This window comes from Schistocerca americana, chromosome 2 (assembly GCF_021461395.2).
Source record: "Schistocerca americana isolate TAMUIC-IGC-003095 chromosome 2, iqSchAmer2.1, whole genome shotgun sequence".
In the NCBI taxonomy this organism is placed as follows: domain Eukaryota; kingdom Metazoa; phylum Arthropoda; class Insecta; order Orthoptera; family Acrididae; genus Schistocerca; species Schistocerca americana.
Window position 1 is genome coordinate 1113868275 of NC_060120.1, and position 144179 is coordinate 1114012453.

Genomic DNA, 144179 nt, shown 5'->3' on the forward strand with positions numbered 1-144179 from the left:
TGCTAGGATCTTTTTACGAGGGGAATTTTTACTTATTTTGGATGGTTAAATCACATGATTTAGTTTATACACATTTTTGGGGAATGTTAGCTTAACTTAGAATAAGTAGGTTAACTGTCTGCTTACCTTATCCTACTTGAAAGAAGTGTAGAGGAAATAAGAAATGAGGCTCCTAAGTTTATGTTTCCTTACAAGTTTAGTTGGTAATCCAGATGAAGATACAACTATGATCAATTCATAATAGGAATTAATAATTACTCCATGTCCAGTCAGCATGACTAAGCTACGAATACTCACTGGTCTGAATAGACCATTGATAATTAAAACAGAGGTACAGCTGGTTTACCAGCCACCATTGTGGTTGGTCCACATATATAGAGAAATAGAGACAATGAAAAAATAATATATGGTCATAACATTTTAAGACTATAACTTACCTCAAGAATTCAAATTCATATTGAAGGATGGTTACTTTGCACCAGTGTTTATCCGACCTGAAGCAAAGTATTTGAGATCAGATACATTGAAATGACAAATTTTTAATGAGTCTTTGTAAGTAATCCACAAGTAACCATTAAGTAAGGTTAGGGCTATGTCATGAGTAAAGATGTTTTGAAATGGAATTATATGAAATAGTACTTAGTTCAAATACCATAGGTAAAGGGTTTTTATTTCACAAAGTTTTAACAATTTTCGTTTCTGAAGACAAATGCACAATCTGAACTAGCAGTATTATTTATTTCTCTATGTCCTGTGGTTGTGATGACATCATTTACTTACACAAAAAGGTGACATACAGTATAACATATGACTTGGGTAAGGTAATGTGTTGCACAATGTCTACCAGGCCGACAAATGATGAGTATCATTGTGAGCATACCGGTTTTTTATACGTTTGTTGGTCTAAAAGCATATTGTTTGGAAGTTTATGACTGTCTGTGCATGTACATGGGTAAGGATGGGCGCCACATGTCTGCAAGGTGAAATGACGGCAGCTGCTTTCCTATACTTTTGTGGTACTTGCTGGTTCGGCTGTTTATTCCATCGGAGATGTGACATGCCATGAAACTGCATACTCTGTGACAATATGAATTATTGCATGCAGAGAAAAAAAAACAAAACAAACATTTTTTATTTGTCAAAATGGATTAAGATAACTTTCATTAAGGTTAAGCAGAATGCATGTAACGTTACAGCTCATATTTGAAAACAAACCTTTATGAAGTGTTTTTGCATCATATATGAATGGTCAGTACAATTGTACTTCCAAAGAAATGCTATCTCCTAATTACCAGAAAGTTACAAATTTGAGAAAAATATACAGCTTACAGCACCAGAAAAGTTACAGTGAAGAGAAATCCATATTAACAAATAATTAGACAGACCAACAATGGAAAACTTTTTGGTGGAAATACCTTATTCTTTTTATTGTTAGGGTGGGAAATCTAAATATGATACTTCAAAAACTGTATCACCCACCATTTCTTAACATTTTACAGTTAAATTTATTAAATTAAGCGATTTTTTAAAGAATTTAACAGCTTTTGTATAGTTAAAATAATTTAAAATGAGATGTAATAAATGTATATGACGTTGGTAGCACTGCTGAGTAACATTTGATGGCAAAAAAGGTCAATTCTATATTTGTGTTAACAGATGGTGGTTTGTTTACTGTTAATCTAACTTCACTTTCTCGTTTCCTGTACGTGTGCTCAATAAGTGTTTAATCGTGGTTGTAAGAACTCTGCTGACAGTTTTTGTTATATTTGTGTTGAATTTGTGATCAAAAACACCAAAGAAATATTGTTGACTTTTTGAAAAAGGTTTATCTATCATACTTTCGATCTAAACTTGGTGATCAAGATAAATTTTAGGCGCCGCACAAGGTATATTGTGTGTGTGTTGGAGACATGAGAAAATGGTTCAAAAAGGAGAGAAAAGCCTTTAGATTTGCTGTTCCCATGATATGGAGGAAGCCAAGAAATCATTCCGATGATTGCTACTTTTGCAGTGTTGATATTACTGGTCATTATGCGGAAAACAAAAATGGTAATAAGCTACTCTAACCTTTCATCTGCCATTCGACCAGTAAGGCATGGTGTAGATTTGCCGTTTCCTGACCCACCAGATGATTTAAATTCTGTTCCAACATAAGTATTTTCTGATGCACAATGTGATTTAAATGAACCAGATGATGATGAATTCCAATGTAATACAGAAAGTCTAGAGCCCAAATTGTTTACTCAGACCGAGCTTAACGATTTGGTTAGGGATCTGGGCTTAATGAAAGAAAAAGTTGAATTGCTTGGCTTTAGATTAAAAGAAAAGAACTTATTGGCAGTTGAAACCAGCATATACATGCATAGAAAGAGAGAGCAGCAATTTTCAACTTTTTTCAACAAGAAGGTGATTTAGTGCACTGCTCAGACATTCCAGGACTGATGAATGAGTTTGGTATTGAATACAACAAGGAAGACTGGAGGATGTTTATTGATTCATCCAAAACTAGTTTTAAGGCTGTTTTATTAGACAATTGTAACATGTATGCATCTATACCTGTTGGACATTCTGTACACATGAAAAAATGCTATGAAAACCTAGAAATAATGTTAAATAAAATAGGCTATTCTGCTCATGGTTGGATGATATGTGGCGATCTAAAAGCAAGGTGGCTTTACCAAATTTCCATGTTTCTTGTGTGAATGGGACAGTAGGGCTAGGGATGAACACTGATACAGAACGAACTCGTCTGTGAGGAAGTCTTTAAAATCTTGTGAGAGGAACACAAAACCTTGTAGATCCAAATAACGTCCTCCTGCCACGTCTACATATAAAGTTAGGCATAATGAAATAGTTTGTAAAGGCTTTGCCTAAAGATGGACCATGATTTAAGTATCTCTGCCAGAAGTATTCATACCTTTCGGAAGCTAAACTAAAAGAAGGTGTCTTTGTCGGACCTGACAATAGAAAATTGATGTCTGATGTTAACTTTGAAACCAAAATGACCTTAAATAAGGAAGAAGCATGGGTATCATTCAAGCAAGTCGTTACAAAGTTCTTAGGACATGAAAAATACCCAGGATATGTTTCTATTATAGCTGCAATGGTAAAGCAGTTTAAAACATTAAGTTGTTTAATAAGCCTGAAAGTTAACTTTTTGAACAGTCACCTTGATTACTTCCCAGACAATATGGGAGATGTTAGTGACGAGCAAGCAGAGCATTTTCACGAGGACATTAAAGTGATGGAGAAATGCTACTAAGGCCGCTGGAACACCTACATGATGGGAGACTGCTGTTGGTCACTTCACTGAGAAGTTCAGCAAGATCATAGAAAAAGCTACACAAGAAGCTTAAAAAAATAATAGAAAGAAAATATAAACAATTCCAGCTGACAAGTGAAACCTTTATTAACACATATCGTTGTTTTAAGTAGCTTACTGTAAATACAAACCATGCTTATGTTGTAACAAAGCATTTCATTAATCTCCCCATTTATCGAATAGCATAGGATTTTTATACTATATAATAAAAAGCATATTGCTTGAAAACTATGGGTAATACGACAAAACTAAGGCTAGATTTGGATTCAGCTCATAAAAATCTATAAAGATTAGCTATCAAAGTAAAACAGTTTTTTTCGTTGGAATGTGTTATCCATAATACAGCAAGGTGCATCCACATAGCACCATCCTATACCAATCTATTCATAGTCCATCTAGAGGAAACCAGAATCCCAAACCCTCCACATGGTCTAGATTCAATGATAACATATTCGTGACTTGGATCTTGGGTGAGGTCACCCTATCAATATTACTCCAGAACATCAATACCTTCTACCCATTCGCCTCGATGTTGATCTCCACCTCAAAGATAGCTGCATCAGTCCCTCCACTCGTATCAAACATACCAACAACCAGCAATACCTCCACTTTGACAGCTGTTACAATTTGAAAGCACCCTCTGCTTGGCTCAATGAATATAATATGTTTTCTTCCAACTGATGTCACTGGGATCTCAGGGAAGCAATTTAGATTAATTATTGTAGCAGGAAGTGGCTCAGTTTCCTTATGAACTAATGTTTTCTGCTGTATGGGGCATCAGTTTATAATCTGTGTGAGAAAACTGTGCCATTTGCATTCCTGCTCACTGCACACATTTACAGATGTTAATAAAGTAGGTATTGGTAGAGCATGCATTATTTCGTTAAATAGATAGTTAAAATCACAGTTCTGCAACAAGTCACTTTCTATTTTCAGTCTATTCTGGAAAAGTTCCAACATTTCACAATAAATAACTTACATAGGCTTGTTTAGTGATTAGTTAGAAATGTTTATTTTAGGGGTCAGATGTATTATTTCCTTGCAGTCACTGTGAGTCAACTCTCAAGATCATTTGGTACCTCTCTGACTTTTTGTTACGAATTATTATTCTGAAAAAACTTCATGATCTGAAACTGTCTCTATGGATGGGATTTTGTTGAATTAAATCCTTTCTGTGATTCAGCACTTGCTTGGGCAGAGACGCTGTCTTCAAAGATTAAGTTTTCCAATCACTCAGAACCCAAAAACACTGTGAAATACTTTCCTGCAATACATTTTCATAAAGCTCACTTCAGAAGACATAAATGGCTCATATGAGCATCTACATTTGACAAGAAGCAGTGCTAGTAATGCTACCACTAATCGAAAGAGTAACAGTAATAATGGTAGTAGCTTAACAATACGCTAACAATGGCTTACACGGTCTTCAGAAGAGTTTTATGTTCAATATTCGGTTGTTTGAACTGTATCATTTTTTATATTTGCTGTATTCATATTACTAAAACATTACTAAAGTCATTCACAAATTAAAACATTATAAAGAAAATGCTCATAAAACTGTACAGTAATCTTCAATCACATATAGTGTGGCTACAAAGCTCCTGAACTGTGTTTAGTGTGAGTGGATACCTGCTTCACTAATCATAGTTTAGAAGCATGCCACACTTTACCTGCTTTGAACGTGCTAATGGCAGCTCTCAATAGCGAAATACAATCTAGTCAGGACGGCACTTATAAATCCCATTTCAATTAAACTTGACATTGGGTCAAGATAACTTAAGTATCTCATTATTACTACTTAAATATTTCTGCAACAAACATGGTCACAATATAGTAATGTTTGTAAAGAAAACTTAAATATTTCAATGCTTAATGTCTACATAAATCAAAACATAAATTGTAGTTCGAAATTTCTAATACTCATAGTAAGAAAATCTTAAATACATTCAACTTAAATATTTCACAACTTATCCACTAATATGCCTAACAACTTTCAAGATTCAAATTAAAATAAATGTAACAGGTTGCTACATTCAAATAAGTCCACTTGTAACTAAGGAAAGTACCTAACAAGTTTGCTTCACTTATGTAAATCCAACCCATATATTTCAATACATGTACATGTATCAAACTCGAATTTGAGTTTTACAATTAGCAGTGACGTATGTTTGGGATTCTGCTCTTTGTTGTCTGTGATTTCAGCAGGTCACAGATGTGATGACCTGCTAGACCTGTGGCTAACAGCCAGAACCATTTCTCTTAGACAGGAGGTCACAAATGTGATGACCCACTACGGCTGTGGTTGACAGCAGAAGCTGAGGCCTAACAGGACCATTTCTTGTAGCTCTGCAGGCTTGAACTCTTGCCCTTCCAGACGACCAGCCACTCGCTGGTAGCCTGCAGTTAGGTGTGCATGAACTTGTAGCCATGAATATGAAACAGTACTAATAATCTGCATCTTGTGTCCTGAAAAACCACATACAAGAAAAGTTCACTTGGTTTATAGCCATGTGCATTTCATAAATCATGGTGGTGATAGCCTAACATCTTTTTTCAACACACAGCTAATCAAAATAACAGTTCGCTTGTTTGCATATTTCTGAACAACATAGCAGAAGTACATCAACCATTTTATTAATAACTTTGCACTGTTGTGCACCTTCCTAATAACAACCGTATCATCAGTTCATTACTGAGCACATCATCGATATAAAATAAAGTTTCCACTTGAACAGCCATTGAATAATCACGAAAGCGTTAATGTGGTTGTTGCTAAAGCAGTTCACTTCGCACAAATGCTCACAATGACAGAACATTTCTCATTTTCATCATAGTGATAGCTGCTTTTGCAGTCCTTATTTCATCTATTATGTTGAGATTATTATATAAATAGTTTGTTACAACCAGCAAGCATATTATATACTCCACAGTGTGTTACCAGAACATGTTATCCATATTTTTTCCACACATCAGTGATTGTTGCTATAGTGGTCCTCATTTACACTTGAAGTTAAAAATTATTATGGCAGATTTATTATTTAAGATGTAATTCTGAAACAAATCTGTAGCACACCACATTTATGAATCACAATATTCAAGGGTTGTGTCCTGTCTTTCTTATAGATTGCAGTACACATGTTCTTTTAGTGATTTCCCACAAAGTAATTCACACACATGATTTCTATAGAACAGAATGACATTAGTTTGGAGCTACCTAACAACGGAATTTGCACTTGCCTTCTATGTTTGTGATAAGTTCTCAAACTACTTTTTATAGTTCTTGAAAGATGTCACTGACCGATTTGCCACTAGTAAATGTGCACTATGGAAACTTTTCCGCACTTCATCTTTTCTAGACAGATTCATTGCACTATATGGGTTCGACAGAAAGTCTGCTCGAATTTCTGAACAAGAGTCTTGTAGATCAAGTGGGATATAAATTGAAATAAGATGGGTATACTGTGAGATAACTGCCATCGTGGGGTATACCGATAATTGTGTATGGAACCATGTACATTGTTTGCCACTTTTTATTTTTCTTCTTCAGCATTGAGGGCTTGGAGTGAACTTGGAGCAATATCTTTCCATCCACGTGGTATTTAATGACTTTACCTAAGTTACTGTCATATATTATTTTATGCATTTCTGCACTCTGTTTCAGATTTTATAATCTTAATTTTAGTTTTTCTTCTTGATTAATACTTTGATCAGCTATCTTTGGAAGAAGGTATATCCATTAATTTGACTCTTTCTCATTTAGTAGCTCTTCTGCCAGTATATAATAAGTGAAAGAATGGGGCAAGTGATTAAAAATATTCTTGAGAATGGGTTCATACTGTATCCATTTAGTCTGCTGTTTTGAGGCATATCACCTCATGAAGCGATTTAGTTCATGAGATATCCTTTCCACTGGACTTTCTTCTGGGTGGTTATTAGTATAGTTCTGCTCTAATTTCTGAACAAGAGTCTTGTAGATCGAGTGGGATATAATTTAAGATATCTACTGAGCAAATCACAAACAGAAAATATATTAACTCTAGCAGTGGGGAGCGGTCAAGTAACTGGAATGATTTTGTTGGAATTATTAGATGTAAGTCATTCTTACTACACCTGTTAATTGAGCTGACCTTTTCACCCTACATATCAACAATCTTTGTACTTTTATTTTCATATTAGGTTAGTAACAATGCTGCATTATCTTGTTTGTACATTTGTCAATGCCAAAATAGCCCCAGCTGTAACGGTTAAATCATATAAAGCTCATGACATATTGAGAAGGGATACAAATTCGCCGCCTCTTATCTGCCTATCACTACTATAATAAAGTATATCATCTGATATCAGATGAATTGCGAATTCTGTATCTTGGCTTCATTATTGTTTTATACGATATCATTGTGGATCATCATCCTGCAATTTGTTCGTATTATGACCCATATTATGTAATAATACTTGAATGGTGTCTTCCTTATGAACAAGACTAAATTGTGAATTTTCCTCAATCACTTCTTGACAATATGAATGTTCTTGTGGAAAAATAGATAAGGCATATTGCCAGAACTTTGCAGGGATTACCTCAATATCACAAAATTGCAATACCAATGCCCACCTGGCTAACCTAGCATGTAACAGCCTAGATCATAAAAGAAAACTCATTGACTGATGGTCACAGTAAACTTTTATGTGTTTTCCAAACACAAAATAGCTACATTTTACTGACACCAATTTAACAGCTAATTCCTCTAGCTCAGTCACTATGTAGGTCTGTTAACATCTTGATAAAATTGTAGTGGTGAAACTGATGATTTTTACCTGTTTGCTCAGTTTGGAACAGAGAAGCACCATCCCTGTTGAGCAAGCATCTGTGGGCAGTCAAATATCCTCATTCATATTTGGATCATGCAGTATCACAGCCTTATATAATTTCACCACTTTGGAACTCATCTTGACCAAACTAGAGGCCACCCCAACACTACATTCATTACTTAAGTCAGAATTTGAAATGCTATGACAAATTATCGCTTGATCGTTTTCTAATTCGACATCTTCTTCATCGTGCAAATTCTCCCTCAATCAAAACTCTATCAACTGTTCCTTTTCTAACATTCTAGGTCTAGTGCCTTTAGTCATTTTAAATTTATTAAAGTGTTAACAGTCCTATCTCAATTTTAAAAAGAAAAAATCTAACTTTAAACTTCACACGCTGTGTTTGTATCATTCCAAGGCACTGCTTTCAAAAGCAATGGAGTGTGCTCTCCAAAAGGTGAAAGAAAATTTTATAATATCTGAAATTATTGAGATCTTACCTTGAATGATTAAACATAAAGTACTGAAGCTCTACTAGAGCGCAATGTATCCAGATAGAGAAAGAAAATTTATAAAAGAAGGCATGATCTCGCAGATTCCTTTGCCTTACCTTTATGCCGATACTGACAAATTTGCATTCCTCCAGATAACTTTATCCGATGTTCATCCCTTTATAGTAACGATATTAAACTACGAGGTTTGTCATTTCAGTGATTAAGGGGGAATGTAACAGAAAATGTAAACATTTATTTAAAAATCATTACAGAAATTTTTATTAATGTACAAATCTAAAATTTTGCATGTGCAAGCAAAAGAGCTGTGTTTTAACGGGAAAATATATTTAAATATAAAATGTGCAGGATTATTATTTTTCCAGAAATTTGAATTTCTAATTTTTCTTTTGTCTTTTTTATAAAAAGCTTTAACTCAAATTCTAATCATGTAATTAATCTGAACATTTTATTGTAGTGTCCTGAGAAGGTTATAAGACCACTGAGTTACAGTTATTAATTTATGATAGAAACTGTAACAATGATAGAGTTTTTAATTTTGCTCATCTAAAATTAACTTTTTTTCTACATACAATCGTCTAAAAATCAGAATTTAATTGCAGGATCTCACATTTTTTTAGTTCCAGAGAGCAACACGTTGCAAAAGATTCCTGATAATTTCATAGCATTAGTGGATATACTTTCTGAGAAAAGGCTTCTAATAATGTAACAAATGTAAAACAGACAAAAATGAGGTTCAAAGATCTTCTTCTCATACTTCTACATGCAATAAGCTTACCTCAATTTTAGAATCCTTCATATTGATACTCCTCATCCCCCAGTTTTCTCTTCTCTCCTCTTTGGATCTGCCTGGCCTGTATTTGCAGGTAAGACACTGATCTGTTAGCCTTCTAGACTGTGCTCGCATCGATGGTGTAAACACACCAGGATCTATACCAACTCTCTTCAGCACCTTTATTTCCGTTATTGTAACACAAAACTGCATCATAGACACCTATTTCAAGTACTACATGTCCACAGAATGTCCTTTTTGAGCATCTAATACATATTAAATTATTGAGGCTTTCTTCCACACTTTATGTCTTTCCATGAAGGCACTTCCTCAATAAATCAGGGTTTGCAAGAAACCTGGATGTGGGCTTAATTGCATTTATAACAAGTTCTGGTAATGAGTGTATATGTGAATATGTCTCATTGCTGTTGTTGAACTACACAATTGCTGAGCGTGTTGCTCAACCGAACATTCTTTACTTCAGTGACTGCTCCACAGCCTGCACCATCTTAATCCAGCTGCCTCTTTGCCACAGTTTTTTGGTGGCCATTCATACAGACAGACAGCTTGTTGGTTGTCATACCCACACAGAACACAGTACAGTGGTTGCGTCTTAGCTTGTAGATCACATGACTGCTTTCACATGTAGCCCTGCCTTTGATGGTATAGATAATTCTTGTGACCATATAGGAGAAGGTGATGGTGGGAGGAGGTATGAGACAGGTCTTGCATCTAGGTCTACTACAGATATTGGAGCCATGAGATAAGGGGCTGGAAGCAGAGGCAGAGTAAGATGGGCAACGATGTAGCATAGGTCTTGTGGGTGGCACAATACCACTAAGTGAGGGGTAGTATAGTAGGTAGAATACTCCTCATTTCGTCCCGAGATCACGTGCCACTCGCAGTTCAATGCTGACAACTTGTGTGCAGATCTTTGTTATTTTGTTTTAATAGTTCTGCTAAATTCGCTAGTAAACCAGATGCTTTCTCCCGTGATCGAAATCCCAAAAATGACGGGCTTTCAAATGATTGCTGCCAGTTTCGTGTCGACATGTGGATTTGTTGTGGTGGAGTAGATGTTTCTCCTGTGACGCCTATATTCTTGGAACTAGACATGATGATTGTTATAGCAAGGACCAGTATACACAACAGCAAATCCTAACCTTGAACTTCATCACACACATTTTATGCCTTAGCCTGCCTACAATATTGTCACTTGCAAACACTACGAAAAGGAATTGAAGAGAAAATTGCTGCAAATTATCGTACTCGTCTTTTGTGTGGCAGTCCAGCGATGATTTGGTCACCCTTCACTTCTCACTTTCTTTTATCCGCAAATTCTTGCTCGAATTTTGTTCATGGCAACACTCACTATTAACTGCAAACATACGAACATATTAAAGACCAGCTTTGTGCAATACCAGCTCCTCGACCACATTCAAATGTTCCCACTACCTTGGGAAGCATTCCAATTACTACCCATGTAATCAGCGAGTTCTTCACATGTTAAAGATTGCATTGAATAGTAATATCATCATTTACACAATTAAGCACATGCTTCTTTGTCTCCTCCACCACCCGTTAAACATCCGGAAAAACTGAAAAACTTGTATTTATAGAGTCAGTTCTCTGTTGCTGGTTAAGGAATACTTAACCTAAATTACTTTGGATGTAGGTTTCTCCGTTAGGAAATAGAATCCTTGGTCTTACTGCAGCTAGTCTTCCTATATGTGTATGTTGCAATAATTATCTGCAGAATTTTTGAGTCATCGTTGTTTATTCACAAAAAATGCAAAACATTTTCACTGTCCAATTGTTCCATCAACACAAGCCACATGCATTCAACTGCCGTTCTAACTTTCCTCCAAAACACATCTCCTCCAAAGAACAAACAATTGACAAAACATTAACATCTTTGGAAAGATTAATGAATTCATAATTAAAATTAATATAAATAATCTTGTCACACCAGAAAAAGGATAATTAAGATCTGCACACAATATAAAAGTTATTTGAATAACATTTAAAATTAATAGTGCATAATTAAGATCTGTACATAATTTGCATAAAACCGAAAGTAGATACTGAGATCTGCACATAGTAATGGGAAGGAGAGAAATGGGAAAGTGCTTCCATTTCAATGTGCAGAGCTTAAGGCTCACCCCAGAGATATTTCCACTCTATCGCAAAATCCCATAGAGATAAAAAAAACAAACGGGAATCCGATGGTGCCACCTTAAATAGCCCAAAACATTAGGTTCACCACATCTATACCCCCACAGTTCATCGCAGTGACACGTGAGACTTCTATGTGATGTCACTCTGACTGTGTCCTGCTACTAGAGCAAATATGCATTAGAGAACAAAAAAACATTCGAAATTGCCTTCCTGACACTATGTTATTCATGTAAGCTCTATAATTTTTAGTATTTGAAACAGTTGTTGCGCGCACACGACAGAAATAATGAACAAGAAGCACTTGTAAACAGTAGTCTGCTAATGTTTTGGGCTACTTAAAATGGTGGTAGGCCCCGCCCACTCTGGATTCAAAACGACATACAGCATCAGTCTGTAGTGCCACCTCCTTCTTTTTATACCTCCATGCAAAATCCTGTGTCTTTTCCACTCTGACGTTTACATTAGTGGTCAGTGATATTATTCCCTTGCAGTTGCTATGTGTCAACCCTCAAGAATGCTTGGTACATCTCTGACTTTTCGTTGTCTTTATCGTTTGCTTTATGTCTTTCAGCTTGGGATTTTGCTGAATTAACTCCTTTTTGTAATTAAGCACTTGCTTGGGCAGAAACACTGTCTTCAAAGGTTAACTTTTCCAATTACTCTGAACACGAAATACCTTAAGATACTTTTTGCAATATATTTTCACAGAGTTCACTTCACAAGGCATAAATGGCTCACATGAGCATCTACATTTGACAAGGTGCAGTATGTACTAGTAACTGTTCCAATAGTCGAAACATTAATGGTAATAATGGTAGTAGCTTAACAATATGCTAATAAAGGCTTATATAGTCCTCCAAAGAGTTTTATATTCAGTATCTGTTTTCTTTGAAGTTTATCGTTTTTGGTCATTGTTCTATAGTTATTACTAAACTACTACTTAAGTCGTTCGAAAATAAAGAAAATATAAAGGAAATGTTCATAAAAACTGCACAGTAATCTCCAGTCACATTCCATACTTAGGAGTCCCTTCCATATAGCCTAGTCACCCATGGCCATCACAACTATAGTGATGAGCAATCCCTTTCATAATATACTTTGGGGCCCCCATATGGCCTTCACAGACTGAAATTACACTACCAATGTCTCACAGAAATCGATATCCCATGCCCTATCTCTCCAGTCAACTGCTACATCACAGAGTCCAACTGTCTGTCCCCAAAGGATCATTCCCCTCGTGACTCAGTACCAGTCAGGATTGGATCAACTGAGTCACATTCTCCACAAGTGTTTCGACTACCTCTCGTTGTGCCCTGAAATGAGGAATATTCTACCTACTATCCTTCTACCCCTCACTTAGTGGTATTTCCCCAGCCACCAGACCTACGCTACATCGTTGCCCATCCTTACTCTGCCTCTGCTTCCAGCCCCTTATCTCACGGCTCCAATATCTGTAGTAGACCTAGATGCAAGACCTGTTTCATACACCCTCCCACCATCACTTACTCTTATATGGTCACAAGAATCATCTAGACCATCAATGGCAGGGCTAAATGTGAAAGTAGTCATGTGATCTACAAGCTAAGATGCAACCACTGTACAGTGTTCTACGTGGGCATGACAACCAACAAGCTGTCTGTCTGTATGAATGGCGACCAACAAATTGTGGCAAAGAGGCAGCTGGACTACCCAGTTGCTGAGCTTGTTGCTCAACCCAACATTCTTTACTTCAGTGACTGCTCCACAGTCTGCACCATCTTAATCCTTTTTACCAACACCAGCCTTTATAAATACACAGGTGGGAACTCTTCCTGAAATACAACCTACATTCCCCCACTGGCCTCAACCTTCGTTAGTCCCTGTTCTTCACCCACGTGTCCCCTTCCCTGCACCCACTCCAGCACTAGACAAATTTCTATTCCACCAGCACACCAACAGTCTCCTATTTCTCTCCTTTTCTACCCCCCCCCCCCTCCGCCCCTTGCACTGTTGTTTCCTGACTGCACCTAGCTACTCATCTAGTCCTCACTATGTCCCTGTATGGTTCAAATGGCTCTGAGCACTATGGGACTTAACATCTGAGGTCATCAGTCCCCTAGACTTAGAACTACTTAAACCTAACTAACCTAAAGACATCACACACATCCATGCCCGAGGCAAGATTCGAACCTGCGACCGTAGCAGCAGCGCGGTTCCGGACTGAAGCGCCTAGAACCGCTCGGTCACAGCGGCCGGCTCTGTACGCTTCGACAAGAAGCAGCACACCCTCTCTCACACCTACCTTACTATCCCTCCCACCCCCACCCCAATGCTCTTCTTACTGCTATCACCCAGATTGCATCTCTCAACATGCACAGTAGCTTGCCTCAGTGCCCAGAGACGATGGTCATGTATGTGTGAGCTGTATGTGTGAGTGTATTGTCTACTTTAGAAGAAGGCCTGTTGGCCAAAAGCACAAATGTTTAGCATTCTTTTTGTTGCCCTGTCTCAGACTTGACATCCTGTCTATGTGGTGGGTAGCAGTCTATCCTTCTCATAACGTGGTTATTAAAAAGAATTACACAGTTTGTCTGAACGCTTAATAAGGAAGTAGCAAATCAGAAACAGAAACAGCAACACTGGCAAACATAACCCAAACATACTATCTCACAGAAGGGAAAAATTTCGCCACGCTTTCCCTAAGATGTCAGTGTGTAATGAAAAATTGTTTGTAGAATTACTCATGGCGAAATCAGTTGCAAGCAAATGCTTAGAGATGAATGAATGAATAAATAAATTAATTAAGGAAGTCTATACTCCGCTAACTACTGTGAACTACACTCCTGGAAATGGAAAAAAGAACACATTGACACCGGTGTGTCAGACCCACCATACTTGCTCCGGACACTGCGAGAGGGCTGTACAAGCAATGATCACACGCACGGCACAGCGGACACACCAGGAACCGCGGTGTTGGCCGTCGAATGGCGCTAGCTGCGCAGCATTTGTGCACCGCCGCCGTCAGTGTCAGCCAGTTTGCCGTGGCATACGGAGCTCCATCGCAGTCTTTAACACTGGTAGCATGCCGCGACAGCGTGGACGTGAACCGTATGTGCAGTTGACGGACTTTGAGCGAGGGCGTATAGTGGGCATGCGGGAGGCCGGGTGGACGTACCGCCGAATTGCTCAACACGTGGGGCGTGAGGTCTCCACAGTACATCGATGTTGTCGCCAGTGGTCGGCGGAAGGTGCACGTGCCCGTCGACCTGGGACCGGACCACAGCGACGCACGGATGCACGCCAAGACCGTAGGATCCTACGCAGTGCCGTAGGGGACCGCACCGCCACTTCCCAGCAAATTAGGGACACTGTTGCTCCTGGGGTATCGGCGAGGACCATTCGCAACCGTCTCCATGAAGCTGGGCTACGGTCCCGCACACCGTTAGGCCGTCTTCCGCTCACGCCCCAACATCGTGCAGCCCGCCTCCAGTGGTGTAGCGACAGGCGTGAATGGAGGGACGAATGGAGACGTGTCGTCTTCAGCGATGAGAGTCGCTTCTGCCTTGGTGGCAATGATGGTCGTATGCGTGTTTGGCGCCGTGCAGGTGAGCGCCACAATCAGGACTGCATACGACCGAGGCACACAGGGCCAACACCCGGCATCATGGTGTGGGGAGCGATCTCCTACACTGGCCGTACACCACTGGTGATCGTCGAGGGGACACTGAATAGTGCACGGTACATCCAAACCGTCATCGAACCCATCGTTCTACCATTCCTAGACCGGCAAGGGAACTTGCTGTTCCAACAGGACTATGCACGTCCGCATGTATCCCGTGCCACCCAACGTGCTCTAGAAGATGTAAGTCAACTACCCTGGCCAGCAAGATCTCCGGATCTGTCCCCCATTGAGCATGTTTGGGACTGGATGAAGCGTCGTCTCACGCGGTCTGCACGTCCAGCACGAACGCTGGTCCAACTGAGGCGCCAGGTGGAAATGGCATGGCAAGCCGTTCCACAGGACTACATCCAGCATCTCTACGATCGTCTCCATGGGAGAATAGCAGCCTGCATTGCTGCGAAAGGTGGATATACACTGTACTAGTGCCGACATTGTGCATGCTCTGTTGCCTGTGTCTATGTGCCTGTGGTTCTGTCAGTGTGATCATGTGATGTATCTGACCCCAGGAATGTGTCAATAAAGTTTCCCCTTCCTGGGACAATGAATTCACGGTGTTCTTATTTCAATTTCCAGGAGTGTATATGGCAAAAGACACTTCCCATTTTAAACCATTTACGTCTTCCTTCCATTCCATTCACATATAAACCGTGGGAAGAAGGATTGCTTAAATTCCCCTGTGCCTGCTGTAATTAGTCTAATATTGCCTATGGGAACAATACATAAGGAATTGTAGTGCGTTCTTAGACTCCTAGCTAAATGATAGTTCTTAAAACTTTATAAGTACATTTAGTTATAAGCAGGATAGTTGCCATCTGTGTACAGGTGTCTGCAATTTCGGCCTCTTTAGCGTTTCTGTGACGCTGTCACATGAATCATACGAATATGTGACCATATTTACTACCTTCTTTGTACACTTTCATTGTCTCATGTAAGTCCTATTTCGTGTGAGTCTCCGTTATTTGAGCAATATTCTAGGCTGGGTCACATGAGTTTATTTTATGCAATCTCGATTGTAGATTGATACTATTTTCCCAGTATCGTAAAAATGATTGAAATATTGTCACCTGCCTTACCAGCTACTAAGTCTATGAGGTCATACCATTTCATATCCTTACAAATTTTTATATGTAGTATTTGCAAGAGTTGGGTGATTACAATTGTGACTCACACATACTATACTCATATGATACTGCATTTCTGCGTTATGTGAAAAGCACGATTTTAGGTTTCTGAATATCTAAAAGCAAGTAGTCAGTCTCTGCGCCACTTTGATGTCTCACTGAAATAAGATTGAATATTTTTTGCAGTTTTTCAAATAGTACATTATTTAGGTCTGAAGTTTCTATAACCATTAGCAACCAAATGATTAATACACAACATTGACAGGTGGATCCTAGCACATTATCCTGGGCCATGCCTGAAGCTACTACCGCATCTGTCGCTGAGCTCACCATCCAAGATAATATCCTGCGGCCTCCCTACCAAGATTTTCAATCAATTCGCAAACCTTACTTGATACCTCATAAGATCTTACTTTCGTTAATAAGAGGTTGTGTGGTACTGAGTCAACTACTTTTGGAAGTCAAGCAATACTACATTTATCTGACAGATGTGATCCATAACTTAACTTCCAGAATGTTACGTGAGCAAGTCAGGAGTTGCGTTTCACCTGACCGATGTTTTCAGAATCCATACCAGTTTTCAAGCGGGAGGTCTTTGGGTCAAATTGCTCTGAGCTCTATGGGACTTAACATCTGAGGTCATCAGTCCCCTAGAACTTAGAACTACTTAAACCTAACTAACCTAAGGACATCACACAAATCCATGCCCGAGGCAGGATTCGAACCTGCGACCTTAGCAATCGCGCGGTTCCGGACTGAATCTCCTAGAACCGCTCGGCCACCGAGGCCGACCGGGAGGTCTTTCAGACTGAGATATCTATTTGAGGTCAGAATATCTTCTAACATAATATAAAAGAATGATGTCAAAGACACTGAACGCAAATGTTGTGGGTCACTTTACCATCTGACCATCCTTGTATCTTGAAGACAGATTTGACCTGTGTTTTCTTCCAGCAACTGGGCAATGTTTTGTGGCTTGAGGGATCAACAGTGTATTTCGGTTAAAGGAGGTGCTAAGTCACAAAAAATTCTGTATAGAATCTGGAGATTTGCTTAGCTTTAGCTGTGCCCTGTTTCTCAGTGTCATTGACACTGGTACCTATGCCATTTATGTCTGCTATACTGCGAGAATTAAATGGAGGCAATAGGTCTGGATTTTCCTTTCTAAATAAACATTTGGAAACGGAAATCAGAATTTCTATTTTGCGTTGTTGTCCCTATCAAAGATGAACCTTCCTGAGCTGGGGATGACTTGAGTGTGTCAACGATAGAGATAGCCATGAAGATAGATGCATTCACAGTGGTGGGTGTCTGCAGAGAGGCCAGACCAACATGTGGTTCCTGTGAAGGAACGGCAGCATCCTTTTCAGTAGTTGCAGGATGAACAGTCTGGATGATTGGCTAATCTAGTCTTATAACATTAGGCAATACGGCCTTGCTGTGTTGGAACTGCAAACAGCTGAAAGCAAGGGGAAACTACGGCTGTTATTTTTGCTGAGGGCACGTAACTCTTCTGCGTGGTTAAATGATGATGGAATCCTCTTGCGTAAAATATTTTGTACGTAAAATAGTCCCCCATTCAAATCTCCAAGCACTGACTACTCAGGAGGATAGTGACATCGAGAAAAACAAAACTGGCATACTAAGATTGTGTGTGTGGAATGTTAGATCCATTAATCAAGTAGGAAGGTTAGAGAACTTAAATGGATAATTTGAAATTAGATACAGTGGGACTTTGTGAAGTGCAGTGGTAGAACAAGACTTCCGTTTAGATGAGCACAGGGCTATAAACGCAAAATGAATACAGTAGTAGGTCTAATGCCAAGGCCTTGCCGCAGTAGTAACACCGGTTCCCGTGAGATCACCGAAGGTAAGCGCTGTCGGGGTGGGCTAGCACTTGGATGGGTGAACGGTCTGCCGAGCGCTGTTGGCAAGCGGGGTGCACTCAGCCCTTGTTAGGCAAACTGAGGAGCTGCTTGACTGACTAGTAGCGGCTCCGGTCTTGGAAACTGACATACGGCCGGGACAGCGGTGTGCTGACCACATGCCCCTCCATATCCGCATCCAGTGATGCCTATGGGCTGAGGATGACACGGCGGCCGGTCGGTACCGGTGGGCCTTCGTGGCCTGTTCGGGGTGAGTTTAGTTTTTAGTTTAATAGGTCTAATAATGACCAACAAAATAGGGATGTGGGTATGCTATTATGAACAGCACAGTGAATGCACTTCACCACCAAGACAGACATGAAGGCAACACCCACCACCGTAGTACAAGTCCGTGTTACAACTGACTCTAAATATAATGAAGAGACTGAAAGACTGTAAGATGAGATAAAAGACATTCTTAAGTCAGTTAAAGACGATTGGTTGGTTGATTTAGGGAAGGGAACCAAACAGAGAGGTCGGATTAGGGAAGGATGCGTGAGGAAATCAGCCACGCCTTTTCAAAGGAATCATTCCGGCATTTGCCTAAAGCGATTTAGGGAAATCACAGAAAATCTAAATCAGAATGGCCGGACGCGGGTTTGAATGTAATCATTCCAATTCCAAAGAAAGCACGTGATGAGAGTTGTGAATATTACCGATCTATCAGTTTAATGTCGCTTTTGAAATGTACTGACACGAGATATTTACAAAAGAATGGAAAGACTGGCAGAAGCCAACCTCAGGGAGACCAGCTTTGGTTCCATAGAAATGTAGGAACACGTGAAGCAATACTGACCCTACAACTTATCTTAAAATATAGGTTAAGGAAAGCCTAATCTACATTTGTAGTTCTTGTGGACTTAGAGAAAGCATTTGATAATGCTGCCTGAAATACATTCGTTGAAATGCTGAAGATAGCAGGGATAAAATACAGAGCGCAAAAGGTTATATGCAGCTTGTATAGATAGCAAACTGGAGGTATAAGAGTCGAAGGACATGAAAGAGTAGCAGTAGTTGAAACGGGATTGAGACAGGGCTGTAGCTTATCCCTGATCTTATTCAATCTGTGCTTTGAGCAAGGAGTAAAGAAAATGAAGAAGCAATTTGGACCAGGAATTGAAGTTCAGGGAGAAAAAATTAAATCTTTGAGGTCTGCCTATGACATTGTAATTCTGTGAGATACAGCAAAGTACTTGGAAGAGCAGTTGAATGGAATGGATACCGTATTGAAACTATTTTATAAGATATCAAAAGCGAAAGAAAGATAATGGAATGTAGTCGAATTAAGGTAGGCGATTAGATTAGGAAATGAGCTACTAAAAGTAACAGATGAGTTTTGCTATTTGGGCAGCATAATAATTGATGAAAGCCAAAGTATAGCAATAGCAAGGAAGGTAATTCCGAGAAACAGGAATTTGTTATCATCGAATATAAATTTAAATATTAGGAAGTCTTTTCTGAATCGAATTGGGAAGAAAAGATGTGTATGGTACAACCTGACTAAAAGAATGGATCGGTTTATAGAAAACATCAAGTATGAATTCTCAGTATGGCATTGGAGAGGAGTGTGGGGGATTAAAATTGTAGAGAGAGACGAAGAAATGGATACAGCAAGCAGGTTCGGAAGGAAGCCGGTTATTGTAGTTATCCAGTGAGGCAGAAGCTTGCACAGGATAGCCTTTTGTGGAGAGCTGCTTCAAACCATTCTTCAGATTGAGGACAACAACAATAAGGCACAATTTCATTTCCTGTGGCGTCCATGAGTGCCTGGACATTAGTAACACAATGGTCAGACTGATAGTTTTTACATATAGCCAGGTTTCTTTGAGTTCTGTGACCGTCTTTCGATACATTCTACTACGATAGTCGTTGAATGGTTTTATACGTTGTCCTTTGATATCCAGCAAATGGTTTAAATGGGTCTGAGCACTATGGGACGTAACATCTGAGGTCGTCAGTCCCCTAGAACTTAGAAGTACTTAAACCTAACTAACCTAAGGACATCACACACATCCATGCCCGAGGCAGGATTCGAACCTGCGACCATAGTGGTCGCGCGGTTCCAGACTGAAGCGCCTAGAACGGCTCGGCTACACCGGCTGGCTGATATCCATCATTTAACCTTTTACTATCTACTGGCATATGTTACGTTCTATACTTATTGTGCCGCTTCCTTCCTTCACTCTGAAGGGACCCTCCCATCATGAATTGTTCCACTAGGTACATATCTGTTCGGTGTTTGGTCAACTTTTCTTTTAAACTTCAGCAACAATTCCTCTACATAATCTTGCCCAGAGCAAAATTTTAAGGTTAATTGCATTAGCATTCAGGCATTCATTATTTGTTAACAAAATATTGACAAATATTTGTACCAGTCATTAAACTCGTATTGTACCACTAGTTCACTTGCATAACGTTTCCGAGCGCATTAAGGCCCTGTCAAACAGGGAGCGTGCAATCTGCGCCGGAACCCCGTGTCTCTGTGAAACAGGAGGCGGGCGCCTGTGGTAGGCCGCCCTTGCCTGCGAAGTGCAGCTGGCAGGTTGTGGTTTCCTATAAAGTCCTTAGCGGGCATGTGTGCGCAAGATGGAGTCAGAAACAGAAAGACTGACTGAGGTCGTGCGCTTCAGTCTGGAACCGCGCTGCTGTTACGGTCGTAGGTTCGAGTCCTGCCTCTGGCATGGATGTGTGCACTGTCCTTAGGTTAGTTTAAGTAGTTCTAAGTCTAGGGGATTGATGACCTCAGATGTTAAGTCCCATAGTGGTCAGAGCCATTTGAACCTTTTTTTTTTTTTTTGAGTTTGTGCGTGAAAACGTATTTTTGTGCGGTGTACTACACTGCGGTTATAAACAGGTGACCGAAAAGGCGGCGACAAGGGAGGAAATTAACGAAAGTGTACATCAAATAGGTGTTTTCTTTGCTCATAAATAAATGTGCAGTTGCGTTGTAGTACCAGATCAATATTATAGTGCACACTACTGTTCAGCTGAAATGATAATGTGCTTGCACAAAGTATTGGTGTCATTGCAGTACAATTTAAGCTTCAAATATGCAGCTTTCACAGCAACTTCTGCAGTATCGATTATTCTACATCTATAGGCCTTAAAAAGAATCCTCACTCTTGCGCGAGTATACGGAACACATTTTCGACCACACGACGACCCCTGAATATTTTTTAAAATCGGAAACTGCTTTTGAAGGATCTTCCAAGGCTGCTGATTTCGGGAGAGGAGTCATGAGATAGGTTCGAAATTTAAACTTTTCATCACCTGTCAGCACATGAAGGAAGGGCATGTTTGTGCCCGACAATGGTTTCGGAAGCAAAACATATTTTCCTTGTATGAATTTGCGGATAAATGAAGTGTTTTCAGAACTTGTTGTGTCACAGTGTCTGTCGCAGCTGTCCACGGCGATAGCCACCAGTTGTCATCGTGATCAATAACTCCAAGCGGGACAATTGAAGACAAGTGTTTGTACTTTGAGCCACTGTCTTTATGATACTTCATTGTAGCATGCTTCCCCTCTATCTTCCAGGACAGTTAGGAAATTGTCATAATATCAGCTCATTCGGCGGAGTAAGAGAAACGAAAAGAAATAATTGGAGGAGTAGCTGAAATCATAAATCACCAACACATCATAGATAGACAGTAACAGGAGAGAGAAGCGCGTGTTCTACCAAATGGCAACTTATTTTTGAGTTACGCACACTCGTTCAAGACATTCCTATCTCGAACACAAACCCATTTAAAAATGCACCTGAACAGAGAGACTGAACTTGCGATATTAAACTATGAAACACGACAACATACATCCCTCTCAATCGTTGTATCACCCAGCTCAGTGGTGCCACAATATACTGCAAGTATTATATCATAAAGTGAAGTTACCATTGAGATTCTGGAACCACGGGAATCTTCCAATGACTTTTATAGCGCCAGAGAAATGTATGAGAAGGCAGGAGTTGGTTTCAGCATAGACGACTGACGATTGACCTGTAGCTCACACTCGTTCGTACAGTGTTGAAAATATTTTTCAGTTTATATTTTATTAATATAGCTCCATGTTTTGTGATTATTTCTATTTTGAGAATATATACTTCGGTAAATAATAAAATAAAGTAGATGGTTTCTACTATAAATAACGTTCTATCATAAATAATGTTACACCAAGCAGCGACAGAAGAATCAATTGTCATAATAAATAATGTGCTTGCCTCAAACAAATTGACGAGTACTCCCTGTGAACCTATGAGTTTCTCTAGTTCGTTTCAGTTTTTGAGATTTTCAGTTGAATGTGCTTGTGTAACGTTTCCAATTGTTCGCGAGATATTCGAAAATGACAGACGAAACGGTCTTCACGAGACCGCAGTTCATTGCAAAGACGGCGAAGTTCTCCATCATCTTGTCGTTCACTGTTAATTACATATTTCCACTTCCTTCGTTTCCTCGAAGCGAGTGCAGATAAATGCAGCAGCTGATCGTCGTTGAGAACTGCTGCTCATGTTTACTGGACACCAGCTGAATCTCCCGGAACGAGCGCTATTTAAGTGGATCGCTGCGTCCCTGGCCGCGCTCTGTTTGACCACAGCCGACCGCAGAAGGTAGCAGGGCGTTTTGAGCGGACGGGCAGCCCGCTCGCTGTTTGACACATACGTACGTAACTGCACCGAGCGAGGTGGCGCAGTGGTAGCACACTGGACTCGCATTCGGGAGGACGACGGTTCAATCCCGCGTCCGGCCATCCTGATTTAGGTTTTCCGCGATTTCCCTAAATCGCCCCAGGCAAATGCTGGGATGGTTCCTTTGAAAGGGCACGGCCGACGTCCTTCCCCATCCTTCCCAAATCCTATGAGACCGATGACCTCGCTGTTTGGTCTCTTCCCACAAAAAACCCAAAACCGTACTTAACTCTTCGCATAGTCACGTAGCCTATGAGACCTTGCGTGTGTTGTGTTGTTCAGTTCTTAAGCTATTCATGGTTATGTTGCCACTGTAGTAGTAGTAGTAGTAGAGGTGTTTGTGGGCGCACGACAGCAAGGTCTTCAGCGCCCGTGCAGCATCCTTATGTTGCCACTGTAACCTTCTCTGGCAGCACGCATCCAAAGTGAAAGTTGAAGGAAGATTTCGATGTATAATGCTGAATGTAACAAATAATTTATATGTATTTCTGTTAATTGAATTTCAAAAGGACACTTAATTTGTGCCGGCAGGAGTGGCCGAGCGGTTCTAGGCACTTCAGTCTGGAACCGCGCGACCTCTACGGTCGCAGGTTCGAATACTGCGTCGGGCATGGATGTGTGTGATGTCCTTAGGTTTACGTAGTTCTATGTTCTAGGGGGCTGATGACCTCAGAAGTTAAGTCCCATAGTGCTCAGAGCCATTTGAACCATTTTTGAACTTAATTTGTGAGGAAAAGTATAATTACGAATTTTGCTATTACAAATGATTATTCAAAGAGTGTGAAATACTATCTGTGGCGGAGGATGTGAAAACCTCCACAGAAGAAACGATATGTAATGAGAAATGACAAAGACTGTAGAAGAATTAGTTAAGATATAAATAGGCAATATATTGTAATAAAATCGCTTGTCTTCTACACGGACTGAATGGGAGAGGAACATGTGACGTTGCATTAGGCTCTTACGTAGTTTTCATTTGTCATAAGCCGATGATCGACACCATTTGTAGCTGGGATTGTAAAAGGTGTGTAAAGATTTTAACTGTTTCCGTTAAAATATATTTATCTAGTAAAATCTGTTTGTCACAAGTACTGCAAAGTTCGCACCGGACATTACACATTTTATTTAAGAAATTTCAGCATTTTATTGGATATCGCTGGCGGTGCGGAGCTGCGCTGCGAGCGAGCAGTCTGCAGCAGCAGCACATTTAAATAACTATACGATCGCTATAACGACCACATCCTAAAAAGGGTACAGGTAGAGGTGAACGAAAATAATAAAGTGTTTCTCTTCACAGCATTCCAGAAGCAGAATAAAAAGAGATAGCAGATTTTATCTTGTGGATTCACAGGTGGATACAAGCTGCAGATTTTGTAAATTGTAAATTTTCATTCGAAAAGTGATAAATTCTGAACACATCGTAAAGCGTGTTTAAAACCGGATAATTTTAATGAGAGCTTAGCATTATAAAAAAGAAAACATTTTCATATAGTAAAGATAGTCTTATGCTTCAAAGGTAGTCGGGGTATATCCAGTAAACAAAAATCCACTTCAACGCAAAAATGTTTGCTAAGTTCGATGGACAATAATATTTTCATTCTTGCACAAACAGCTCTAGTACTTGAATAAAAGTAAAACTTGAATCATTATTTTGGGAATATTCATAGAGATTCATTTTTATTACTCTGCAACAGAATATTTCATACGTAAAGTAATAATCACAGATGAAAAATTTATTGCAACCTTTCATTTCTCATGCCCATCCATGTATATGTTAAGTTCAATCTCAAGGGTTTCCCAGTCAAATTAAACGCAAAAAGCAACGAAAGTTTAAAACCAGACGGTCAACTCCCGAATAATTAAAACAGACAGAATCGCATTAAACCACCATACACAAGACAACCGGTCACGTGGTTCTCAACATAAAATTAAGCTATTCAACTCGAGTACTAATTGTTCATAGTGAGGTTGATTCTAGTGTATTTGATACAATCAAAGTCCAGTGGGCTCTCGACTATCCGGCCTACTTAATTCATATCATACTAATTCTTGCCCGTTATATAATGAGGACTACTTTATTGTACATACTGTACTTTTCCAAAGCATTAGAAAACATCCGCTGGCGACAATGCTGCTTGGTTTTCAAATTTTTTTACATATTTCTGTGCTTCTAACACATCTTGAGTCCCAATTAAAATTCTGAATAAATTACGGGAACCACTCTTCAAAAAACGATACATAGAAGCGCTTACAAACAACAATGAAAACACGTAGAGACCAGTTCTCCGTTCAACTCTGTGTTCTTTGTTTCTTCAGTTCCTTATTTTTAAATTGAAAAGTCCAAAGTGGGTGAAAAACGAAAAAAACATGTAATGATTATGGAAATCAGAAAATGTTAATAAAATTAGGTTTTGGCATAAAAAGGGTGTTTTTAGCGCTACTGTTAGGATTGCAAGAGAGAATTTACAAACTCACACCTACACCGTTTTTTGTTGTCCAGCTTGACCTTCTGCCACATTAGGCTGGGTAGTTCAGTTTCAAACACTGCATCGCAGATTTGTTTTTCTTCAGTTCACGGTAGCGGTATGGGCGGACAATCTAGGTTAACTGGTCCTGCATATCGAAACAAAGCTAAAGAAAAAAAAGAGAGTGGGATAGTAAACTTTAACAGAAAACACCGCGACTAGACTCATACTTTAGTGGTTAAAGCGAGAGCGAACAACGTGGCTCTGAACATCCAGGTCAACTTGCGATTAAAACCAGTAACAACGAACAGTGTAGCTCTGTAAGCGCAGACAAAATTAGTGTTCTAAGCGATAAACAGGATGAAGAACTTCTTACTGAGTTCCGGAGGGACGTCAAGAATCTACGCGCTCTAAGGCACAGGATTTTCCTGGTCCCAGTAATGGATAATTTTATTGGAAAAACAATGAGTAGACACTGGATCATTTGGTTAGAAATGACATTAATCAAAACAAAAATGTTGATTTTTCTACGTTCGGTGCATGTTGTAAATTATTCGGTGGTGCATCTCAATTTACAACATCTGGTTTCAGTGATTGGAGCCATGTTGGAGGACGAATAGCTAAGCATGGAAACTCTACCTCTCGCTGAGACGGCTTGTTCAAACTGAAAAGCAGAGAAAACGAGGTGAACAGAATTGTCAAACGGTTACTCACTCAGTGTGAACATGAAGTTACATGTAGGAAAAATACGCTAAAAATAATTAATTCTGCAGTTAAGGAGATACCTTCTAGGGGTATAGCGTTTCCTGCAGACAGACAGGTGTTTGGCTCTGTGAAAAATGGAAATTTCATGGTATGTCTAGAATTAATTGCGGAGCATAGTTCTTTTTTGGCTGACCATATAGCAAAGTTTCGTAACCCTGGAAAACGATTTACTTTACGTCTCACAAGCAACTTATGAAGATTGAATACTTCTTATGGGGAGTTCAGTGACTCCCGAATATTTAAAGAAGTTATTTCTCAAAATATTTTTTAGTCTTAGTAAATTATACACCAGATATATATATGATACACCAGATATATATGATAAATTGAGTGTAATAATTAGGTACGTAAATGAGGGTAGGCTCTCAGTTGAAAAATTCCTGTGTTTAACAAAAAATGCAGGTCACACTGGAAAGAAGCTTCCTGAAGCATTTTTGAATTCTTTAGAACGACATGGACTGAAATTTAACAGCTGTAGAGGTCAGTCATACGATCAGATAACCAACATGACTGGCGCATATTCAGGCTTTCAAGCAAGATTCAAGGACCAAAACCGTTTAATTTTTTTTTTATTCCATGTTTGGCACACTCGCAGAATCCAGTTGGTTCACGAGCTGAGCTGCACAGTGTTGGGCAGCTGCAGTACGGTGTTTTGAGTTAATTAAAACTTTATACAACTTTTTTGCAGATTCTACAGGCAGATGGAAATCTTGGAAACGTTTTTTGGTTCTGCGAGTATGATACTGAGGTGAATGTCTACAACACGATGTCGTCCACCTGAGGTTGCTTGTAAGAGTTTGAACGCAGATTGGAAGGACTATATTGGTAATAAAACTTTAGGACTTTTTAGAACGATAAGTAGAATTGAGGTAGCTTTATTGACATCAGTGTAAGGCTGTATTCTGCAATAGTATGACAAAACAATGAAAAAACTGAAAGCTGAGGATGTAGACGTTTCTACTTCGTTTGAAATGTATGATTCTCTTGCAATGTTTTTAGCTGAGTTTCAGACATATTTGTCAATTCAAAAGGATTCAGCAGAAAAGAAACAAATGGATATCAAAATTAAACACAAGAGATTCTTCGATAAATTATCTGACTCAAAAGACGAATACAAAAGTCCTGAAGAAGAAACTGATCAGACGGTGTTGAGCTATGGAGAATGAAAATATCGTACTTAAAGATTATACGAGCTCTTCAGGAAGAGTTACAGAAAAAGTTAATGTCTGCAGAGAACATAACATAAGATTTTGATTTCTGTCAAATATCACTGAACTACAAGCTGTTTAAATTTATGATGCAACAGAGAAACTTAGAGCCACCGATATATCCGGCATAGGGAACAACTTTGATGAAGAATGCATACATTTTAAAAGCTATATGTTGTCTACGGAGAAAGAAGATGGTGACAATTGTCCTCTCATTATTTCTTTGTAGAATGTTGGTTTAAAAAAATTACTGGTGTCTATCCAGATGTGGACACTCAAGATTTACAACTCAAGATTTACAACGCTACTCCAGCAACAAACTGTTCAGGTGAAAGGTCCTTTTCTGTTTTAAAACGGATGGAGAACTACCTACAGATAGCAGAAAATCAAAAATGACTGGTCAGTCTTGGTGTACTAACAATAGAATCAGGCATGACAGTCAGTTAAGATTTTCAGGAATTGATAAATGAATTCGCAAATACAAAAGTGACAAGGAAGTCATTTCCCAAAGTTCGATGTATTCTGGAAAATGTCAGTTGAACTGTAGTATATGGTGTATTTGGCACTGACTAAATTTAACAATTCAGTGAAGTAATTTTGGTACAGGGTATTAAACTGTATTGATTTTCTTTGTATGTTTACCATATGTGGTGCCCATATTTTTGCTTTGAATGCTTTTATGACTCCATGATTCTCTTGAAGCATTAAAAGTAAAATGAAAATGGAAACACTTGATTTCTAATGTTGTTAATTTTCAGTTAGTGTTATCCAGCTAAGTTTGATGATGATATAATCTACCTCTAATAACATTTAAAGTGCTTATTTCTTTTGTCAATAAATCCATTGTATTTTAAGATGTCATTAAAACATTCATGTGACATATTTCAGCGATAACAAAAGAAAAACAAAACATAAGAATAGATCTGAACATGGCTCGAGAAATTTCCAGACTGTTGTCTTAGGCATTGCGCTACCAACTCGTGGTTTTAGGATGCACGAGAAGACTTATGAAGCAGCATAGAAAATTTGAGCGTCATCTTCTCGAAACCTCTTGAGTGTTGGCACCTAAGCTGAAATTGGTGCCGCTTTATTTTCACCCTTCTTTCGCCATTGAGGCAATGTTAGTGGCATCTGGTTGACGACTCGCCGTTCCTTACGCTACCTGTACGGTTGGTATGGAATCTCTATACCGTATATATCTGCGTCTGGAGTAAATCTAGATTCAAGCATGAGGACGTTTTGTAAATGTTTGCGTAGTATGTATCTCAGGCGGGAATGCCGACCAGCCGGTATTTACCTAGTTGTGTGTGGAAAACCGACTAAAAACAATATTCAGGCTGGTCGTTTCATACGCCCTCATCGTTAATCCGCGAGTTGGATTGAATCCGGGCAGACTCACCTCCCCGTATCCCAGAAGCAGTACTTTAACGCGCTCGGCTATCCGGACTGATTTTTGAGGGTAATGTATGCTGATGACAAAAATCGTGTTCTGCCCGTCTGAATTATCATGCTGTAGGTATAACTATTCTGTAGTCATGCCACACTACTTTGAGATACGCAACTCTGCTTTCGCTTATGACGCTGTCTTTGCAGTAGGAAATAGAATTCTTTTGATGTGACTTACCTTTACCTTTTGTAGCGGTCTCTCAGTGGTGAGGATTGCATGCTGCCAAGCTGGACCAAACTGCAGTCTCGTCAAACGAGCAGCACCAACGTTGCCAGAGAAACTACAAAGCAACTTGAGTTTTTTGTTGTATACTTGTCATTCTGTAAGTATAGAGGGCCTTCCAATACAAATCCCCTTAACACTCAGGGTGTCGACAACCAGATATTAAGCGAGCTGATAGGGGAGCAGTGGGACTCCAAGTTGTGAATATTTAGCAGGATGTTTCCATTTGCCTTACAACCATGGGAAATCTCATTAAAACATTGGTCAGAACCAGAGAATGGAGGCAATTTTTAATTAATTCTGAGACAATACGTCCCAGAGAAAAAACTGAAAGTCTAGGGGGCTAGCATATGGCACATGAATAGACCGAATTTCCCTGACGAAGGAGGAGCCGTCCCTGGGATAGTTAATGCTCAAAGAACGGAGCACTAAGGTCAGAGCTGTATCGAAATGATCCGGTACCACTGCCACATTTGAGCCTCCCCCCCCCTCCCCCACACACACACACCCACTCCTCCCCACCTGCCGGTAAAACTACCTTCCTGCAATTTTTCTTTGCAGAATAAACAAATTTATACCTTTTTTTCGTAAAAACGAAGTGTTGAATAATATTACTTAAATGACTGATGCTGATATAAAATACTGAACTCAATAAATTAAATGTAACATTGCAGTGAATAAGTAAAATTTGTATAAATTAAAAAACACTGAAGTCGTTGTCGCCGATAGGTCGTGAGGTGTGTGTGTATGAGGACACTGTAAGTTGCCTGCACTGTGACTGCAGGCATGCCACTTCCAATAATTTACATTACCTGCATCTAATATTGTTGGGTTGTATCGTGCACAAGAGTTCTCACCAAAACAAGCTGAAAAATCAACAACGTTAACACATGGCAACAGTGACTGGTCGGTAGGGAGTTTGCCTCGAAATCGTTGCTCTAAGCCAGTTATGTTGGTTGATGTCATAACAATTAAGGCACTTATGATCTTTGGAAGAAGTTTCTTTCAGCAACCTACGTGACCAATGAATCATAACGCACCAACACACATGATGAGACGTACGTTCTATGAAGTATTCTGAACCTATACATTGATGCTCCACAACACTAGCACAAAAGTCATGGGAAACCTCTTAATATCGCGTGTGATCTCCTTCCGCCTGACGTAGTGTAGCTGCTCCACGTGGCAAGGACTCAACAAGTCGCTGGAAGTCCTCTGAAGAAATACTGCGCCATAACCGTCCATAATTGCGAAAGTATCGCCGGTGCAGCACGTTGTGCAGCTACTGAGCTCTCGACTATGTCCCATAAATGTTCGATGGGATTCATGATGGGCGATCCGGGTGGCCAGACCATTCGCTTTAACTGTCCAGAATGTTCTTCAAACCAGTCCAAACAATTGTGACTGGTGACATGGCGCATTGTTATCCATGAGAATTCCATCGTTGTTTGCGAACATGAAGTCCACGAATGGCTACAAATGGTCTCCGAGTACCTGAACATAACCGCGGACCCGGCCAATTCTGTGTAAACACAGCCGCCACTATTAAGGAGCCACCACCAGTTTCCGAAGTGCCTTATTGATAACTTGGGTCCATAGCTTCGTGGGGTCTGCGTCACATTCTAACCGTACCATCAGCTCTTACCAGCTGAAATTGGGACTCATCTAACCAGACCAAGGTTTTCTGGTCATTTAGGTTCTAACCGATACGATGACGAGTCCCTGGGAGGCGCCACAGGTGAGGTCGTGCTGTTAACGAAGCCACTCGCGACGGTCGTCTGCTGCTATAGTCCATTAATGCCAAATTTCGCCGCACTGTCCTAACCTATACGTTCGTCTCACATTGATTTCTGCGGTTATTTCAAGCAGTGTTGCTGGTCTGTAAGCTCTGATACCTCTGCGCAAATGCCGCTGCTCTCGGCCGTTAAGTGGAGGCTGTCGGTCACTGCTGCGTTCTTCGTTCTGAGAGGTAATGGCTGTTGACACTACAGATCTCGAAATACTGAATTTCCTAACGATTTTCAAAACAGAATGCCCCATGCGTCTAGCTCCAACTACCATTTCCCGTTCAAAGTCTTGAGTCCAACAGTGCGGCTACATTAACGTCGGTAACTAGTTCACGTGAATCACTAGAGTACAGTGACAGCTCGGCCAGTGTAGTACCCTTTTACCATCATCTGTAAGTGTGCATCCCGCTTTTTTACTCAGGTGTTATTGACTTTTGTTCCCGCAGTGTAACATATCCCATTACTCCTTGTTTGATCCCCCTGATACCACCTATCATCTTACCAAGTGCTGCACTGAAGCACATCGTTCTCGAAGCTCAGTCAATCAGGAAGCGGTAAAGCTGTGTCCTGTCTCTTCGCTTCTCTAGTTGTGGTACGAAGTAGGATTTTCGGCCAGTGGCGAGCCTAGCTTCGGATGTTGTATGGTTTTTGAGAATTGTGCATCATGATTTGTGTAGAAGGTGGCTCACAAACTTTCGAGCATCTAGCGGAGCTGGATCCATTTGCTTGTAATCGCCAACGGCTATTAAACTAACCAATCTGCTCCCTTGTCTCGCGAATCGACGTGGGTGTCTGGTATCAGGGCGGTGGGAGCGCGCCGCCCTGACCATTGAAAAGCGTCGGTCCCTACACATCTGTTGTATCAGAGATATCTCGCTGTAGGATTTCATGTCGTCGAATATTTTGAGACTCAAAGCCCATAGGCGACTGGTAGTCTGCTCACGCCATTACTGCACCAATCCACTCAACATATCGTCACCTACGTCTCATACATTCGTCAATGGTAATTAAATAAGTTATCTATCCCCTCTCACTACCAGTTTTAATTAAGCCAGTTATATGTTCTCTCTTAAAGTATAACAAAATCTGTGTCTTTTTGTTTAATGCAGCAATTGCACAATGATTTCCGTATGATGTAAAATAAAGAACACACTTTATTTTCTCGTCATGCATTATTAATTTTTATGCTAATTGTAAATCTGAAAAACAGTCGTGTCTCTCTGTTTGAACATGCTTCTCCAAAACTAACAGCCGAATTTTCGTGGAGCTCCCGCAGGTAACTTGAGTATTGCTTACGGCACCGCACAGGCTTTATTTCATTGAAATCGGATCACGGAAAAATATAGTGGTTTAAAGTTTTATCTAAAACCGTCGTATCTGTCTGTCTCTCTGTTTTGGAACATGCTGATTTCCAATACTACTAGATAAATTTTCATGGGATTTTCACAGTTAAATTGAGCGTAGCTTGGGACACCGCAGTCTTTTACTTCATCGAAATCGGATCACGAAAAAAAGACATCGTCATTGACAGTGTTAACCACAATAATACCATAATCCTGTTTGTTATGATTTCACGACCAACTCGCTGAACAGATTTAGACGAATCTGGTCTGGAGATAACAGACTACATTAAAAAGTGTGTAGCGCAAGATACTTACTGATTTGACTAATATTATGCGAATTAGGGAAAAATGTGTATTCTTGAAAAAGCTTTTTGACTTTGGTCTCTATCATATTTTTGAAAATGATTTTATTGGTAGTAGGATTCGAGGTAATAAAGACAAAGCTTATACAATCTTCATTGTGTGTAATCAATACTGCCACACAATTTGTTGTTGTATACGATGTATAATGTATGGACACTGCAAAAGCGAGATGGATAGGTGTGCTCTGCTGCCCGTGCTCCTCTGTATGCACCACGCAGCAGCAATGCTTTGCATGCTGACGCATTGTGCGTTGGGACAGCCTGGGAGGTGGTAGAGTGGGGCACGCATCACACTCACCATAGATACCCGAACAGGCAGACACATGAGGGAAGCGGGTGTTATTGCACATGCAGTAGCTTACGTGGGCAAAATCACCATTCATAACAAAACTACTGGTAAGTGGGTGCTGCCTTGGATAACAGCTAATTACAAAGAAAAGAAAAGGAACTATAATTAATGGTTGAGAAAATATCCCTTTCCTGGAATTGTTTTCTTATTACAATTTTATTTTGCACTCCGTTACTTTGAGCAAAGCGAAACCTCACTGATTGCGTTACTGAAGTCACGCTGCGCTGTACTCTGCTAAGTAGCAGCTGCTCTGTCATCTCGTCAGAGATCGCCTAGATAACTGCTCACGAACGACACATCGTCTACTGAACAAGTGCTCATAACTCTTAAGACATACACTTTACAGCAAACGTTTACCAGACTATTCTGCTTCGAATGTTCGTTCCTGTCATGTCCTGAAACTCACCATTACTCCTAGGACAACTTGTATTATTACTCAGCCAAAGAAGGTGTGTTCTTTTTTATTTACACAGAAGATCATAGCAATCGAAAATAAGGAGCAGCAAAGTTACTGGCAGGCAAGCAAGTAAATTGTATTTCCCCTCCAACTCTTGCTTGCTTCATCCACCACACGTCTTGTTCCAGTCCTTAGTTGGGAAAATCGGAAGCAGTGCATCAGGCGGCACATATGCTTCAGCACAGTCTCAGCGACCTTTGAGAACCTACAAACCTGTAGCAAAGTAGCGGCAACTACCCCAGTACTGTTGAATATTCCACGTTGTATGCTCGTGGTCTACGAAACTACACCGACAAAAAAAAACCACAATAGCAAAAAATGATTAATGTAGAATGAAAGCATGCAAACGTGCATGCACTATGTTGTACGCGTGCCGGATGTCAGTTTGTGGGCTGGAGTTCCATGCTGTAGCAGTTGATCGGTCAATACAGGGTCGGTTAAGCTGTTTGAGGATGACGCTGGAATTACCGTCCGATGATGTCCCTTATGGACTCAACTGGAGACAGGTCTGATGATCGAACAGGCCAAGGGAACATGTAGACAGTCTGTAGAGCATGTTGGGTTCCAACAGATGTCCGTGGGCGAGCCTTATCGAGTTGGAAAACAGCCCCTGGGATGCTTTCCATAAATGGCAGCACAGCAGATCAGATCACCAGACTGACACGCAGATTTGCAGTCAGGGTGCGTGGGATAACCACGAGAACGCTCCTTCTGTCATAAGAAATCTCACCACAGAGCACAACTCCAGATGTAGGTCCACTGTGTATACCACGCAGACAGGCTGATTGCAGGTCCTCAACTGGCCTCCTTCTAATCAACACACGACCATCACTGGCACCGAGGTAGAACCAGCTTTCATCAGAAAACATAGCAGACTTACACCCGTCCCTCCAATGAACTCTCTCTTGACACCAATTAAGCAGCAAATGACGGTTGTTTGGGGTCAATGGAATGCTCGCCACAGGGCGTCTGGCTCGGAGCTGCCCTCGAAATGACCCATTTGTAGCAGTTCTTTGTGTCACTGTGGTGGCAACCACTGCTCGGATTGCTGCTGCAGATGCGGTGCGATGCGCCAGAGACGCACGCCGAACACGGCGGTCTTCAAATGTTCAAATGTGTGTGAATTCCTAAGGGACCAAACTGCTAAAATCATCGGCTCCTGGACTTACGCACTATTTAAACTAACTTATGCTGAGAACAACACACCCACACCCATGCCCGAGGGAGGACTCGAATCTCCGGCGGGAGGGCCGCGCAATCCGTGACATGGCGCCTGAAACCGAGCGGCCACTCCGCACGTGACGGCGGCCTTCCCTCTCGGTAGTGCCACGTGGCTGTCTGGTGCCCGGTCTTCGTGTCACTGTACTTTCTCGTTACCACCGCTGTGAGCAGTCATGTACAGTATCTACGTTCCTGCCAAGTGTTTCTAAATATCGCAGAAGGAACATCCAGCTTTCCGTAGTCCTATTACTCAACCTCATTCAAACTCAGTGAGGTGTGGATATGGCTTGCTTGTCGCCTTAAAGGCGCTCTTGACGAACATCGACTAACCACGTCCAGCCTCAAAGGTTACTAACGCTTACGACCGTTACAGCGCGTATTTAAAGCAAACCTAATCTGCATCCTCTTAGTGGCGCTACTGGTGCCACTCTCATGCGAGTGGAGTGAGATTTAAATATACCTCAACTTTAAGATCTAGAAACACTCCTACCAACTTTCGTTCATGTTGCATAACTCCTTCATGGTGCGGAGATTTTTTTCTGATTGGGCATTTTGTTCCTAACGTTTACTTCAGAGCTGCGCGATACATCTTCAGACGTGCTCATGTTTTCTTTAAATCTTGCGTTCATTGGATGTTAAGAATTTTAGTGTTGATCTTGAGCTAGCTATGCGACGGCAGCTCTGTGAACCAAACATACTGTTGACACATAAATCGTGTTAGCTACAGACGTCTCTTCCACAGTAGTCGTTTATTTATGTTGATGCTCGGACGATGCGCTTCTTAAGAAATGGTACTGTGACAACAGCGTTCATTTACAATCGCGGACAGAAGATGCGTCCACGAGGGTAGGAGAGCTCACGTACTTCTCCTGATTTATTCTTAAATCACATTTCTTACAAGTTTTTTAGCCTGTATTTGCAACCTCTCTGCTCGCTGTGCTTGGGCCCTTGTGGGCACCTTTTGCGCCGCTCCCTGGGTACGTCCGTCCCACGGGAAGTCCGTAGCCGCGCCACCACCTCGCACTTAGCACTTTGCACCACTACACCAATCATCACAAAACGGGGGATCCTCCCGCCGTAATAGAAAGCTATGTGTGAGAAGACAGTGTCCAATCCGAAGACGCGTGGGGGTCACTTCTTCCCGCCTGAGCAACCGGCAGGAGGAACGCCACGGCCGAGTTGTTGACTTCACCAACCGCAGTTTATTGGCCGTCACCGCCAGCCATTCTTCCTCCCAAAACCCCATGCACTTCTTGTGGAGTGCAGAGATGACAGACTGCAAGGGAATAGGACACTGGACTACATCATCCTCTCTGCAGGCCTCCTTGGCAGCCCCATCGGCCTGTTCATTGCCCCATATTCCTACATGACCAGGCAGCCAGCAGAAGGACACCTTCTTACCGCGCCGTTGGAGCGGATAGAACTGGTCATATATCAGCTGGACCACCGCTTCAGTTGGGTACAGATTCTGCAGTGATTGTAAGGCACTAAGAGAATCGGAGCAGAGGAGAAATCGATTGCCCCGAACACGATTCATCAGCTCCAGTGCCTTCAGGATCGCGTGGAGCTCCGCTGCGAATACGGTATATTCATCAGGGAGGCGAATCCGGGCAACATGATCAGGGAACACTACAGAACAGCCAAGCAAATTCTCCTGTTTAGAGCCATCAGTGTAAACGACTGTAAAACCGTGATGCACATCTAAAATATTAAAAAACAGAGATTGGAATGTAAAATCTTGTGTACTTTCTTAAAATTAGTCAAATCTAAAATAAGTCTGGGTCTCCGGAGGAGCCAAGGTGGAAATCTGCTCCAACCGTGACGTAAAACATGAAGACCAGCCATATCCATCGCAGAGAGGCAATTCTGTGCGCGAAACCCATAGGGCCGTGTCGCACGTTGCCGATTATGAAATAGCCGTGCCAGAGGAAGCTGAGCAACGGTATGGTATCCAGGAGTGTATGGTGTGGACAAAGTTTTATACGCCTGGCGCACCGTATGTAGCCGTCGCCGCATATGAAGTGGCGGTTCACCAGCCTCTGCACAGAGGCTTGGTATGGGGCTAGTTGTGAATGCCCCAGTGGCCAACCGAAGCCCTTCATGGTGCACGACGTCCAACATCTTTAAGTAAGAAGGCCTCGCGGACCCATACACCGTGCACCCATAATCGAGCCGAGATCGCACAAACGCCCTGTAAAACTGGAGCAGACAATTTCTGTCAGCTCCCCATGTACGGTGCACATCTCTGTCCTGCACATTTTAACAGACTGCGTTTTATACCCTGATGCAAGGGCAGAAGCACAAGTTGATGGGGATCTGCCATGGGTTTTAGCTAACGATGAGACGTGTATGTCAGGGGGTTTTAATGTTTTGTGATGTGTCTGGACTCTGGCCTAAACTTTTAGGCTGGAGATTTTAGTGTATTGGAGAGTGGCTGGCTCCTCCCTTTTCTCCTTGCGGTCAGCCAGCCACTTCCATCTGCTATATTGTTTTGGCTCCCTCTACCACTTTCTTCCTGTGTTGTCGATGTTTTACTGCTGACGACATGCTTCGTCCCACGCTTCGGTGTGGGTAGGGATATATTTTTCACACCTTGTTACCTGTGTTTTACATTCTGTTTTATCTTACTGTTCTGAGTATTTTCTTGACACCCGTCTCAATCTGTTACTGAGCGGGCGCTGAAGACTTTGCTGTGGTGCACCTAAAGAACCCTCTGCTACTACTACTACTACTACTGCTACACCAAGCCACCTTCAAGAACTCTCACGGTGTCCCACTTTGCGGGCGCGATAACTGTTAATAGGTCGCACGAATTTAAATTCGATTTACTATCCTGTATCCTACCGTGAAAGGCGTCAGTAACGTCCCTGCTAGAAGGGTACCTCATTTGGATACTGGGGTAAGGTGTCTCGGTATGAGGTACCTGTTATGAGTGAGAGACTATCTGCTTAATCTTTGAAGAAATATTTCTGACTTGTTGACACATATACTGAGGTGACATCGTGTTCCGCCTCCTTTTGCATATGGATTCAACAAGTCGTTGGAAGTCTGCTGCCTCTGCAACAGTTCATAACCGCGAAAGTGTTGCCTGTGCCGGATTTTGTGCACGAACTGACATCTCGATTATGTCCCACAAATGTTCCCTGATTTTCATGTCGGCGGGTCTGTGTGGGCAACTCAATCGCTCGAATTGTCCAGCATATTCTTGAAATAAATCGTGAACAATCGCCCCAGTCACATGGCACATTTTCATCTATAAAAATACCATCGTCGTTTGGAAATATGAAGTCCATGAATCGCTGCACATGATCTCCAAGTAGTCGGTCTTAACCATTTACAGTCAACGATCGGTTCAGTTGGACCGGAGCATAGTCCACACCGTTATGGACCCACCACCAGCTTGCACAGTTCCTTGTTGAGAATTTGGATGCTTGGCTTCCTTGGGTCTGCACCACATTCGAACGCTACCACCAGGTCTTATCAACTGAAATCGGAACTCATCTGCGCAGGTCACGGTTTTACAGTCGTCTATGATCCAACGGACGTGGTCACGAGCTCATGAGAGGCGCTGCAACGATGTCGTGCTGTTAAGGAAGACACTCGGGAAAGTCGTCTGCTCCTACAGCCCATTAACGCCAAATTTTGCCGCACTGTCCTAACGGATACATTCGTCATATGTCTTATACTGATTTCTGCGGTCATTTCACGCAGTGTTTGCTTGCGTGTTAGCGCTGACAATTCTAAGCAGACGCTGCTGCTCTGGAGACAGTGCCAGAAATATGGTATTCTCGGCGCACTCTTGACACTGTGGATTTCGGACTATTGAATTTTCTAACGATTTCCGAAATGGAATGTCCCATGTGTCTAGCTCCAACTACAATTCAGTGTTCGAAGTCTGACGTGCGGGCCGGCCGTTGTGGCCGAGCGGTTCTAGGCGCTTCAGTCTGGAACCGCGCGACCGCTACGGTCGCAGGTTCGAATCCTGCCTCGAGCATGGATGTGTGTGATGTCCTTAGGTTATTTAGGTTTAAGTAGTTATAAGTTGTAGGGGACTGATGACCTCAGATGTTAAGTCCCATAGTGCTCAGAGCCATTTGAACCATTTTGAGGTGCGGCCGCAACCACGTCGGCAATATGTTCACATGAATCAGCCGAGTGCTTCGACGGCTCCACCAATGCACTGCCCGTGTACGAGATACCAATACCATCTGTGTGTTGTGATGTGCAAATCGCTATCCCACGATTTTTGTCACCTTAGTCTACGCAGTTCTGTGACAAAAAATAAGATTTCTTGTGGATTTAGTACGCTATGTTATTATATTAATACGATACAACGCTTTTGGTGCGCAAGTTTCCAGAAATTGTCGGAGACTTTCTGGCTCAGTCGGATTCCTTTGCTAGATTCGACGTTGGCTCTTGTCCCGTTGGTGATGTTTCGTGGTTTTCTCCAGCTACGAAAAGGGAAGGCGTCAGTGCAGCGTCTCTTTGCGTGAAGGGCCCTGAGTTCACAGCGGCTTCAGTGCTAATCAAGGTGGTGGTCAATCGGTTATCCGTCAGTCTTCCGAGCCGCAATATCTTCAGCAGACAATGCTGCCCAGTTTTATTTCCCACGTCCTCTCCACCAAGCCACTCGTGAGATAATGAATTTCCATGTAATAACGTGATTTTCAAGGAATTGGGAAATCTTTGTGGTACTCAACGGCTTCCAAAGTCGTGCTAGTTCCATGTTTGCTGTGTGGAATGTGTCCCCGTTGTCTATGTAAATCGTACGGGGTACATGTATTCCGGCGAACCGTTGGAGTACCATAAGAAAAGTATTTATTGGCAAGCCTGTACAGAGATGCACTGCTCGCCTGGCAGCACATGCGAAAAGAGTGATATGGGACTTGTGCGTTTCTGTTCCCACTTTGATGAATAGTGGTCCAGCCAAGTCTACCCGCGCACAGCGAATGGTTTAGCAGAAGTAACTTGGTTCAGCTGGCAGCGTTACTTCATTTTGTTGTCACCTAGGCTTCTTCAAGATCTTACACCCGAAGCAAGACTGTAGGTTTCTTCTGATTGCCTGACGAGCTCTGGGGATCAAAAATTCAACTCGTGGTTCGAACGGTGCAGAAAAATGCCCAAATTGATGGAGGCGGATGTGTGTGTCTGGAATAACCAATTGCGTGAAATGATGGGTTCTATCAGAGAGCACCGGCAGGTTTTTTTGTTCCACGTCGAGGCTAGTGCACAACAATCGACCTCCTAGGCATATCAGTGAGTCTTCCATGAAAGGGGTTTATCGTGAGACTTTTTAAGCTCTCGGCAATGGTATAGTTCTTTGCCGAAGATTTCTCTCTGGACTACTCAAATGGTTCAAATGGCTCTGAGCACTATGGTACTCAAAATCTGAGGTCATCAGTCCCCTAGAAATTAGAACTACATAAACCTGGCTAACCTAAGGACATCACACACATCCATGCCCGAGGTAGGATTCGAACCTGTGGCCGCAGCGGTCGCGCGGTTCCAGACTGAAGTGCCTAGAACCGCTTGGCCGCAGCGGCCGGCTCTGGACTACTCGCATCCAGTAAATTCTGGGAACTGACAGTTCAGTAGCTGTAATCTGTCCGAAAGATTGCTCCTTCTGACTAATGTTGTGTATAATACGGAGAGTTCATGCTGTAGTGCGTATAAGTCTCCAGTATAGGATGAATTTAGATAGCTCATGAAAATGTACGGTGTAGATATCGACAGCATCTAGCTGTGGTTTTTCTTCGTCTTCTCCTCAGGAGGTAGTCGCTCCATTGACGGAGTATCAGTCAGCCAACACTCAGGAACAGACCCTAACCAAGGCAGTGCATGCCACCAAATTTCCAGGGGATGTATTTGACCTCCGAGGAGTCCTCGTTAGAAAAAATGATCAGCTGGGTTGTCCTGTCCTGAGAAGCGTCTCCGTTGAGTGAGAGTCATGAGTGTTTATGTCTCCGTCACACTCCTACAAACGAAGGTCTTTCAACTGTTCAGATCGCAATGCTGTAGCGTCCGTCAACAATGTTTCCATGAAAGATTTTAAATTATATGGCTCGTCGGAAATAACACAGTAGTCGGGTTCTCACTACTACCGTTAGAAGTTCCAATGGTGGCAAGATTACCTTCTTAATAGGAGAACGTGGATTCTTGCTACGAACTACATGAGTTACGACGCTATTCTCTAAGGCTGTACGAACATACACGGCTACTCCACATGCCTTTTCGGGTGCGTCGCAGAATACTTGCCCCTGAGTGTCTCGCCCGTGAGCTGTGGCTAGCCACCTTGGCTGCATTTCGAAACATTATTAAGAAGAAGATTTAGGAGAAAAAAAGAAAAGCAGAGATACTTTCTAAAATCAGAATGGAATAGATCAACATTAAACCAAGGACCCCCTTCACTGACCAGAGAGACTACGGAACCATGAGAAGCAGACGGAGGTGACAAAAATGGTGGAGATCTTGGTGAATCTCATCCCTTGGCTGGCGTATATGGTCTGCAGTCGTAGCGTGAGGTATTAGCGCTCACCAAACGAATGAACCAAATGACATTGCTGTGCTCAGCTCATTGTAATGAACAGCTAAACGGCTGTTGCAGCGAGGCGTCGAGTGCCTGCAGGTAGATGAGGCAGCGATTAGTGACACTAGCTGCAAATTCAACCCCTAAGGGGGCGAAACAGGGTATGAATATTTTTATGAAATTTTTAAAGCTAAATCTATGAACATTTGAATTTGGCTTCTCGGTTGGAAATAAAAAATGACGCCGGCCGGTGTGGCCAAGCGGTTCTAGGCGCTTCAGTCTGGAACCGCGTGACCGCTACGGTCGCAGCTTCGAATCCTGCCTCGGGCATGGATGTGTGTGATGTCCTTAGGTTAGTTAGGTTTAAGTAGTTCTAAGTTCTAGGGGACTGATGACATCAGATGTTAAGTCCCATTGTGCTCAGAGCCATTTGAACCATTTTTTTTTTTTTTTTTTAAATGACGCCATTCAGTGTTTTCGGAAATTCGACCCCTAAGGTGCGAAATAGGACCTTACTGATTCACTGACTCATCATCGTTCAGGCCGAATCGCTTAAGATGTAAACTTGAAGTTTGAAGAGATTGTGGATCGTATACTATAGATATCGTTTAGTAAGCGATTGTTCAAAATGACATCCATAAGGAAGTTAAGCAGGGCATGAAACGTTTTTTGCAAATATCATGCTATTAAGGCAGTTTTTAAGCCAGAAATACGAAAATTGGTATTTGGTATCTCAGTTAGAAATAAAAGGATTCACATTCCAGTGTTTTTGAAGATATTTTGTTATTTTAAAACTTCTCTCAAGCTAAGGCTATGGAAACTAGTATTTGACTTTTAAAGGAATACGTGTTAGTAAATGAATGTTTCAGTGGAAATATCACCACAACAATTCAAAAGGCAGGATTAACAATGAACTCTGAATTCGGTTACCAGAATCGTTTTTTGGTCAGAAATATGTTCGGAAAAGACTGTGCTTCTAAGACTTTAATTACCATCAAAAGTTCAGAAGATGTTGCAATTTTGCGAACAACAGAAAAATTCGTTTAAAGAAAAAAAAATCTGTTCATACAGTCTACACGAGCAAAGCGCGGGCGCTAAGCTAGTTAGCAGGGAAATTTATGGGTGAATTATGGATACACCACTGAGTTGTGGTTGCCGAAGGGCCCTGGCTGTCACCTAATTTATTGGTTGCAAAGTTCTTGTGCAGCTGCCCACGCACGTCCCATGTCACGTGACAGTCTTGCGAAGTTCCGTAACAGTTAATATTAAGCTGTCCCCCCCCCCCCCCCCCCCGCCCCCCTCCCAGCTCTGGAGTCATCTCTTGACCATAAAAAAATGTAGTATAGCTTTTTTAAAATCTAGGAAACAAAATCAACAGGAGGACTGAACATTACAACTAAACCTACACAATACAATAATTCAGACAAGCATACGGAAATGTAATTAGGATCCCCTTCATTTGCATTTGCTGGCAAGAGAACGAACAAACAAAAGTAATAAAAATTGTTCAAGGCTGCCTTGGGGTAATAACAATAATCTTAACCTCCTACGCCGCGCGGGATTATCCGAGCGGTCTAGGGCGCTGCAGTCATTGACTCTGCGGCTGGTCCCGGCGGAGGTTCGAGTCCTCCCTCGGGCATGGGTGTGTGTGTTTGTCCTTAGGATAATTTAGGTTAAATAGTGTGCAGGTTTGGGGACTGATGACCTTAGCAGTTAAGTCCCATACGATTTCACACACATTTGAACATTTTTTTCCTTCTACAGTATACAATATTTACAACCGAAAATGATACAAGGCATATTCAAGCAAAGCAGTCACTCCTAGATTTAAACTGAGAAGTGAGGGTGCTGAATAGTGAACATGAGCTTCCTGTCTAAGACGTAGAGCTCTTCAAAAAGAAACACCACACCTGTTAAGTAATGTAAAGAGAAATGGGACTTGACAGACACATCATTTGTGGTTTTGTACCTTAAGGCAGCGAGACTGCTCCCCATTTGTTCAGAAATGTAACTGAAGGTTAGCGCAACGGATAAAAGGAAAAGCGCCCTCGTAAATGAAAAATACATGACAAGATTGCAAAATCACTTAATAATAATAATAATAATAATAATAGCAGGGATTCCTTACCTATTGAATGAATAGAAAAGTCCAGTCACTGACATATATGTACATAGTTTTTTATTGATTCTAATTAGCACATACGTATCAAACATCTTATGAACAAAATTTACATTGGAATGCCAGCAATGTACATGAGTAAATCTTAAATTATGCACTATGTGATCAAAACCATCCGAACACCTGGCTGAAAATGACTTACAAATTCGTGGCGCCCTCCATCGGTAATGCTGGAATTCAGTATGATGTTGGACCACCCTTAGCCTTGATGACAGCTTCCACTCTCGCAAGCTTACGTTCAAACAGGTGCTGAAAGGTTTCTTGGCGAATGACAGCCCATTCTTCACGGAGTGCCGCACTGAGGAGAGGTATCGATGTCGGTCGGTGAGGTCTGGTACGAAGCTGGCGTTTCAAAACGTCCCGGAGGTATTCTATAGGGCTCAGGTCAGGACTCTGTGCAGGCCAGTCCATTACAGGGATATTATAGTCGTGTAACTACTCCACCACAGGCTGTGCATTATGAACAGGTGCTCGATCGTGTTGAAAGATGCAATCGCCATCCCCGAATTGCTCTTCGACAGTGCGAAGCAACAAGGTGCTTAAAACATCGATGTAGGCATGTGCTGTGATAGTGCCACGCAAAACAATAAGGGGTGCAAGCCTCCACCATGGAAAACACGACTACACCATGACACCGCCACCTCCGAATTTTACTGTTGGCACTACACACGCTGGCAGATGATGTTCACCGGACATTCGCCATACCCACACCATACCATCAGATCGCCACATTGTGAGATTCGTCACTTCACATAACGTTTTCCACTGTTCAATCGTCCAATGTTTACGCTCCTTACACCTAGCGAGGCGTCGTTTGGCATTCACTGGCGTGATGTGTGGCTTATGGGCAGCAATGAAATGCAAGTTTTCTCACCATCCGCCTAACTATCATAGTACTTGCAGTGGATCCTGATGCAGTTTGGAATTCCTGTGTGATGGTGTGGATAGATGTCTTCTGCCTATTACACATTATAACCATCTTCAACTGTCGGCGGCCTCTGTCAGTCAACAGAAGATGTCGGCCTGTACGCTTTTGTGCTGTACGTGTTCCTTCACATTTCCACTTCACTATCACATCGGAAACAGTGGATCTAGGGATGTTTAGGAGTGTGGAAGTCTTGTGACACAAGTTACACCCAATCACCTGACCACGTTCGAATGTGAGTTCTGCGGAGCGCCCCATTCTACTCTCTCACGATGTCTAATGACTACTGAGGTCGCTGATATGGAGTAGCTGGCAGTAGGTGGCAGCACAGTGCACCAAATATGAAAAACGCATTTTTTGGGGGGTTGTTTGGATACTTTTGATCACATAGCGCATGAACTTTAAAACACCTACGAGTGGATCCCAAGGTAATGGGGAAACGAAATGAAAAACTCTAGCGATCGCCCTCGCATCCGACGATATTACAGAAATAACTGCACTGACCATTCTGTGAAAGGGTGTGCTAGACAGGCATGGAAACGAGTATCTGGCACTGTAATGGGGAATGGGTATGCGTATGCACAAGACTAACTCAGATGAAACCCACCTGGGAATCATTAAACCGAGGGAAGACAAATAATTTGGTTCAAAAAATGATTCAAATGGCTCTGAGCACTATGGGACTTAACATCTATGGTCATCAGTCCTCTAGAACTTAGAACTACTTAAACCTAACTAACCTAAGAACATCACACACATCCATGCCCGAGGCAGGATTCGAACCTGCGACCGCAGCGGTCACGCGGTTCCAGACTGAAGCGCCTAGAACCGCACGGCCACACCAGCCGGCAATAATTTGGTAATGAATATATCGAGTATCACTGAGAGGACCCTAAAATCAGTCAGCTCCTGATCAAAACTAAGCTCTACCCACTCTTGGTTTAGATCGACCACTGGAGTGACGCGGCACTTGCAGAGCAAGTGTCCAGAACCGGTGTCCGTGCCTCACGTCCCACAGATGAATCTCGCAGAAGAGTCCCACCCCAGCGTCCGCGGAAGAGTGACTAGAAAATTTCCTTCTTTCGACTCCTGGTAGCATTGCCGTGAAAAAAGGGAGTGAACGAAAACTACCATTGCTCAATCAAAGTCCGTAGCTAATTATAATCCAGTCAAACGAGAGGAAATTGCCGTTTCAAATCGCCCCATCTTCTGCTATGTATGGGAAAATAGCGCACCAAAAGTGCCATCGGACAATTAAGGCTCGCGATCAGTTGTTGTGCTACGAAGAGAGAGGAAACCGCCTTTTCGAATTTCACCTCTGTAGTAAAATTTTGAAATAGCCGACAAGGCGAACGGAATCAAAAACAAATGCACTTGAAATGCTTTCAATGTGCTACAGGTTTGTGTAGTTCCAAGGCATAACTGTCCCATCGTGTGGGCAGTGCTCTCTATTATCAAGCCATTCTCTCCAGAGCATACCAAAGCAAATGTCCATGCAGCCCTCCCTCGGAGCATAAATGCTCATCCGAAATGCGCCGAGGTGTCGGCTGCATTGTCATGTAGGAGGAGCTTGCCATTGTTTGTGGCGAAAAACAAGCCCATCCCAAAGGCCAAAGGTTCAAAAATGGCTCCAAGCACTATGGGACTTAACATCGGAGGTTATCAGTCCCCTAGTCCTTGAACTACATAAACCTAAGTAACTTAAGGACATCGCACACATCCATGGCCGAGGCAGGATTCGAACCTGCGACCGTAGCAGCAGCGCGGTTACGGACTGAAGCGCCTAGAACCGCTCGGCCACAGAGGCCGGCCCAGATCAGAAGGATTCAACTGTAACTGGCAAGGTGGGAAACAGCATAAAGCGGATATATTATCACTTAAAGTAAATCGAAATTGCTCATACATTGCCATAGGAAGAGTTGCATCTATCTCTACATAATGGGGCAGTACAAATGTGCTAGGTACTTGTCATGTCACAGTTATTTCTGACATATCTGATCAGTTCCTGCTCCCATACCGAATCATGTGCCAGAATTAATCTTGAATGGTGGTATAAATTAAACCTGTATGAAGAAAGTCAGCCGGACAGTTGGCGAACACGTTTCAGTGGGCCTGATGGTGGTGAATCCTGGAGCAGACAGTCAGCTGTTAGTTGGAGCTGTTCACGTCACAGCGCCCCCTTCTGTCTTTCGGAGGCTTGTCTGGGACGTAGGAGAGTGGCTGAGGGGCCAAGTAGTCTCCCATGCGGAGATCCAGAAAGGCCGCCACAAACGCTCGGGCTCGCCCTATTCTGTCCAGCAGGCAGCCGAAATTGCCTGGTTGCATCACTGAAAACACTGCATATCCTTGGCTAAAGTTGTGCTCGAATCCTGGTACAGGAGAGAGTCGTCATGCCTCAAGTCATAAATGAACAATGTCTTCATGTAATAATATCTCGCATTCTTGGTCACATCACAGATAATGTGGCTTGCCAGCTGATTCGTTAACTTCATTCTAAGGACAGGACGTATTAGAAGTTCATAATTTATACACAGATAACTTCTTTCCGTTTCAAATATTAAGAGGCACTCATATTACTGACTACTACTACCTAGTTTCAAAGGAACTATAGCGTCTTCGAGTTTCAGCGACTCAGAAATGTTTTATTCTGGAGAGTTCGGAAAACGCATTCAAAGAAAGTGAATTTAAAAGTAGAATTTAGCTCCAGTCATCTAGGAATGGTAGTCTAGTGATTCTCACCTTTTTCCGTAATACTTAAAGTATACCTAATGTCATAGGTCTTTAAATTTTTAATGTAACCCCCGCTTTATGGATGGGACACTTCAGAGGATTTCTCCATTCTACTTAAAACTAGCTGCTAACCACAGCTATTCTCACATATCAGCCAGCTACTTCCCTGCCATGCTGTCAGGTAATGAGCATCAAGTTAGAACACATACGTCGGACATAGAGTGAGACCAGTGTTTTGGTCTGCCCCTTAAGATACGCGACATGCTGCTCCCCATTACAGACTCTTCATGTGCTCAGTGTGTTCAATCTCCCTTGCAAATATGGCAGCTTCTACATAGGTCAGAGCATTTTACTGATCACAAGCGACATATTAAACAACAGGAGCTTGAAAAGTTGGCTATAGCTGGTTATTGCCTGGAAAACAGAAATAAAATACAGTTTTTAAACACAAGAGAGTTTTGGATCATTCGTCAGCTTATTGGGACTCCGTAATGGAGGAGGCTGCTGAGATTAGCATGAACAGCAACAATTTTAACCGAATCCAGGGGTACACACTTAGCAGGGTGCGGGGGCAGGCTCTGGATGTCGGAAGGAAGTAACTACACATGCCTGACGCTGGTAGGGAGGTGGGAGCAGCAATTTCAAACGTGGCGCCAGCCCCTCATACCACCTGATGGCATTCGATCCCATGGTGGGCTGGAGCTGCTGTGAGCTGCCCAACTCACCTTCAACACATGCATCATTTCGGCCCTCTCTGACTGGCGTCAGAGACTGCATTCACGCCTGTATAAGTGGAAAACTATGCTAGCCCCGGAAATTCACTATCCAAGGATTGTAACTTCTCTTCCTCTCAGGATATAACAACTGCCTCTCAGGATTGATTCCAGCCAACGCCATACCCGTCTTCACTATTGCCAGCCGGCCTTGCTGGCTACCATCGTCATCACCTCCACGGCCAGGTGTTGGCATTACTGCCAGTCCTCGCTGCCAGTCATCGCCAATGTTGCAAGTCCTCACTGCCAGTCATCACATTCACCACTAGTTCTCATCCTCACAGCTGAACACCGCCAGTGCTCACAAGCCCAAGTCTTCGCTGCCAGTCTTCGCCTCCACCCAGCAGTCAGCACCATTTCTACCCTCTTCCAACGATGTATCAACCTACAACTACTATATACACAATTTTACTAGCACCTGTGCTCCACTCCCACCTCCATCCTACTCCTTTACCCTCTACTCACTGCCCACTCCTCCTCTTCCTTGATTTCCCTCTTTCCCCACTACTTGAATGACCCTGTGCACCTTCCCACTCTCACAAACTGCATTTTCAGACCTAATTCACTACTCACTTGCAGTTGTCAGCTCCTTTGTCACCGCTGCTGCTGCCACTACCATCACCCTCATCACTAATGTCAGCACTGTACCTACCTCACCAGCCCCATGCATTGGAACCTATGAAGTGTATCTCACCCCACACATCTCCTCAACTTATTCCTTCTTCCCACCATGTCCTGCCCTCAGATTCCTCAGTCTTACAACACTTTCCCTCGAAATAAAAAAGTATCTTCCAAATCTCAACATATCACAAATCATGCCCCTTAAAGACTTCATAATCATCAAATTTTTCGAACCTGATTTTCTAACCCGTCTACTGCAATGAGTCCCTTCCATCACCTTTGGTCCTCAAGCCTATGTGCTCCCACTCAGCCCACCATGACCCAGATAACCTAAACCCCACACTGTCCACTGACTCTTACTGCTGTGATCAAGGGGGTGGACACTGAGATCATAGTGGGGGAGGTTGAATGAGAGCTAAATTTCAATCCTGATTGCCAAATCTGGGAAGCCCTTCGTATTCATCATCATTCTGATCCTACAATCCTCAGTCGTGTAGTTTCTGAATGTCTCTCGACCATAGATCACCTCCTTCAGAATGGTGCCATCATCTGTCACCATAAACACAAAGCTAAGCCTTCTGGATCCCTAGCCTACCATTGCCATAAATGCCTCATCTACAATGATCATTTAACTTCTGATTTCAAAAGTCCTTCTATTTGCTCTATGCAAAGCCAGCCACCTGTACCAACATTGTCCCAACCTCCAGTTCCCACCCATCTGCAATCAGTCCCATCCCAGTTACTCCTATAAGTTTACAGCCAAACCCCCTTCCACCAAACCTAAGCTGACTGTCCCAATCCACTTTTTTGACACATCACTCCAAATAATTCCCAGCATCCTACTCCTACTGCGAAAGACATAATCTGCTTCATCACATCAACCCATTAAAGCGTTCACATACCCTCTGTCAGGTCACCCTGGCAGCCCATTCCATATTTCATCTAAACACAGTACCAAATATTCCCAAAACCACGCCCACTTCCTCTTTGCCCGAGTGGACACCTTCGTCTGATACATTGCATCCCATCCTTGAGTAGCTTCTCCAGTCCCACAGCATCCTCGATTCATGCCATCATTACCCTTTTGACAAACACGACAGTAACAACCTTCTCCACAACTTCATGCCAGCTATCTATTCTCATTTTTTTTTCACTCTCAGTGTGGTCCTACAATCTCTCCTATCAACCTGGAGCTGATTATCAAGCAGATGCCACATGAGCAACATATCCTGTAACTCAACGTCTCTGAGCAGCTCTTTGTGAAACACCACCTCCACCTCATCAGTCATCCAGAAATGTTCAGTACTCATATTTTGTTCACCTTTCTATGTTTAAAAAAATTCCATTATCACATTCAAAACTGTAAGCTGAAGAGCGGCTACATGGCTGCTGCAAGCCCATCCCCTAGTGGAGGAATAAAATGGCAGTACAGAAAAAACTAGCCCCAGCCACTTCATCATTTCATTCTGTTCAGTAAGATATACACATACATACAACATTCATAGTCCTCACACTAGCACAACGTTTTAATTTTTGGCTGGTACGACATCCAGAATATGGTTCCACCACCTCAGTTTTGGCCAAGGTTTTTTGGAGGTTTACCTTGGTTGTGAAGTGTATGCCAGAACTGGTAAGCCCCACGCATTTATTCTCAATTGGGCTCTCCCATTTGCCCCATTGTTAGCTTGTCTGATAATTGGCTGCACTCCTAGGAGTGGAGGATAAAGAAAATCAACAAATAAAATAAAGCTAGCCCTGTCAGTCAGTGGTGACGACGATGGTGGAGACAGTCATCAAAAGCTTGAAATTTTATTCGAACTGATTTGGCTTGAAAACCAAGAAGATTTGATTCATCAGTCGTTTTGTGGTGAGTAAGTACGATAGCAATTTATAAATGTCTTGGTATACAGTGGTGTACATATGTTGCGTGTATGTATAATTGTATGGAATGTTGGTATACACATACATAATGGAAGTGTTTCTATCATTTTACCATATGCCGAATCAGTTAAAAAATCTAAAAAACATCAAAAATTTCTGTTTCTTCTCATTTATTGCAAAATCTTAATACAGCTCTATAAAAGCTTTTGGTCAGCTTTCTCCCTTTGTGAGTTGAATGAAAGTGAGAAATCATGGTTTTTCAAAATGCACTTTGGCAACTTTTAGTGTTTGCCCTTGGGCTTTATCATCATTTTGATAGCTGGTTTTACTGGGAATCGCAAGCTTTTCAATCGAAAAAGCAAAACCATCAGTTTAATTTGTAATTATATTGTCAAAATGGAATTAAACACTGAATTTTAAATTACAAATATCTTTTATCCACTTCACAATGGATGCCTGTTTCAAGGAATGAAGTTGGGCACTAAGATAAACTGTGGACTTTCCAAAATTATTAAATAATGTTAAAATGGTGGAGAAGGAAATAAATAATTTGTAATTTGGTGCAGCGCAAATTTTATTAAGTGAGCTGCCCTCACGTGTCTATCCGTTTGGGTAAACGTAGGTCGTGATGGCCGCCTCCACCCCCACCAACGACAACACGGCATGCGCAGTGTTGCTGTTGAGCAGTGCATGTTGATGGGCGTGACCGTGATCGCCGATCTATGCCTCGTGCTATTGAAGTATCTGTATATTATACAACATGTACATCGTACAACAAGTTTAATAATTTTTTCACATGGTTTATGTCCACTGACGTGAAGAAAGACGTTCCATTTCCACTTTTTTTCCCTTTTAAGTAGCCTTTGTTCTTCTTTAGAACTGAGGAAATTTCCGTAGCACATTTCAGTTAAAATCGTTTCAGAGGTTTAGTCATGAAAACCTAGCATACGGAATTACCTTCATATTTATGTTATTAGTGTGGCCCTTTCGAGACTGTGCCCGAGTGTACGAGAGTGTTAACCAAAATCAGTCATACGCACTTTCATTCTCACAAAGCAGATACTGAAGCGGTTTGTACCAAATTGCGTTGCACATTCACAGGCAAGATAATGTGTGAACTATTCTTTAACTAACAAGTATCGCATGGAATACAGATTATAAATATAAGCATACTCCCTCGGCACGCCGACTTGCGGGTGTCCGAGACCAAGGAAAGTGGGATGGGAGTTTGTTTGTCTTGTAGAAGTTACTGGGGGACGGGAGAAAGTTGAGAAAGTTGGTTCTTGTGGAAGTGCAGGTTTTCTCTCTTCCCTACTACTTACCACAAGCTGTCAGTTCGGCAAGGACCCCATTCCGACACGAATAAAAGGTCTGTATGTTCGTATTAGAAGTTCTTCCATAAGCAAATCGCTTTCATGACGTGTCAGTTATTTTGCAGGAAAAAGCATACATTTTTTCAGATTCCTGGGGTAGATATTGATTTACTACAGCGGGGTCGTGGACGTCAGGTAGATCAGATGCAAGCGAGAGGGAAATATAATTATGAAAGCAGGTAGACCAAGATGAGTCATGGGTGCATCACTAGGAACTGTTAGACAATGTATGGCTCGATACTCGAATTGGGAGGTAATTTATTCGTTGCGCTATAGCTATACTTACCTCTGCCTGCATACTATTTTATCGTTTCCTACATTTCTGTCAGCTGTCACTGTCGGCCCTAAAAATACAGGAGTGTCATGTTGAGACGACCATGACAAATACCGAAGATGAATGAAGTATAACTACAGATACGAGTCTCTTATTTATCATGTCACGTTTCAGGTAGATAGTTACGAAATTACGTTCCTATTATTAGTGGTGAGAACAGACGCCTTTTTGCTGCAGCAAGAAGCCAAGTGAAAACAGGCTATGTTTCGTCTTCTCGTGGTAGAAAGTTCGCTCCGAAACAGCACTTCTGAAGCTAAAAACAGTAATAATGCAAGAGTACAGTGTATACACTGATAAAGGTGAACGTAATAGAATAGTTGTTAATGTACTTTTCAATGTTACATTATCTCTTTACTTTTCACAAAGTTGTTATACAAGTCAGACTTGTGACAATATTTTTATTAAGTACAGAGATAACTGTCGGGTGCAATTACTGTAGCAATATAGTTTAATTTCTCGAACATCGCAACATTGTAAGTTATAAATATAGTATGGACACAATAATAGGAGAAACTGGAACATTAGGTTCTTTTGATTTGATTCTAGATTATGTTTGCCATCCAGAAGGATAATATAATCTGCCGTGACAAATAAGTATCAATCGAATAGATGGCTTCAATTGTGCCAAAGCGGAACGCGCGCCCAATAGCGGAATCCGCCATGTGTGCCCTCGTCTCCATATGCTTAGGATGCTTTCCGCGTTATAGGAGGTACTCAAGGCGACAGACCACAGATCACATTTCCAATCCACTGCAGTCTACAATAAGGAATTTGAAGACTGTGACACACTGATGACGTACAACTCTATGTCGCCGAAAGTCTCATGACAACTGTTCCTAGTCGTCCAAACATATAACTAAAATGTGCTGGATGTCTCTGCAGGCATGGTGCGTATTAAAGTACTCATTATCCGTCTTAAAATTGTGATCAGAGAGTCTGTTTGAACTTTTCGACAATGACATGTCTATCATCGCCAGCAGACACGCTTGACAGCAAATGCAAATGCGTTTAAAGTCATCCGGTTTGGCTAGTCGCGGAGCTTCATATTGCCAGAGACAGGAGCTGAGCGCTGTCACAGCGCTGCCACGTAATGAAGTGGGAGGTTTACATGTAGTGATTAAGTCATTGCAGGAAGAGGATGACATCAAAACTGTAAGCAAACCAATAAAATCAGGTTACCTAGGAATGTTATTACATAACAGGAAATAAAAGGAGGTGGCTAAGCTAGTCATGGTGAGAAAGGTTTTAAAAAGGAAGGAAAGGCAGAAGAACATAAAAGGGACTCTGTGTTAGAATTAAATTAAAGGTATCTGATTTAGATAAAGATTCTTCTTTTGAAATCAATTATGGGCCTCATGAGATAACAGACACTCCATCTCACTGCCAATAAGCTGATTTATTGTCAGTCCTATTTTTAGGTAAAAGAAACATTCGTTACCTGAATATACGAGTAAAACATAGGAACAGATGGTGAAATGCCTGAATAAGGATGGAATGTGTATGAGTAATGATTAACAGTGGTTTAACATTTATGTGTCTTTGCTTACCACGTCGACTGAGTCCTTTCACTATTGGTAAATAGTATAAAATGATAAAGTACTGTTTAACTTATATTTCACCTTTCTTCTCGTAGGCGGCAGATAATTATTATAATTTTACATGCCTTTCCTTTGCTTTATGTGTAAAATCAGTATTAATTATCTTGACAACCGCTGTCACATATTTATTTTTCCCTTAATTTTAACTTTCATTATTTAGAACACGGAACTACACAGGTTTTCCAAATATTATCAGTAATTGATGTGCAGCAACTAAATCATAGGTATAATTTAAGTTGTAGGTAAATGAAGGCACTATCTGTGGCAGACAGATGTGAAATCGCACAGTGGATGATGGAAGGGCTCGACAGAGCAAGAAATTAGTTTTTTTTCTCATTATGGAGACTGTAATTCTAGATGTATTGTATGTTATAGTATAAAATAGTGTCCAAAATGTATTAATATCGTTTATGAATTCATTATGAGTTAATCTTCACTTAATGTTTCACGACTATTATCCATCAATTTGAAACTATTTAGCAGATATTATTTTATAAAACTGTGGTAGAATATCATAAATTATCTTCTTGAAATCAGATATAAACAGATTTATGTGTCTCTTTCTTGATACTATAATAACTGTCACGAAACTTTCCCCACTGCTGACAAACTGAAAGCAATATTTTATGATTTTATTAGAGTTATGATACAGACCTTTTTACCCTTTTTCAAGGTTTAACTGCGTCTTATAAAATATTGCTTAAAACTGCCTGTTGATTCCTGCTAATACTTCAATCAGAAATAGATCGGTGTCACCTTGATCATTTTTCACCATAATATTTTGGCTGTTTCAAGAATGGTTGAAAAATCCAGAGTTTGTATCATACAGCACATTTAGTTACACTTATATCATCTACCCTCCTCCAGATTTATCTGAGTCTAAATTAATGGTTGTTCCTTCATTTGAGCATCTACATGAATGGATACCACTAAGTACTGCATTAAATGTCCATGTCAAAACGAAACAACGGTGGGTGAATGGTATTTTAATTGAAAGAGAAATTACAATTCAAACTGTAATGTTCTACTAAAAATCAGTTATTTTTTAATACAAGTCAACAACTCAATTCTGGAAACAATTTATAAAAACAGCGTAGACATTATTCACTGCAAGTAGGATATATGATGATGTCTTGAACCTGAAACAAACAATAATTTTACTCAGTTATTACCATATTCCTATTCTATTAAATATGTGATAGCTGTACATGCTAAGAGCATCTGCAAAACATAGTCTGGTGAATGATTTAGATGTTTCTCTTATGTGTGTCTTCCAATGCAATCCTGATAAATGTTAATAATAATTTCCTTTTAATGACGTTGTTTCAGTGATATTGACGAAACTATGATTCACTGAATATTGCAGAAATTGACAGAAATTTTTACAATATGTAAATATCTCTATGCATGACAATGAAGTCTGTCGTCAGCTTGCAAAAGAATTGTCGGAAGCAATAAATTTACTTATTACTGTATGAGACTTGAAAATAATTAAAGAAGGTAGTTTGTTTATATCTTTCTTACACCTACATGTATAAATGATTGGAAAGTCAAAATAATGAAAAATCACAAAAATTGCGGAAAATAGGAAGAAACTTTGTCAATGATTGAAGAACGAGAAAAATATTTATAAAATAATAATAATTATAATTGTCAGTTACCAAGTGTAGCAAGACACCTCACTATAATTAGATGATAGGTTTTTCGGAGATGTTTTACCAGGGAAGGTAACTTCGAGTAAAGATCCTATTTTAGTACCATTTTAGAAGTTATTAATAAAAATTAGTAGAAGATCCCGAAACATGGGCGCTAATTCAGAGCTAATAGTAGTATTACACATTGACTTAGTTTACTTAAGAAACGTAATTATATTCCGCCAAAAGCTGTCGACTTGTCTACTTTGTTTGTCGAAGTCGATCTGATTTGAGCGTTAATGATAATGACAACTTATGCAGAAAATATTTCGGGTTATGTTAACTTATATATATTCCGTGTATAAATACATATACTGTTGTGGACTGGCAAGACAGCCAATCCACAGTGACGGGTAACCGAAAGGCACGCGCTTAAACTCACGCAGGCTGGCGTGAGGTCTGAAACAGGATACGTAATGAATGCTATAAAGAAAAGTACGTAGCTGCTGAAATACTTAACTTTAATCCACAATTGGTGAACATTGGTCTTGTTACTGTACATGCTTCCTTAGATACATAGCAAAGGATAAATGGCGCCTTGCTAGGTCGTAGCAATTGACTTAGCTGAAGGCTATGCTAACTATCGTCTCGGCAAATGAGAGCGTAATTCTCAGTGAACCTTTCCTAGCAAAGTCGGCTGTACAACTGGGGCGAGTGCTGGTAAGTCTCTCTAGACCTGCCGTGTGGCGGCGCTCGGTCTGCAATTACTGACAGTGGCGACACGCGGGTCCGTCGTATACTAGCGGACCGCGGCCAATTTAAAAGGCTACCACCTAGCAAGTGTGGTGTCTGGCGGTGACACCACATATACTGTACACACACAGTCCAGCTGGAGATGGTCATGCTATAGAAACTGGTTTAGATAAATAAAGTAGGCAATATATCAGCTTTTGGAAGAATACAGTTCTGTTTTTTAAATACATTGCACCTGTGGAATGCTGCTCACATTTGATGAAGTCATACTGGAATTGCTGTATCCGGAAACCCCAGCTATCAGCGTTGGAAGTTTGAGTGCAGGCTGCCAAAGCTCAGGCCCTGCTGGTCACTCTACTTCATAGCAGGTAAACAATACGGCCGACCACAACAACGAGTTCGTTTTCGAGTAGATCTCCAGCAGAAGTCACTGGAACGGGAGGCACCCGCTTCGCCACTGGAGGCGCTGCAAGCACGGTACTACTTGCTTCGCCGTCCGCACTGGCCGAGCGGTTCTAGGCGCTACAGTATGGAACCGCGCGACCGCTACGGTCGTAGGTTCGAGTCCTGCCTCGGGCATAGATGTGTGTGATGGACCGTACTGGCCTATAACGAGATCCAGCCTTGCAGCAGCCGCCCTCGCTTCCTATGACCTCGACCCCACTTGGACTCTGTGCTCTCGCGTTGGTGTACGCCGGTTCACTTGAATATTGTTATCCTACCAAATAACTTCTGTCAGCGATAGGTGCCCACTGGACTCTGAATCACACCAATTAACCATCTGTAGTTACTGAACATAGGTACAAGGAAGTTAACTGCGAAGACACCATGGTTCACGGAAGAAATACTTGAGTTGATCGACGGAAGATGGAAGTACAAAAACGTTTCAGGAAATTCAGGAATACAGAAATAAAAATCACTTAAGGGGAAGTAGGAAGTGCGAGGAAGCTAAGACGAACAGGCTCCATAAAATATGTAAAGAAATCGAAAAAGAAATGATTGTCGAAAGGATAAACTCAGCATATAGAAAAGTCAAAACAACCTTTGGTGAAATTAAAAACAAAGGCGGCAACATTAAGAGTGCAATGGTAATTCCACTCTTCAATGCAGACAAGAGAGCGGATAGGTGGAAAGAGTACACTATGAGTGGGAGGACTTGCGTGAAGACGTGATAGAAGAAGAAACAGACTCGATAGGGGTGAGATAGGGGAGCCAGTATTAGAGCCAGAATTTAAACGAGCTCTGGGATCAAATAAGGCGGACGAGATAGATAACATTCCACCGGAATTTCTAAAATTATTGGGGGAAGTGACAACAAAACGACTGTTCACGTTGGTGTGTAGAGTGTACGAGACTGGCCAATATACCACCGGAAAAGCATCATCCACACTATTCCGAAGACAGCAAGAGCCGATAAGCGCGAGAATTATCGCGCAATCAACTTAACAGCTGCTGACAAGAATAATATACAGAAGAATGGAAAAGAAAATTGAAGACCTGGTAGATGACGATCAGTTTCACTTTAGGAGAGATAAAGGCAACAGAGAAGCAGTTCTGACTTTGCTGATGGTAATGGAAGCAAGATTGTAGAAAAATCAAGACATGTTTATGGGATTTGTCGACCTGGAAAAAGCGTTCGACATTGGTAAATGGTGCAAGATGGTCGAAATCCTGAGAAAAACAGCGGTAAGCTGTAGTGAAAGACGGGTAATATACAACATACGTAAGAATCAAGAGGCAACAATAATAGTGTAAGACCAGTAACGAAGTGCTTTGATTAAAAAGGGTGTAAGACAGGGAAGTAGGCTCTCACCCATACTGTTCAATCTATACATCGAAGAAGCAGTGTCGGAAATAAAAGGAAGGTTCAAGAGTGGGATAAAAATTCAAAGTGAAACGATATCAATGATAAGATTCGCTGATGGCATTCCTATCCCCAGTTAAAGTGAAGAACAATTATGGGACCTGTTCAGTGGAATGAATAGTCTAATGAGTACAGAATATGGACTGAGAATAAATCGGAGAAAGAAGAAAGTAATGAGAAGTAGCAGAAATGAAAACAGCGAGAAACTTAACATCGCAATTGGTGCTCACGAAGTAGATCAAGTTAAGGAATTCTGCTACCTAGGCAGCAAAATAACCCATGACGGACGGAGCAAGGAGGACGTAAAAGCAGACTAGCACTGGTATAAAGGGCATTCATGGCCAGCAAAAGTCTATATAGCCCGCAATCCCCAATGTCAGGAAACGTTTTCTGAGAATGTACTTTTGGAGGACGGCATTGTATATTAGTGAAACATGTACTGAGGGAAAGCCGGAACGGAAGAGAATATAAGTATAGGAGATGTGGTGCTACAGAAGAATGTTGAAAATTAGGTGAACTGATAAGCTAAGGAATGAGGAGATATTCCGCAGAGTCGGAGAGGCAAGAATACGTGGGAAACATTGACAAGAAGAAGAGAGAGAATGAGAGGCCATCCGTTGAGACATCAGGGGAAAATTTCCATGGTGCTAAAGGGAGCTGTAGAGGAAGACAGAGATTGGAATACATCCAGCATATAACTGAGGACGTTGGTTCCAAGTGCTACACTGAAATTTAAAAAAAGACGGTATTAGTCCTTATCAAACGTCAGATCAGGAAGATTCTTATTTTCTGTGTTATCAGATTCAATCTTTTTGCTTCCTGAGGGCCTTGGTTGTGAATCTTTTCATTTTATGTGCTGTTGAAGTAAAGGTTTTATTTTATCACTGCGAATTGTGTTTTGCATGGATGTGTACTCACTCTGATCACTACAGGAATAGTGAAAGTGCACGAAAAGTAATGCTTATCTTATTTCGAAAGTACTTTTCATCATGTCTTACATACGATGCCTAGTGTCAAGGGAAAACGTCGGTTTGGTCTCGTTACAAATAAAATGTGTTTTCAAAATGAATTATATTCATCCGTTCGACAAAGTGCCTCCACATGAGCCTTGTGTGACTTTCGGTTTAAAGGCATGTATTGACAGAGACAACAAAACACGAACAGTAATCATAAATTTAGCACATACGGAGTATCTTCGCTGCATCGTGGTAGCAGACAGATAGTGGCGCGCACGCCAGCACACGAGACATAGTCGAGCAAGTGAGGTGGGGCAAGCATATGTTTGCAGACGTGATAAGTGCTAGAGCAAATGTCATTAAATGGAATAGAGCACTAGGCTAATGTGGGACTGCTCCACTGAATAGGGACACAAAATCAACCGAAAGAAACAATTTTGTTTGCAACTAGAGAGAATATCAGCATAAGTATCAGTATTTATCACGCGGACGCCATACAAACACCGAGAAACTAAACTACAAATATACATATCAAAAAAGTTTTGCATCACCTCGGTTCCGATAGTTCAGGAACCTGTACAGAAAATTGGAAGAGAGATCAACATAAACATCATTTCCTCCCTTTTTATTGCTCATGAAAACCACACTGTACGTGTTGCGCCACCATACAGCGAGACCTTCACAGGTGGTGGTCCAGATTGCTGTATACATCGGCACCTCTAATACCTAGTAGCACGTCCTCTTGCATTATTGCATGTTTGTATTCGTCGTGGCATACTGTTCACAAGTTCATCAAGATACTGTTGATCCAAATTGTCCCACTCCTCAACGGCGTTTCGGTGTAGATCCCTCAGAGTCGTTGGTGGGTCACGACGTCCATAAACAGCCCTTTTCAATATGTCCCAGGCATGTTCGGCAGGATACATGTCTGGAGAACATGCTGGCCACTCTAGTTGAGGGATGTCGTTATCCTGAATGAAGTCATTCACAAGATGTGAATGATGGGAGCGCGAATTGTTGTCCATGAAGACGAATGCCTCGCCAGTATGCTGCCGATATCGTTGCACTATCGGTCGGAGGATGGCATTCACGTATCGTACAGCCGTTATGGCGCCTTCCATGACTACCAGCGGTGTACGTCGACCCCACATAATGCCACACTAAAACAGCAGGGTACCTCCACCTTGCTGCACTCGCTGGACAGTGAGTCTAAGGCGTTCAGCCTGACCGGGTTGCCTCCAAACACGTCTCCGACGATTGTCTGGTTGAAGGCACATGCGACACTCATCGCTGAATAGAACGTGATGCCAATCCTGACCGGTCCTTTCGGTATGTTATTGGCCCCATCTCTACCTCGCTGCATGGTGTCGTGGTTGCAAGGATGGACCTCACCATGGATGTCGGGAGTGAAGTTCGCATCATGCAGCCTATTGCGCACAGTTTGAGTCGTAACACGACGTCCTGTGGCTGCACGAAAAACATTATTCAACATGGTGGCGTTGCTGTCAGGGTTTCTCCGAGACATAATCCGTAAGTAGCGGTCGTCCAGTGCAGTAGCAGCCCTTGGGCAGCCTGAGCGAGGCATGTCATCAACAGTTCCTGTCTCTCTGTATCTCCTCCATTTCTGAACAACATGGCTTTGGTCCACTCCGAGACCCCTGGACACTTCCCTTGTTGAGAGCCCATCCTGGTACAAAGTAACAATGCGGATGCGATCAAATCGCGGTATTGGCCGTCTAGGCATGGTTGAACTACAGACAACACGAGCCATGTACCTCCTTCCTGGTGGAATGACTGGGACTGATCGGCTGTCGGACCCCCTCCGTCTAACAGGCGCTTCTCGTGCATGGTTGTTTACATCTTTGGGCGGGTTTAGTGTCATCTCTGAACAGTCAGGGGGACTGTGTCTGTGATAAAACATCCACAGTCAACGTCTATCGTCAGGAGTTCTGGGAACTGCGATGATGCAAAACTTTTTTTGATGTGTGCATCTGCCGAAACACTAGAGTAAATGTGCCGGACGATTGCCAGGAGGAACGCACGGCGTAAATACAATTTGGAGAGAAAGGTAACGACCTCATCTACGAAAATAGAAGAAAGATGTACCTTTTCTTTCGTCAATGAGTCGGTGACAGAAAGCTTTAGAACTTTAGGCCACAAAAAGTTTTACTACTTACTCTCATAAAATATTTTACCATAAACTTAAATCTCTTCTTGACACATTTTGGAATTTTTCTGTTCACTAGAATACGTCTTTGTTATTTCATTTAAGTATGGTTCCCCAACAGCAAAAATTGTGTGAACGGCTAACGCTTTCCTAGTTTTAATAAATTTGAGCCCCTCCGGTGATTAGTAATTTAAGGTAAGCGTCATGGAAGCTACTGCAGGCGACCAGAGCACTGAAGCTGCAGCCCGCTTGCGTCGTCTGTTCACAGCAGACAAGAGAGTGGTTGTGGGAAATGCTACTGTCAGAATGCCTCTGGTGGTCAAGGGGCTCCAGTTACATTTTAGAGGGTAGACTACTATTGTTGGTAGTTTATAGGTTACAGGCCGGTGCAACCCTGATAGATGTATGAAGTCTTATTGAGATGGTTTTCCTAAAGTGAGCATCTTGTCCAGAAGTTCCACTTAAGTGCTGCATATGACGAGAGAAATTTGTTGGTTAGTGCTCAGAGGAATGGGGCAGCTTTTTCACATCAAGTCTGGTCATTCCCCGCTGCCACCACAGGCGATATATTTGAGGTATGGCACTTCAAGAATGTGAAACGTGTCAGATATGGCCGAGAAAGCATATGGTGGTGGAAAGAGAGGACATCTACATTTTCATGGCGGTGTGCAAATTACACTGAGGAACAGCGAAACATTGTCCGAAGTAGCTGACAACGAGAGACATCCACAATCTGATCAAAATTTTGTGGGCACCTGTTAGTGGACATTAATATGAGGCATGTACACACTTCGTCTTTATGACGTTCTGAACTCTGCTGGGGTCATTTTCAATGACAGTCATTCTTCGTCAAGATCCGAAACCAGAGTAGAACTTAGACATAGAGGTCTCGAGCGAAGTCGACTTTTAACGCGTCCCAGACGTGTTCCGTTGGGTTTACGTCGGGACTATGACACGATACACCCTGTCAGGGATGTTAGTATCCACAAGCCGTTACGTCACAGATGCTACTTTACGGCAGGGTGCAGTGTCATGTTACATTCAACGTCTTCGGACTGTTTCTCTACTGCACGCAGTAAACGATGCTGTAAAATGTGCTGATGTCCTTCCGTGTTAAGGGTTTTTTTAAGCACACTCACCACGAAAAACACCCCGCCTACAGTAATACCACTTCCTCCGTAATTGATTGTTGGCACTACACATGATGGTGGGTAACGTTCTCCAGGCTTTCGCCAAAGCCACGCCACTTCCCTCGAACTGCCACAGAGTATATCGTGAGTCATCACCCCAGATCACTGGTTTCCGGTCATCCACTGCCTAGTAGTGTCTCTCTTCACACTACATCAATCGTGGCTCAGCAAACTCTACAGAAACGCGTGGCTCATGAGGAGATGCTTGACGATCGTATCCCATTATTTGTAACTCCCTACGTGCAGCAGTCGTGTTGGCTGAACCACTGGCACCACTTCGGAGCTCTCGAATGATGTCTTCCGCTATTTTCATGCGATTTTCACAGCCGCTCTCTGCAGTACTGGACGGTCCCCGTCAGTCAGTATATAAAGCCTCCTTGGACTGGTTTAGCTGTTCCTTCGCGTTTCCACTTCACACATACACACCACCAGTCGACTTGGGGAACTTTAGAAGGCTTTAAATGCTCCTGACGGATCTGTTACTCAGATGACATCCAATGTCTAGTCCAAGTTCGATGTCACATATCTCTCCCGATTGACACATTCTGTTTCTCTACTGACAGCTTCACACATCCTTTTGTACTAGCGGATCCGCTTCTCTTGACTGGCGTGTCTGGATATTTTTGATCAGATAGTGTATATGTGTTTTCGTGTCGACCTAATAATGACGGTTTCATTCTACAAAATACTAATGTTGGACCACAGGAGAGCAGTCTTTTTCAAGAATAGATCATTCATCGTATAGAGAAACCAGCTTGAGCTCAACGAGAAAAATCGAGAAATTAGATCTAATACAGACGTTTACATCTATCATTCTTTCCGCCCGACGTTCGCGAATGCAACTGGAAGGGGATCCGATAGTGATACCAGAAGTAATCTCCATCACACCCCCTCGGGTAGCTTGCGGAGGTTTGACGTAGATGTTGATAACGCAAGTCCACAAGGTTCGTTTAGAGTCAGGTGCCGTATTACTCCTCACCAGGCAGGCACCCTGGTGCTTCTTGCAGCCCTTCTCTACAGGAAGTTCACCAAAAAATTGCTGTTACTAGTCGCAGAGATCATGAAGACACTATGTTTAACGGCACTACTCTCTGCACGCAGTTAGCTTTCGCCCCCTCTCTGTATTATCTTTCGCTACTGATTGGTCGCATTCTAGGTCAAATTTAGAGCAGAAACTTCAGTTTTAAACATGATTACGAGTTGAACGCAAATTTCTTGACTGCGACAACTTTCAGCTAATGCGTACGTAGTATGATGTGTTTCTACTCTTCCGCCACATGCCATCACATTCGGTGCAATCCAACTTATTCCATTTTTTGTGAGGCCTACATTGTGTTTTGATGAACCAGTGTTGTATATATAGTTTTATAGAGTAGCGAATGATATCTCTAAACATGTCAGCTACGGTCGATGAGATATCTTCGGAGGTACTTAAGCCTGTCGAATATGCAAGAATGACATTATTTCTAAAACTAAGGAACAGGAGTGCGTTATAGCATTACCACAGTAGTATTGTCACGTTACCGAAGAAGGATCAAGCTGATAATTTTCGAGCGGTCTAAGGCGTTGCAGTCATGGACTGTGCTGCTGGTCCCGGCGGAGGTTCGAGTCCTCCCTCGGGCATGGGTGTGTGTGTTTGTCCTTAGAATAATTTAGGTTAAATGGTGTGAAAGCTTAGGGACTGATGACCTTAGTAGTCAAGTCCCATAAGATTTGACACACAGTTGAACATTTTATTCTGGTAAATTTGAGAACTCGCGGTGCGTTAACTAATATCGCATTGCTCTCAAACACTGAAAAATTAGTATGTAGAAGCATAATACCAAACGTAGGTGATTAGGGAAAAATAGATATGAAGTGAAGCAAGTTTGACAACGCATGTCGTCAAATCTCTGTACATCAAATGATACTCAGCACTTACGTTTGTGACGATTGCCAGTATTTAGCATAAATCATTTACAATTTAAAAAAAAAGCGCGATTATGTCTAAAATAAATTTAAAGAAATATTCATAAAATAAATGTTAGTAATGTTCCTACACGGAAAGAGCGTCGTTTTTATTTTCTTTTGTTTCAGCGTTAAACGGATACTAGGAGTATTAAGGGCGTGGCTGTAGCTTATTCCAGCTAGTATCGGCATTACATATTGTAGGTGCAATAAAGGAAGTTAAATGTTAGTCAGAATGCAAATTAAGGCGCAAATGAGTTTGGGATGAATCTGTGGCTACCCTACCAATTCCGACTGAAAATAAGAGTAAGTGTTGAAAATGATGGAGAGCTTATTTTGCTCAGTTATTGAGGATAAATGAATACCAATCTGAGAGTATTCAGGAGTATTATGAAGGAGAAAGCAGAATTGCGAAACATATTGCCGCGAATGTTGAAATATCCCGACTAGTTATCTAACACGGTTTAGAGAGTAATTCTGGGCCGGAGGCAGCTGGCTGGTTGCTTCTGCGACGGAAGCGGCGAACCAATATTTGAACACGATAACGGATACTAGCGCCGCCTCGTAACTACCAACAGCGGACTACGTGACCAGCGCCCCGTACCTTAAAGGGCAGCAACGGGAGAATATTCCACAAGAACCACACACAGTAGGCACCACTCACTAGCCGAGTGACCAACCACTCCCAGCGCATCATCATCGAAACTTCCAAAGATCCAATATAAATACGGCCCTCTTACCCTGCTGAAGAAGAGTACAGTGGCAGCAGTGGGCGGACGACGCCGTACCCCTCCACTACACCCGCCCGTACGATCCGGACTTGATAATTTTCACTTGCCTTGGCCAACGTAGAGCACTTAGAAGACGTAGAGAATGAAGAATCAATCAGTTATAGATGGGAACTTGTAAATATTAAAGAGTGCGAGGGGTACTTGCATGAAACGCATTCGCTTCTGTACTTAGATAATTCCACCCAGTTTCAATTGAAAGAAAATCGTGATGCTGAGCCACTAAGGGCTGCTCGTTACTTACGCGGTTACAGGTTGCAAACGGCTCGCCTTCACAATTTTTTATCTTAATTTCTTTGTGACTAATGCCCTTTTGGCATATTTATTATTTTATAAATGATATATGAGCACTGCCAGTCTTTCACGATGATTCTGTACTTATACTCTGTATCATACGGTTTTATTCATGATTCTGTGACCATGTTATAGACCATTCTTTGATCTAAATTCTGAGGAAGACACTCCTAGCAGTGTTGAAACACGGTTAATTCGTTAAAAATAGTGACAGAGAGCTGTTTTCTTTCAATTGTAACTATTCACGGTCTCTGAACGTGCAGCCATGTAAAAAATTTTCCACCCAGTTTCCTGAATAAGCCTACCTAGTTCCGTGCTCTGCACCATTCAAAGCTTCCTTTTTAGCCGCGTTCGAGGAATCAGCAGGCGGTCTACCGCCAGTTAACCTCATGGAATTCATCGAATGAGGTAAGGTCACTTGTCACGAATCGAGCTGTCCTCCTTACTCCTTCTCAGCACACGACAGTACGAGGAAATGAAACATGTGTTATCTAGGAAGCACTCTGCGTAAGGTTAGCGCAGCCAAAAAATATGAAACAATGCTTTAGTCAGTAGAAGAGTACCATTGGGATCAAACACTGGCCCAAAGTCGGAAAAGGTATTCCTGAAACTGTAGAACTAGAGAGCATCATTCAGACGAGGGAAACGTGGAACATGGGGAACATAAAAAAAGAAAAAAAGAACTGGTAGCATGTATACTATGATGCAACATCGGGATACTAAAAGTGAAGTGTGCCGAAAACCTAATGGTAAAGATAGCAGAAACAGTTGTCACAATGGAATGGAAGTTGTGAGGCATATGATCGTATGTGTTGACAAAAAGGAATGTAAAGAGATTAACAAGGTAACTGGGTACAGTAAGTCTACACAAATAAAAAGATTAGATAAATATGTGAAGAAATGGAGCTCAGTAGCCTGATAGACTCTTCTCCCCAATGCCGAGAGTGAGCCCTGGGGAAGTCAGTAGGATTCTGAATGCTGAAAGTCACTGCCGTATGGAACTTACCTGGACCCGTGGATGTTGAGACAACATGTAAACTGCTGCCTCTGCTATATCTTCTGGTTCCATGGACGGTATCGTATCGAAAAAGTTTGGAGGCAGTATTTTGAAGTTCGTCTTGATGATTTCTGTTTTCACAGCTCCCGGAGAAATTTCCTGTGTTGAGACAACGTAAGTAACTTGAAAACAAAGAATTAATAAGTGCAGTAAACGTCAGTTAATATAGCTTTTATCCTCAAATATACATGCATATGGAGCTTGACAAATAGGTACTATCATTAATTTAGAACGCAATATTCGATAAATAACGGGTAATGGCTAAGTACATTTTTCTTACAGATGAATAGGGGGACTTGCGTTATGAGTAAAGCGTAATGGCGTATTTACTGTGGTACTACGGGGCAGCTGAAGGGAAGTGTAGTGGAAACAAAAAGAGCTAGAATACGCCAGACGTTATTGTGGAGATAGTGGTTAGTAGATATGAAGAGGCTACGAAATTAATATGGGCTGTAAGTACAAGGTTTGGACAGAAATATGAAAACACCGCGAGTAATGCATGTTTGAACATAAATTCCGATGCCAGCAGATCCTGCAGGCTGCACTGTTGTATCTGACTACGAACGACACCTGTGCAACGTACTAAATACATTGCAAGTGTCAGTCGCGTTCAGAACAGAGTTCTGTGTAGTTGCGAGCGCAATATGTCGGAGCTAAGAAAAATGGCTCTGAGCACTTTGGGACTCAACATCTGAAGTCATCAGTGCCCTAGAGCTTAGAACTACTTAAACCTAACTAACCGAAGGACATCACACACATCCATGCCCGAGGCAGGATTCGAACCTGCGACCGTAGCGGTAGCGCTGTTCCAGACTGTAGCGCCTAGAACCGCTCGGCCACTCCGGCCGACGCGGAGCTAAGAGAATTAGAAGGTGGGTAAACTGTTGGTGTTCGTGTAGTGTGTGCTTGAGGCACGGAATCGAAGATTTATACTCCATGAAGGGAAAGCGGAAAAACATCATCCGCTGGATCACTGCGCGGACGAATGTGTGTGTTGAGTAATCGTGACAGACGGTCATTGAAGAGGACTGTGACGAGAAAATAAGGGGACGACAGCTGCAAAAGTCACTGCAGAACTGAATGTCACATTCCGAACTGCGTCAGCACCAAAAAACACGAATGCAGTATCATAAGCAGAGTAATGCGGCACGAGCTGGAATTCCAAAGCAAACTCATCAGTGGTGTAAATCCTCTTGACAAGAAAACGCGGTACCGAAGCCATGAAACCTGGGCTATGGAGCAATGGAAGAAAGTCATTTGGTCGAATGAGTCTTGTTTCACACTATTCCCAACTTCTGGCCGAGCCTGCGTCACAAGAGGCGGAGGTTCGGTGATGACTTGGGCAGTCATATCATGGTATTCCATGAGCCTCATGATTAGTCTGCAAGGTCGCATTACTACCAAAGATATATGTGACCATTTTGATGATCAGCTCCAACCCCTGGTACAACGTGTTCCCCTATGGTGATGATATGTTCCAAGACTACAGGCCCCCAGTTCAGTCTGCTTTCGTGAGCTAAAATGAATTTTGGGTTTAGCGTCCCGTCAACATCGAGGTCATTAGAGACGGAGAACAAGCTCGGATTGTGTCAAGCGTGGGGAAGGAAATCAGCCGGCCCCTACAAAGGAACCATCCCGGCATTTGCTTGGAGCGACTTAGGGAAGTCACGGAAAACGTAAATTAGGATGCCCAGACGCGGGTTTGAACCGTCGTCCTCCCGAAAGCGAATCCAGTCTGCTAACGACTGCGCCACCTCGTTCGGTATTTGTGAGCTCGAGAATGAACTGTAGTATATCTCCTAGCGATCACATTTACCACACCTAAGCATTACTGAGACTTTGTAGTCTGCTTTGGAGAGAAGGATGCGTGATTGCTGTCCACCCCAATTATCGTTAGCTGATGTTCCGACTATTTTGCAGGAACAGTGGTATAAGATTCTGTAAGTCCATCTTCATAGAGATGTTTGCGGGACCTCGGTTATTCAATATAAAATGTCGAACCAAAACATGTTTCAGGCTTTTAAACTTAAAATTGTTATTTTATTTGAGCAAGCAGTTCCGGCGCTACATTGCACCGTCATCAGGCGTCCTGACCGAGGCAGCAAGTGATGATTTGCTGTGTCAAAAATCTACGGATAGGAGCCCCTATTTTGACTGGTCCAGAGATGAGATTCTTCCTACACGTCGGTCAGAGGACCTGAAGATGGCGTGCTGTAGCGCAGAAACTGGTTGCTCAAATAAAATAACAATTGGAAATTTAGACAGCTGAAAGATGTTTTAATTCGCATTTTATAATGGTGTAAGAGTCCCATGAAAACCGTACAAGAGTCGTACGAGACAACTGGAAGCTGTTTTGAATGCCAGCCGTTTTCCTACACCGTACTATGAATGGTAATGTGTTATGCTTCTGCTGTTTCCACATTTTTGTCCACCCCTTGGAAATGGAACATCGCACCAAACCAGCCATAACACGAACGACAAGACTGCTACACCATGACGCTCATTTTGCCTTCTTATAAGTGTAACAGTATTTTCATTACTAAAACAAACTATTTTTGTGTGCAAGTAAAAGTACCGTATAACAATCAGGAAGAATAAAATGAGGGGAAAATTGCCTAGTGGGTCACATTTACATGCTTGCTTTAAAAGTCTGTATTACTGTATCTTTACACTGTAGGAACATTTTTTCAACAGTATGCTCCACGAAGTTCAGTTCATTTTTAGATCGCTTTAAACTGTCAGTCACCATATAACTTCAGTATCACGTAGCCTTGTAGTACATGCTGCAGACAGCAGTCACACTTGACATTGTCTACATAAGACGTCTCTGCTTAAAGAACTGCCATTGTGATTCCATGTTTCAGCTGATCAGTCAGATTACGTTGTTAGTCATAGAGGCGACTACAATTTCAGTTGTTCACTGATCTTCTTACATGTAGCTTATAATAATTACTTAATGAAAAAGTTAATGGTGTTTCTATCAGTGCTCCAGTTTCTATTAGTTTATAAAGTAAAGCCGCGCGGAGAGGCCGCGCTGTTTGAGGCGCCATCACTCGGATTGCGCGCCCCCTCCTGCCGGAGGTTCGAGTCCTCCCTCGGGCATGGGTGTGTGTGTGTGTGTGTTGTTCCTAGCATAAGTTAGTTTGAGTTAGTTTACGTAGTGTCTACGTCTATGGACCGATGACCGCAGCAGTTTGGTCCCTTAGGACTTCCCACACATTTGAACATTTTATAACGTATAATTCCAACACATTATTACTCAGCTATGTATCAAGCCTCACTGATTAACTATGGTGAATAACGACAATTTTTCCCTTGGTATCACATTGTTACAAAAGCCTTTTACACGCTTCTATTATCTGCAGGTATTTACCCAACAGTTATACAATCCAGAAAGATTCATTTGGTCAGAGTGTATTTGATTCTTGATCATCTCCAAAAACTGCGCATTATTGATTCTTGCATGAAACAGCTCACTAATATTCGTATCTAGTATTTTTACAGACTTGTATGTTAATGGGCTAAAGATGCAATGATGTGCAATAATGTATGTACAGTTTTGATTTCAGCTGAGAATGGAAGTGATTATAAGCGAGTGTAACAGATAATATGTGGCAAGGACATGATCGTTGTGGCTAAACATAGCTCGCTGGTGTGATACACACGAAGAAATGAACTCGTGATCTCCGACATATACTGCAGGTTAATGTGATTGTGTATGGATAAGAAGTTTGAGAGTGACCAAAGTAACGGTTTCATGTGGCGCAAAATTTGTATTCTGCAAATGCGAGCATAAACGGACGTCAGCAGTGCTTGCTTCCAACCACCTGTTTACCAGTGGACGCAGACACAAAAGAACTGCAAACATCAAACTAATAATACTCATATCACGAGGAATGTAACGGATGTACTTGAATATTTACCGTATGGGTATACTACACTGTTGCTGTCACCATCTAGCAGCAGACAATTTTAGGAGACATCACTGAACGCGTTCGAAAAAGTGAACTTAATGATCTTTGAACTAGTAGAAAGCTCTCCCGAAGCAAAATCTTGGCCAGATCATTTTATCATTTGTTCTTCTGTCTCGAAGGATTTATATATGTTGAGCTCGTTTCTTTAGAGTGAACAAGACTTTCTACAGTGTCACACGGAGACAGATTATTTCTGCCACTCGTATGATTCAATCTACTTTGTAGTGAATCCAGCGTGAACACCTAGCCTAGTTTTTGTAAACACCGACGAAATTTAATGAATTAATTGCCTATGGTGTTACAGCGACTTGATTTTATAGACGGTATCTCCGATCGCGAAAACTACCCCATTTCTTTGCACATCATTAAGACGACAAAATGCAGCTGTTTAATTAATGCTCCACTTCGTTAGAGACCCTGTGGCTTGAGGGAAATGACGAACTTACTTTAGTGGCGAACTTATTGGTGTGCTGGAACAGTAGTATCGGCTTTTGTTCTCCAAACAAAATGAATAACAGTGTTCTCCGGAGTTAGGCAGCCAAGGAAGGCTAAGGAACGACGTAATATACTATATATCGACCTCCCGTTTTCGCTGCATTATAGAGAACCATGTGGCGAACTTCACATGTTTATAGCTGACGTATTACGACTGACTTTGATTTTTTAAAAATGGAGCTATATACTTTTTCTGTAATAGTGGAAGGAAACATCGAAGAGGCCTACAAGGACTTAACGTGTGTTAAAATTAATGATACAGTCCCTTAAACATCTGTCCCAGTGTACCAAATGTAAGCAAACGCGTAACGCAGGTATGGTTTGTGTGCTTATTAGTCTGACTGTCACATCAGGAACTCAAAATGTTGAGCTAGAGCGGTGATGCTGGCTACATTGCGACTCGGGCTTCACACTGCTGTACACTGAAATTCGCATGCACTTACAGCACAACAAACCCATTTTGTACGGAATGTCTTGTCTTCGGAAGTCATCGATGTTTCCTTGTATACCTCTTGTTTTCATGTTCCCACAGATATTTACCCACATCTGTAGCGTCCGTTGTGAACTAGACCATTTTGTGTTTACCGACAGACCGATCTGTCGATTTCCAAATATTGTGATAATGGCTGTAATTATTAGTGCTGAGTGGGCGGGAGATATTTCGCGATGGTACAACGTGGATTGCCTTGTGTCTAGCGGGATGTCTTCCAATAATTACGGTAGAATATCTGTTAGAAACTGTAGCTATTTAATACACATCAGCAAAACGTGCTATTCTAGAAAAGCCCACACCAGAAGTTAACAGTCCAGGATCGTTGTTTTTTCCGCGTCTCTGAGCCGGCGTGGATTTTCAACTGATCAGTAGTGTATAGAGCTACCATTGAATTACCCATGATTTGTAAACAATGTTTCATCCGTAAACAAAATATTTCATAGAAATACTGCATCGCATAGCAGCTTTTGTAGACACCATTACGAGAATTTTATCTAATTTAAATCGTTGCCATGACGCTGTCGATCCAGCGAAATATGGAAAGAACGAAACGCACTAGAATACAGCGTTTGGAGAACGCTCCTTTGGCTGATCTCAAGTGCACATTTAAGAATGGTTCAAATGGCTCTAAGCTCTATTGTACTTAACATCTGAGGTCATCAGTCCCCTAGACTTAGAACTACTTAAACCTAACTAACCTAAGGACATCACACACATCCATGCCCGAGACAGGATTCGAACCTGCGACCGCAGCAGCAAAAATGGCTCTGAGCACTATGGGACTCAACTGCTGAGGTCATTAGTCCCCTAGAACTTAGAACTAGTTAAACCTAACTAACCTTAGGACATCACAAACATCCATGCCCGAAGCAGGATTCGAACCTGCGACCGTAGCGGTCTTGCGGTTCCAGACTGTTGCGCCTTTAACCGCACGGCCACTTCGACCCCGCAACAGCAGCGCGGTTCCGGACGGAAGCGCCTAGAACCGCTCTGTCACAGCGGTCGGCTGCACACTTAAGCTGCCTCGTAGTGAGACGTGGACTGTGAGTTACGGCTATAAAATGTCAGCTGCATTTCTCTCGTCAGTTGCTGCTCTTTTTCGGTGGCATATTTTATTCTTCACGCTTCCAGTCTCTTGAATTTCTTTTTATAATGTTCACAAACGCAGTTCGTGAGACATTGCAGCATACAAGCGCACTGCTGTTACCACATTTTGGTGACATTAATCAGAAACAAAAATAGTTTTGTTGTTTTTTCTTCGACTCTCGTGTGCTTTGTGAAAGTCTGAACAGCTTCATGGCCACTGGCACCTACACCAGCAGGTGACACTGGTGGACTTTAAGCGCACAGATATACGACACGCGCATCGTACTTGTGTTATGGGTTTGCTTATCTGGTAGAGTGCGGAGGATTTTCGTGGGGCCTCGTCTATTGACGCTGCAACAGGGTGGTTTGAGGTGCTGTTATCTTGTTACTATTTGGCCGAGTCCCCGTTTATCAGAACCATATCCAGAGATATTTGACAAACTTACAGTATGGGGCTTCCCTTATTATCCGTATGTATAAAAGGATTAACTAAATTAACCTCCTACAAAAAGTAAATAAAAATTCTGCATCAGCTGGCTTCAGACACGAGGAGGGGGTAGGGGGAAGTATTCATACACTACTAGAAATGTAAACATAGAAACGACTAACCAAACGCGTGGAGCATGGGACGCCGTCAGTGGCAAGCTACACATTGTGTATGTCGGTTTGGAGACGCGGTGAAAGCCGTGCAACAGCAAAATGGGCCGCAAAGGGAAGGAAAGGCAAATACTTATCTCCCAACATGGAAAGGGAAAATCATTCTCAGAAATAGCGTTATTGTAAGAAGACGAGCAACTGTGCACTCCATATAATATCGTGATGTAGAGAAAAAAATGTGTGACAGAAGAGGTCGACCACAGATACTAACGGAAAAAAACGAAATATGTTAAAAAGTTTGGTCAAAAAAAGATCCTAAATCGACATCTTCTGTGTTATCTGCGCATTTTAATGATAAGTTCGGGGAGGTAATCACACCAAGAGCCGTTCGCCATATTTTAGGTAATGCAGGTTATGGAGCTAGGGTACCTAGATGAAAACCATACATCAGCTTGAAGAGCAAGAAATTGAGACTTGAATTTGCTCGAGAGTAAACAAAAGTACTGTTCACAGATGAAAGTAAATTTAACACATTTATAAATGATGGCAGGCGTTTGTTGTGGAGACGGCCAAACACTGAGCCGGATCTGAGCCACGTTTAGACCACAGTGAAGCACGGTGGCGGAGGAATTGGGTTATGGGGATGTATGGCTACATCTGCTGTTGAACTACTTGTTTTTGTTGAAAGTAACATGAATAGGTTTCAGTATATAAATATCGTAGAGGAAAATCTGCATAATTATGTTAATAGCTTCGGTTTAAGCATAGATTACCACTTTCAACAACACAATCACGCTACTCATACAACGAAATTGTTCGTTTGTGCTTATGGTACCAAACTCCCTATATTCTCAAGTTTTCAGCTCAGAGCGTAGACCTTAATGTAACTGAACATCTTTGGAGTACGCTCGAAAGAAAACATGAAATTCGAAGTAAGACAGCTATGAAACAATATATAAAACAAGAATGGCAACATAATACTTTAGAGACTACGAAAAAACTGGTTCGTTTCGTGCCAAAGAGGTTGTCGAAGTGATACGTGGAAGAGGAGTGTCTACAAAGCTCTAACATTGCCACTATATTTTTTTCACTGTAATGGTCTTTGAATGTATGAACAGTTCTTTCCCACTGTGTGAAGCCAGCTGGTACAGAATTATCCACAACATCTACGTGGATACTCTGAAAATCATGTTTAAGTGCCTAGCAGAGGGTTCATCGAGCCACCTTCACAATTCTCTATTATTCCAATCTCGTATAGCGCACAGAAAAAACGAACACCTATATCTTTCCGTACGAGTTCTGATTTCCCTTATTTTATCGTGGTAATGGTTTCTCCCTATGTAGGTCGGTGTCAACAAAATATTTTCGCATTCGGAGAACAAAGTTGGTGATAGGAATTTCTTGAGAAGATTCCGTCGCAGCGAAAAATGCCTTTCTCTTAATGATCTCCAGCCCAAATCCTGTATCATTTCAGTAACACTCTCTCTCTTATTTCGCGATAATACAAAACATGCTGCCCTACTTTGAACTTTTTCGATGTTCTCCGTCAGTCCTATCTGGTAAGGATCCCACACCGCGCAGAAGTATTCTAAAAGAGGACGGGCAAGCGTAGTGTAGGCAGTGTCCTTAGTAGGTCTGTTACATTTTGTAAGTGTCCTGCCAATAAAACGCAGTCTTTGGTTAGCCTTTCCCACAACATTTTCTATGTGTTCTTTCCAATTTAAGTTGTTCGTAATTGTAATTCCTAGGTATTCAGTTGAATTTACAGCCTTTATATTTGACTGATTTCTCGTGTAACCGAAGTTTAACGAATTATTTTTAGCACTCATAAGAATGACGTCATACTTTTCGTTGTTTAGGGTCAACTGCCAATTTTCGCACCATTCAGATATCTTTTTTAAATCATTTTGCAATTTGTTTTGATCTCCTGATGACTTTATTAGTCGATAAACGACCGCGTCATCTGCAAACAACCTAAGACGGCTGCTCAGATCGTCTCCCAAATAGTTTATATAGATACGGAACAGCAAAGGGCCTGTAACACTACCTTGGGGAACGCCAGAAATCACTACTGTTTTACTCGATGCCTTTTCGTCATTTACTACGAACTGTAACCTCTTTGACAGAAAATCACAAATCCAGTCACATAACTGAGACGATATTCCATAAGCAAGCAATTTCACTATAAGCCACTTGTGTGGTACAATGTCAAAATCCTTCTGGAGATCCAGAAATACGGAATCGATATCAAATCCCTTGTCAATAGCACTCTTCATGCGAATAAAGAGAATTGTGTTTCACAAGAACGGTGCTTTCTAAACCCATGTTGCCTGTATCTCAATAGACCGTTTTCTTCGAGGTAATTCATAATGTTTGAACACAATATGTTCCAGAATCCTGTTGCATATCGACGTTAATGATATGGGCCTCTAATTTAGTGGATTACTCCTACTACCTTTCTTGAATATTGGTGTGACCTGTGCAGCTTTCCAGTCTTTGGGTACGGATCTTTCGTCGAGCGAACGGTTGTATATGATTGTCAAATATGGAGCTAATGCATCAGCATACTCTGAAAGGAACATAATTTGTATACAGACTGGACCAGAAGACTTGCTTTTATTAAGTGATTTAAGTTGCTTCACTACTCCGAGGATATTTACTTCTACGTTCCTCATGTTGGCAGCTGTTCTCGATTCGAATTCTGCAATATTTACTTCGTCTTCTTTTGTGAACGCATTTCGGAAGCTGTGTTTAGTAACTCTGCTTTGGAAGCCCTGCCTTCGATAGTGTCTCCATTGCTATCGCGCAGATTGTTTCGTGCTGCTAAAATACTTCACATACGACCAGAATCTCTTTGGATTTTCTGCCAGGTCTCGAGACAAAGTTTCGTTGTGGAAACTGTTATAAGCATCTCGCATTGAAGTCCGCGCTAAATTTCGAGCTTCTGTAAAAGATCGCCAATCTTTATTTATTTTTTGCAGAATAATTTATTTAATACTTTTATACAAACAGATTAGGAAGTAAACGCCATACTGTTAGTTTACCAAATAATATCTCTGGCTGTGATCTTTAGTTTAAAGGGTATTCTACATGAACAACAGTGTCTGAACACATTTCACCATGAGTGTGTGTTTCGTCATTGAAGTCGTCTTCGAAGGTTCTTTCTGATTCCAAGGAAAAGTGTGTGTGCCTTCATTCAAAACAGTAATAAAAAATCAGTGTAATTATTCAGCAGCTAGAAATGTTAAAAATTACTTAGGTGCGTCACAACATTCGTCATATTGCCTGTTATAGCTTAGCGAAAACCGCACGTCAATGTATTTAGTAGTTTTGGATACATCTGTTGTGGGATGTCTCATCTCCTTCACCCTGTATACTTCTTGATTATACTACAGACAGAAATTTCAGTGCCATTTACTAAGAGTGTACAAGAAGAACATGATAAAACACGAGAACCATTCTTCGTAGACAAAGCGGAGTCGAGACTTACCCCAACGCGGATGTTGCTCTTCCTGGCGACCAGATCCTTCCTTAGTCCTTCCAGCAGCGTCTTGACTGCGTGTTTGCTCGCACTGTACATTGCCGATATGCTGCTACCAGGAGGCACGTGGCCCAGTACACTGCCGACAGAGACGATGCAGAACAGAGTCAATGTCTCTTTTTCAAATGTGACACGTTCTCCAGATAGGAAAATAGTAGCTACTGATATTTCATCATGTTAATCGTTATAGATTCAGCTACACCTATATTAAAAAATACGGTAAAACGGCACCTACGATATCCGCAGTTTATCCGTTGTGTGTTGCGGTTGGTGCTGAGTCACAAGACGTGAGCATGACAAACCGTAAATCGGATCTGGGCAGCCAGTCACATGGCTCCTTCGTAATTTCTTATGCTTCGTAAATGGTACTTTTTCCACACCCAGCAAATAGGCTCATCTGTTAGGTCCTATGCTAATCAACATTCCGCAAATTGTGACATATTCGGAAGAAATATTTGTGACAACCAAGATTGTAAATTTCATTGCAGCTCGTTTTATTTGCAGGATTTAAAGCCATGCGCTCAGATCCTAATGTAACCACAACCACCCAAATCATGACACATTCGGAAAAAATAACCCAAAACTGAAACTGAAGAAACTGGAAAAAGGTAGCAATTTAAGGAGATGGGACCTGGATAAACTGAAAGAACCAGAGATTGTAGAGAGTTTCAGAGAGAGTATTAGGGAACGACTGACAAGAACGGGGGAAAGAAGAAGAATGGGTAGGTTTGAGAGATGAAGTAATGAAGGCAGCAGAGGATCAAGTAGGTACAAAGACGAAAGCTAGTAGAAATCCTTGGGCAACAGAAGAGATGTTGATTTTAATTGATGAAAGGGGAAAATATAAAAATGCAATAAATAAAACAGGCAAAAAGGAATACAAACTACTCAAAAATGATATCGACAGGAACTGCAAAACGGCTAAGGAGCGATGGCTAGAGGACAAATGTAAGGATGTAGAGGCATTTATCACTAGGGGTACGATAGATACTGTCTACAGGAATATTAAAGAGACCTTTGGAGAAAATTGAAGCACTTATATATGAATATCAAGAGCTCAGATGGAAACCCAGTTCTAAGCAAAGAAGGGAAAGCAGAAGTGTGGGAGGAGTATATAGAGGGTCTATACAAGGGCTTCTACTGGAGGGCAATATTATGGAAATGGAAGAGGACGTAGATGAAGATGGAATGGGAGATATCATACTGCGTGACGAGTTTGACAGAGTACTGAAAGAACTGAGTCGAAACAAGGCCCCGGGAGAAGACAACATTCCATTAGAACTACTGACAGCTTTGGGAGAGGCAGCCCTGACAAAACCCTACCATCTGGTGAGCAAGATGTATGAGACCTGGAAATACCCTCAGACTTCAAGAAGAATATAATAATTCCAATCCAAAAGGAAGCAGGTGTTGACAGGTGTGAAAATTACCTAACTATCAGTTTAATAAGTCACGGCTGTAAAATACTAACACGAATTCTTTTCAGACGAATGGATAAATTGGTAAAAGCCGACCTAGTGGGAAGATTAGTTTGGATTCCGTAGAGATGTTGGATCACATGAGGCAATAGTGACCCTACGACTTATCTTAGGAGATAGATTAGGGAAAGGCAAACCTACATTTCTAGCATTTGTAGACTTGGAGAAAGCTTTTGACAATGTTGACTGGCATATTCTCTTTCAAATTCTGAAGGTGGACGGGTCAAATACAGGGAACGAAAGGCTATTTATAATTTTTACAGAAACGAGATGGATGTTATAAGAGTCGACGAGCATGAAAGGGAAGCAGTGGATGGGAAAGGAGTGATACAGGATTGTAGCCTATCCCCGATGTTATTCAGTCCGTGTACTGAACAAGGAGAAAAGGAAACAAAAGAAAAATTTGGAGTAAGAATTTAAATCCATGGAGAAGAAATTAAAACTTTGAGGTTCGCCGATGATATTGTAACTCTGTCAGAGATAGCAAGAAAGGACCTGGAAGAGCAGCTGAACGAAATGGACAGTGTGTTGAAAGGAGGCTATAAGACGAACATCATCAAAAGCAAAACGAGGATAATGGAATGTAGTCTAATTAAATCCAGTGATGCTGCGGGAATTAGATTTGGAAATGAGACACTTACACTAGTAGATGAGTTTTGTTATTTATGGAGCAAAATAACTGATGATGGTCGAAGTAGAGAGGATGCAAAATGCAGACTGGCAATGGCAAGGAAAGCGTTTCTGTTTCCTTAACATCGAACATAGATTTAAGTGTCAGGAACTCTTTTCTGAAATATTTGTATGGAGTGTAGCCATGTACGGAAGTGAAACATGGACGGTAAATAGATAAGAAGAAGAGATGGATAGATCACATAACTAATGACGTGGTACTGAATAGAACTGGGGAAAAGAGAAATTTGTGGCACAACTTGACTAGAAGAAGGGATCGGTTGGTAGGTCATGTTCTGAGGCATCAAGGGATCACCAATATAGTATTGGAGGACAGCGTGAAGGGTAAAAATCGTAGAGGGAGACCAAGAGATGAATACACTAAGCTGATTCAGAAGCATGTTGGTTGCAGTAGGTACTTCGAGATGAAGAAGCTTGTACAGGATAGGATAGCATGGAGAGCTGCATCAAACCAGGCTCTGGACTGAAGACCACATCAACAACAACCAAATGTTTGCGACAATCAAAATTAAAACACTGAGCGTTTCTCATTGGCTACCGTATACTAGCTCACGATTAGCTACGACCAATGACAACGAATTGACAGCAGCAACACACAAACGAAGGGTCGCGGACACCGTAAGTGTAGCCAAAATATTCTAGAGACATAGTGTGAAAAAAAAAGACTTGTTGACTATCGAATTCAGTTTCTGGCAAAAAGGTGAAGGTAGCACGACTGACCACATATATTAACGTATTCGATTTCTGTAAAATCCGTTACAGCACATCAGCTGCAGCAGCTAAGTAGGTAACGTTAAGAACTCTGTAAAGGGGTGTTTAGATGGGCCAGACTTTACGGGAATGTTTGGTGGCAATAGCGTTGCCATCAACATTGCTCCATTCTGACTGCAGTAGACAGCACTTTCGTGGTGTGGCTGGTCACTATTGCAGAATACAACATCGTTTCGCTTTTGTTCGGAAGTTTATGCGCCTACATATAAGCACACATGCCGTCGTTTTTTGTTGTCGTGATTTTGTTGTGTACAGCAATGGAGAGAACAATGAATTTTATAAATGCGATTTATCTGCAACCAGAGCTTTGGGACGTGGAAATTAATGTTTACAAAGATCGCAGAATGAAAAAAGTCCAGTTGACGAACTGATGAGCTCCGATTAAGACACGCAAAAATTCCGAAGTCTTTGAACCTATGCCAAATGAGAAGCAAAAAAAGTTTGATAGGAAGAGGGGAGCAGGAATTTGTAAACATTGGTTTGTGCTGGCGACCAAAACAATAGAAAAATTGTACTCGTATTTCTAACCTTCCTTAATGAAATCTTTCGGTCCTCCTACCAAAGCATTGCATACTTCTGGCAACACGAGGCTTATTGACAAATAGCGAACTTGAAACAGATATGTTAAACTTCTACACACAAGGAGCTAAACACCGAAGGATGATTGCCAGTCGGGTAGTACCTGGTATACTCTCTCATTTGTATCGGTTTTATGAATTCTCGGACAAATTGCTTGTACGAAATATTCGAAATCGTCTGTCGACATTCTAGTATAATTCTGGGACCGTACCAGTTCACTAGTTAACTTTTGTGAAGCATTCCCCTTACTTAAAAAAATAGTGCATCAACATAGCTCGATTTCTCTTGTTTTTGCTTTCTTGATTCTTTGTGTGACGTAAATGCAATAGCCGCACTAAATTCTACTAGCTCGCTTTCGTCCATTTTGTGGTAATAGTGGGTCTCTTTGTGAAAACTTTGCCCTGTTAATGTACTGCCGCAAACATTGCCAGACAGTAGTAACCGGTAATGCTGTGCTACACGTGGTTGCATTTCGTTTGGCCACTATGTTCCCAGGTAATATTGTCGGGATATAATGTCGGCAACATACAGCTTTATGGCCCACGTGACCGCACTTTAAGTTGGTAACACTGCAGTATTTTAGTATGAATTCTTATTGTTCTTTAGCTTCTGAAGTATTTCGATATTTTAGTTGAAGAGGATACGAGAGACCATCGCGATGCCTGCCTGTAGCCTATATCATATCGCAGGAGCATCTTCACTGAAGACGAAATCTTGCGCGAAGTCGCATACGAAGTTGCGGTCCGAGTAGGATTGTAGGCGACGTCAAGTTTTCACTATCTACGTCTCTTTACAGAAAACTCAGTATGGAGGTAGACGTATGAATATTTCCATCTGGTTCAAAGGTATTCGCTAGTGTAACAAAGGTGAGAGACGTCAGCCGCTACACGGCGCCAACTAACTCAGGCGCGTTAAGCTGCTCACTGCCCAGCCCGCTTCACCTGCCGATGTGGATGATGAAGCCGTCGTCGACGCCCCTCCTCAGCATGTCCTGCACGGCCTCCCTGGTGCAGATGCTCAGACCCAGCACGTTCACGTCCAGGATGCGCTTCCAGTCTTCCGTCTTGCCTGCTGCTCAAACACACACCCGAAAAACAAAATTGTTATCTAGACATCTTACTCAATGAATCTATGAAGTAGTACCACAAAACAACAAATGGAACAGAGCACCTTGCTATCACTACTTCTATAGGCTGACCAAAAGATGTCTTGCGCCAACTACATGTGCGTTAAGATGTGTGGCGTTAGGTTCAAGGGGAGCGGTAAATGAAAGTCCAACGGTACTGTGAAATATAAACAAAACAATAACCAAAATAAAAGCAACCTGTTCGGAAGTGCACATCTTTGCAAGTCTATGAAATCAAAATGTCGTGGATGAAATTATGTAGCGTGTCGCTCCAAACCGTACACAGCTTGTATCCTGGTTGACTTGTTGTCCAAAAGCTCGGACACAGCTGTCGAGGATTTCAATACTGACCTGTGTTCACTATCGAAATGGGTACAGAATATATTTTTTTATTTAACCTGATCCGATTAGGGACATCAGGCACAGGGTTTCACACACACACAGAGTATCTGTTACAGCATCGCCATCTAAGAAATAATTTTAATATGACAACTGGTATTAAAATAACCTGAGCGTCTGAAGTTGGAGTCTGAGTAAATTATACTGACTATGAACTAACAAAGTTAGTACTGGCATTACATGTACAACTGCAGCTGCAACCACTGATAATAATGATGATGATAATAATAATAATAATAACAGTGACATTAACGGTGACACTAACAACGATAATGATAGAGTTACAAGAAGGTCTAAAAAAATAAATGTTTTCTGACTTAGGGAGTTGTGAGAAAAGAAAATTTAAGGAGACTACGTCGGCTGAGAATACTGGGAAATGAGGAAGATCAGGTTGGAATGAGCGATGTACAAGGCTATCGAATGCGTACAGGGACAACATTAACTTTGATGTTTCTTTAGTAGATTACTTGTCTTCTGAAGCTGGAGATGTTATGTAGTTCTGTAATATAATGCGGGAAGTTGTTCCAGCGCCGGGTTCCTGCTCCTGGGACGAACTTCGAGAAGGTGACTGCACGATGTTGTGGGACAGAAAAGATTTTACTCTGATAGGAATAGATGTTTCTGTCTTGTTGGTCAGGCAAGAACGTTAAGGTCGAGGAGAGATATGAGGGGTCGTGTTCTTTCATAAGACAGCAGAGACCACAGAGAGTATGGAAATCTCTTGGCCTCTCTGCATGCAGCTGGGATATTTGGTTAAAACTCAACCAACATAAAACCAAGCGGTCCTGCTTGGAAATTCTTGGTTCATTACCCTGAAAAATCCGGAATCTCTACAATCTTTAATCCTAAATGGGAACAATGTCAACGTGTATCCCTCGGCAAAGAGTCTGAGAGTAATAATAGATGAAAAGCTAAACTGTGCTGAACATATAGCTGCAATGTGCAAGAAGACATCATAATCTCTCCATGTCCTACAAAAATATAGAAAGCTCTTCCCTTTCGACCTGAAGACGTAACTTGTACAAACGCTTGCACTTCCAGCAGTGTTACACTGCAAGGTTCAAAATATCTGTGATGTTCGAATCTATGATAATATTTGCCCGTCTTATGCACAGTTATGTTGGCTACAAGCAGACAAGCGTAGAGATTTACTTACCGCTCATGTCTTACCAATATACCCTGTCCATCATATCTTTCCTCGACCTTAATGCTCTTGCCTAAACTTTACAGGGTGAATCAGCTGCCTCTACATCTGGATTTTATGCAACCTGCAACTCCTTAGAGTACCATGTGCAAGATTTTTATATCCGCTCACTCGTTACGTACAAACTGTTAGTCCTACAGAAAAAATGAACAGGGCCTTTTTGTGGAAAATTTAATGCAGTTAAATTTTGTACTGGGATACATTCCACGAACCTACTATGCTGTCATAGTAGGAGGAGAGGTGATACTCCTACGTGGCGCGTCCCAGGTGGCGGATAGGGAAGTCCTCACCGGTTTACCGGCGGACTTGAGTGAAATAAAATAGCTCTCGCGGACCAAACACACCCTCTGAGGTTAACAACCGTTGTTGTATATCGGAGCTTGCTCCAACTAAGGTTGACAACCTTCGAAAGTAAAAAATGGAAAGGTCTTTTAGGAAAAAAATTCCACCGTCCTGCTCAAAAAGGCAGGAAAAGGCTACGTCGGATTCGGTGGGTAGTCAACTACAAGACAGCAACGAATCGGAGCGTTTGCAACCATCAAAATGCACACTAAAACACAAAAAGAAGATTTAACATGAGCAGATAAATTATATAGCAACACACAACATAAACTCACTACTTCAGACAGGAAAACTCAAGGAGCTCATAGATGAACTAAATAAACAAAAAAATTCAATTACAGGGATCCAAGAAATGAGAAACACCACAGAGGACACATTCGAATCACAGGGATACAGAATTTATAATGGGCAACCAGGACCGAGGGCAATGAAACAATGTCCCCAGTTTGGAACAGGGTTTTTAGTAAACATAAAAATAATACATTCAGTAACGGATTTCCAAGCAGTATCACCAAGAATTGCGACTCTAAGCTTTAAAACAATGAATAAAACCTATACAATAATAAATGTTCATGCCCCAACAAATGAAAAAAATTGTCTAACAAAAACAAAGGAAGAGGTAGATAAATTTTGGGACCTTCTAGAACAAACTGTGAACAGAGCAAATAAAAAGAAAATAAAAATCTTATTGGGAGATTTCAATGCACAGTTGGGAAAAGAAAGGAAATATAAAGATATAATTGGAAATGGAGTCCACATAAATTTACGAACAAAACGGGTCAAAGACATGTAGAACTCTGCAGAGAACACAACCTTATATCTAAATCAACATACTTTAAGGGGAAGCCAAGGAAACTTAAAACATGGAAACATCCAGACTGCAGGAAGGGGGAGTGGCAGCTAGACCATGTCTGCATGGACAAAAATTTTCATAAGGAGATCCACAATGTTAAAGTACTGATAGGAGTAGACACAGGCTCAGACCATTATATAGTTAAAATTAAAATCAAATTCACTCTGTTAAAGAAGAGGACCGGAAAACCTAATAAAATAAAAAGGCGGTTTGACCCACAGCTAATTAAAAATAATAAATACCAACAAATAACACAAACCAACAAATTAACAGATGTTCTAGAACAACTAGTGACTAATCTTAAAAAAGAAGCAGAGAATCTAGCTCCCTTGAACCCATGAAGGAAACATGCATGGTGGACATCAGAATGTGACAAATTCCATGAAGATAGACACCAAGCATGGTTAAAGTTTCAAACACATAAAACTGAAGAAAATGCCATCAACCTAAAAAATGAAAGAAAAAAATTCACACAAAATATTAGAAGAATCAAGAGAGGATTCCATAAAGATATTATAAACTCTATAGAAGGAAATTATCATAAAACCAACTCCAGGAACTACTATAAAATGTTTGGGAAACAACTACAACAATATGAGGCCCCCACACTAATACTGAAAGATGAAGATGGAAGAAACACAGTAACAAGAAAAATGCAGAAATCATGGCAAAAGCATTTAACAAACTTCTGAATTGCGAGGAACCCAAAGAACCTTTACAGATCAACATAAATACCCCAATAAAAACCAAACTTAACAAACTAGACCCTCCAATTTTCCAAGAAGTAGAAAAAATTATTAAAGAACAAAAAAATTATAAGGCATGTGGAGAAGATCGGGTTTTTGTTGAAATGTGGAAATATGCAAGTGACATAGTCAAGACCTCCTTACACATGGCTCTAACAAAAATTTGGGTAAAAGAACGATTCCCCGAACATTAGACCACTGCTATCATCCATGCACTACACAAAAAGGGAGATAAGAGCAGCCCAGACAACTACAGAGGGATCTCTCTGCTAGATTGCACATACAAAATTCTATCCAAGATCCTATATGAAAGAATCAAGGAGCAATTAGAACAGGAGTTAGGTGAATATCAGGGAGGTTTCAGACCATGGAGAAGCTGTGCAGAGCAGATAATTAGTTTAAAATTGATTATGGCATATTACAAGAAACGGAACAAACCTCTGGCAATAACATTTGTAGATTTTAAGAAGGCATATGACTGTCTCCACAGACTTTCAGAATTAAACATTTTAAGAAATCTAGGACTCCATCCAAAACTAATTAAAATAATACAACTCACTCTAACCAACACCAAATCAAAAGTGAAGTTTAGAGGAGAAATTTTGGAACCATTCCTCATAAAAACAGGCTTAAGACAAGGTGACTGCCTACCACCATTACTGTTCAACTGTGCGCTGGCATACATAATGAGAGAATGGTACAAAGACAATCCAAAGATGGTAAGAATTGGAAGTGCAAAAGATGATATTAGCTTAAACTGCTTGGGATTCGCTGATGATCGTGCTCTCGCAGACCAAACACACCCTCTGAGGTTAACAATCGTTGTTGTATATCGGAGCTTGCTTCAACTAAGGTTGACAACCTTAGAAAGTCAAAAATGTCATTACTTTTCAACTGTGCGCTGGAATACATAATGAGAGAATGGTACAAAGACAATCCAAAGATGGTAAGAACTGGAAGTGCAAAAGATGATATTAGCTTAAACTGCTTGGGATTTGCTGATGATCGTGCTCTCCTAGTTAACACCGTTCAAGAAGCCAGGCAACAAGTGAAATTACTATAAGAAATAGCAGAGAAAGTAGGCCTAAGAATATCATTTGAAAAAACGGAGATTATGCTAACTGATCCGCCACTTGCAAACAAAATTACAATAGGAGAACAGGAAATCAAAATTGTTGATAAATTTAAATATTTAGGCAAAATAATAACATACAATCTACATGAGAAGCGATGATGGCAGAATAGAATAAAAAAACTGAACTACGTAAATTACATTACCAAAACTACGTACAACAAAGAAGCCTATCTATAGATGCAAAATTAAAACACTATAAAACAGTTACACAACCAGAAATAACATATGCAGCTGAAACTATCTTCAAAACAACTAATACAGCAGAAATTGACAGAATACTAAAAATAGAAAGAAGAGCAATTAGGACATGTATAAATAAACAGTATAAAATAAATGAACATTGGAGAATAGCATCAAATGAAACAGCATATAAGAAAATAGAACCAGTCATGAGCACGATCAGGAAGAAACGCATCTCATTCTTTGGACATCTGATCAGAATTCCAGAAAACACAATTAGTAAAAAAAATAATACAAAAATTGTAAAATAACAAGAGCGACATTAAATGGATCACAGAAATTAAGGAAGATATAAAAGAAATCCAAATTACAGTAGATGACCTAAAAAACAAGACAGAGAAAACTAGAATTTGCAAGACCCGCAAACCAGACTACAAATGAAAATCAATTAAAGGAGTACAGGAAGAGTGGTCTCAGATGAAGGAAGAAAGAAAATATCTGAAAGAATGAAGAAATATTGGGGAGATAGAAGAGCAAAACAACTTTATTATAAGAATAGACTCTAATAATTATATTACCTAAATATCATATTAAGTTATTGTTGAGCCAAATTGTATCCCTGTGTTACAACTTGTTTACAACTTTGTATTTTTGACTAGAGTGGTCCAATGAAGGCCATAAAATAAATAATAATAATAAAAACTGGGATACATTATCGGTGGAGGCTACGGTTTTCGATTCATTCAAGAATAACACATTTCAAGTTAAGTTTTGACGTTTATTTTGGATAATTCGAAAACTACGGACTCTAACCAAAACGTATCCCATTAAAAATCTGACTACTTTAAATTTCCTACAAAGTGGTCCTGTTCATTTTTCTGTAGGATTAATAGCTACCATGTAGCGATCGAGAGAATATGAATCTTGCACTTGGTATTTAAAGGTGTTGCTGGTTGCATAAATCCCAGTGGTAGGAGCAACTGAATCACCTCGTATAGCAGTACCACTGTCCCATCGCATTATTCAGTTGCTTTCTCGAACATTTGAATAGTAAGACTCAGACTCTGCAATGACCTTTCTCATTACATTAGAGAACTGAATTACATCTCTAGCTTCAGAAGGGAGTTAATGATACTTGCACTGAAGCAACACTAAGGTCTACCAGTGTCTCTGTATGCACTCGTTAGTACATTACATCTTTCTTTGCAAGCAGTTCTCCCTCATTTATTATTATTATTAGCATTATTAGCAGGAGCAGCAGAAGTAGCTGTTTAACTGGTTGTGTTAACATTATTAGTTCTTTGTCAGGACTGTTTATTCACATTGTCTCTACATACAGTCAAATCATTCTTAATTGTATTAGTACTGTTTTATTAGTATTTGTCATATTAAACTTATTATTATTTCTTAAATAAAGGATGAAAAAAGTATTGTAGGTGAAAACCCTGGTGCCATGTAGGAGAGTGTCTGAAGGCCCCAATCTGACCAGATTTAATAAATAAATCCATATATATTAGGTATAAAAATTGATGTGCATGTGTTTTCCACATCTACTCCGAAACCACTTGACCAATTTGAACCAATGTGAGTACACATACACCTCACTGTCAGTCGACAGTCACTGTGGGGTTAATAACCACCTACCCATCTAAGGGGTGGGGGTGTGAATGAAAAAGAAACATAGCTTGCGTCGCTTGAATTCTCAGACTTTTTTCATCCAGTATTTGAGATTGAGACCACAAAATGATGAAAGGAAGAAAAGTTCATCACTTACTACTTTAACGCTATTTTTGCAGTAAAAGTGCCACATGAGACATGAGGTTATAATTTATTACTTCTGTACTACTAACTGTATTCTTGAGAAATTTTGCAGACAGTCTGCACATATACCACTGAATGTAAGTGTAAAATTTTATCATTGCACGACACACCGTTCAGGAGATGTCAAGCCATAAACATAAAGCACAAGGGCAGACGCTGCACACTACGGGCGGGGCGCACAGCTTTATAATACCTGGCCAACGCCGGGTTCCTCCGCCAGTAAATAAAAAAATGAAGATGTTCGGCCGCCGCTGCTGAAGTCTGTGCCACGCTGTGGAGGGTACCCTCCAACAGTCTTCCTGTGTGTGAGGAGGGTTCCTCCGACAAAGAACTGCTGATTTTAACTGATCGAAAGTACGTTCAATTGGCTCATATCAGCAGATATAAGAGACTATTTCAACGGCTGACTCCCGTCTTCTTTAGAAAATATTGACGAGGTGGGTCCTGTGTTTTCCCGCATTTTCGTCCGAAATGTTGGCTGCAGTGTTGCACAGTTGTCTGGAAGGTCCTCCTACACTAGACCGAAATCGCCCTTGGTCGATGACAGGTGACCGACTCTCGTCCATGATGCGGGGCCCATAAGGGGGCCGGGCCGGCTCCCTGCTCAACTTGTGGCACCGCACAGCTGACAGTGAGACGTGCTTGATACCTGGCCGGCTCCACTCTGCCACGGCCACCATCAAGTTTATCGTAGTATAGTACTCTCGGCATTTGATACGCTTGGCAGAATACAATGCTGTATACGAACGCCTGAATCAAACTGTCGTCATTCAGGACGCAGTATATTGTATTCATTTTGCATCGACTAGGAAACATGGAAACGGAAATAAAGTGTCCTGTTCGCGAGTATGCAGAATGCATTCCACACATCGCACGGAAGTGAACAGTGCACTTACATTACTCAATGCAACAGATGCTCTTTCCCCTGACGTCACTGACTCGTGATGAGTTTTATTACTTTCAGTCTTATTACTGTCGCTACAGTAAGAGTGACACCTTGGAGGCAGCTACAACAATTTCATGTTGCCTGATGATCATCATTTCTTTCAACACTGGTAGCGAGTAAATGTTCAGTATGTCAGCATCTGTTAGCTGCTCATAGATTTCTTCTATTTAGTACACCTGTTTAGAAATTTACTCCTTTAGACGCCAGATTTTGCAGCTACTTCTGACACACCGCACAATAACACCTATTATCGTGATTACAAAAAGAACGTAATGCAGCAGTCAAAATTGGATAACAGAATCTGCAGTAATGAAAATGTTACTTGCGTGGCTGAATCCACACAGGACGATCCTAAAACATTTCATCCACTTGCACTTCTCACAAGTGACAGCCGTCGCTGCTTTTAATATTCAGGATACTTGCGAACACAATTTCTGCTAATTTCTACTAAAATTTAAACAAATGGTGTAAAGAAGTTCAGATTGTCAGTCATTGGCTTATGATTAGAGTTCTGCTTGGGCAGAACAGAAACAGAAAATAATGTGATGAGATTGGGAAAACGACCTGCATATGTGTATTATCATTGTTATTATTATAGTACAAGACCATTATGACTGCGCAAAGCACTTATAGGTGGGCGGTTGTCTTTTTTTGCGCCCTTATTTCCTTCAGTCTCCTCCTTTCTCTCTTCAGACCGTATTATTCCACTCTTTTTCATTGGTTTTTCCTATCGGTCTCCCTGTCATTTGTGCATTTTTGTTCTGAAAATTTTTCGGTTTTCGACGTCTTCGGATGTAATCCCTGCGAGTTTCAGATTAGTTTTTACATGGACAGTCCATTGTATCGCGTCCGTTTTCGCCTTACTCCTGTTGTCAAAGAATTCGACTATTTATTTTGTATGTATGTTAGACTTCATTCTTTTAATATGTCCATAGACTCTTAACCAGCGTTTTCTAATCCCACTGTAGATATTTGTGTATAGCCATCACACCCCTTAAAAGCGGCTAAAGAAAGAGAGCGCTGATGAGCCACCTCGTCTGCAACACCACAAAGTGATTTCTATATTATAGTAAAGGCCGCACAAGTAATTCATGTTTAAACCATTGCGGAAACTGGTACACCGATAAACTGCGAGGACCACTGTTCTGTAATCGGATTACCCATCGCGTAGTAGAAGTGACCCTTGTTATCAATATTAATAGCAGGGACTTTCGTGCTATAACAAAAACAGACTGGGATGACCTGGTAGTACCAGGAAACAATTTTAGCGCGCTGTTCCATTCCGTTGTTTTAACCACGTCACTAAGTCTTCACATTTGCTCTTCAGTAACGAATAAGAACTGAGCGCACGACAACGCTGCGACGTCATGTTCCGAAATATAAGACCGGAGACACTGAATGTGTTATCACGCACGGTCGATAAGGATGGCGCGAGGACATATCAGATCACATTCGGTGTATTCGCACAGCAATTGTCAAAAATATCAATAGCCGCAGCATCACGTTATACAGATTTTTGCCATGAGCTCAGCCATTCCGCTGCTTTTTAACGCTACAGTGCACATACAAGGCCACAGAGCCCCATGAAGGTCTTACTTTTCAAATTTTCCTGTAATTCTTGATTTGATTTCAAACTCCTTTCCAGTATTTTTCCGCTTACCGTGTGGCATCTCTCTTATTCAGTATGAGCTAAACTGTTTTTGTTTCTGCATTATTCAAAATATTTGCCGAAACACCGTTAATGTATATGCAAGGCTTCAGAAGCCTCCTTGCTGTTCTCTGTTCAACACTGACTTATACATTTTTTAGGAGCAGTTATTAATACAACAGTAACCGAAGTACAGGTAGTGTTGGTCTTCCAGCAGTATTAGTAGTAGCACAAGAGCAAAAGCAATAGAAATTACCTCTATTTATTAGAGATATGGAAATACCTCTCAGCTTTATGCAATCACATGTTATATTGTAGCTCTGTATTGTTGTTCTCTGCTGTTACTGCCACAGTCATGGTGAGTTTAGTCGTTTGTTGCCCCAATGCCGGTATTGTTACCATCGTGACTTGTTTAGTGTTGCACCAACTGTTGTCCAAGGGACAAGTATTTTGTTATGACTTCGTCAAGAAATATAAGGGAGTCGGTACGTGCAAATGCAGCTAATATTGGAGGTGTTGTCGCTCAGTGATTCGAAGAAGCTGATTGATGAGAAGAAGGAAGTAGTTTTCAAGACAGAAGTAATGAGGAATCAAACTTTGAAACCGCTGATACCAATGTTCTGGAAGATTACAGTATTTCAGATAGGATGACGTCATCAAAATCTGAAAATGAAGCTCCTCGTCAACAGCTCAGAGATGATTTCACATGCATTGATAGTAACGGAACCATTTGGAATTTTGGCCCTCCTGCAACTTTTCGTATGCTTGTTCGCAGTATCATAAAGAAGCCGACCACTCCAGCCCGTGGACTTACGGATGCCTGGGACTATTTCATTTCCAATGAAATACTAGATGAAGTTATCAGCTGCACAGATATGTAAGGCAGAAGAGTGGTTGCTTCACATAGTAAAACATGAAGAAACGTTTCTTTTGTTGAAATGGAGGGTTTTCTTTGTCTTTTACTGCTTGATGGTGTTGAGAGGAGTTGGAATGTCCCTTTAAGAGAATTATTCTTGGATGTAAAGGCTAATCCTTCGTATAACGTCAGAAAACTGATTCGAGGATATGTAGAGAGCAATAAAATTCCATGATAGGTGCACACGTGAAGCTCAGTCTGTAGAAGAAAAACTTGCAGCTGTTCACTATGTACGGGGAACTATTTCTTGACAAGTGTGTTAAAAGAATGATTCCTAAAGATTCGCTCACAGTTGGCGATTAGTTACTCCCATTCTATGGCAGATGCGGTTTTATACAGTATATGCCCACAAAATCCGCCAAGTATGGTATAAAGATGTTTTGGTTATGTGATAATACATCTGCATTTGCTATAGGAGGATTTGTGTACACGGGAAGGACGCTGCATGAATCCTGGACTGAACGTGGTGAAAGATCTTGCTAAAAGCATAGAACGATTCTCCAGAAACATTACTGTTGACAACTCCTTCACTAGTATTTAACTGGCGGGAGGAATGCTTAAGTAGCAAATTATAGTGGTGGGGACAATCAAACAAAATAAACCAGAAATCACCAATAAGGTGAAATCGTCCGTGCCAAGAGCAATGTATTTCTCACTACGCGAGTACTAAAGGAAATGTCTTAAATTTCGGCTACACGATAAATTACAGAAATCTAACGGTCGTAAATTCAACTAAATATTTACGGATTACAGTTAAGAATAGCTTAAACTGGAACGATCACATATATAATGTTGTGGGGAAACCAAACCAAAAACTATGATTTATTGGCAGAACATTTAGAAAATGCAACAGGTCTATTGAAGATATTGGTTACACCAGGTTTGTCCGCCTCTTCTGAAGTATTGCTGTACGGTTGGGATTCACATCAGATGGAACTGCAGGAAGACACCGAAAAAGTTCAAAGAATATCAGATCGTTTTGTATTATCGCGAAATAGGGCTGGGAGTGCTATGGATACGATACGTTAGGGGTGGGGGGAGGAGGGGTGGCAATCATCTTCGTTGCGGCAGGATCTTATCGTGAAATTTCATCACAAACTTTCTCCTTCGATTGCAAAAATATTCTGTTAGCGCCCTCATACATAAGCAAATACGATCATTATCACAAAAAAAAGAGAAATCAGAGCTCGCACAGAAAGATTTGTGTGTTCGTTTTTACCGCGCTCCGTTCGAGAGTGGAACGGTAAAGAAATACCTTGAAAGTGGTTAACTAAACCCTCTGCCAGGCACATAATTTTGAATTGCAGAGTATTTATCTAGATCTAAATTACTTGCCTTTAGTGGTGAAATCACAATGGTGAGTTATGTTCCGAAAAAGAAAAATCAATAATTCTCATTAGCACAATGCATCACGACGTAGACACTGATCAAACGCAAGAAAAAAACGAACTAGATACAATGAGGTTCTGTAACTTCACAAAGGTTGGAGTAGATCAAACGGACCAGAAAGTGCGATATTATACGTGCAAGAGACAAACAAGGAGATGGCCATTTACATTACGGATGAATACGATGGAAGTCGGAGCAATGATCGATGAAATTTTATTGTATTTCCAGTGCTCGACATACCACAGTGAAAGAACCGATAGAAGGCGTTTGTTCCTAATAGATCTAATAGAAGAAATGGTAAGACCACTAATTGAGCTTCTAATTCATTTACCTAATCTCCCAAAGAGAACAACTACGGCCTTGTACAGATGTGGTGTGGAAAAACATGTCTCATCACTGAACCAGTTAGCTGTATCAGGAAAGAGGAATGGTGAAAATATTGTCCACACAACAAACATACGAAAAACTCCAAGGTATGTGTAAAGTGTAGAAACAATGTCCGTAAAGAACTCAGTGGCATTATTCATGTTTCTTGTTTGTCAGGTGTTGTAAACTAACAAAAACGCAAAAGTTTGTGAAATGTAGAATAGTTGTTTGTCAAAATAGAGCTTGTAATTCATATTATTGTGAACGATAAAGATGTTGTAACACAAGCAGGTTAAATTAAGAACTCTTATAACATGTAGAAGTGCAACTTATAGGTGCATTGATATAAATATTATTTGCATATGTTGTATGTAAGTGATTGTAAATGATAAAAATAAACTCTCAAAGATCTTTAAAAATTAATAAGGTATTACTCGGGCCCACCAGACTCTTTCAGTAGATCTTAGGAATACTTCAGTCCGTCACTAACTTAGGAATAACTAAATTCAACTCTAAAAAATGAATACATAAAAAGAGAACAACTTAAAATGAGGATAGGCCTCGCAGGGCATGCTTGTGTATTCACGTGTGTTTTCAACAGCATGCATACTAGGGTGAATCACTTCACAAAACTCCACATTCGCACTTCGATCACGAAAAAAGGAAGAACGTTTCAAAGGAATGTGTAACTTTTTGCCAAATAACACATTAATGACGCCTTTGAAGGTGCTGGTAATAGTCGTCTGTTACAACAGAAGGCATTGTTCCCTCAGCGACTTGGGATTATCTAGCCTTCAGATTCGTTTTCATTCAAACATCGATTTTTGCGTCCTAAAACACTTCACACACGTATGTTATATTGTCTAATCTTCTTTAACCATGTTTTGTGTAAAATGTTTTATGCAGTTGTATGCAGCAAATTACGTGTGTTACTACTTTCTTTATATTGAATGAAACGTATTTTAAAAGAAACGTTGCGAAATATTTTATGGCACTGTATCTCCACTATATAGTTACTGTAATCTGTGAAAGATGAACTTTGGCGGAGGAAAAATAACATTAAATACTGAATGTGGTCTTCAACCAAGGAAGTAAAACTTTTGGCACACGCAACGCATGAGGAACAAAGACATTTGCTTTTTAGACATTGTTGAAGTCAGTCAGGTTCAGATGGCTGAAGCAGTGAAAATCACTCTCCAGTTATTTCCGAAATCGAATACTGAGTTCCTATGGGCGGAAGAAAATGGAGGCAAGAAAGACGTGAAGCTCGGACCATGACCTGGGGATGAAACGCCGATTTTAATACGATGGGATGTTACGAATTTCAAATCACCGAATAGTCTTGTTGAGCTGGGGGTGTGGTTTGCTTTGAAACATTTGAATAGAATACGACCTGCTAACTGCAAGCTGTATAACATTTTTCTACTGCAGAAAAGCAAGATCATACATCGTCCCACATTGTTTTGTTAAGGGAGATCAGATTTCTCTCTTTTTGCCTCTGATATTTGAAAAAAAATTCATGTTTGTTGTCACTGGGAAAAAACAGATTTGATAGCTTTTGTGTAATTGCGATTGAACCACGAGTGGTAGAAACTGCACAAATATTCTCATGCATATTTTAGTAAAGGGAATATTAAATACGTTAACACTTCACGAACAATTTGCGTAGAAACTTTGAAATGATACAGTCATACTAGTAATATACAAAATTTTAACGAAATTTGGTAGTGAAGAGAGATGTATGCTGCTGATATGAAGATAGGCAGCTACTGTTTGTTTTCACCAATGCAGAAAATTAGCAACACAAAAGATACTGGTAACTAACTGGTTAGGGAACAACAGAAATAACTATTCTATTGGGACTGGCGACTGACTGTTCACCGGTGCAGTTTCTAGAGACGGGTTGTACTGACCACAGCCTACGTTACAAGTACTGGCACTGCAATTCTCAGGACTGCTCAAATAAACAATTAACTTCGCGTACGTTGATTTGAACGACATAATTAATTTCTGAAAAAAAAATTTCGTAATTGTTGTGTTAGCAATAGGTCAACTTAAACATTCCGACAAACTTTTTACATTAAATATAAGAAAGAGACATTACAAATAAAAATAACCTCCAAGACTTACGAAATTACATAGATGGGCAGCAGCTCAGCCACATTTCCTTATTTTAAAATCAACTACGTTTCAGCGATTCGAGAGGTCTTTGTTTAGAGGCGAACAACGAGGCCGGGCGACCGATTAGATGTTCACGTAACGCGCATCTTTTGCCTCGGAGCCGCCTTGTGATGTTATACCATCGTCTGCAGTGACGATTCAGCCTCATTAACGGAGGTGACAAGTCACAGAAAATTTCGCCGTAATTACACGGATACAATTATTCAATTGTATGAAATAAAATCGTCATAACTTCTGAACGGTTTGCGTTAGGACAGTTAAACTACACGGTTGGCCGCGGAGCATGATGGCAATTAGTATGTGAAAATAGTTTGATTTAGCGACGAAGCCCACTTTCATGTGGTTGGATTCGTCGATAAGAAAAATTGGCGCATCTGGGGTACTGAGAATCCGCATTTCGCGATCGAGAAGTCTCTTCATCCTCAACGGGTGAATACGTGGTGCGCAATGTCTTGTGACGGAATAATCGGTGCGATATTCATCGATGGCACGGTGACTACCGAACGGTACGTGAAGGTTTTGGAAGGTGACTTCATCCCCATTATCCGAAGTGGCCCTGATTTCGACAATATTTTGTTCATGCAAGATCCGTCGACCCTTCGAAGCAGGAGAGTGTTTGATGTCCTAAATTCGAATATCTGTAGTGACGTTTACATGTTGAATGAAGCGTGTGCACTCCGTAGTTTGTGACTAATTTACATTTTTTCACATAGTAGTTCAATAATTGTCACCCTGTGCATTACTACTTACGTGATTCTGGACGTGTTTAGAAAGACACCAAGTACTCACACGTCAGGTCGCTGTCGTTGCCCAAGCCGGCGTTGTTGACCAGGATGTCGACGCCAGACAGGTTCTCCCTGATCCACTTGAACGCTGCGAGGACGCTCTCCTCGCTGCTGACGTCTCCCTCGACAGCGTGAAGTGTGCCAGGCGCGTCCTTCAGCTCGAGCGCCTGTCGACGGAAGTCCTTCAGCTCGGATATCCTCAGTTTCCGAAACAAGAGTCTAGAAAAACGTTGAACTCGGAGCATAAATAGAAGTTTGAAAAAAGTTATGATCACGACCATGACTTGAGTTGATAACATTAACCCAACTTCTTATGAATGGGAGGTAGTAACGTCTTACTTTCTCATGGCGCTAACGATTCCACGAAGAGTGAGTACAAGTAGCTGATTTTTAACTGCAGAACACTATTTTCCGACCGTTATGTCCTCGTAATATCTGCATAACAACTAAATCCCATTAACCCACTCTATAGCCGGCCGCGGTGGCCGAGCAGTTCTACAGTCCGGAACCACGCGACTGCTACGGTCGCAGGTTCGAATCCTGGCCCGGGCATGGATGTGTGTGATGTCCTTAGGTTAGTTAAGTTTAAGTAGTTCTAAGTTCTAGGGGACTGGGGACTGGGGACTGATGACCTTTGCTTAGAGCCATTTTGAACCCACTCTATACCAAGGTGTCGAGGGGACAAAGGGGAGGGGGGGGGGGTATTTGGTTACTTCGGTGCTTGGTGCTTACCTTCTGAAAACATCGTAATTTAGTCTGCTACTCTATATTTTAAAGTTTTGAAAAGAAATATTTATTATTGTTATGATTTCTTATATCAGATTCCGTAACTGTTGCAAAATTTTCAGTAAAACTTAACCCAAAAATTTAAGTCTTAGAAGGGAATGTGACGTTTCGCAACAAATGTCATATTAATATTTTCAGGTTCAGAACCATTCTTACACATCTAGATAACCAACGACAATTAACGAAATTAAATTTTTAAAAATTTTTGTTCTGCTCATAAAGTACAGTTGTACTCGGTGCAAACATAATGGAAAATGCGTTGATATTGATCAGACTGTGCAAAAAGATATTTTCAGGTACTGAACTCATATATCGGGACCCATTTAACAAGTGTGTTGTTAATAAAAGTTACACATTTAATGAATTTGTTTACGTTTCTTGTGGGCACAATGTAACCCCCATGCCCTTGGTATTACGCGTTATGGAAATTGCGATGGTATTGTTAGGGTTAATGAACATTGTCTTCCATGCAGTGTATTTAATATTGTCTACACCACATAACAAATTCAACAAGGCAATGAACAAGAAGCGAATAACTAAATCTCGTTGATTTGTTCACGTAATTTTGGTCTAAATCCTGTTTTACACGAGCGACTTTCTTATATAAATCGACTTCTCGAAGTGTGTACATATTTTGTACCTCCGTATAAATCAACAACCAACCACTACTAGAGTGTGTGTAGGACGTCAATGATCTAGAGGTTGTGCTAAGTGTGTTCTGCACGCGCTGAGATACGGGACTACGGCGGCGTCTGCTGACATCTCAAGTTAACCTATTGTGGCCGAGGTCCCTCCTGTTATAGAAATGGATTTTCTGCTTTCGTGTCTCCTTAAACTTTATTGTGTTGTTTCGTTTGTTTTCGTGACACATCGATAAGTGTCACAAGGTCTTGATATTTTTTTCCTGCAAGTGTTCTCTTACAAGATAGACGAAATACCTGAAAGCATAAAGGCATTTAAGTTTTGCAGAGAAAAAACCTACACTGATCATAAATACAAACGTAAATAGATTAACATATTTTAATGAAAATTACATCAGCAGTGAAGAAGTCAAAAATATGTGTCGAGAAAAATAATTTTCGATGTTTTTGGCACTTAGTAAGAAAATAAGATACAAAGGATAAAGCAAAAATGTGCTATTTGCTTCTATCAGCGAATGAATATATATGTTCTGCAACGTTTGGATGACACGTTTCGTATTCTTTCAGTTCCCAGGAGAGATAGGAATTCATCACGCGACCTTTGAGGGAATGTCCATTATGAACTCTTCTTTGGTCAATAATACACTTTATTACCCTCGCTTGTTCCTACATCATGTACTGTAGTCCGATATTTTCGTGAAAAGGATAGTCCCTAATAACCTCACTTTCACAGTTCAAATGTCAAACTGCATAGCAGACATCTCTCACATCACACGCAATTTTTGGCCCCGACGTGTAAATGAAAATGAATTCTCGAAACATATGAGAGTCAGTACAGAAATAAAACGCCAGGGGCGCTGCAATAGACTCAACTGTCTTGGATAGGAAAAGAGTCAAGAAAGTCGATCGTGTAAAAGGAGCTGAACACACGTCTCTTCTCACTAAAACACAAACAAACAAGCTTGGACAGACATACATGACATAGACTAAATTAAAATACAGTCACAATTTGCTGGTACTGTATATTGGTGCAGAGACATTAGAAATATGTTGAATCTAGTTTATAGTATAAAACGCGTACTGGGAACCGAGAGGTCGCGGGATGGAATCCCGGTCGAACCACGGAAATTTTTCACTCTTCCTTTTTCTATTCTTCTGTGATACGAACATTCGCCAGATTCTACATTAAATTGTAGGTCGCGTCTTTCCGGTAGTACTAATCAGGTAATTTAGGGACACGCAAGTGGCAGAAGTGGCTTCCAATTGGAAGACGAGCACCGGGCTGTCGAACCATAAGAAGTTACTGATGGGGAAAACGATATATGCTACGGGAAATATTTAAGAGAAAGTAATTCTTTATACATTTCACCGGAAACTTTCCGTGTGCAAAGTCAAATGAGGATGAAAGCTGTAAGCAGTAGAAATACGTGGAGATTTAATATCAAAGGAAAGGCAGCTGTGTTATAGATGTGCTTTCAGTTAACTAAATTTCAAGCTGACGTGACGCACCGGTTACGAAAATAGTATGATAAGAGGTGAAACTCATCTGGTGCAAAGATGCGGCAGCAGCCAGAAGTTAGTTGTGGACGGATCTTAGTAAAGGAGCATCCTAACGAGCAGTACTTGTAGTGGGGAGGAAAGCTCTTTGTTAGATTTCTCTCGCACCTACAGCCTGCACAGGGATTGAATTCCTTGCATTCGTGGGCAGGAGACATTCCCTAGAATTTTGTCGAGGCTCTAGCGGACGTACTGACAACAATCATACGTTACTTTTAGCCGCTGAAGCAATCTGACAATAACAATGCTCCGGTTTTCAAAGCAACGTCACCTTTAATGTGGAAGTATTCTAAGAAAATGTGATTTCTTTTCTTAATATGTTCTCTGGGATGTCTACTCTGTTTCAGAGTTCATCCCGAGTTCGCCAGAAACTCCATTATCGACTTTCAAGGCGATTTATGAAAAAGCGTCTCCGAAAACCATTCTCAGCGGGAACAAAATAGTTGATACGTAATTTCATCGACGGCCCAACAGACATTACAGAAATAATGAACTTGAGATCGGACTGTTACAACTTCTGCACAAAAGCGGACGAATAGGGCCTCGTTTGGATCTGGAAGGACTGCAGTGTGGTCCAGACATCGCTTACTACAGGTATGTTTAACGTAACTACAAAAAATGTTACGCAAACCTTTAAATGCGATTTTTTCGAAACCACATTTTTCATATTGGCAGGATACATAACACGAAAACCGTACACAAGATTTTGATCGTAATTTTATTCTGGCATTATAAACTTAGTTCTCTACCAGTGTGTGTAGCCGTTTTGTGATCTCTTCAGAAGTCTATTTTCGGTGCAAGCCTTTGTCTCGATTTTGTAGGCGAAGAAAATGACGATAGCTTTAGCACGTCACCGTTTTGTTAATTCTTGATATTTTTCTATTATGTTCCGCATGCTGATAGAAAATAAATTGAAAATGACTTATAGAACAAATTATTTTGTTATTGGTCCAATGGGAGGTCTTTGGGAAATGCAGGCGACGAACGACGTTTCGGCTGCGACGCGTCCTTCCATCTGACACAACTATAGTAGGGAGCGTCCGGTGTGAACAAAAAAAAATGATTACTTAGAGTCAAAAGTGTAAAGAATAAAACTAAATCATCAGATTTGGCATTACTCTTTATTTTACTTGCAAAAAAGAATCGCGAAAATCACCTATTATTCTTGCTTTCAAAGAGGGATACCTCGTTAATATACATAACACTTGAATACAAAGTAGTCTTCCTTAGTATTAACTTGGCCCAAAGAAATTACGTAAAAATTTAAAGTACTTATAAGTATCGCAGACACACGTATTTATGTATTTATTTGTTCATCGTCCTACCTCCTTCCCTCTCTCTCTCTCCCTCTGTGTGTGTGTGTGTTTTTTTTCCACTCTCTCAGTCCATATCCAGCAGTCACAGTAGCCTCTACTTCATCTATTACAGCAACTACCAGTTAAACAACGGCGCTCCCATCACGACCGTATATTGACATCCATATCTTCCGCCAGTTCAATAGCCGAATCATCATCGTATCCATCTGGATCATCACTAGACATTTATAGGAATGGAAAGTAATTCTGGAATGAAGTTCTCAAGAGTGCCACAACTGGCAGAACTCTCGTTGTCCTTGTCGGGCAATGACATCGCATCGATTATAGCCTCTTACAAATAACATTTCTACTTTACGTAAGTGCACCACTTCAAGATATCAAATCTAACATCGACCGGATGAATCACGGTTTATGGTTTCAGAGGCGAAATCTGGGACTTAGACTAAACGCAAGAAATCCTTAAGCAATTTTAACACCCTGTAAGAAATTAATTAGTTCTGAAATCCACGAACAGATGACACCTGTTTATCCCGATACCACATCACAAAACGGGTGAGCAGCTCGTACAGGCAGAAAATGCTAGCGCCACACGCTGGAAGACTTCTGCTTGCGTCCAAGTTTCGCAACGTATTTCTACAGGGTGTGAAATATAAACTCGCGCAGTTACTCGTTCTGCCGAATCTTCAGCGTTTCGATGTAACATGGTACGAGTAGAGAAAACGCTAGACGCTTAGGATTGCGCATGACTGCATTTATACGCTACATCTGCGACTTCCGTCGGTTTGACTTATTAGTGACTCATCACACACTTCGCACGTACACAACCCTGCTCTTGCGAAGCGTATTCGGGAAGTAAGGTCCGATTACGAGCGAAATGGAAACCACGGTGAAAATCCGATGGTGCTTTGCACAGCTTTGTCGGGCAGTGTATTTTGTGTGCGCGTCGATCGCTTCGCGTCGCTCTTTTAAGTTCAGAGCGCAAAGTGATCACGTAGAAATACTTAAAACAACAGCGCCTCTCGCTAAGTATGTGGATCTGGTGAGAGATTTCGCCTGAAGCTATGCAGCTCACATAACATAAAAGTCACCCGTTTTTCTTTCTTCACGATAATTTTCAGCCGCATTCTGCAGGGGGAAATGATGACGCTCCTGCAGCGTTTTCGATGGAAAGTGTTTGACTGTCCACAATACAACCCTTAACTGGGTCTCTCCGTTGTTCATCTCTGCTCGCATGAACCGCTGGCTACGAAGACAACGTTTTGGCACAAACAACGTAAGGCAGACCAGCGTAGAGAATTGGCGGAAAGGACAGGCGGATGCTTTGTGTGACGAGATTATTGGGAAGTTTGTACAACGCCACGATAAATGTCTAAGTCGAAGCGGCGACTGTTTAGAAGGATAGCTGGAAGTTATGGCTAACTGTTGCGAATAAAAAATTTTTGATTTTCACTGTGGTTTTCATTTCGCGACCGATCGGACCTTACTTTCCGAACAGCCATCGTGTAAAACACATTGACATCTACATCCTCGCCATGGAATTAATAGACGTCACATTAGAACAATATTTATTTAATGTGGTCTAAGGAAGATAAAATATGTAAGTAGTTGCGAAATTTTTGTCAACATAGTTTTCAACGTTAAAAAGCAGTCACGTGACCGCAGTTGGATGACTTAGTTGGTAGCCCTCCTTCTTTGGTTGTGGGAGGAGAAGTACGTGAGCGGGCGGGCGTCGGCCTACCTTGACCCTGTCGACCCTCCTGGCCAGCCCGACGACGGTGAGTCCCCTCCTGAGCAGCGCCTGCGCGACGGCGGCTCCTATGCCGGAGCTGGCGCCCGTCACCAGGGCGACGCGGCCCGCGTACCTCTCCATGCCCATCTCTTGGCTGTGTGTGCCTCTTCGAGAAGACAAACGGCTTGTACCACTGTTGTCTCGGGCTTATACTTCCAGTGGCCACTTCCTGTGGGCCCTGAGCAAACTGATACGCCTAGGCTAATCACTAAGCAAGTGTCTCTCTCCGTATCGTCGTTGATAACTCTTATCGGTCCACGTCTGTCTGAGTCCAAGTGTTCCCGTCACTGTGAAATAGGAAAATTCTGTTCTTATTCTTCATTTCACGGGCTGGTCTGAAAAAGTAATCCGTCTTCATACTAGCCTTCATTTTCTGGGCTTATCAAAGTTCCTTTTCGAGTATACTTTGTTTAATTTTTTCAGTCTGTTGTACTAATAGATCGATACTTCTTTCATCGCGGATCATAGCAATATCATATCACCTTTCAATCTTCACTGGTATTCAGATAAGTGATAAGGGAACAGAAAAATCAACTAATATTAGTCAATAGTGGAAAGGCATCTGGACCAGATGAGATACCGTTGAGTTTCTACAGCCTTTATGTGAAAGACCTTCCTCCCCTTGTAGCAACAGTTTACCGCAGATCGCTGGCACAACGAAGGGTACCATGCAACCGGAAAAACCCCAGGCCATTAATGTGTCCGGGAAGGGTCGACGGACCGACGCGCGTAGCCCTGTGACGTTCACGTCAGTCTGTTGTGTAATTGTGGAACATCATCTGTTACTACGGATTATGACGTACCTGGAGGTCGAGAGTCTCGTAAGAAAACCAACGTGGATTCCACAAGCAGCGATCTCGCGAAACAAAACTAATTCTGTTCGCCCATGAATGGAGAGCTCAGTTTTATTCCGTATTGCTTGTCTTCCACAAGGCATCTGATATGGCTACCGACTGTCGTCTCGTGAAAAAAATTAGAGTATCGGACCAGATCTGTGACTGCACCCAGCACCTTATAAGACGTAGATCTCAATACGCTATTCTTCTTCGTAATAAAGGAAAACATGGTCCATAGTTGGCTGTAATTCGGTATTTACTTAATCGTGCGATTAGCTGATTTCGACTAAGCTTCATTGTAAAGCAAATTTGTGCCACCAGTATTTATTGTCATTTTCAAATCTCTTTAATTATAAGCAAAAATTAGCCAGATTGCTTCATTTTACGAAAAGATCCATACTACAGTGACACCTTTTAAGATCGTATATTGACATTGCACGGCTCCCAAAGGGTTTTTAATACTTGTTGTATAACCTTAAAAAAGGTCTTTGAAGGGTTCACTGTAGTGTTGATCCTTTCCTAAAATGACGGTTCAAAATGGTTCAAATGGCTCTGAGCACTTTAGGACTTAACATCTGAGGTCATCAGTCCCCTATAACTTAGAACTACTTAAACCTAACTAACCTAAGGACATCACACACATCCATGCCCGAGATAGGATTCGAACCTGCGACCGTAGCGGTCGTGCGGTTCCAAACTGAAGCGCCTAGAACCGCTCGGCCACATCGGCCGGCAATGACGGTTCAAATGGTTCAAATGGCTCTGTGCACTATGGGACTTAACATCTGAGGTCATCAGTCCAGAACTTAGAACTACTTAAACCTAACTAACCTAAGGACATCACACACATCCATGCCCGAGGCAGCATTCGAACCTGCGACCGTAGCTGTCACGCGGTTCCAGACTGAAGCGCCTAGAACCGCTCGGCCACAACGACCGGCAAAATGACGGAATATGGCAAATTTTCGCTTGTAATTAAGAGTGATTTAAAAATGACATGAAATACAGATGTCACATAAGTGCATGACTATAATGCTTAGCCAAAATCAGGTAATCGAACGATTAAATAAACATCGCATTACAGCCTACTACGGACAATGTTTACTTTAATTAAGCATCCTCTCCTGTGCCGACCTCTTAATCTCAGAGTAGCGCTTGCAGCTTATGTCCTCAGTTATTTGTTGTTCCTCTACTGTTTGTGCCCCCTACTCCCACTAGTACCGTGGAATATAATCTTGATGTCTTAACAGATGGATTATCATTCTGTGCCTTCTTCTCGTCAGTGTTCTCCTTATAGTCCTCTCGTCACCGATTCTTGCTGAGAAACGCCTCGTTTCTTACCTGATCAGCCTACCTAATTTTCAACATTCTTCTGTAGCACCGCATCTCAAATGCTTCTATTCTCTTCTGTTCCGGTTTTCCCACAGTCCTTGTCTCACTACCACACAACGCTGTGCTCCAAACGTACGTTCTTAGAAATTTCTTTCTCAAATTGAGGTCTATGTCTCATACTAGTAGACTTACCTGCCCATCATGGGTTACTTTGCCGCCTAGGTAGCAGAATTGCTTAACTTCACCTACTTCCTGATCCCCAATTCTGAGGCTAAGTTTCTCGCTGTTCTCAATTCTGCTGCTTATAATTACTTTCGTCTTTCTTTGATTTACTCTCAGTCCATATTCTGTATTCATTAGACTGTTCATTCCATTAACAAATCCTCACTTTCACAGAAGATAGCAATGTTATCTTCTCTGTAGGAAGTTTGCAACGCCAAGATACTGTAGAGAAGTATGCAACAACCTGCAGAGGAACGATGATTGCTACAGTGACTAGAAATAGACGCCGAACGTAAATAAATAATACATGTTGTGCGCAAACAGGCGAATAGGTCCACTACTGTTCGATTACTTTATTGGTGAACAGTCATCGGAAAGAGCAAGAAACGTAAAATACCTAGGACTGACCGTCCGGGATGAGCTAAAGTAGAATCACTACATAAAACAAAACGTAAGAAAAGCAATTGCTGGAGTGAGATTCATTGCAAGAATCTTGAGGTAATGCTTTACACCGACAAAAGAAGTGGCTTACAAAAAGTAGGTTGAGCTGATTCCTGAGTATTCTTCATCATCCCAGGACCTTTATGAAGTAGGATCAACAGAAGAGAGAAAGAGAGGGAGAGAGGGACACACACACACACACACACACACACACACACACACACACACACACACAGAGAGAGAGAGTGAGAGGGAGAGAGGGACACAGAGAGAGAGAGAAAGAGAGAGAGAGAGAGAGAGAGATAGAGAGAGAGAGGGAGAGAGTGAGAGGGAGAGAGAGAAAGAGAGAAGGTCGATCGAAGAGCGGCGCGTTTCGCCACGGGATCGTTGATAAGCGCGAGAGAGCTACGGAAAAGCTCAACAGACTCCAATGGCTTCAAGAGAGGCTTTATGTGTCAGGGAAAAGATTACTGTTGAATCTGAGAGAGCATACTTTCGATGAAGGGTCGGGAAACATCAGGGCCATTGCTAGGCGTTTTGCTGCCCTAGGCGCGAACAGAAAAATTACGCACCCTTTTTTCTAGTACCATCGTTCTCTTCGATATCCCCACCTCCCCTCCTACATCTATCTGTTCGAAGAAGAGAAGGTATACAGTTAGGATACGAGCCATTATGCAGATAACTCTGTATGCACTTTAAATGTTCATTGCACATTTTTGACATATTCCGAAATGCCATTTTCGACTATGTTATGATGATCGGAATATGGGGGACTGGGCGTTGTGTTGTCCTAATCATCATCATTTCATCCCCATCGACGCGCAAGTCGCCGAAGTGGCGTCAAATCGAAAGACTTGCACCAGGCGAACGGTCTACCCGACGGGAGGCCCTCGTCACACGACATTTCCATTTTATTTACATCTTCCGAAATGCCATTTTCGACTGTGTTACGATGATCGGAATATGGGTCTCGACCCGAAGCTAGTCAAAAAAAAAAAAAAAAAAGGTTCAAATGGCTCTGAGCACTATGGGACTCAACTGCTGTGGTCATCAGTCCCCTAGAACTTAGAACTACTTAAACCTAACTAACCTAAAGACATCACACACATCCATGCCCGAGGCAGGATTCGAACCTGCGACCGTAGCAGTCGCACGGTTCCGGACTGCGCGCCTAGAACCGCGAGACCACCGCGGCCGGCCCGAAGCTAGTCATCGAGTGAATAAAAAGTAAAAATTTGCAACTTTGGACTGGCTTTTCGTTCTGCTGATTAACAGAAGTGTCTGACCCAGCTCCTCAACGTTGCTAGAAGATCGTAAAGTCATTATAATCTCTTTCTGCTTATTATTTGTGTATGCGTCTAATTTTAAGAAAACGAAAATTTAGTTCTTGTCTCGTGCTGTGAGAAACAGACTTACAGAAAGACGCCAACTTATTTTTATGTATGGATACGATGAACTGCACTTAACCTTTTACTGCATTTAGATATGTTGAAAGAGAAGTACAAAACCAAGCTTGTGAATATGTGATCGATTATCCACAGGAAATAATAGCAGAACTAAAAATGTCGACCGAACTACTCAGTGCAACTGTCGTTTGACAAATGATAGGCAGAGGCAAAACCGGAAACAGGAACTGAGGGAGGTATGGCGTCAAGTCGCAGTATGATCAGAATCCAGCGCACGTGCCTTTCTCCAGCGCTCGACAGAGATGAATCGCCATGTTAGTTTACGTTTCATACTTCCTAGAGGCAATGTGTTTACTTTTGCCAGAGTAAGTAGATTTATGTAGTGACTGTTCGGTATGCTTTTGAATACAATCCGGTGTTTTAATTTTTCCTAATTTTCATTTTTTCTCCTTATTTGCTCATTTTATCCCTGTTTCATTTGAAATTAATTTCTTTTTCGCCCTTTTCTGCCCCTAAAGTTTTGCCGCCTTAGGGGGCCGCCTAATCTTGCCTAATGTTAGGAACGACCATGGGAAACATGTTACTTCTTGCCACATGTGTCTCACGAAATGATTACGAGGAAAACTTCGGGGAAATTAGATTGGTAAGGAGATTTGTCGACAGTCGCAGTAGTCGCGAGTGGAACAGTGAAGAGGAAGGTAGTAATACCGAAGGTTCCCTCCATCACACACCGTAAGACGGCTTATGGAGGACGGACGTAGATGCAGAGTCGGTATGTGGCCTTCCCAGGCAGGACATTTTGTTCTTAAAAACTTGATCTCGACTGAAGGTATTCAGTACTGAAGTAGTCCGAAAATCGTAAAATTTCCATTTTCTGTCTTTTATTATCTAGTTTTTCAGAGATTCATATGTATTATCACTAGACCGCGGATTTTAGGTAAAAACCTATTTTGTTCCCGAGTTCCTATTTGCATAAAATTTTGTACTTATGCATTTCATGACTATTTACACTTAATAGCGCTAATTCTATAGGACCTAAAAAAGCCTATTTCGACGTTAGTGCCTAATTCTGCCTATTTCGGCATCAAAATCCTAAGAAGTACCTATTTCGTTAATCTGACATAGAGTTCTTGTGTTTTCAAAGATTAGAAAAAGGAAGTAAACTTAGGGCTTTACGTCTCGTCGAAGGCGAAGGTCGTTAGAGACTGTTTACAGTTCCTTTGCTTGCCTTACTACCAACAGCACTCGGCACGGTTGAATGGTCATCCATCCAAGTACGCGCCGAGCGCGACAGTGCTCAAGTACGGTGAGCGAATGGGAACCGGTCAAAGATTTGAGTTGCACATTAGAATCGAACGAGGGAGTACTAAATGTTATATTTGAAAATATTTCGTTCGTAGGATTCTGGCCAGCTGTGTATTTTCGCAAAGAAACGGTTTCATGGGCCTTAAGCTGAGCATGGATTAAAAAATCACAATGTTAATCGTAGACGCCCTCTAGAGCTAAATTACTGCCCTTCGGGCCTTTTCTCGCTGCTGTCTACAGGCAGTCCTATCAAACTTCTCTGTTTCGTGAAAGGTATTATACGTGAATTTTCCGGTTCGAAAAATAATTTGCCAGTAGTGAGATGTTTTCATCTGAAGCACCGGTAGATTCCATTCGCTTGTTCAGAAGGGGCGGCCATCTGTCAGCAACGAGTACGGTACTTCCCCTACATCTCCCATGCACCACAGTAAAAGGAAAAAAAGGTCATTGTTCGCTTTTAGCCCGCATCTCGTGGTCGTGCGGTAGCGTTCTCGCTTCCCACGCCCGGGTTCCCGGGTTCGATTCCCGGCGGGGTCAGGGATTTTCTCTGCCTCGTGATGGCTGGGTGTTGTGTGCTGTCCTTAGGTTAGTTAGGTTTAAGTAGTTCTAAGTTCTAGGGGACTGATGACCATAGATGTTAAGTCCCATAGTGCTCAGAGCCATTTGAACCATTGTTCGCTTTTTCCCAGCGAAAACAAATCAGTACACTGTGTAGCGACCGACGCGTTAAGTGTTACTGACGTTCTAAGTGCAAAATAAATTCTAGTTTCTGTGTGACAATACTACGCCATGCCGAAAACAGCTTGTTCAAAGTATACTCATATAAGGCAGTGGCTCCAAGATTTTCCGCATTATACAACAGATGGGAAATTTATTTTCTGCCAAGGATGCAACAAGGAGGTTAGTTGATGTTTTTCTTAGACTTCTTATTTTCCTGTCACTTAGGATTCTTTTTTATCGCTATCCTTTAGTAATACGAAATACTCTTTATATGCGATTCTAAACTGCATTTCCCTTTTCTCTCGTATTAGGTTTCGAGTGTTAAGAAATCTCACTTAACTCAGCATGCAGATGGAACCGCACATAAAGCTAATGTTGAACGAAAGTCAAAATTGAAGCAAACTCTTCTAACCAATAAATCTGGTGAATCCTCCGAAAATTTGTGTCATGCACTTGCGACAGCAAACATCCCCTTTCGGAAACTAGAAAACCCTATTTTCAGAGGTTTTCTTGAGAAGTACTACCATCAGTCTATTCCTGCAGATTCAACTTTACGTAAGAATTATGTGGATTAAGCTTGCAATGCTGCATTACACACAATCAGAGAAGATGTTGGAGAATCTTGTATATGGATTTCTGTGGATGAAACTACTGACAGTCTTGGCCGTTACATTGCAAACCTGATTATTGGCAAGCTAGATCCAGATACTCCATCCAGGGCTCATTTGATTTAGCCAAAACAGCTTGCAAAAACTAACGAACAAAGAATAGCACAGTATGTGAACAATGGGCTTAAGGTGCTATACCCAAACGGAGTGGATGAGAATAAGGTGCTTCTGGCCGCCACTGATAGCAGCGTTTCAACTATTAAAAGTATTCTACCCACTGATGCTGCACGTAACTTGTGTAGTGCATGGGATCAACCGCATAGCAGAGCAAGTAAGGCTACAATTTTCTAAAGTAAATAAAGTAATATCTATGGTGAAGAAAATTTTTGTTAAGGCATCATCAAGAATACAGGCATTCAAAGAACAGCTTCCAGGTGCCCCATTGCCGCCAGAGCCTGTTGTTACCCGCTGGGGCACGTGGCTGATAGCAGCAGAATACTATAGTACGCATCTCTCAGCTGTCCAGACGGTGGTTGAAAATATACCGGATGATGCTGCATCTGTAACTGCAGCAGTGGAGTTACTCAAAGACTCTTCTATAAAACGGGACTTACCTTACATTAGGGCGCACTACACATTTATGGCAAGAATAATTTCACAATTAGCAGGCTCAGGGAGACCTATCTACGATAATATTTCTTTGCTTGAAGAAGTCAAAATGAAAATTAATGAAACGCCAGGTGAAGTAGGGGAAAAAGCACGGACGAAAATGCAAACGGTTTTGCAGAAGAACACTGGCCTGAAGGAGTTGCGTGCAGTTGCCGACATACTTAGTGGAAAATCCAGCACTCCTGACTGCAGCATTCCTGTCCAACATGTGCCGAAAATGAAGTACGCCCTGTTCTTTTTCAGCGTATAAATTGATTCTGACTGACAAGCGCCACAGTTTTTCACTAGAAAACCTAGAAAAGACTTTGGTTATTTATTGTGAAGCCAACTATGGTCAGAATATGTGAAACTACGAATGTATTAATTAAACCATTGCCACATCTTTTTTACGGAGTCTTTATCTTGCAGGAACTCAAAAATATTTGGAGTTATGTACAACATTAATGTTGTAGATTGCTGTGCTCTGTAACTGTGTAAATATTCATTCTCCTTGTTTTAACGACTAATAACATGTTCATACTGTCAACACTGTGTATTTTAATTTACTTTTATTTTCTCTGCATCATTTTTATTAGAGCCTATTTTATGTTTTATATAGCCTAAATGAACTACTGAAGGTGCCTATTTTAGGTGCCTAAAACACACTTTTTTACCATCTAAAAATCCGTGGTCTAATTATCACGTCTCATTTGATATTTATGTTGTCCGTAATGTCTTCTGCAAGTCCATCCTGACTCGGAAGGTACTGGATACCTTCTTCTGAAAGCCATAACTTTCATTTATCTCTTCGATATTTTAGAATTATTTATTTGGTACGTAACGTCATGTTCATATTTTGTAGTACTAGGCAATGATTCGTAAGCAACATGGTGATTATGCTATTTTTGCTTTAATTAGGATAGATTTATTTCTTCCGTTACCATACTATATGACATTATTCCTCTTATACCTATTTAATTTTCATATAGATAAATATATTTATTTATCTACTACTACACAGTCTTTTCACTGCTCCATTCGTGTGGGAAGAAGGAGAGCACTAAGTCAATCTATGTGACTATAAAAAAGAGGGTACAAACCATCTCTAAGGCACTCATCAAATTTCATAGCCGAAATAAAAATTTAGAATTCAAAGAGGAGTTTGGCAAGATTTCATATCTTAAAAGCTGTTCGCAGTAACCGTGTAGGAGGTTGTCAGATATATAAAGTAGGAATAATAGAAAAGAATACTTCCTGATGTAACATACCACTTTAAATTTGTCCATATCCGGTTAGGCTTGACCGTGGCCGTTGTGAACAACACTGAAAAAATTTAAGTTCTGTAACCACTCAGTTTTCACTCTCTGTACCTCCTCTATCATGGGAAGTAGATAGAACCTTGCTATGTTGAAAAAGCCAGAGGTTTCCAAAGGCAGCATTAGGGACACATTGATAAGGGTAAAATAGCTGCAATATAAGGTTGACGGGTAGCTTTGAGAGATGAAATGGTGAAAATGTACAAACAACGACACAAACAGTCAGGGCACAGTTTTAGATACAATATGAGATGCTAAATTTAATTGACTCAAGGGAAGAATTTATAAATGAAACAGCTTAAAGAGAAAACAGACAGAGACTGACAGAAAGAATAAAATGGTAAACCACGAATGTCCTGGCCGCGCGCCCTGGCGGAAGGAAGGAAGTAGCATGTAAGACGCATGTGCCACCATTTCAATAGTATCGTTCCAATGATTGGAGTACTTAACATGTAGGCAAGACCATATAAATTGAACGAATTGAACGAATTCAGAGAGCATTCCTAGGACAGTAACCGTTCGGTATGATTCAAATGAGCAACGGAAGTTCTCAGAAAATTTAGTTAAGAATTCGTTTCTCGCAAAACCCCATTGGTGAAATTTAAATAAACTGTATTCGACGATGATCTTAGGACCATTACGCTGTTATCCTTGCATTTCTCGCATGGAGTTTATGAGAATAAGATAAAAGAGAGGCATACAGACTGTCATTCTTCTCTGGCTCAATACACGAATGGAAAAAGAAAGAAAATGGCTAGTATTGGTACGAAGTATCCACCGACATGTACTGTGTAAGTAGGCTGTTTATGTTTTCTCTATGTAAGTAGGCTGTTTATGTTTTCTCTATGTAAGTAGGCTGTTTAGGTTTTTTTATTGGTAATGCCACCTCTGTATGAAAATCACTGGCTGTGCTGTGTGCAGTCTGTGGCTGCTTTGCATTGTTGTAATACTCGCCATTGTAGTGTTAGGCAGCTGGCTGTGAACAGCGCGTAGCGTTGCGCAGTTGGAGGTGAGCCGCCAGCAGTGGTGGATGTGGGGAGAGAGATGGCGGAGTTTTGTAATTTGTCATGAACTGCTATATTTATATATGATGATATTAAGGTAAGTACATTGTTTGTTCTCTATTAATATCTTTCATTTGCTAACTATCCCTATCAGTAGTTAGTGCCTTCCGTAGTTATAATCTTTTATTTAGCTGGCAGTAGTGGCGCTCGCTGTATTGCAGTAGCTTGAGCAGCGAAGATTTTTGTGAGATAAGTGATTTGTGAAAGGTATAGTTTAATGTCAGTCAGGGCCATTCTTTTGTAGGGAATTTTGAAAGTCAGATTGCGTTGTGCTAAAAATATTGTGTGTCAGGTTAAGCACAGTCTTGTATTATTGTTCATAGGGGACGTTTCATATGTCGACCCTGCCAGGATACCTCACTGGAATCTTCTGATTTTTCTTGTAGTTTGTGTAATTAGTGTAGATTTTGTTTATTGCTAGCGCGTAATTGTAGAGAGAATCTCCTTTGTAGTTGTAGCCTTTCATTGTTGTACAGTAAAACAGTTGTGGCATGCATGTAGATTTGCACCAAGTATTTCGCAGCTGCGCTGGCAATTAAGTAGACATTATTTCCATTGCTATGTTATTTTATTTTGCTCTTCAAATTGTGCTTTTCTGTGTTATCGTGTGAAATATTGTGACAATTATGGCGTGTGAAAAACGTAATACTAGGCTCCAAACTAAACTGAGAAATGACAGTGAAAATGAAAGCAGTGTGTTAGCGCCACCGAGTAATGAATTAACTGATGTTCAAAGTAGTAATTTGGTAATTGTGCATAGGGAAATGGAGCGGGCGTCAAACAATGGCGTGGACAGTGAAACAATTAGTGAAGAGGGAAGCATTATCGATCGATCGGTCGGCAATAGCTCACCTCAGGAAGCCGGAATGATAGGACACAATTTTGCAAATACTGTAGATTCAGGTTTTGCGTCCTCACCGTTTTCTCAAATAAGTCAAGACACATTTTCAGCTTGTCAAAATGTGAATGTTGCCGGTGCAAATGCACTGCCGAAAAGAGTAGAGGAACAGATTCCAGACACTAATGCATTGTTATTACAACTAATGCAACAAATGGAACAAAATCAGAGACAAACACAGCAAAAGCTGCAAAAGTTAGACACAATGGAACAAAATCAGAGACAAACACAGCAAAAGCTGCAAAAGTTAGACACAATGGAACAAAATCAGAGACAAACACAGCAAAAGCTTCAGAAGTTAGACACAATGGAACAAAATCTTCGGAAGTTAGACACCACACTTGAACAAACACGTGAAGATTTAACTACTGAGTTACATAACATTGAATCGAAATGTCAAAAAGTCTGTAATGACGTAAAAACACAAATTTGTGAGCATTTCCAACCTATTTTTTCGCGTCATGAGAATGCATTACAGAATCACGAAGCAGCCATAAAAGAGCTGCAAACCATTGTTCATGAAAATCATGAGACCTTGTGGGCTAAAATTGACTCAGTTGCATCTACCGATTCGGTTACGCAACTGGCAAAAACTCACGAAAACTTAAAGAACACAGTAGATTCGATTTCAACACAAATGGACACTCTGAAACTTGGTTCAGAAAAACACACTGAGGAAATGTGTTCACTATCGGAGAAAGTAGCCGAACTTTCGGATCAGGTCACTAACTTATCTACAAAGGTAGATGATGATCTGAATGACACAAGACCCGTAGCCTTCACTGACACAGAAGAGTATGAACAAATAAGAAAATTCAAACAAAATCAGAATCAAATTAATACGCAATACAAAAGAGAAATGCGGGAAGTACAAGATCAGCTGACACAGGTAATACAAGAATTACGTATTTCAGAGGACACTCGCGCCCCAATAAGGGAAGAGGGACATAGAAATACGGAACAGCCGCAAAATAATAACACAGGGCATTTCGGTAATTATGAAAGAAATTGGCAAGGTACACCGAATTTTGAGATGGAACCGCCGACACGACGTAACAATGACCGATATGCTACTCGCCGACACGATGATTTTGACTATAAGCTGTTCATTACTACACGTAAATTCAAAACGTTTAAGAATTCTGCCAACGACATTCATCCACAAGCGTGGCTCCATCAATTCTCTCATTGTTTCCCTCCCAACTGGTCATTGGAGCACAGGTTAGAATTTATGTGTGGCTACTTAGAGAATGAACCAGCTGTAAGAATGCGATCGGTCATTCACGATTGCCACAGTGAAGGAGAATTTTACCATGCCTTCCTCTCAGCATATTGGTCTCAAGCCACACAAGACCGCGTAAAACATAGCATCATAATGATGAAACATTTCGAACAATCTGAATTTTCCAGTCTTGTGAAATATTTTGAAGACATGTTGCACAAGAATCAATACCTGTCAAACCCATACAGCCCGTCAGAACTTATCCGCATTTGCTTAATCAAACTGCCTGAACATTTACGACATATTATTTTAGCAGGACGTTGCAAAGACGACATTGAAGCTTTTCAGGGACTGTTACAAGAATTAGAAATTGACACAGACAGTCGCGGGATGCGAAAACAGGAAAACAATCACTACAGGTCACATCCGTCACAATTCCGTGACGACAGAAACGATAACTGGACGCGACAAGGCTATTCTCACCACACAAATCGTGACCAAAATAGACACCACCCGTATGACAACCGTTGGCAGAGTAGTCATAATTACAGGGAAAGATCACCTCTCCGCAGTAATGACTATCACAGAGACAATCAGAGAAACAGACAATATGGGAACCAAAATAACTATTATCAAGGGAGACAGAATAACTTTAGACGCAACGGTCCAGCGCGCAGTTACGATTCAGGGAGAAATTCTCCACCACGTGACCGACAAGAAAGAAACTATCGAATCTGCCGACATGACAACAGACGATATGATCGTAACGACAGACCTGAACTGCATCAGAACTGGCGAGATTTAAACAGAGCAGGGCCCTCTCGTCACGGTGAATTTGTAGAAGTTAGGTCTCCAAATCCCAATAACGACGCGCGCCAACAAAGAGACAATAGGCAATGACTCACACTGCTGGCAGCCACAATACGTACTTATGAAACTGACGACGCAGCTGCCGTAGCTAGTAATTACGTAAAAATGGAAGACATTAGGGACATCTTACTACAGGAACACGACGTAAAACATAACAACATTGCATATCCTGTGATTCACATTACTGTAAATGACGTAAAATTTACGGCAGTACTTGACTCTGGCAGTCCCATTTCAGAAATTAGTGAAACAGCTTTTAGCAAATGCAACAAATCGAACGATTGCCCCACACTTCCGTTACGTAAGATTAAATTACAAGGTGCAATCTTTGGAAAAAGTGTAGATGTACGCCAACAAACCAACTTAGAATTCTTTTGCCAAAGCCACAGCTTCTCCATGAACTTTCTTATTGTTCCATTATTGTCGACGGAAATTATACTGGGAGTAGACTTTTTGAATGAATACAAAGCAATCTTAAGCTTTCACGATGCTGAAATAAGTTTAGAGAAAGAAGGTAAGTCAATAGCTTTGAAATTTGAAGACTGGCTCTCAAACCATGATGAGGAAATTAATCGGCTTTACCTTCTGTTAGATAACAGTTCGGAATTTTCTACGGAACTAGACACTAACAATCACTCTGCAAGTACTGACAGGGATGATATCGACGGCATGTTTGAAATTAATGAGTTAATTCAGAATAAAATTCAAACAATTGAGAATTGTAATGAAACTGATAGGCAGGACCTTTTTGAGATTTTACAAGCACATTCCACAGTTTTTACTCACAAAACAGGAACAATCAAGGGATTTCAATACCAATTTCGTGTTCGTGAGCATACTAAATTTTGTGTAAGACCATACGTAATTCCAGCACATTATAGGGACCGTGTTAGAACAGAAATACAATCTATGCTTAATGAGGGCATTATTGAGCCTGCAGTAAGCTCATACAACAACCCATTACATGTTGTTGAGAAGAAAAATGGATCGATCAGACTTGTCTTAGATTCGAGACAAATCAATACTATCATTATTCCTGAAACAGACAGACCGCAGACGATGGAAGAACTACTTCAAAATGTTAATGGTGTAAAAGTGTTGTCTTCCATTGATCTCAGATCCAGCTTTTATCAGATCGAACTTCATCCAGAATGCAGAAAATACACAGCTTTCCTTTGTTTCGGCGTTTGTTATCAGTTTCGGAAACTTCCTTTTGGTTTGAACATTTCTTCGGCAGCATTCATTCGTGGGTTAAATTCCATATTACCTGAGTTCTTAAAACGTCACATCACCTTATATGTGGACGATATTCTAATAGCAGAAGCTTCATGGGAACAACATAACGGCATCCTCAACAGTTTGTTACGTATTTTTGCAGAATCTGGAATTACAGTTAACTTGGAAAAGTCTGAATTCGGTAAGACATAGGTGAAGTTTTTGGAACATATTATTTCTTCTGAAGGCATTCAGCCGGATCCTGAAAAGTTAGAAGCAATCAGAGCCATTCCAGTTCCATCCACAAAAAAACAAGTCCGTAGTTTTCTAGGTCTCGTAAATTTTTACCGTCGTTTTCTGAATATGCATATTCTAGTTACACCAAAACTTTGTTCTCTCACTGGAAAAAATACTATTTGGAACTGGGACGAACAAGCACAGTTGGAATTCAATTCTTTGAAAGAAGCGTTACTTCACGCGCCAATATTAGCTCATCCAGATCTATCACAAGATTTCTGCCTTAGCACGGATTCTTCTAAAGTCGGTCTTGGTGCCCACTTATTTCAAGAAGCCATAGAAAATGACATTACTGTTCAGAAAACCATTGCTTTTGCTAGCCGAGTGCTAACAAAATCTGAAAAAAATTATTCCGTTACTGAATTAGAAGCTTTAGCTATCGTTTGGGCATTTAACAAATTCCGTTTCTTTCTTTCTGGTAAGCACGTAAAAGTATATAGTGATCATCGTGCATTACAATTTCTTATGTCTTCAAAATTAAATCATGACAGGCTAAAACGTTGGGCATTGTTTCTGCAAGAATTCCGCTTCACAATAGTCTACATTCCCGGCAAGGAGAACATTGTTGCGGACGCGCTGTCACGCGCACCGGCTGGGCTTGAGAAAAGTAACACAGAAGGCAACCTCGAGAAAAATTTCAGTATTCTTTACATTCAGAAAGTCGCCTTTGAAAACTTCATCACCACATCTTTAAAGGACATTGCTCATGAACAAGATAAAGATCCGATCTGGAAAGTCATCAAAAGTAAATGGCATGAAAAGACACACACTCAGATTCGGCATTATTACCTGGTTAGGAACAACATACTCTTCAAACGCTGCACTGTTGATGACAAGCTATGGGTACTTTGCATTCCAGACGATTTTGTTAATAAGCTCATTTGGTACATTCATTTCAGCTACGCACATTTTGGCCCACGAAAATGTTATCATATTCTTCGAACGACTTGTTATTTTAACAATATGGAAAAGCGAATTCGAAGAGTCTTGTCTATTTGTAAACTTTGTCAAAAGGCGAAACCGTCTACTATCTCACATCGTGCTCCGCTGTTTCCTATTATTCCTTCTAAATTAAAAGAATTTGCTGCTGTTGATCTTTTGGGACCCCTTGTCAGAACATCAAATGGATTTTCGTACGTTCTAGTCGCTGTTGAACTTACTTCAAAATTTGTTACTTTCACTCCGTTACGTAAAGCCACTGGACGGTCTGTATCCAACGCCTTTGTTAAAAATTTCTTACGTGAAGTTGGACACGTTAGTAAAGTCATTTCAGATAACGGACCGCAATTCAGATCTGCTGTTTGGTCACGCATGCTTCGGAATCATAAAATCAAACCTGTTTTTATTTCATTGTATTCACCACATTGTAACCCGTCTGAACGGATTATGAAAGAAATCAATAAGCTTTGCAGACTTTATTGTCACAGAAAGCATCAGCATTGGGACAGATATTTACACTTATTTCAAAACGTGCTGAATGAAATGCCTCATGATTCCACTGCTTTACCACCTACTCTTGTACTGAAGAATGTAGAACCCCCGAACAGAATCAGAGAGCTTGTACCTTTCCCGAATACACGTAAACTTCGACACAAAGACATAATTGATTTGGCTCTTAAAAATATAAAATCTGCAGCAGACAAAAGGAGAAAACTACACGGTAAAGCAAATGCAAAGAAATTATATATTGGTCAGAAAGTTCTCACTAAAGCTCATTCATTGTCACATGAGAAGAAACACTTGAGTCACAAATTCTTTCTAGTTTACAATGGACCTTACAGAATCCGACGTATACCACATGATAATTGCGTTGAAGTTGAAACTCTGCGTACTAGGAAGAGTAAAGGTTTACACCACATTTCTCATGTAAAACCATTTATTGACAGGTAATCTGCTTTTTAACTTAGTCTTTGCAATTTTCACTTCACGCTACTTGTACAATTTGTCACACTGAGAAACTGTTAACATGCAACTATGTTTTAAAGCTAACTAACTATCCAACCAGAACATAGGTAACTTAGACAAGTAATTGCGAATGCATTGTTATTGCGAACAGACGACACAGTGTTGTTATTTATACATTCCTCCTTGTTAGTTGCACGATTACATAACAAATATACGGCTTACATACTTAGAACATATACCAGCACTGCTAATGAAATTTTCATGCAACATTTTGGTTTGCTTGAGAGTGGATTCTGGATTTGAGGTGCTTTCTGTGAAATGCCAGATGACACAGTGGTTAGTTTATGTGACAGCTACACGATTTTATCACGACGCTGCTAATGCATGACAATTTACAATGTTGCTTTTGCGGTGTATCTGTTTTATATCTGCACAGTTTTTTCTGAATTCTTCTATAAAGTGAGACATGTTTTAGTGGTGACTTTTGTGCTATTGCTACAAGGAGACAGCCTTTTCCGTAGGACAACAATACGTTACAGCACAGTAATTTCTTCATCACAACAATAAGCGTAATAACTAAGAAATCTATACGCAAAGCATTTCACTTTTGTTTATCATGAGGTAAGTACATTGACTTCTGCAGAACTTAGCTTTCAGAGGACAATAACTACGACACTTCCACAGAGATTATCTTACAGCAAGACGCACATTTAACGCTACAGGACACGTATTTGAGTGATTAATTTTGTACTTAAAACATTTATTTTTAAAGAGTTTTGAATTACAAAGAAAGTTTTTCGTGATACATTTCATTCCATTGCTGTAATCTGTAACACCTGAGGGTATAATTACAATAATCCTCAGGGGGGTATACGCCTACTTTGTGTACCATGTGTGTGGCAACCACAAGGAGCCCTAGCTAATATGGTATTTGCTTACACAACTTTACACATCGGTACCATATTTCTCTAACACATAAATACACAGCTATCTGATCATTTAACTGAGAGAGACAAACTTTTTTTACTACATCAGTGACAGATGTTTACGTAATTATACCGTTGGATAACTTCACACTTACAAAATTGTATGTTGTCTGTACTTAGTGAACTGTTCATATTTTTTTGGAACCATTGTGATACTATGAGAGCTTTGAATGATATATTTGGTATGGGATCATGATTTTTAAAGTACGTTTGAGGCAGATGACACTTTTGACATGAGCAGAGAATTTTTTTTAGGTTTTGAAATTATTGCAGAAAGCTACGACGATTTTGAGATTTGACTGAGTTGTTATGATGTTATTTTTACGACGACGATGTGTATTATGCTGCTGAGGTATGTTTATGATTAATAGGCTGATGCTATATGAGTTATTTGATTATGATACTTATCTGTTATGATGCAATATTGAAGAAGTGTCGACGAATAAGGTAAGGAGTAATGAATAGTGGTTAGGGACGCTGACTTTTGAAAAAGGATGTTGGAAACCGAGAATCGTACTTTAAGAATTATGAAATGTGTGTACATGTGTGAATGTATTACAATGCCGACGAAAAATTTTTTGGACACTGTTATATTTATAGGGTTTTGTTTCTACACACTTGCAACGCAAATTCTCGACCCGTGAAATTTTGTATATGAGACTGTCTCTGTAGCGGAAACTGCTGTCGTAAATATTTCCGTAAGAAAGTGACCACCTGCACGTGCGTCGTCGGCACACAGCTGTGTCAGACACCTGGAGAACAAGCCATTAGAATGAGGGCCTTTCCAGAGGCACAGGTAGAGGAAAAAAAGGCAGGCCTTTATCCTCGCCATTGACATTCCTTTAGAGAAAATATTGCAAATGCGACACCCTCATTACTTCCATTAACCTTGCTATTGATATTCCTTTGTAGAGGGCATCGTTAATGCGACACGCTCGTTACTTGAAAACATATGATTTTTGTAATGCGTTGTGGGCACACAGCTGTGTCAAACACCTGGAGAACAAGCCATTAGGGTGTGCCTTTCATCGCTAATGCGACACCCTCGTTACTTGAAAACATATGATTACTCGTACTTTGTGCTAATTACTGCAATGCTTATGAATTGATGGGAAATATTCGTACATCTGCACACCTGATTATGACAAGTGTCTTTCTATGAGAGTTGAGAGCTACTGACTTACGAAATGCCACATGACTATTGAATGATATTTTTATGCTTTGCTTTTCGTAGTTGCTTATTTCACTTGATATCTGGTTTCCAGCTGTGTTGCAGCATTGCTTTTATAAAATGAAATGCATTTGCTAATGTGAACACTTTCTGTCAACAGATCTATTAAATAATTATTTTATGATCCACATTCTTCAAAAAAGGAGCACTTGGAAAGGAAAGAACAATAAGAAGGAACTAGTAACAGTAACACATAATTTTCTTTTCAAGTACATGGTAATATTTTTTTTACAATAAGTTGTTATGGTGCACCACTTTAATTACATAGACATTAAGATGTGAATATACATTTCCCTTGTCTGCATTATCGTCTTTAGTATAATATTTTTTCTGCTTGCGCTATGTAATGTTTAGGTATAAGTTGCTGCTGTTTGCCAGGCATAGTGTTATTGAATTTGACTTTTGCTAATTTATGCTGCTAGCTTTGCCAATTTGCATTTTTTGTCATTGCTGTTTGTGTTAATTTGTTATATGATGCTGCATTGCCTCGTCCCTTGGTATATATATCTCTGAGCTCAATAGATTTAAGTTAGCTTAAGAGGGGGTAGACTATATAAGAAACTGACTATGGAGAATAAGTAAAGAATGCAATGCGAAGTTATATGAAAAAGGATTTGGGCCCAAATGAGTATTGTACAATCAGAAATAATTATTTTGAAAGAAATATGCACAGAATACAGAAAGCAGGCTTAGATAGGACTTTTTGGAAATAAATAATGAGGTAAGACATACGTGAAATAAATACAGAAAGCATGCTTGGATAAGATTTTTTTGGTGGAAGCAAAGGTTGAAATAAGACGAAAGATCTATGGAATGAAGTTTTGGGATGGACTGCAGTACCAAATGTTACACTGAAAACGAACCCTGTCCTTTCCTTTTGTGTTATCCCTCTATGTGTTTGTGTACCCTTGTGTATTTGTTTTCTTCCTGTCTCTGTGTAGTTTCATAGAATTTTTTTCTCTTTTAATATTAAGCTACATTCACTATGATGAGGAATACTGTTATCCTCAAATATAATTGGCATTAATAATATGTTATTTACTTTGTAAAGATGTTAGACATTATTCATTCTGTTTAAATGCTCATGTGTGAAGTTGATGTTTCAATAATTATTCTGATCTTCTATGTATGTACTCATGTCATAATTCCTGTAACACTGACGTATATGTCTATTTCTATTCTTTTGTAAAGCCCCTATTACTACAAATGTTATCTGTATTGTTATGTTCTTTAATGATGTATTTTGTACCTTTATTGTATTCTTATGTTATAAAATTGTAATTGTCACCAGTTCATGATATTATTAACTTGTTAGTTACATTTCACTGCACACATTTCTGTTGGTCATAGTATATGGACAATATGTGAGAAGTTGGGACTGTTAGTGTTTGCACGTGTGTTAATAACTCAGCAAGGGACTGGATAACAGCATTGCTGGTTCTAAGGACAATTTCAAAAACTTTGTGAGTGCACAAGTGGTGGTTTATGGACTTGCTATATTATCCGCAAGACTCTTCGATGGTGATTGTGCACCTGCACAGTCACAACACGTGGCTGCTGGCCATCTCTATAAGGACTACAGTGGGTCTGCATCTTTGATGGCCCACCAATACCATTATTTCTACAAGGACTACAGTGGGTCTACATCTTTGATGATCCATCAATACCATTATTTCTACAAGGACTGCAGTGGGTCTGCACCTCTGGTGGCCCACCAATACCGTAATCTCTACCAGGACTGCAGTGGGTCTACTCTGTGATGACCTACCTACCAATGTTCTTCAAAACGTCGAATGACTCTGCTGTGGGTTTGCTATGTTGTGGCCCATTACCTGTCAGCATGTCAAGAGTCAGCACTGTCTTTCCGTTGGAAGGACAACACTGCTTCTTCAAGACTCCAGGGAAATCCACTACTTCCGTGTGCATTTTCTTTTACTGCTCAGACTTTGAGAAAAACACTGAAATTTTACAGTGATGAACAATCTGGACTGTCTTTATGGACTGTGAAAAAAATTTTAGCTTTTGACCAGCATTGTATAAATAAGTGTGTGCATTTGATATCTTTTGTTATTGTAATTATGAAAAATTTTTTTCAAATCATTATTGGCCACTGCCCAAAAATATTTTGTAAAATTTTTTGTGGGGAGCGTGGGGGCTATGTAAGTAGGCTGTTTATGTTTTCTCTATGTAAGTAGGCTGTTTATGTTTTCTCTATGTAAGTAGGCTGTTTAGGTTTTTTTATTGGTAATGCCACCTCTGTATGAAAATCACTGGCTGTGCTGTGTGCAGTCTGTGGCTGCTTTGCATTGTTGTAATACTCGCCATTGTAGTGTTAGGCAGCTGGCTGTGAACAGCGCGTAGCGTTGCGCAGTTGGAGGTGAGCCGCCAGCAGTGGTGGATGTGGGGAGAGAGATGGCGGAGTTTTGTAATTTGTCATGAACTGCTATATTTATATATGATGATATTAAGGTAAATACATTGTTTGTTCTCTATTAATATCTTTCATTTGCTAACTATCCCTATCAGTAGTTAGTGCCTTCCGTAGTTATAATCTTTTATTTAGCTGGCAGTAGTGGCGCTCGCTGTATTGCAGTAGCTTGAGCAGCGAAGATTTTTGTGAGATAAGTGATTTGTGAAAGGTATAGTTTAATGTCAGTCAGAGCCATTCTTTTGTAGGGAATTTTGAAAGTCAGATTGCGTTGTGCTAAAAATATTGTGTGTCAGGTTAAGCACAGTCTTGTATTATTGTTCATAGGGGACGTTTCAACTGCAGAGTGACTTTTGTAGAACATACACATATGTGTCGATGAAGATTTAGACGTATATGTCCTACGTTAAGTACCTTATCTCTTCAGAGCACATCGTGGCAGGTACCTGGTAATGAGGCGTGAAGAGCGCCAGATGTTGAATGACCATTAGGGAGGACTTGTAGGGAAGTAGCCTACTCACGCCGTATAAAATTCACATCAGTCTTTCTGTTGTGTGCCAGCCTAGTCCGCTGTAACTAGCTCTGACGTCATAAATGTTGCGCAATACTTTTCAAATCAAGTAAATAACCTGAAACGTTTCTAGCATGTCAGGAATAATACTAAATCAATATGTGTTGAATGTCAGTTCAACAACTTAAACCATTTTCGAAATTTGGACGTTTTTCTGCAAAAATCATTGGCGCAACAGAAAAGAGCTAGAGAGTTAAAAATTTATACTTAGATTCATTTTTCATAATAATTTAATAGAAACAGTCTTCTGGATCTCATAAATTAAGATTTTTGTTGAAATTCATGATTTTCTGGTTTTTGTCTTAAAAATTAAGGAAGCAAAATAGATTAAGTAGGCTAATAAATGAGCCTAGGATGATTAAATTTAAGTAGAATGGAGATCCGCTATAACCATAAAGATGTGAGAAGTTTCAACTCAATAACTATATAACTATAGCGATAGCGTATCTCCAAAGGGCAAGTTCAGAGCTCGTCTACTGCGTGTAGTGTAATTAAATTAATTATCTCGGCCAAAATAATTGACTTAGCCACGTCAGACTTTTATTATGATTACTTACCTGTGTGCTGAATGCACATTTAAATTGAGCTTCATCAGCCATCAGCAAAGGAAGCGATGATTTATTCAATAACTTAATGTGGTGCATTAGTAGCCCAGCGGCTAGTCGGGAGAGCCGATTTGAGCAGGCCTTCCCTTAGCCGTCCGCACCGCGGCTTTATATATAAGAACGCTGCGCGAGAAAGTAAGGCCCCAGTTCTCTCCAGACGCTGAATAGCACACCATCTGTGTCGGGAGTCGCGTCGCGTCGGTATCATTGCTATAAACAGCCTCGGATGCCGTAATAAGTTACTCGGGATACGCGTAACCATGAAATCATTTTCGAGAGAAGTGTTAATTCTGGGATGACTTTAATGATCTATCTTCATTTTGTGTATGTCGTATTTTCACGTGCCGCCGCGGGACAAACATTCTACCATTATTTAGCGTGGCGTTTGATGAACATTATCATCAAATTATGGCGAGCATTCACTTAAACATTTAATTTGGACAGTTATAGTTGCATCAGCGCATTAGACTCTGAACTGCTCTGGTAGTTGGATTGTGTGGTTTCTTCTTTTTTTTTCATCTGTGACTTTCAGAATATAGCGAACGTTTTTACACGATCGTTTCTGATTATGAATCCCAGACATTTTCCTAATTCCTCAGAGCTTTAAGCTGTAGCTATAAGTGTATTTCTCAGATGAAGTGGGCACTAGGAATTCTAATTACAGGCTTCACGTTTTGCTAATCACTTTCTGGTAGCCAATATTGTAGTTAGAGAGCCAGTGTTGAGAACGGCAAAAGACAGCATAAATAATAGGAACATTTATATAGCAATGAATTCCACCCGCCGCCCCACATATGGTTAATCGGCCAGGAAATGCATCTTTTCTACATTCAAATATAAAACAGCAACTAAAATTCCACCCGCCGCCCCACAGACTCTTAAGATGCCATGTACTCATGTCGGACAGCGTTTACCAGCACCTGAGAGAGTTTGAAAATGCACTCGGTGTGCGTCTCCATTTGGATAGCTGGTCGATTCGTGCACTATTCAATTTTGTGGAGCATTCGGATACGCTATTTTGGACTACCTGGGAACATGAGAGGAAACGTGCTCATGGCAAATGGTTGAAATGGCTCTGAGCACTATGGGACTTAACTTCTGTGGTCATCAGTCCTCTAGAACTTAGAACTACTTAAACCTAACTAACCTAAGGACATCACACACATCCATGCCCGAGGCAGGATTCGAACCTGCGACCGTAGCGGTCGCGCAGTTCCAGACTGTAGCGCCTAGAACCGCTCGGCCACCCCGGCCGGCGAAACGTGCTCATGGTCAAGGTCTCAGTCGACCACGTCTGACCACCACAATGGAGGACCGCCGTAATGTGCACCAGGCATATCGTAAACCCATCACATATGCCCGTGCCATCCGAGAACGAGTAATGGACTGCCTAAAACATTCTTTCCCACCCCATTGGTCGGGGACTAGCAGCAGCTGGACTAGGGAATTACCGTCCCATGCGAAGGCTGCCGCCAACACCACAGCAAAAACGGCTGTGTCTGAAGTGGTGCCGTGACGTGGAACCATAGTCTGCTGATGAATGGCGTCACAGTATACTCAGCGATGAATCTCCGTTCCTCACTACACGAGTCACCATCGTGAGCGAGTATGGTGGTGACGTACCGACCGGTCCCATCCCTCCAATGTTCTGTAGAGGTACGACACTGTTACTCCTGCTACCATGGTGTGGAGCGCCATGAGTACGACTTCAGGTCACGACTGGTAGTCATGGAGGGAACGCTGACGACACAGCGATACGTTGCGGGCGTCCTGCTGCCTCGTCCGTTACCTCTATTACAGCGCTGGAATTGTGCCATTTTCAACACGACAATGCTCGTTCATACGTAGCACCCGTCTCTATGAACTGCGTGCGTGGTAGGAGAGGTAGTCGTATGGTCAGTGGGACGTGTGTAGGAAAAACTCTGACGTCAACTCTGTCGCGGTGCCAGTATCCAGCATTTCAAGGACCAGCTACAACAGTCGTGGCCCACCTTGCCACAGGGCAGTATGCAAAGACTTTCTGGCGCTTTTACGAACCGAATCAGTGCATGTATCCAGCACAGATGAGGAGCAACGTCATACAGCCAATATCTTTCTGAACTTTACCTCATTTTGTAATCACAGAAATAACATGACATACGCTCTCAACCTGTTAAGTTTCATTTCGTTTTCTGCTGCCGTTCTGGACACTATATATATGATGGTTTTTTGTTTGACTTGAGACGACAAAGTAGCTCGGAAACGACGCATCTTACGAAAAAATATTGAAAAGGAGTTAATACTAGTAAATGGGCGATCTCCTAACCACCTCTCATGCAGGCTCGGGGTCAACTTCGTGTTTTTAAATGGGAAACCCCCTCCCCCATTTTCTTGTATATTCGCATTCTACGCCAAACAACTACGTACAGTTTGCTCAAATCATTGTTTTTCATTCGAGGTTGATGGCACTGTAATCGACAAATATCAAGCGTGCCTGTTCTTGCAGCTAAGAACCGACGTAGTTCGTTCTAGATATCATTTGCGATCTTAATATAACCTTTACGTTCTAAAGGCAGATATTTACGTTCCTTGGGTGTTGCAAATGTGACTGTACGGTGTATATAACATGGCTATAACTTGCAATTAAGCTTGTCGTAAGGTAACGTAGTTTTCTGTTCCCAATCCACTGGAATACTTGATTTTGGTTGCCACCCTCGAACCCCGCCATCGGAAGGCCTGATTTCGGTCTGTGTTTCCATCCAACTGCCGGAACTCTCGCTCTAACCGCTACGCGGCTAACGGGCGGAATACAAACCACAACAACTGAAATAAGGTAAGATGTCCATGAACCGTAAGATGTCATCAACCGTGCAACGATGTCCATCAAGGGATACTAAAAGGTATCAGACATATTAAATAATGGTAAGACAGAGATTTAGGAACCAGGTTTTAAATTGGAAGACATGTCCAGGGGCATGTGAACTCTGACCACAATCTATTGGTTATGAACTGTAGATTAAAACTGAAGAAGCTGCAAAAAGGTGGGAATTTAAGGAGATGGGGCCTGGATAAACTGACTAAACCAGAGGTTGTACAGAATTTCAGGGAGAGAATAAGGGAACAATTGACAGGAATGGGGGAAAGAAATACAGTAGAAGACGAATGGGTAGCTCTGAGGGATGAGGTAGTGAAGGCAGCAGAGGATCAAGTAGGTAAAAAATCGAGGGCTAGTATAAATCCTTGGGTAACAAGAAATATTGAATTTAATTGGTGAAAGGAGAAAATATAAAAATGCAGTAAATGAAGCAGGCAAAAACGATCTAACATTCTGCTTGGTGTCTGTTTGTTCTATATCGTGTCTCCGTACCACTTTCGCGCAACGACGCTCTGAGCGTGTTTTTTAGGGAATTGACTAGTTTGAACCTGCGACCTGTTGCTGGTAAGGAGACGCCAGACCACACATGACATGTACAGTTCAGAAGAGTCCAGTGAGACTAGCGATGATATAACCAATTACTTAATGATTTCAGCGTCAGCTCCACTGCACTCCCTGTAAAAGAATCTTAATACTAACCAAATTTAGTGGAAGGGGTTCAAGGCTTTCCTATTTTTAGTTAGCTACTAAAATAACGTCAAAAAAGCAGTTAAGTTTACCATTGGAAATTTTATTCTACTCACAAAACATTGTTTTTAAATTTCACTATTGATAAAAGGAAATGTTTTAATACAGGATGGTAAAAACCAACTGCGTTCAACAAAAATGTGAACGAATATTCCCTGAATGAGTTTCCAAGTTCTACAATGGATCGAAGGATGACCTATGCCATATCACATCTATAATCTAGGTTCAAATTAAGTTTCACAAAAGAGAAAACTATCAAAATGGTCTACAGTGACCCTCAATTATCTTTAATTACTTATCTAACTTGTCGTAAATTACAGTGGCTGATGTGGCTTCTCAATAACTATATAACAGAAAAATCATCGCGTTTCAGATTTTTACTTCAAGTGGCAAATGTGAACACCATGAGCTTTAATTGACGATCGACACTAGTGTTACGCAAAAAGGGGGTGTAACAGATGAGACTTCTGCAGTTGTGTGTGAAGCTTTATGTGCTGTTATTCGGCATCGCGTGCGTCCATTACATTGTTGGTGTTCGTCAGGGGGCGGCGGGCAGCACAGCTCTGCTCACCTCGCCGTCTCGGAAGCAACTCTCTCCTAACTTCTTCTTACTACAATTTACCAAAGTTGGTTTAAAAAAACTATCTGGCTGTGTTTCCATCTGACCAATCAGGGTCTCAATGTTAACCTTAAGCTCCGCCTACAAAAATTCTGTCTATCCAATGAGAAACGTTATACTTTTCGTGGTGGGGCAATGTTTTTAAAGTTTGCAACGTAACAGAGACACGAAAAAGTCTCACGCTAAAACTTGCAGCTGGTGTGGTCCTTTTAGTGTTATCGTAAGATCTATACTGTTCTTCTGGAGGGCTCTAGCTTTTAACATGGGCTGGGGAGTGGTCTTGACGTAACAGAGACGCGAAAAAGTCTCACCCTAAAACTTGCGGCTGGGGTGGTGCTCTCGGCTTCTGTTCTCGTTTTTCCCCTCGGAACTGCGTCTGTCTTACGGTGGGAAGGTATGACATGCATTTAGGCATTCTTGTGTTAGTTTGTGGTATTCCATTTGCTCACTCGTTACTCGTATTACTTTGGTCAATTTAATGTCACGATTTATTCGGAGCTATGTGACATACTACTGGATTTGCTTATCATGTCAGGGTTTTCATGGAAGGTGTTGGATTTGCCTGACAACTTACAACGAATACAAACGTCTCAAAAATGAGATCGACAGGAAGTGCAAAATGGCTAAGCAAGGACGGCTAGAGGACAAATGTAAGGATGTAGAGGCTTGTCTCACTAGGGGTAAGATAGATACTGCCTACAGGAAAATTAAAGAGACCTTTGGAGAGAATAGAACGGCTTGTATGAATATCAAGAGCTCAGATGGACACCCAGTTCTAAGCAAAGAAGGGAAAGCAGAAAGCTGGAACGAGTATATAGAGGGTCTATAGAAGGGCGATGTACTTGAGGATAATGTTATGGAAATGGAAGAGGATGTAGATGAAGATGAAATATGGTACTGCGTGAAGAATTTGACGGAACACTGAAAGTCGAAACAAATCCCCTGGAGTAGACAACATTCCAATAGAACTACTGACGGGAGAGCCAGTCCTGACAAAACTCTACCACCTGGTGAGCAAGATCTATGAGACAGGCGAAATACCCTCAGACTTCAAGAAGAATATAATAATTCCAATCCCAAAGAAAGCAGGTGTTGACAGATGTGAAAATTACCGAACTATCAGTTTAATAAGTCACAGCTGCAAAATACTAACACGAATTCTTTACAGACGAATGGAAAAACTGGTAGAAGGCGACCTCAGGGAAGATCAGTTTGTATTCCGTAGAAGTATTGGAACACGTGAGACAATTCTGACCTTACGACTTATCTTAGAAGAAAGATTAAGAAAAGGCAAACCTACGTATCTAGCATTTGTAGACTTAGAGAAAGCTTTTGACAGTGTTGACTGGAATACTCTCTTCCAAATTCTAAAGTTGGCAGGGGTAAAATACAGAAAGCGAAAGGATATTTACAATTTGTAAGATAACCATCAAGAAAAGCAAAACGAGGATAATGGAATGTAGTCGAATTAAGTCGGGTGATGGAATTAGATTAGGAAATGGGACACTTAAAGTAGTAAAGGAGTTTTGCTATTTGGGGAGCAAAATAACTGATGATGGTCAAAGTTTTGTTGTTGTTGTGGTCTTTAGTCCTGAGATTGGTATGATGCAGCTCTCCATGCTACTCTATCCTGTGCAAGCTTCGTCATCTCCCAGTACTTACTGCAACGTACATCCTTCTGAATCTGATTAGTGTATTCATCTCTTGGTCTGCGTCTACGATTTTTACCCTCCACGCTGCCCTCCAATGCTAAATTTGTGATCCCTTGATGCCTCAGAATATGTCCTACCAACCGGCCCTTGTTCTTGTCACGTTGTGCCACAAACTCCTCTTCTCCCCAATTCTATTCAATACCTCCTCATTAGTTATGTGATCTACCCATCTAATCTTCGGCATTCTTCTATAGCACCACATTTCGAAAGCTTCTTTTCTCTTCTTGTCTAAACTACTTATCTTCCATGTTTCACTTCCATACATGGTTGCACTCCATATAAATACTTTCAGAAACGACTTCCTGATACTTAAATCTATACTCGATGTTAACAAAATTCTCTTCTTCAGAAACGTTTTCCTTGCCATTGCCAGTCTACATTTTATATACTCTCTATTTCGACTATCATCAGTTATTTTGCTCACCAAATAGCAAAACTCCTTTACTACTTTAAGTGTCTCATTTCCTAATCTAATTTCATCACCCGACGTAATTCTACTAAATTCCATGATCCTCGTTTTGCTTTTGTTGATGTTAATCTTATACCCTCCTTTAAAGACACTGTACATTCTGTACAACTGCTCTTCCAAGTCCTTTGCTGTCTCTGACAGAATTGCAATGTCATCGGCGAACCTCAAAGTTTTTATTTCTTCTCCATGCATTTTAATACCATCTCCGAATTTTTCTTTTGTTTCCTTTATTGCTTGCTCAATATACAGATTGAATAACATGGGGGAGAGGCTACAATCCTGTCTCACTCCCTTCCCAATCACTGCTTCCCTTTCATGTCCCTCAACTCTTATAACTGCCATCTGGTTTCTGTACAAATTGTAAATAGCCTTTCGCTCCCTGTATTTTACCCCTGCCACCTTTAGAATTTGAAAGAGAGTTTTCCAGTCAACATTGTCAAAAGCTTTCTCTAAGTCTACAAATGCTAGAAACATAGGTTTGCCTTTCCTTAAAACACCTGCTTCTTTGGGATTGGAATTATTATATTCTTCTTGAAGTCTGAAGGAATTTCGCCTGTCTCATACATCTTGCTCACCAGCTGGTAGAGTTTTGTCAGCACTGACTCTCCCAAGGCCGTCAGTAGTTTTAATGGAATGTTGTCTACTCCCGGGGCTTTGTTTCGACTTAGGTCTTCCAGTGCTCTGTCAAACTCTTCAAGCAGTATCTTATCTCCCATTTCATCTTCATCTACATTCTCTTCCATTTCCATAATTTTGTCAAGTACATCGCCCTTGTATAGACTCTCTATATACTCCTTCCACCTTTCTGGTTTCCCTTCTTTGCTTAGAACTGGGTGTCCGTCTGAGCTCTTGGTATTCATACAAGTGGTTCTCTTTTCTCCAAAGGTCTCTTTTTTTTCCCTGTAGGCAGTATCTATCTTACCCCTAATGATATATGCCTCTACATCCTTACTTTTGTCCTCTAGCCGTCCCTGCTTAGCCATTTTGCACTTCCTGTCGATCTCATTTTTGAGACGTTTGTATTCGTTTTTGCCTGTTTCATTTACTGCCTTTTTATATTTTCTCCTTTCACCAATTAAATTCACTATTTCTTCTGTTATCCAAGGATATCTACTAGCCCTAGTCTTTCTACCTACTCGATCCTCTGCTGCCTTCACTATTTCATCCCTCAAAGCTACCCATTCTTCATATACGAAATAGGGGCTGAAAATAATGGCTTTCGCAGATGCAAAAACCCACTACTTGCTAAACGCCTACATTTACTCCGGAAAGGATAACGATGACAGAACACTCAGTGATGACAAGAGGAAATTTTCAAAACCAACTTAGTGTTGCAATTGATTAAACCCATTATCGGAAATAACTTCAATATAACGACTGATATTGTTTTCCGTGTATGACCCTCGCATGGGCTTGACATACGTGGGAACGTTGCGAAAAACAAATTCCAAACTGGTTTTTACCTGCCAAGAAAAGAGAAGTAGGAGAAGCCCTCCATGCTTCACAAAGTAGACAACACTATTCTCTCGTGTGCCAAAGAAGGGCGAGGCTGTCCTATTTGTATCTTCAATGCACCACACCGAGTCGACTGATCTAAAAACCGGAAACCGTTGCTTTTTGTAACAGCACGAAAGGTGCGACGACGCATTAGATGACAAGTGCACGGTGTACTCAACAAGTCGACGCACAAGACGATGGCCGTGAGCCATATTTTTCACTCTCATGAATATTAGCCTTGTGAATGTCTGTGTTATCTAACGAGGATCCCATGGAAATCCAGAGGTACCCAGAAAGCGTACCAAAGAACAAGGAGAGCCTCATCTCGATCACTGACTTCTGAACACCCGGCCGCCAAATGAATTGCGACTAAACATCAGTAGAATACTCCAGATATCAGTTCCTTATGAAATCAGACAGGACTTAGGCAAACAAGTGAGATGCAAAAAGCGTGTACCACACTGACAGAAAAAGATCTGCAACGGCTGCTAGGTGCCGATTTGCGAAGCCTGCACTGTTACTGTCTGCCGTGACTTGCAAATTTATGTATATGGCACAATTTGCCACAGCATAATGTGTTTTTCTAAAGGTTCGTGTACCTTTATACTGTATTGTGAGAATTTGGTTTACTTGTTCATGTAAAATTAGCAGATGTATTATGTAAGATGTAACAAATTTAAATATTGGCTTGCATATGTTTGAAAATTTGTCAGTTCTGTTAAATATAATTTATTTTCTGTGCCCAAAGTTGTTTAGTGATGTCAATAAAAGTTACTTTTGAAATGTCAGTTGAAACTTTTCATTTCTCCTTTACCATTGAAGTACAGGGGTCGCGGAAATTACTGTGTATGTATAACCCAACATCACCAGTTGCGTTACAAAAACATCACCTCATCTGTTACGGGCTAACCACAGATCGATAGGGTTCCCAATAAGTTGCACGTAATGTGGTCCATCAGTTAACTAGTCAATGTGTTAAATCCTCAACTAGTTAAATGATCAAATGAATTGTCAGTCAAATTAATTAAATTGTCAGTTGGTTCTTCTTGAATCTAAGGATGCTTCTTCCTGCTGTTGTCACATCACTGGATGTCGGAGACTCATCCCGTCCTAGTGCATTGTTGTTATCGCTTTGTCATTCATTATAAAGATACTTCCCCATTTTATAATGGCCGACTGTATCTTCGTGTACGTACTATTTCGTACTGTTTCAGCGCGTGGTTGGTCATATCGTTCTCGTGGGTTACTTTGCAACTATTTTTAGTAAACACAATAATGTATAGTTCCATACTGCTAATATATTATGCGAAAGCCTTTTGCCGTCCAGACGTCATTTGACAAGTAACCTTGTAAACAGTAGTATGTGGACACAGAGAGATTCGCACAGTTTCCTAGGTTTCGAAGCTGCTACCTCACATGAAACACTTGATCACGTCTTCTTTTGTACAATCATTCTACATTTTTGTACATATCGCAAGTTTATCTGTACAATATGGTCGCAACGTCGGTTTGTCTATATAATATGCTCGTATCGTAAGTTTACCTACCTAATGTAAACTATTTACATGCATTATTACCATAAATTTAACACAATGTTTAATATTTCGCTCGGTATCACATTTACAGGGTGACAGTTCTTGAACTATATGAAATAAAATCGTCATCACTTCTCAACGGTTTGCGGTAGGATGTTCAAATTGCACGATTGGCCGCTGGGTATGATAGGAATGCGGATGTGCCTTGTTGTTGTCGGCCATTTCATTTTGATGGATTCGTCAGTAAGCAAAATTGTCGCATTTGGGGGACTGAGAATCCGCATGTCGCGATCGAAAAAATCTCTTCCGCCTTAACGGGTGGCAGTGTGTTGCGAAACGTCCATCAAAGCACGTAAACGTTTGATGTGCTGGAGGAGCGCTTTGGGACCGTATTTTGGCGCCGGAGTACCCAGAGGCCACTGGCGTGGACCTCGATTGGCCACCATATTCTCCGGATCTGAACACATGCGACTCCTTTCTGTGGGGGTATACTAAAGACAAGGTGTACAGCAATACCCCCAAAACCATTTCTGAGCTGAAAACAGCCATTCAGGAGTCATCTAAAGCATCGATGTTCCGACATTTCAGCGGGTCATGCAGAATTCCGCTACTCGTCTGTGCCACGTCATCGCCAATGATGGCAGGGCTATCGAACGTGTCAAAACCTAAATCCGAATATCTGTAGTGACGTTTACATGTTTAGTAAAGTGTGTTCACGCCGTAGTATGTGATTAATTTAAGTTTTTTTTCATATAGTTCAACCCTGTATGTTTGCTATTATTTTGTAAACTGTATTAAGTATTGGTTATTATTTAAATGTTTTCGCATACAGTTTCATGTGTATACGATTAAAATGTGTAAAACTATAAAACAAAAGAAGTAAAAATCAAACAAAATTTAAAAAATATAAAACAAAGTAACGAAATAACAAAAATAATGAAAAATAAAAAATGAAGAAACTGAAGAACGTAAAAATAAAACGGAAAGCCTCCTGTGGGTATCTGGCCTTGACGTGGTGATGAGGCTTGTGTGCTCTGAGAATACAGTAGCCTATACTGGACAGGTTCGACTATATCAGGCAGGTAACCGCAGAGGAGCCAGCCCAACGATCCCCAACGCAATAAGCGTTGTTAGGAAAAGAATAAAAAAAACTGTACCGGATTAGTCGTCGTCAGAGTCAACAAAAGTCAACAACATTTGCGGAGCTATGCTGGTCTACTGTCAAAATTGTGGTAGGGTAGAAGTTGGGAACCAGAATGAAATATTTACCTACCAGAGCACAAAAAAGGGGAATATGTCCTGAGCAGTGTTACGGATGTAAAAGGAGGGAACTAGCTTATAGACTTATCTGGCAGCTTCAAGGATATTTATGTCATAACGTGTTGACATATTCGCACCTTTTTGCGTATTAACCATGCTTCCCCATTGCAGTCAGATCTCTTAGCTGCAAGGTGTTGGTACGCCTGCATCTTGAAACTTATAGGCTGAATTCCCTGATCCTGTGCCCAACATCCAGAAGATTCACCAGCCATTCTAAACAACACACAGTATTTTATGGCTGAAGAGCACATATGTAATAAGTAAAAATAATTACTGGGCGGGGGTCAAAATTTCTGGGGGTAGGTTTGTTCCTGGGGTGAAGTTAAAACAATTTTTTTGTTTCTATGTGTGATCCACCCCCCTTGTTAATTTTGTGGTGAGGGGCGTGAAAGCAAACAGGCACAACTATACGTGCTTCTAGAGAGTGGGATGCATCTACGCTAGGCAATATCCCAGAGTGGGGCTGCATGAATCCTTAACTTTAATGACACGCTGTATCACGTTGCATCACAAGACAAATGCCATGTTGGATGACATGATGAAACGTGTCATGGTATAAGAATTGACATCATGTATCATGTTGTTTTACTGGCTACGATGCATGACACAAGTACTAAGACCCGACAAGTAAAAAAGCGTGAATATGTCAAGATGTTTTGATTTAAATGCCTTTGAAACTTGCAAGATACTCTTTATTTTTACTCCACATTTTATTTCCTTATTTTCCAAATTTATATTTTATATTACGTGTGCAGATACCAGTAGCACTCAGTAAGCTCAGGAAATATTGCAGTACAGATAGCAGGGAGTAAGATTTCAGTTCCCACGCTAGTTGAAGTAGCCGCAGGACCATCTGGCGTTGCCAATAGAAATTGGGATGGGAGACTGGGGCAAGCTGTGAGGAAGGTAGTTTTACAAGCACTCGATAAGTAGGCACGCCACAGCCATTCTGGTGCCAAACAAGTGATACTGATCAAAAGTTTTTGCAAATAAAAGCCATTTTCTCCACTACAGATATTAGGAGGAGATCCTCTTCATAAACAGCTACTTACAACAATATTACGGCTACGTTGTTTCACTACTTTGAGTACTGGATCTGGACTGCTTGCCTTCCGAACTAATTCTGTTGTAAGACCATGCTCTCAATAAATTTCTGCTGTTGAGTTTCATTAGCATCAGATTCCGTAACTAAACGCATTATAAGGGTATCAACGATTTCAAGTAATACGGCTTCCCATCTTATCCCTTACAATTACAGGATACAGATTTACACTTTCCAGATTATGCGAGCCAGCCGGTGTGGCCGAGCGGTTCTAGCCACTTCAGTTTGGAACAGCGCGACCGCTACGGTCGCAGGTTCGAATCCTGCCTCGGGCATGGATATGTGTGATGTCCTTAGGTTAGTTAGGTGTAAGTAGTTCTAAGTTCTAGGGGACTGATGACCACAGCAGTTAAGTCCCATAGTGCTCAGAGCCATTTGAACCAAGAGTATGCGATGGCGTTGATACAGCTTCTACGGGGCACGTCAGCTACGAGATCTTTTCGGCAAAAAAGATGGGAAGAAATCATAGGCAACGACTCAATAATATAATCAAAGGACGGTTTGTCTTAATCTGTAAAAATCTCCGACGGAAAACCACGGCCTGTTGACTATATGCCTCTTATAGCATCTTCTATTGCTCGCTAATTAAACTGAGATACTTTAGGAAGTTTAGTAAAATGTAGGGCTCTTACACTTGGCATCCCTTCCGTGAGGAAATCAGACCGCATTTGCATAAATCTGCGGCGGAGACACTTGACATTCTCTTAATGGAAGAACCCGATAGCATTTGGATAACATGCGGCGGAAGGAATTATTTATAGCAAATTTTCGTTAAGAATGGGAGGTGCAGTTCGACAGAAAGTGCAACGAAAAAGGAAGCGGGAAGCGAACATTAAGTCTAAAATATGACTGAACTTTGTGATTTGCGGGTGAGCAACATTAAAACTGCGAACCGCCGTGGAGTGCGAAAAGTGTGGCGCGAATCGTAGTAAGTCCGCGTAGTGGAAAGTACAAACCGCGCCCAGGGTTTACGAACATTTTGCGAGTGAAACTTAACTAACAGTCTTTGAGAAGACGTCGTGATGGAGAAGAAAGAAAGTAACAGCGTCAGGCACTGCCAGGATTGCCGTGTGACCAGAGGAATCATCGCAACGCGCAGGGATCGCGCGGGTAGCAGGCTAGCAGCCCAGCGGCAGAGAAGGCGGTGCGCGCTGCGTATGGCTTGCGTATAGGTCTCGATTTTTGAGGCGCTACGAGAAACCGGAGCGTTACACTGACCATAGATTACTGAAACCTAGCTCAAGTAAGTTAAAATTCATTTTGCTTGTATAAATACTGTATCTGTTCCATATAAGATTCTCTCCAAAGCAATACAGAACAGAATAGAAGGTCATCTTTACCAACTCATTGCGGAATATCAAGCTGGTTTCCGTAAGGGCCGTTCTTGCCCAGAACAGATCTTTAACCTAAAGAACATCATCAGGTACAAAAAACGGGAGGAAATAACTACGTCGTCGTATTTGTTGATTTTCAGAAAGCATATGACTCCATCGCTCGAGAGGCATTAGTGGATATTTTGGATGAGTTTGAGGTGGAGGATACATCAAAAAAGCTGATCAAACAAACTGTCACTAACACAGTGTCAGTAGTATAATTTATAGGTGAGATGGACTCTGTCCAATCCTTTTCAACTACGTCTTGGGAAAGGTCATTCGAGAAGAAGGAACAAATGAAGAGCGGTTCAGACTTGGTCCTAAGAACAAAGGGGTGTACATTGACTGCTTTACCTTTGCGGATGACGCGCCCATTTTTGCTAACAACATAGTCAGCAGTCAACAAAGTTGGACTCCAGATCTCTATTCAAAAGCAAAATATATGACGAACATCTGTAATGTACCTGAGTGGATGATCACCAATCGGGGAAAGTCGGACGAGTTAAGAATTTCAGGTATCTCGGTCAAGTCATCCAGGAGAATGGTTTAGAAAAAGAAGCAATTAATGTCAGGATGAGGAAGTTAGGCCAGACATACAAACTGACAAAGAATACCAGGGGCCAAGTTCCGACGTTATAATACAGTTGTAAAATCTGAGGGCTTACGTGCGTCAGAAACTTTGAACAGGAGTAGACAAGGTCAGGATAAGTGGCTGGAAAAGCGAGAGCGTAGGATATTAAAAAAATCCTAGGTAATAGATGGGTTGATGGACCATGGCGAATGAGAGCAAATGAAGAATTGTACAACAAGATACAACCTATCACAGCAACCATTAAGAAGAGACGAGTGTTATTTTAAGGTCATCTCATGAGGATGGACGGTGACCGACTGACAAAAAGAATGTGGAGTTTCATCAAATCTAAGTAAACATGGCCGAAATGGTTCGAAGAATGACAGAAAGGTCTGAGGCAAATTGGTATCTCAGAGAGAGCAATTCCTGACAGGAACAAATTTAAAAGATTGGTGAACAACTACCAAGGTTTTAAAATGGCATCCACTACCAAGGTTTTAAAATGACATCAACGTCCAAAAGACGGAGAGGACCTTTGTCCGAAGAGCATAAACACTCACTTCTTGGTGGGCTCGGAAGAAGTAAGTCAAAGCTGGAATAAGAACAAGATCTAGACACTAAAATAATAGTGGTTGTTACCACGCAGTCCATAGAGGCTCAACTCGAAATACAATAAAAAAGACTGTATTCATGATAATGTAATGTTTCTTAGAAGCGGCAGAGTAAGCCAAACAATTAAAATGAGTAACTTAAGTGAAAGTGCAGAGGAAAATCTGGCTCAAGATGTACGTTACCGCTTGGAAAATCTGAGGAAGGACCAGCAGTTAGAATGAGTGCTGTAGCAGCAAACGAGGAGCAGGAAATACCATTAGGAACTTTACAATCAACAGAAAACATGGCTGAGTCAAAGACGCAGACACTTGTTAGTGCGTGTACGACCACAGGAGATGAAACTAATAAGAAGGAAACCACAGAATTTAATATGACGGAAATGCTTTCAGCTCTGACAGAAAAGCTAGAGGCGACTAATAATGAAATATTATAAGCTGTTAGTGACACCAGCCAACAGCTAATGAAAGATAAATTAGATAAATATATCAGGGAGAGCTGTAAAAGATTTAAAGACGTGGATGAGAGAATAGGAGATGTCATAAAGGAATAGGGGGCAGTAGCTAATGATCTTCAAAGGGAATAATTACTGGCGAAGGCACAATAGTGCCAACGGCCTTGCCGCAGTGGTAACACCGATTCTCGCCAGATCACCGAAGTTAATCCGCTGTCGGGCTGGGCTAGCACTTTGATGGGTAACCATCTGGTCTGCTGAGCGCTGTTGGCAAGTGCGGTGCACTCAGCCCTTTGAGACAATCTGAGGAGCTGCTTGATTGAGAAGTAGCGGCTCCGGTCTCGGAAACTGATATACGGAGGGGAGAGCGGTGTGCTGACCATATCCGCATACAGCGACGCTTGTGGGCTGTAGATGACACGACGGTCGGCCGGTACCGTTGAGGCTTCATGGCCTGTTCGGGAGGAGCTAAGTTTAGTTTTAGTTTAGAGGGCACGATAGTAACTAGTAGTAGATGTGATTAATGAGCTACAACAGAATACTAAAACTTCAGATGAAAATTTCAGTCAGGAGATTTAACAACGTGACCTGTCAGTCTCCAATTTAAACAAAAACATAGATGAAACTGGGCCAGCAGTCTCTAACAGAAAAGATTCAGCACAGAACTGATATTAAATAGATATTTCAAAGTGTAGCTGGTATTCAGCAGGAGGTCGGTGATTTTAATGCCAGATGTACCGATATCTTTGCTGAGAGGGTAGAAAAAAAGTTCGGTTCATAGTTAAGAAATCTTATTGTAATGAGTAATGCTAGTGGAAACAGTAGCAACGAGAACCTCTACTCAAAGATGTGTACATTTCATAATTTCGCAGCAAAAGGGATACTACAGCCCAAGGCATTTGTAATACAATTTCAAGGTATATTACCAGAGAAGTGGGACGACAGGATGGAAGGGGGTTCTCTGTCATGGCGAATGAGATCAGAAGAATCTTAACAACCATGCGAGTAGTTTATTAAAAAAATAGTAGACAACTATTGATATAACAGTACACAACGTATAGTAAAGAATAGTGCTTTTCAGGACAGAAATTTCTTGGATAGTTGTTATGAACGTTATTAAGATTACTTCCAAAATGTCTGTGAAAAGAACATATGTCTACATAAGCCACTTGGTGAAGAAGCCTTTACTGCACTGGTATTGGTCAAACTGCCAGTGAATGTACAGGAAAAATGAATAAGGGTTTACAAAAAGAAAACTGAAAATATTTTTCAAGCATTAGACCAGTTAGATGCTTTACCAGGAGAAGAAACAAACATTAATGAATCGAGAAATGTGATTTGGAGGTCAAGAGAAAATGGAAACTGGCAGGATCGTCACGATAATCATAATGAGACAAGGAAAAAGAGGGATAATTATGGTTTTAATAGGCGTGGAAGAGGAGGAACCTAATATGAGAAAAAAATGGTGATAGAGTATAGAGATCACGAAAAGATGTCTACCAGAGGGAAAACTACACAGGGGTTCGTGTGGTGTCAGAGCATAAACTCATGACTGACGGAACAGTAGCAGTGAAACATTTAATAAAAGCAGATTCTGGGGATATTAAGGAAGATCTCTTTAAGGAGGAAAATGTAACAAGTAAAGAGGACTAGCAACCTATAGTAAATGTGGAAATTAACGGCATTAAGACAGTTGTGGTTATTGATATGGGTAGTGAATTGTGTACTGTAGCAGAGGGACTTCCTTACCAAATAGTAAATAAAGAAGCACCATTATTGTCTTTACAAGGAGTTTAGTTATCGGCGTATTAGGTAGCAAGAGTAAAACGATAAAGAATCAAATATTATTAGAAGTAAGAATAAAAGGAGTGGTGTTGCAGGTTAGTGCCATGGTGATTCCAGATCTTTGCGTTCATTAGATAATAGACGCCGATTTATTGGTGGAGCCGGCAGCTGTTATGGATTCAGAAATGGTAGCATGATCCTGACACTCAAAGAAAAATTAAATTTGGTTATACAGTTAGTCAAAAAGAGAAGGCACAGGATAAATATTTTCTGAAAAAATGCGTGAGTGCTTTCAATAGGAAGTTAATAAGAAGAAAAGTATTTTATAAAGGAGTAATCAAAATCAAAGTAAAGTTGGAGAAGAAATATCAGGTGAAATAAGAGATAAAGTAAAAACTATTGATGCCATGCATCAAGACGTGAAAGGAGAATTGCGAAATTTACCATTAAAATATAAAGGCATAGTTCTGATAAACCAATATTAATAACGGGAGAACATTATGAGTTTAAAGTCAGTCCACACCAACCACTATAATTAAGCTAAAATCTACGGGATTGTTAAGCCGCATCATATTTCTTTAAACAATTGACGTTTCAGTCCCTCTGTTGGAATCCTCTTCAGGAATCAATCTTTATTGGACACCAAAACATCCCGAAGAAAATCTCAGCAGAAAGGTCGAAACGTCGGCTGTTTGAAGAAATACGATGCGGCCTAACAACCCAGACTGCGAGGTTTCCTAGTCGTTGTCACTGACTTCAGTGGAGCTGTCTTTGCAAATTATTGAGACATCAACTAGTCAGTACTACAACCTGTTAGTGTATGTTACAAAAAAGGATGGTTCAGTAAAAGTAACATTGGACGCTAGAGTATTAAATAAAGCAATAGAGCCGGAAAATGATAGGCTAGAATTTCTCAAGGTTGTTACAGAAATCTGAAGGAGCTAGTATGTTATCTAGCCTTGATTTGATCGCTGGCTACTGACAGATACAATTAGCTGAAAGATGTAGACAGTACGCAAAAAAATGGTTCAAATGGCTATGAGCACTATGGGACTTAACATCTATGGTCATCAGTCCCCTAGAACTTAGAACTAATTAAACCTAACTAACCTAAGGACAGCACACAACGCCCAGTCATCACGAGGCAGAGAAAATCCCTGACCCCGCCGGGAATCGAACCCGGGAACCCGGGCGTGGGAAGCGAGAACGCTACCGCACGACCACGAGCTGCGGACACAGTACGCAACTTTCGTAGACAGAAGCAGATGTTATCTGTTCAAGGTATTGCTGACGGGTAAGAGGCTTGACACTATGACCCAACGCTGGGTGAAATTTCCAAAAGAAGTGACATGGGTTTGGCAGAAAAGCGTAAACAGGCTTTTGAGAAGTTTGTACGAGGACTGTTCGGAAAGTGAGGAACAATCGGTCACAAAATGGGAACCAATGTGCAATTTCGACGACGCTTTTCACAGGCGTTTTGGGCAGTGTCTCTAGTATGCCTGTCGATCGCATCAAGACGCTCTTTCTAGGTGTGAGCGCACTGCGAGCGAGTAAAGGTGCCTAGAACAACAATGTCTCCCGCCAAGTAGGAGGGCCCGCTGAGAGGCTTCGCCTTAATGAATGCAGCCCATCTAACACAACTGCCACGCACTTCCTTCTTCATGGCGATTCTCAGGCGCACTCTGCAGGGGCAGTGAACACGCCCCTGCAACCTTTGCGATGTGAAGTGTTCGATCACCCACAACACGGCCCTAATTGGCTCGCCCTGAGTATCATCACTGTTCACATGCAGCGCTGGATACGAACAGTTGGGTGCAGGCTACGCGCTGTAGACCAGCGTAGAGAATTATCGGAAAGCACAAGTGGCTGCCTTCTATGACGATGGTGTTGGAAATTTGGTACAATGCTCCGACAAATGTCTAAGTCGGAGCGGCGACTATGTAGAGAAGTACCTGGAAGGTGTAGCTAAATGTGCAAAGAAAACAGTTTTGATTTTCAGTGTGGTTTCCATTTCGCGACCAATTGTTCCTTACTTTCCGAACAACCCTCATAGCAAGAGGAGAGTCTCGGAAAGCGAGATATGACAGCAAAGTGGTACACAATCAACATGTAGTGGGAGATATTGTACTAATGAGGGCTCAAAGGAAGATGCTGAGATAAATAAACTTTACGAAATTTTTAAAGGGACATACGTGATGATCCAAACAGTAGAAGTAGCACATCCAGAGTCCAAAGCAAGAAGAGGTATACATATATGCAGTGTAGTTGATGCTAAGAGATACCGTGGAGGTCAAGCGGAAGCCTGCGGTCCGACAACTTTGAATACGAGCTATCGACGAGAATATCTCTCTACTAAGCAAACAAATGGAGTGTGCCACATATATCAGCAGTACGCCTGACGGACCGGCAACCCTGCTAACGCAGGACTATCGCGCACATGCATAACTACAAGGCGTTGCCTCACGACTCCGGCCGCCGACTCACTAGATATCTGCTTCGCTCCGCCGAGTCACGTGTGCAGAAGAAGATCCGCAAGTGTATCTCCGCGCACCGGCTATTTATGGTAGCGCAGCTCCCGTCATCGGCAGTCCTCCGCAGACGCTTTGGGACAACTCTTGTGCCGGCTAATACTATCCCTTCAATCAGTTGGGCTTTGGATCTCTTGAACGTCGCTCCTGAGAAATATCTTCAGCCAGCTACTGCTGAGTACTCTCTCCTTGCTTCCAGTGCGAAACTCAAGAGGTGCAGTTGGTGTATGCGTACAGGGTGGCTGTATCAGGGAGACGCAGGGGAAACACACCTCCAAGGACCAGTGACTTCGGCCAGCGAGTAACAGTGTTTCGAGTAAAATTAATGTGGTAATGTCACGAGTTCTGAAAGAACGACCTTGTGTCGCAACTGCTCCTAAAAAATGTTATGGGTAACGGCAGTGCACCGTAGTAGGGTAAAGAGAAACAAATTTTCCGTGTTTATCGGCTATAGTGGGGCTGTGTATTCTGTCTATTTTGTATCTGTATCGCGTTAATTGTTGGAAAAATGCTCCAAGGGATATTTTCGGGGCGGCCAGATAGCCGTTGGAAAATGTGAACGTAACGTTTTTATTGTTTTCTTAAAAAAATGAAGTAAATGAATTTAAATTCAAATATTATTTGATGGTGGTCTTAATAAATTTTATATACATAATCAATATTCAGAAATTGATATTTGTTGTCTTAGACATTGCATTTTAAATATTATGTTTCCGAAGTTACTTGTGTTCAGTAGTTCTCAACTTGAAAGAGTATGTATCTTTAATGTTATGAGAGCATGGGAAATAGAATACTACAATTCTGTTGATACAAGAAATCAGAAAGCTAAGGAAATCTGTTTATTAGCTACAAATTT

The 144179-nt window shown here is 41.1% G+C and overlaps 1 protein-coding gene across 1 annotated transcript; it reads right to left on the minus strand.

Moving 5' to 3' along the window:
• Positions 1 to 54512: 54512 nt before the first annotated feature.
• On the minus strand, positions 54513 to 102188 carry LOC124596061 (dehydrogenase/reductase SDR family member 11-like). Its single transcript, XM_047135037.1, has 6 exons — positions 101972 to 102188; positions 95938 to 96100; positions 80838 to 80967; positions 76328 to 76457; positions 66142 to 66291; positions 54513 to 54681 (listed from the first exon to the last, which is right to left on the minus strand). The coding sequence occupies exons 1-6, from the start codon at positions 102107 to 102109 to the stop codon at positions 54643 to 54645; spliced, it is 750 nt and encodes a 249-aa protein (XP_046990993.1). The 5' UTR covers positions 102110 to 102188; the 3' UTR covers positions 54513 to 54642.
• Positions 102189 to 144179: the final 41991 nt, after the last annotated feature.

Excerpts from the sequence above, each read along its gene's own strand:
- LOC124596061 (XM_047135037.1), bottom strand. The coding sequence starts at position 102,109 with ATGGGCATGGAGAGGTACGCGGGCCGCGTCGCCCTGGTGACGGGCGCC. Across the intron at positions 80,968-95,937 it reads CAACGACAGCGACCTGACGT|CAGGCAAGACGGAAGACTGG; the intron begins GTGAGTACTTGG and ends GTGTTTGAGCAG. Across the intron at positions 66,292-76,327 it reads AGAGCAACATCCGCGTTGGG|GAAATTTCTCCGGGAGCTGT; the intron begins GTAAGTCTCGAC and ends GTCTCAACACAG.